The sequence below is a fragment of the Bactrocera dorsalis genome, chromosome 3, assembly GCF_023373825.1.
Source record: "Bactrocera dorsalis isolate Fly_Bdor chromosome 3, ASM2337382v1, whole genome shotgun sequence".
Classification (NCBI taxonomy): Eukaryota; Metazoa; Arthropoda; class Insecta; order Diptera; family Tephritidae; genus Bactrocera; species Bactrocera dorsalis.
The window spans coordinates 21,275,781-21,419,959 of NC_064305.1; the positions used below are offsets into that span (position 1 = coordinate 21,275,781).

Below are 144,179 nucleotides of genomic sequence, written 5' to 3' on the forward strand. Positions count from 1 at the left end.
TATGCCGGTGCAAGCCTTTTGAATGGCATCTACGTCTGCATAACGCTTTCCCTTCATGGGCAAATGCATTTTTCCGAAAAGAAAGAAGTCGCACGGTGTTATATCAGGTGAATACGGGGAGTGGTTAATGGTTAAAAAGTGATTTTTGGTCAAATAATCGTCCTTCGAATGTTGTATTCTGAGCAGTTTTTGGTCGACAGTCATTTTGTCCGGAACAAACCGTGCACACACCTTTCGTAAGCCCAAATGTTCCGTCAAAATGCAATAAATCGATGTTTTGGAGATGTTCAATTCCATTTGCATGAATTCCAATGATGATTTCGGCTGGTTTTTGATGAATTCACGCACAGTTTCCGGTGATCACGGATTTTAATTGGCCCACATGTTGATCGTCATTTATGTCCTCACGACCACTTTGAAAACGTTGAAACCACTCGTGCACTCTGCTAAGGGATAGGCAATCATTGCCATAAACTTGTTTCATCAATTTGATTTCAAAAACGTTTCGGTAAAAGTTTTACCAATTTTAAAACAAAATTTAATGTTGGCTCTTTGTTCGAAGCTCATTTTCGCACCGATAACATAAACATACTGACACTTAAAATGCAATAACTTCACTTCCAATCAATGAAATATTATGAAATTCTCACTGGTCAATCGATAAAGATAGCAGATTCTAACGCACCAGCCGACATATAGATGGCGCCACCAGCGGACGCAAGATTCAAAAAGTCCTGTTTACTTTGAAACGCACCTTGTATATTATTGGCGGTCTAGTAATAATCCTAAACTTATTTGAAAATATAATAGGTATATATCCTATTTTCCCCGAAAATAATTCAACTTCCCAACGGTGAGACAACTTTTCTAACTTCTAACTCATCAAGTCGTTTAGATTTCAATTCGAACAATCTCTTTAAAACATTAGTAGACAAAACCAGCCCTAACAATTGAGGTGCTGTGAGCAACGACAGTGAACTAGAAGAAAGATTTTGTTGTTTTCTTCAAAATTGAAATGAACTGAGTTAGGTCCTTATATGAATAAAAAAACGTCTACCCACACTTAGGTCTTGGTCGGCAGGCAGGCGGTTAAACACAGATCGTCAATCTTAAAGAAATCAGCTACTATATATATGTACATAAGCAACGCGTTATATGTGATTCTGAAACTATTGACATTAACAGCGCAAGCCATCGTTACGTCAGTTATACTTGTATACTTAGTATATGTAGAGAATAAGCGGCCAAGGCATTACGGCCACCACTGTACAGCACTGTTGATACCTAAAAATATGCAGCGGCATTTGTATGTGCAGCTTGCATTATAAGCTGAGCTTTTACTAAGTATGAGATTGAAGTTGACACCAAGAAAAAAAATTTATTCAATCATTCGAAAACTGTAAAAACGCATCAAAGCTTTCTCAAACACTTCAAATTTACTTGGTAAATAAATTTGGAGGTTAAGTGATTAAGGGCTAGAGCTATCACTACAACTGTTTGCTTTAAGTATGCATCAGAATATTATTGCTCATCAACAAAAAATCCTTTAATATTGCGCAATAACTATTCAGCATCCTTCAGTAATTACGGCAGTCACAAACTCAGGCCTGCCACCTTTTCAAAACGTATAGCTCCACACACTTCAGACGCCATTCACTGCTTGAATGGTTGTACAAAATGACAATAAATTGCTGAATTTGCCATTGTTGTTGGATTTCAAGCACTCTAACTCAGTATTAAGCCTAATGAACTATGTAAGCGATTTTGGTGCGGCGCCCAAATGTATGCTACTCCTCACTTTTGCCATTTCACCATTGAAAATTACCAGATTTTAACGAAAAAGCCCTAGACAAACACACAGCTGTGCTCATACCTACATAAACATACACACGCACACAAACACTATGCTTGGCAAATGTCTGTATTGTATTCGGCTGCTGAGGATATGCAAATTCGTGGTTGCGTTGGTGGCATATGAGGTTAGGCGCTTGGTGGGGGGAGTGCAGGCTCTAGATGCCACAGCCAAGATTGGAATATCTCATTCATTTCGCATATAATTTGACTGTCATTTGGTGGTTTCGTCGCCTACACACACACAGTTGAATGTGTATGCGTGTGTCAGAAAATTCGTAACAACATTTTCGGTTAATTAAGTGACAAAATTACGATATTAGAAACACGTGCTGCGTGTGTGGGACTCGTAAGCCGTGAGCGCTGCTTACTGCGGGGCGGAGGGAGGCGTGTGGTGAGCACGTACTTTCTGTAAATTACAATAACTTTTAAATGAGTTGATTTGCATATGAAGTATATTTGCGAATTTGCATATCTATGCGCAGGCTTCAATGTGTACTTGTAGATGTGTGTCTAAGGGGGATTATTGTTTGTGAGTACTTGCAAAACTTCGATGGAAATATATTTATACGCAAATGAATGGGTACGAAAAATTAAATGTTCACTTTTAAATGACGAAAGCTGGTTCAAAATTTCTGTTTAGCAATAATTTTCGCACTTAAAACATTGCGTAATATATTCTCTGTATTCCAACAAGAAATAAAAATTCCAAAGGACATAAATAAGCCGTTTTTAATCCTTATAAATTCAACCATCTCCTCCACTTTTTACCGACCTCAATTGAGCTAAAAGAAGCAAATACTCTAGTCTTATTCCGTTCGTCAAAATGTACAACGCGTGTTTAATAGAAGAGGTGTACCCGATCCGTGGAAGGGAAAAAAAAACCACCTGAAAAACCTTTATTTTATCAACCGTTGTGCACGACACGATTAGTAAAGTGTACGAAACCATAGTAAAAAAACCGATCTAAAGAGCCGGTGGTGGCATAAAACAATATTGCGTGCTAATTACCTTGGATGTGAAGAATGAGTTCAACTCCCCAAAGTGGGCAAATATAATCAAAGCTCTATACGAAATACGCGCACCCCATTATCTCGTAAATGTTATAATGAGCTATTCCGGAAATAGGAGATTGTTATTCGACATGGACAAAGCTACAAATGAAGTACTGCAAGGCTCAGCCCTAGCCCTCTGCTATGAAACTTGATGTACGTGAAGACAATTGTATATGATTTCGTAGTGGCGGCGAGACATCTGGATAACCTCCGGCTCAAATGCAATGATAGCATAAATGGTCTACGTCAATGGTTTGCTTCAATGAGTTTAGAGTTGGCAGAGCAGAAAACGAAAGTCTTGTTCATAAGGACCAGGAAGGCGGTAGAAAGGGTATAGGTATAGGGGCATGCGATATTATTTCACAACCGCAACTGAAGTATCTGGGAGTAATATTGAAGTCCAAATTAAAATTTAAAGAACACCCGGCGTATACTTCGGATAAAGCATAAAGAATATGTAATGCTCTTTCAAGAATGATGGCCAATAGGGGCTGCGTGCGCTCCTGCCGGGAAGCTCTAATAGCAAAAGTAATGAGTTCTATAATTTTGTATGCAGCACCAATATAGATATAGACACTAGATATAAAAGCATATGCTTCTGAAGTTCTAGCTAGTATAACGCCCATTCAGGGAGATGAATTCGCGCGATTGGACCAGCTAACAGAGCCGTCTATAGACGTAAAAAAATAAGGGAGAACCAAAAGCATCATATTGTGGCAAACCTTAACCAGAGGACGGTGGACCCATAGACTAATCCCGGACAACCATTTCTGGATAGATAGAAAGCATGGCAACCTAGACTTCCATCTTACCCAAATACTGAGTGGTCATGGATACTTTAGAAGCTATCTATTCCGATTTCATCACGATTTTAGTCCATACTGTCCAACGTGTAGAGAGAAGACTCTAAGCACGTATCTTTTCAATACCCTCGTTTTTCACTTGGCGGTATTTTTTCGGTGGAAAATTTCACAGCACTCATGTGTCAGACCTATCGTAAATGAAAGTCTGTCAGCGAAGCGTCAGCTCTAAATTTCGCAAAACTAAGACATATACTGTAATGAGGTAATACTTAATCCGGCGGTTTCGCAAGAGAGATAAGAGTTGGGAGTAGGTTAGTAGAAAGAAACCCTAATTAACTCAATGCGGTTGACATTATCGAGTTCTGCATTACAAGAATATTGGTCTAATATCATATTAGAAGTAGGTTTAAAGCTTGCATGTGCTTCTGATAGACAAATTCCACGAATACATAGAAATTAAAGCTCGGGTAAGCTTTTGGCGAACGAAACACTAAATTTTCACATAGAAAGATTTCACAGACTTGTAACTATGTATTCTATTCTTAGTAGCAGTAGTAGTAAGAAGTAGTGAGAAGTACTGGTAGTGCTCTACAAGCTATATTAAAAGCAAGTAAGTCTTCTTCTTCTTCTTCTTCTTAACTGGCGTAGTCACCGCTTACGCGGTTATAGCCGAGTTAACAAGAAGCAAGTATGTAGACAGCTGTAAAGTGCCATCAATGACGTCTAAAAAATATTGGTGGATCTATGTATGGCTTCAAATAAAGAAGCTGTCCTAACCTTTTTGCCGGTTAATAGCAAAACTATTGAAGAACCAGTATTTGATTAAAGAATTTATTCATTTATTCTTGATGTCAGAAAAACTGGCACATTTTTGCGTGTACCCCGTCGTATGTACATCGTAAATCAACGGCACTTATTGAAGATTATTCTATGATTTTAGCGCAAGCTCCTGCAGTGTTCTCGGATCTCACCGAAGTCGGGTTTTTCTATTCATTCTTCTATTCTATCCGTGCTAAGAGTCTATCGACATGTTCTCGATATTATCAATACACTAATGGGGTATCCTGATAAGACATTGAAATCCAAAAAATAAATTGAGGCAATATCTAGCCACATGTCTTGCCTGACTCCATACTGATGGCCCTATATTTCAATATTCATTGCTATGCTGCGAGAATAAAGAATATTTGTAAAATAACTAGTCAATATATTTTCATTTATGGAAACCTGCAAGGTTATTTTTTGTCAACTTGTTGATAAGAGTTTTAATTCTTAATTTTTAAGACCTCTTGGTTATTTTTGGACATGCAACTGTTCCCACTGAAATGCCTATGTAATTGAGGGATTTTCCTTGAGAAGATTGCTGAAACTTCGCAACTGATTCATGTGTAGAATGTACTAATGGTCTCTGAAGATACTAATATACAGATCTCTAAAGTATCATAAAAGAGAAATGAAAGCGAATGTCAATAGCTCTGTCGAAGGCTCCCCGACCACACACACATCATGCCAAAACCCAATTAATAAACCTGACAACAAACCGTTATTCCGAACAGATATGCGTTGGTATGCGCGCCCAGATTACCAGCGCCTTGACGCTTCCAACCACAGACACTAATCACACGAAATAGTTGATTATGCACTTCCTAACCGCCTGACAATTCGCACAACAGCGTGACGTAAACTAATACACTTGCAACGCCTATCCACATGCCCACATGCGAACGCAAGCTTACACACCTGTCAGCCACATGTCAAAGCGCTTGACATATTTGCATTGACACTGTGTCCACCAACTGAAGTGTGCGGCCACCGGTCGAGCACCAAGCTAACCAAATGAACTTTAATAACACATGCCTATATGTGTGTCTGTGATCGCATAATGAGAATGTGTGAGTGAATATTAGTATTAGATATGTTTACTTATATGCTGGGTTGCCGTCAGCGTACAACGTGCCACCGACAGTTATTGTCAACCGACAAATCTCCCATGGAATGTAATTTCAGCATTGACAATAAGTGTGACATTTGTGTATGCGAGCGAGAGTGTGAAGAAATGATGTGAAAATGTGCGCGGGTGTAAATCGGATGGCACCAATAAATTAACCAAACAGTGAAAAATGGACGAGTATTCCTTTCTACTAGCTACTCACGGGCTGGTTATTTAACTAGTTACACAATGGTGGATGACGGATGCAGTCGTTCGTTTTTCGACTGTGCTTGACGGATCTCGGAGCTCGAATCAATGCCGGTCCGCATTAGCCAGCTAGTTTACATAAGACGCCCTAGCTCTTAAGCCTTTTCAAGTACGGTGGTCATAAACAACAGACTTCTACTTTCTCGTTATCAAAAATTAAAAGTGAGCTGAATTATAATACTTTTATTCGACAATTCGACATTTTTACACTCAATATTTACTAATCAATTATTTGATGTTAATTTGTAAACATGGTCCTTACCAGAAGACTCTTTCTATTGCGCAGCATTCGAGATCGCGACATTGAGTTAGATATTTCGCAGAAATTCGAAATAGTGAGATCATATCAAAACCATTGAAATATGGACCTTGTTGAGAGCGAAGAATTTCCTCTACCTCTTACGATGTCGCCTACGTCTGATGCACCGAACGGCTTTACAGCAGTTGACCAAGGCTTGCTAATCTGGTCTAAGACCAAACAGTTCAGTAGTAAATCACAAGAAGCCAATGGAGCTTGTAACCGTTCCCATTCCAAGCTTTGAATACTCCTTAAGAAGGCTTGCCGCATCTTTCCTCCAGCGAGTCCTTCCTTCCCTAGAAATATAAGTGAATAGAGGAGCGACAGGGCGAGCTAGGCTCGGCAACCTGGTAATCCAAGTATTTTGGAATAAAATCAAATTGCGGACGAATTCCAGCGTTACCAGGCTTGCAGTAATCTAAGAACCAAGATTATCTGAGTCTAATGGCAGCTTTTGCCTTGGAATGACATTGTTGGAGTGGACCACAGATACTAATGAGGCCAGCACGTTGAAGAATTTCTTCACGATAGCAGCGCCACAAAACAAAATACGCGTAGAACATTATAGCTTTAGCTATGGTTTCATAGAGCCAAAAAAACTACCTTTGGTCAGAGTCGCCACCTTTTGCCAGTGGCTCTCCAGCAATAGTACAAGGCGATGCCTCCGCGATGTTGGGTTTCCACGAAAGCTTCCTTTCTAGGATGTGCTCTGAGTACTTTGCTCTGTCAGCAGGTCGAAGACGCGTTCCTCCCATTGATGGAACATGCGCCTCCGGGATTTTTTACTTCTTAGAAAATAAAATCAGTTCGGTTTTGCTAGGATTTGACAGTTGACAACGTTGCTAAAGAACGCTAGGGTACACGGTATTCATAAATTCTTCCTCAACAATGCGAGTTACGACGCCCGTGTAGACATTCACCCGACAGCCAAGTTCCTCAAGCTTTTCCAGAAGATCATTGACAACCCTGATCAAGAGGCATGACCTAAGAACTTCCCCTTGTAGGGTGACCCTACGCACATTCCGTTATGCTCGCGCTCTACTCAATTCAGCCACGATCGTTCCATCGCAGAGAAGTTGAAAGGTGAGATGCATAAGGTTGGACTGAACCCCAAAAATATTTAAAGCTCTAATAATCGCTTCAGACATGACGTTGTTGAATGCGCTTTCGGTATCGAGGTAGATCCTCTCTGCAAACTCATTGTTCCGTATTCGTGAAAGTCGATTTCTACTACCTCTTTGCAGACCAATCAGTCTCTCTAATATTTTCAATAACAAAAGAGTCACTGTCTCTTACTGTGTTAGATGGATGGTATTTGTTGGCATTCCAGCAGCCTTAAAATTCAAAGTTAATTTTAACAAATTCGCTGATCAACAAGTTCGGAAGCCTTGCCTTGCCTAGCAAGCATGTGGTCAATATTTTATTTAATTAAAATAGTTCACGTTGGTTAAGGCCAGAGAAAACGTTAATAAATTTTCCAATGTCGGCCGTTTTCCAGAGTTTTTTCTTTGGCCTCCGCCTCATTTTGTCATTCAAACAAACTGATTTGGAGGCAATTAGGCTACTGTGAAAAATTGTATCACTGTGCCAGCATTTGGTCATGCATTTTCTTAGCGCCATGTTGCAACTGGCATGTTGTATGCTTTTTAAATCACCTGCAAAACACGCAGAGCGGAAGCCACGTAAGAAAAACTTGTAAGTCAAAAGTAATTTAAGTTGTCAATCAAGTCAAGTCAAAGCAAGTCTATGTAACTGCAGCAAACTCATTCAGAACTGGTGTCAAAGATAATATGTAATATCTCATTTTTGTAGCAATAATATGATGAAGGCACTGTGGGCCGACAAAGCCTTTGAGTTGATTATTTTTTTATGGTAGCTCTAATTTTGTGCAGAATGCTTGAACTATGTTTGCATATCGCTCCAAGTGTAGCAGGTTTTTTACCACTTTTCGAACATATTCATTCAAGTTCTCACTAATGAAGGCCTATCTAACTAAAATGCTCATTTTATTCAGTTACTTAAGAACCATACTTCTCACTTGTGCTTTACATTCACGCCCAAATTTCGGGAATATTTTGACGATGCTTTGATCATATAATTTATGGAGCATGTGTTTAGTAGGGTTAACATTCTAAATAAGCAAAAAAATAAATCGATTTTATCAAGCTTCGAAGGTAGACAACCCCCTCAAATAAAAGTGACATCATATTGAACTGAACAAGATTTTCATTCTCAATAAACCTTCATATTTCATAGATAAGCTTCCGGCTAAGTCATTTAAATACGCCTAGAAAGACAAACTACGCATCAGTTATTCTAGGAAGTAACAAAAAACCAACGAAAGCATTGACTTAAGCTAGTAATTTTGACAGAAGATTTAAAAATATACAACAAAATTAAAGCCGACTATGACAATCTACTAAAGCTCAATTATTTTTTGCTAAATATTTTTCATGCCACGTATTCTTCCTCCCAAGATCCCAGTGAATTTTCATGTCCTTAGACCTCAAAATATTGCTCACTGGAATGCATGAAGTAGTGGACGCCAAACTGAGAATGTTCTTGAAGACAAATATTACTATAAAAATGGTTTCGAAGCAATTGAAAACATCTATAATTATTACATCATGTCCTTAGTAGAAAACTCGTGTCCTAGTAATACCTGCGCAAGAGAAATTTTCAATTAATATTCATAGGCGATTCTACTATCTCTTCAACTAAGACCGGAACATGGCGTGTAGTTACTTATCAACAGTAATCCTAGCACTGCATATGATTGTTGTGGCCACTCAAACCTAGCAATGAGAGTGAAATACCCACAAGGCTTATGGGGTCAGTAGAGTACTTTGGTCTGTTTTTTTGATTTTTTTTTTCACAGAAATTTTTATTATAGAACAAAACTTTTTCCACATGTATACATTCTACATGGTTCATTCTCAACTGAAAATCAAAATCTATATCTCTCCTTCCCACATACATTATTTGGAAAGTAAAGGTTTCTTTATCAAGAAAAGCTTCTCAGGAGTGAATTTTTTTCTTTTATAAAGACTTCTAATTTTATTTTGATAGATCAGTTTTTGCCCGATGTCGGTGGATCCTATAAAAGGAGAGCTTCTTAGGGAGAAAAGAGAAAAATTTCAAATCAATTGCTCAAAAACTGAGAATAAAGTTCGCTTATGTATATTGAGATAGACTGAGATATCCCAGTCGACACAGCTCGACATATACATATATACATACCGGGTTTTCCAATATGGGTGCTATGATTTCTGAGTGTCGTTTCGGCCATTTTTAATATGGCATGATCTGAATTTTTTTTATTCTTCTCAGTAGCGCTTAGAATTTCATAATCGAAATAAATACGAAAGAACAACGTTTACAAATCATTCAGTTTTATTATCAAAATAGTCGTTTTCCAATACCTAACAATCTAATAGAATACTATTCTCCACTGAAGCTCACTTTCATGTGAGTATCGCGAATAATAAACAAAACTGTCTATTTTAGCGCGAAAAGAAATCCCCAAATTATTCATGAACAACCATTACAATTACCTAAATTGACAGTTTGGTGTGGTTTTTAGTCTCTTTATGGCCGCAATTGGAAGAAGTTGAACTTGACTACATTTGGTTCCAACAAAACGGGACGACGTTTCACACAGCGCATGCAACAACCGAATTATTGCGAGAAAAGTTCGAAGATTCCATTACTTCAAGAAATTTTCAAATTGAATGACCTCCAAGAAGTTGTGACTTAACACTATTAGACTAATTTTGGTAGAGTTATTTGAAATCGCTGATCTTTAGCAAAAAACTAGACTCTCTTCAAGTGTTAGAAGTTAATATAGAACGTGCTATTCATTTCATACGACTTTATTTAGTGGAAAAAGTATTCGAAAATTGGGTTCATCGAATTCGTTCCTGCAAGAGAAGTCGTGGAGACCATATGGATGATGTTATATACAGAACATAATTATATCAATTGTAACTACTAACCGATTGAATAAAAAACATTTGAATTTTCTTAACAGTTAGAGGGGTTTCTTTTGAAAAGAAATAAAAACACTCTTATTGGAAAATCCGGTATATCTCTCCGACGTTTCCTTCTGGGCGTTACAAGATACAAACTTCAGTAGCTACATTTATGAAACTACACATTTTGAATGTATTCGAATTCAAAAATCAACTTATTCCAAATTTCGCACTAAGTGTGCCCGTTAAGCGTAGTTCCAATCACTAAGATCTAAGTTCTTTGTATATAGCCTCTTACCCCTCTTAGGGATGAAACAGGCCACTTTCGTGCAGCTTTTAACACAATTTTACTTAACCGACGCACTGTACACACAGTAAACCCGTTCCCAGCTAAGTCAGTCAGTCACTTCCGTGCTTTAACACTTTTTTTTTTGCTTTTCGTAGACACATTGTGGCTTATCAAACGCATCCGCATACTATTTATGTTCATATACATAATGTGTTGCTTTTTTCTACAATATTAGCAGATTTTACACCAACAACCGTGTTGTAATTGTACGTGCGTGTGTATGCGAGTGTGGCATGCCACCAAACAACAGCAAATGTGAGATTTCCGCTTGCAATTTTCGGCTCTAATCCCACCCAACAGCTGCGGTTCAACTTGACTCCCCAAGAGCGCCATGTTTGCCGTTGTTGTTGCACGCAGCTTCTTTTTATTCGCCGCTGGCCTGGGAATACGCGTTCGCCACAATACGAGTACAACATACGCCGTGACTGTAGCCGCGTCAGTGTCATGGCTGTTGTGCTGTCGACCGCTCGCTGTCTAGTCTGCGGCGCTTAGGCTGTTGTCTAATCGGTTGGTAGTGTGGTTTATCAGTCTGGCGGCAGAGCTGGCTGGTTAGCTCCTCTTCATTGTCAGCTTTTTTGCTTAATGTATTTTTCGGTTGTCGCTTGTGGCGCAGATTTTATGTGATAAAAATCATTTTGCATTTGCAATTGCAATAAATCAGCGCCTTAGCCTGCCACTTGCCATTTGCCACACGAGCTGCATGCGACATTAGCTATGCGACTGCTGTGCTTCCTCGCTTTGTAATTGTTATGTGTTGTTTTCTGCTCTGTTGTTTTATTGTTTATGGGAATGGTTTGCTCAACTATTATGGGATTTTTACTACATACCCGCATATATATTTAGCTCAATGTGTTTCTTCACAGAGATCAAACATATTTTCAGTCTTCGAAGCTAAGCTCAGACCGCTGTTATTTATAAATGGGGGCTTTCTACTTGGTGGTCAAATTCTAACCGACTAGCTTGATTCCTTAGGAACCGTTTTCAATATTATTTTCTACGCTATTATGTGAGAAAACTCAAGAGACGCTTACTGGTCTATCTTTAAACATTTCGCATCAATCTTAATGGGATGCTTAAATCAAACATTCAAGGCCTTGATAACGAGCAGGTCATTAGTGATAAAATTCGAAACGAACAAAGTCACTTTTAAAAGTGGATATGTGCCAGTAAATATAGTAGTCGAAAAAGTCTTTTCGTATTTCTAATCAAAATTCACCTTATTTTTTTTACATTTGTAATAAACTTTAATGAACCAAATATTTACCATTTTGGTTGGAAACTTTTTGCCATTTTTCCGCTAGAAAAATTATTCCATCAGTGTACAACTTTTCCAGTTTCTCGGCGAAAAACTACAACAAGTAATTTTCAAAGGCTTCTCTTGATGCCAACTTTACTCCATTAAAGGAGCTCTGCATTGTCCGAAACAAATGGTAGTCCGATGGTGCAAGGTCAGGGCTATAAGATGGATGCATCAAAATATCCCAGCCAAGCTCTCCTAGATTTTGCCGAGTCATCAAAGATATGTGTGGTCTAGCGTTGTCCTAATGGAAGACGAAGCCCTTCCCGTAAATCAGTTCTGGCCGTTTTTTCGAATGCTTGCTTCAATCTCATCAGTTGTAGAATCAACCGTTCGACTAGGCTAGAACTGCTCATAGTGGATGATTTCTTTCCAACCTCACCAAACACTCAGCATAACCTTTCGAGGTGTTGTTGAGCTTCACAACGCTTGGAGCAAAACGCATTAACGTCGCGCATTATTTTCATGTTTGATCCACTTTTCGTCTCCCGTTAACATTCTCTTCAGAAATGACTCGATTTCATTTCGTTTCAGCAAAGAATTGCAGGTGTTAATTCGGTCTATTAAATTTTTCACAGACAAGTCAAGTTGTACGTAAACATCGGGCTTCCTTTTGTAGCCAACCATTTTTAAGTGGCTGCCTGACCTTCGTGACTATAAATTTTTCATTCTTCGCAGTACTGACTGTTGCACCTCAATTGATGCTTTTAATCTGAAATAATTGTATAATATTCGGAAATGGTTATGTATTTACATATGCCTCTCCAAGGCTACACTTCCACTCAGCTTTCAATGACTTCGGAAATTAGAAAGTATTCTGTCATATTCCATCTCCTCAACAAAATTAGTGTTCTCCTCATATTTTCTTCTTCTTCTTAGTTGGCGGAGACACCGCTAACGCGGTTATAGGCGAGTTAACAACAGTGGTTTATTCTTCACTATTTGGTGGCAATTCGAGATATCAAGTGCAGCCAGGTCCTGATCCCTTTCACGGAGTGGAGGTCTGCCTCTTTCCTGCTCCCAACGGCGAGAACTGAATCGAATACCTTCAAAACTGAAGTGTTTTCTTCCACCCGGACAACATGACCTAGACAGCGTAGGCGCTGTCTCTTAATTTACGGAACTATGTCAACGACGTCGCAGTTCACAGTGGATCTGCCCCTAGAAAAGATTGTGCCTTCTCGATTCAGCTCTACAGCCCGAATTATTTTCTCTAGCAGTAGATGGAAGAAGTCGCACGATAGGGAGTCGCCTTGTCTGGTGGTCTCGTTTGGTATCCAACGGCTCGGAGGGGTCCTTCACGATCCTGACGGAGCTTTTGGTAATTCTCAACGTAAGCTTGCACAACCGTATTATTTTGCGGGGATACCAAATTCAGACATCGCGGCATGAAGGCAGCTCCTTTTCGTGTTGTCAAAAGCAGCTTTGAAATCGACGAAGATGTGATGTACGTTGATCCTACTTTCCGGGGTACTTTTCAAGAATTGGCGCATGTTGAATATCACTTCGATTGTTGATTTTCCAGGTCTAAAGCCACATTGATAAGGTGCAATCAGTTTGTTGACGGTGGGCTTTAAACTTTCACACTGTACTGCCAGATGGAACCTTATATGTGGTGTTAAGGAGGTTTATCTCACGTTAGTGGGTGCAGATTGTGGGGTCTCCCTTTTTGAGGATTGGGCAAAACACACTTAAATTTCTATCGTCGGGCATGCTTTCGTCGGACCATATTCTAAAAAGAATCTCCTTATCAGTCCTTTGCCGCCGTGTTTGAATAGCTTGGCCGGCAATCCATCGGCCCCCGTCGCTTTTTTGTTCTTCGGAAGGGTATTTGCTATTCTAGCTTCTTTATATCCGAGCAATACAACGTCCGCTCCATCGTCAATCGGGTTCATCATCTACTGATGTTATGCTTTCCCAGCCATTCAGTAGGCTGAAGGGGCTGGGCATCAGTCACTGGATCACCACTAGGGATTCTATAAACGTATGCACAGCGTATTTCGGCCTTTTTTTTGTCGGAAAATTCGTATCGTGTGTGTGAGTTAAATTGATATTTCTTGAATGTGAAAATCCCACATGTCGCAAAAGTACTAGAGATTACCCTGCTATGCCATGGTTTGGTTTTCTGTTCTCTGTTATTTTGGCTCGAGTCGCTGTTCTGTAGAACTGTTTATGACTGAAGGAACTCAAGATGCGTTTTTTTGATAAAGTAACTCTCACTTCTCATAAAACGCGTGTGGCGAGGAGATACCGTTATTAGAACCAACGGTTAGACTTTGGCCATCTGCTGAGAATGAGCCCAGTTCCTAAGTAAGTAATGCTTTCACACTCCCGTACACTTACACCGCTTGCTGCTAAGAAAATGTTAGCAAAGCTACGATGGGAAACTTAATCGTCTCTTCCAGGAGCATTAGCAGCTAACGCCAGGTCTACAGTTCTGCTGCAGAACTAGAAGTTTTGTTCTATTTATTGTAGCTCCGCTCATTAATAATGTTGATAATTTAGAAAATTAAATTCAAGACCTCGCATACAACTGTTTTTCTTGGTTGTTTTTCACACCTATGTACATGCTCCACGAGCGTAATCCAATTTCTGTGCTGATTGCCGTCACACCAGGCAATGGACTCAATCAATACTCGAATACTGGCACGCTTATTAGAAGTGAGTGCTTGTTGGCGTGTGACTACGTGACTAAAAGCGTTGACAACGGTCTGAGGCACCACACACAAAAACACTACACTAATCAGACAAATGAGGCGTGTATTAGCGGACACTCATACGCTATGTGGGTGGATAATAATGATGGACTTCAAACGCCCGTCTAACTCGCTATTTATATTTGCAATATGTGTGCGTGTATGTGTGCATGTATGCGTGAGTGTATCTGTGTGTAGCATGCTTGCACTCCAAAGCAATAATAAAGTGCGAAACGTGCGCACACGCATAGGATTATTGCAATTCGTTCACATCAGGCCACTGTGGTTTACTGCTGGAAAATATGGACTTTACGACCGCGCATCCGCCCGCGCGCTTTGACCGCCAGGAAACGCAATTATTTTGCTGTCAATCAATTGATTTGGCAAAGCATGAAAATATTGCACAACATCAATTGCGTGATTTCTGCTCGGAGTTGGCCTTTTCATGCGCTCACCTCGTTTTGTTCGTCGAATTTCCGGCGTAGACAAGACAAATTTGGTATTTGAAATCAACATAACGGATGAATTGCTCATGAGAAGAGCACGTAATTCGGTGGTAAATTTTTAATACGCTCTATGTCATTTGGAACGCGTCGAGCAGCTGGAGTGTTGAGTTGTTTTTCTAACCTCAAACGAGGCTGTTGAAGCTGCCTTTTGTAGCTGAGAAGATGAAAATATTGAGCTGCCGAAATGAAATCATATTTTGAGAAAACTAACTTTTTCTGACTAGAATTCGAGCTTCGAGCCATTGCAGCCCATAAACCCATTATTTTCGTCATTTTTGCTTGGATTCTTCCACTGATATGTTTATGTTTATAAGTTGAGCAAGATACTCCATCAAAATCTTCTTTGAGCGCATGTTGCAAACGAAGGGAAATTGTTCCTTCAGAGGCGACCTAACAACTCATAAAGCTCAACCTGACTCTCAGTCTTGGGATAGTCAAGCATTCACGGTATTATATATTAAAATAATAAAACCCTGACCACAAGAGAAATAGAAACTCCGAAACCATCGGGCGACCTTTGTGGTAATACTTACAGGTACAAGCATCAATGGTATCGGTGCAGTTTATTAAATCCAATTTAAAGTCGAACTATTTTATTTAGTAATCTTTTATCGAGACTAAAAACTGAAATAATCTGCCGAAGTCATTTTGAGACGGAGATTGGCAGTACTCTTGTGGATTTGTTCTTAACAATCTCTCAAAATTCTTTCTTTTGGCTTTGATATAATTTAGTATATTATAATCTCTTAGATTTAAAACAAAAAAATATTGCTGAAACCAACTGTCAGAATTTTTTAACTGCGAACACAGAACTGAAAAAATGGCCCTCGCAGTGAGTAGCACTGCTTGAACGAAACGGAGCGTAGCTTCACGAAATTCCATTTAAACTGCTTTCCAAAACTTCTTTATATTAGTGGTGAAATGAGCTCCTGCGCCCCTCTCTAATTATAACACAACTACACCCTACACATACACACCACATCTTCACACCACACTACACACATCAACTCAACACATCGGCATCATGCGCACCATCCGTTTCATCCCATACTCAACACACCACACGCATGATGACACTACACATAATTAACAAAAGGGACCGACGGACGGCGCCCGGTCTCTTTTGTTCTCTATCCGTGCGTAAACACGTTTCAACGTCGCGATTGCCGATCACACATATATTTTTGGTATTCTCCGAATTCATCGCCGAGTTAAAAAGGTGAGTGCCGGTAGTGTTGTATAGATTTTATATAATTAGAAGATCGTCAACTGGGATTTAATGGAAAATAGTGCAATTTAGTAGAAACTATAGAAAATACGAAATGTTTACCAAATAATTTTTTTACACATAAGAAGTTAAACGTCAAGCTTAGTGTTTGACTACCGGACCACTATAGTGTTTTTTTCAGGGAAAAGCGGCTGCAGTAGACGTGTTGCTATGAAGTGTAGACACTTTCAGGGAGATGAGCATTCATTTCGACTGCAGAATCGCAATACTAGCTCTGGATTCGCTAACTCTGCGCTTAAAGTTAATCATAAAGTGTTTGTCCTTACTAGGAATAGCATCATTATCGGGTTACTTTGAGAGCCTAGGGAACGAGTAAGATCTACCTTGCCATCTTGATGTGGACATCGTGTTACAAGCTAAAAATTGTATCAAATGCAAGCTGTCATAGTTGTATGAAAGAAGATGGGGTGGAAATGTTCAGGAACTTTCTTCTACATTGCCCTGACTTTGCAAGACTAAGGTTGAAACGTCGCAGCAGTCGTAGCTTCCAAGGATCAAGAAACACAGCCAACAATGATATTAGCCTTTTAGCACATTTGTGGCAGGCTCTTGCTTTGTCGATTTATGAAGAACTTATAATCAATTATTAGGAGATCTATAATGAACCTGCGTCCGAAGTTGTCCAAGTAAGGTTCCTATTAGCATCGACCTCATAACTAACCTAGCCCGGAAGTTTAAAATATTATATTTCCGGATATTAGTAATACTTTCATTAAAATTTATTTGGTAAAATAGAGTTGTCACCTATAAAAATTAAAAATGTTAAAAATATCTAACTATGCAGGAATAGTAGGCAAATACGATCATGGCTGTGGAAAGAGTTTAAACTACATAAACTATGGCATATAACTGGCGAATGACACGTGTGATGTTTGCTCCAAGGCTTAAATCGGGAGTGTCCGCATAGACTTAAGACTTTACATTCCCCACAGGAAAAAGTCTAACGGTGTGATATCACACGATTTTGGTGGCCAATTGACCGGCTCAAAACGTGAAATTATCTGCTCACCGAAGTGTTGTCTCAATAAATCCATTGATTGATGCGATGTGTGAGAAATGGTGTCATTTTGTTGAAACCAAATGACGCCGAGATCATACGCTTCAAATTCAGGCACAAAATAGTCGGTTATTGTGGCGCGATAACGGTCGCCATGGACGATTACCTTCTCACCGGCATCAATTTTGAAGAAATATGGGCCGATGATTCCACCACAAACCACACCAAACCGTTATTTTCTCCTCTTGAACCTCTTGAGGTTGCTCTTCGTTCCAAATGCGGCAATTTTGTTCGTTTACGTACCTATTGAGCCATTAATGCATCTCATCGCAAACCAAAATTTTGCTCGAAAACTTCGGATCCGATTTGCTGCGACCGGTGCCGAATCGACTCTTCACAGACTTCATCTACGCTCTCAGCTACGGCTGCTACAGTTTCTTCACTGTCTGCTGGACCGAATAGACCACGGTCCAATATTATACAATAATGATCAAGATGACCACAAGTTGAGCAAAGTGCGCGAAATACATTCTTTAGAGAACGTGAATTTTCGTAAAAAAGTTATTTGTAAACGTTGTCAGGGGTAAGTCTTTCCACGATGAAATACCAAACAGTGCTGAACAAAAATAACATGACAGCTTGACAAGACTTACGCGTGATCTGTCAAAACAAAGATATTGAAGAAAGTTACTCCACTTCATCATCCGTTATTATTTTTTATATACCTGGAACAAGATATATTAAGTGCGCCACGAATTTTGTAACGCCAAACAGCGAACGTCGGATACCCTATATAATATGTGTATAAGTGCTCAGCCTTCAGCCTTCAGAGTCCCTGAGTTTTTGATTTATTAACCTGAAATTTTATATGGGTCATTTTCTCGCCAAGAAGTTGCGCATTTGTCAGAACCGACGATGTCGGACACCAATATCATATAGTTGATATACAAACTGAACGATCGGAATCAGGTGCTTGCATGCAAAACTATTTTGTTCGACGAGATATCTACACGAAACCTGGGCGTAGATTATTGTCCAAGACAACACTACAATCTCCAAACAAAGTTTACAGATAGGTTTACTAAAGCACATAGCTGCAATACAAGCTAATTTATCAAAATCAAGGTAGAAGGAACATTTTATACTCTTTTTATGCTATGAGAAGTGCACCTGTGAACCTGGTATTACAGCTTCGGTGGCGCCGAAATTGACATTTCTTATGATTTTTATTTTGGTTACAAACATTTATTAAAATGTACCGTTATTCTTCTTACCAAAAAGTGTATTCCTTTAAATGCTACACAGTCTAGTCCACTGTCGACTAGGTAATTTAAACAAATAAATCGAAACAAGCAAGCAACAGGCATTCGTAACTCAATATAAGTAACGGTAAAGGACTGACGTAACAACAGCAACTACCACAAAGAACGTACAAAAATTCCAGGCAATATTCAATAATGACAGCCGACGAAACAAGAGTGCCAAGCCACTTTTCAATTACTCTTTCTAGCTACTTCTTGTACCTCTTTCTCTCGTTCAGCTAGAAATGTACTGACAACCGATCACAGAGCACGTCAAATTACCGTTCAAGTAGTAATGGCTGCAGCAGAAGAATTGATAGACAATTTGCCACTTTAATTGTCGCAATTTTTCAGCACAACGAACACACAGATGAGCACTTGTGTGCGGGTGTGTAAGCAGCAAGAGTTATACGAACAGTAATTTCAACTGACAACTCGCCTCATTTGGCCGTTAGGTTTCCCCGCACGCCGTATTAACCATCCGATGTTCGAAATAATATCAATTTCACTTGATTTTCGGCATTTCCGCCTGCACTACAGCTGAGTGTCGGAAGCAAATGTGGCAGCAGAGGTCACTTGGAGGCCCAGCATAGGTCCCAGCACACATGTTTATTCCTAATTTGTCGTGGTACATATGAATGTGTGTACACATATGTGTCCCGTTCACTTAAGTATGCCCATTAATTGTTCTGACACAGCGCCGCCACAGCCCTCCACTCCTATGCTCCCCTGCCCATCTTCTGTTTAACTGCTCTGCTCAATTTCATTTTACTCATCTCTCTTTTCACTTCTTTCTCCTCGCTCAGCAAATGATTTGCACTGCTTTATTTTCGTAGCTATGCTTACATTTGTGTTTGTTCTTCTTGTAGTTGTAGTTGTACAATTGAAATTGTGTAATTGCTGTCAATTTGACATTTCGTTACATTTCGCTTCGATTCGCTTCGTTACATTTTTCTGCTTTGGCTGTGGAAAAGTTCTAATTGCCTGTAACACACAGCATCATTTGACCAAGTGTGACACACTGCACTTCCTTGCTTGTCTTGGAGGACATATATACATAACGGTACATGTATGGTATATTCTGAGAACAGGTTACTTCAAGTAAAGGTCTTCATTGCACACATATGTATAAGTAGATACTGTTGGTTATTTAGGGTGATAGGACTATCTGTTGTATTCTTGTGACATGCGAGCTAAGAAAAAAAAATGTTTTAATTGCTACTGTCAATGATTTCCAATAGTCACTTTCGACTGGTAACCCTAGCACTGCGTACTGTCAAAATATTAACGAGTGAAGAAATAGTTGAAGGAATTTAAGTATGCAACAGGAAGCAATTTTTTGATCTAGAAAGCTATTCTAGAAATGATGAATTATCCTTAGGCTACAAACAATTTTATATACCTTAGAACATTGGGACTTCTCTGAGGAATTCGAAATCGTAGAACCATAGCTTTAAGAGTAAAGTCCGAGTTTCGGAAAGTTGTTTGGCTCAAATAAGTAAATTGACTCAAAGTTCCATCATCTCTAGTTGGCTGCAATCGAGCATTAGTTTTGAGCTTAACTTTGAACACGTAATATCTGCGACAGAGACGTTTGATATGATAAGTTTCAAAAATGTTTTTTTTTTAGTATTCGTTAAATTTCAATTCTAAAAAAACATCACCCTCAACTAAGTTAAGCACGAATGCGTGCTAAAATTATTTATTGCGGACACAATAAGATATTGATTTTTCCTTTAGCAATACCTCCATCATATAAGAAAACATGAAAATTTGTAACGGATATGTAAGAAGGGGCAACGAAACACACTAGTTAGGTTAGGTTAAGGTAATCTGGTAGGCCAATGAGCCACGCATAAACCAATTTGGTTCTTTGAGATACCAGATGGAGCTCAGTGGCTAAATCCAGGAAGAGTGGTTTAGTATGATGCCTGCGCTTGACGCGAATTTTAACAGACTTTGCGGCCTCACTCGATACCTCCTCATCATACCGTGGAGACACCAATGCGGGGTAAGTGCAAAGTCTTCTTATCATGTTTCTTCAGGCTCTTCTATCGAGAGGATCTAAAAAGAGAGTATTTCAAAACCCAAGAGGGTATCTGAATTTTCAATTGGAATTAGTACATACGAAAAGTTTTTATAAAGTCAAAAGCAAAAACAAGAGTATGGGAACAGTTTAAATAACCTGTAAATGAGTTTTTTGAAAGTATAAAAACATTTACGAATTGAATTGTAAAACATATGCATTGAATTAATAAAAATGTATGCATAAGAAGAGTTTAGACAATCTGGGAAGAGTTTTTAATGAGTGCAAAAATAAATTTACGCGTTGCATCATAAGAAATACGAACTCAATCAATAAAAATATATGTCAATGAGAAATTAACAGATCTGGGAACAGTTTGTAGCAAAACTAGCAAATAAATTTACTCGTTATTTTAGAAAAAAAACGCATTAATAAAAATATATTCATGTGAAGTGTTTAGACAATCAGGGAATAGTTTTTAATGTGAGTAATAATAAATTTACCCATAGGAATACAAAAAAAACACGCTTTTAATTAATGAAAATATGTTCGTATGGGGTGTTTGGCAACCAGGGAATAGTTTTTAATGTGAGTAATATTAAATTTAGATTAAAAAAAACGTATAGAATTTCCACAAATATATCTAAATGGGGACTTCAATTACCTGGGAACAGATTGTGATTAAAGTAAAAAACTAATTTTCGCATGTGATACTACAAAATACGCATTAAAATAATAAAAATGTATTCACATCATAACCTTAGACAACCTGGGAACAGTTTGTAATGTGTGCAACTATAAATTTATGCATTGAATCATAAAATATACGCATATAATTCAAAAAAACTTATCTCAACGGGGATCTAAAAGATCTGGGAACAGTTTTTAATTAAAGTAAAAAATCTAATTTACGCTTGGGATAATGAAAAATATGCATTGAATCAATTAAAAAATATTTCTATTAGGATTCACATGATGGGAACAGTTTTTATTTTAAAGAAAAAATTTAAAACGTTATAGAACTCTTTAACTCAATACAATCCCTAGAACAAACTTTTAATTATCATATTAACCGCACCTAAATTGTATTATTTCGATTATTCAGATTGTTCAATCCACTTTCATTGCTTTACTTCCTGCACTTTGTGTTCATCAAAATGGAACCAGAAGTGAAAAATTAATTAAGATCATAGCCAAATACACGCATCGGCAATACTACAACTGTCTCTAGTTGGTAAAATGTGTAAGCAACTAAATGCTTGATAGTAATTAACGATAAAATCAGTCAATTGAATGGCACCAAAGAGATCATATCGGTTAATGGGAATTGAAGTTGTATTACAGATCAACAACAGGAAATCCAAAAGAAAAGATCATGAAGAAAAATATACCATTTAATTAGCAGATTATTTCAGAGTATTCAATTAAGTTTTGAATATTTCGAAGAGTATTTAAGTCAAATAAAGTAACGGTGCTGACAAATTCGGTGAATGGAAATCGAAAATTATAAATAATAATGAAAACTAAAAATATATCCGTTTATTGAATAACAAAACCACCACTTTACACTTTTGTCCATGAACATAAGCAACTGGAAAACATACATATATACATGTACCGTTATATGCTGGAAAACTGATTACGAAAAAGCAAAAAGTGTGTCCGAGAGCATTTACAGTTATTTATTTGCTGTGCGCACCCGGTTGGACGACTCACCCAAATCAGGCACGACGCTGGTAATCCTGTCTGCAAGCAGCAAACGCGCTGCGAAAGTGAGAGTGAACGAATAGATGAGGCGAAAGATCGTTATATAGCTGCCAATAGACGGGCTCAAGCATAATTGCCACATTGAGTAAATGATTGAATGACCGCTTGACTACACGACTGCTGCTGTAGTGAGTGTATGTTTGCTTAAAGGAGACCCACAGTAGACCCCCAGTGGGCGTATGTCAGTGCGCGCTGCCAGAGGTGAGCGACAGCCTTAGCTGAAATGGCAAGAGAGTATATAGTGGAGGAAAGCACACAAAAAACAGTTGTCTGGAACCCGAATTGTCGACCAGTTCACGTGCTTTTGGCCAAGACTTTGCATTCACTCGGCTTGTTTTTGTTGCATTTTTGCTTGACAGCGCAATGTGCCACACAAGGAAAATGTGTTATGAAAATTTTTCACTAATGCAACAAAACACAAGTGACGCGAAAAACTGTTGCACAGTTGAATTAGTGGCGCGCAAGCGTGCAGATCAGCAACGGGAAAAGTTGCAACAGCTACAAATCGCACACAATTTTTGTGAGAAAAAGAAATATTTTGTTGCTGAAAGTGAATTTCAATTAAAGCAAAAGCTGTTGAAAAGGTGTTGTGAGTAAAAACTGTGCGAAAAAAAATTTAATTTTGAACTTGCAAATTAAGGTACAGCAAATAATTTTATGTTAAAATCAAGGAAAAGCGGCGGAAAATATTATTAAAATTAGTGATTATTATTAAAAAAAAAATAAAATAAATAATTATTATTTGTTTTTATAAATTTTTATTTTTTAACTCTTCGAGGGATATTGGTGAAAAGAGCTGCCTAAGAATAAAAATTATTTAAAGTCTTCAATTAATTTTCTGTTTTTGTTTTCATTACGTTTTTTTCTATTTATTTTTTGTATTTGCTTTTTTTTGTAATAAAATTTAAGATGTATGTGTTGCTTGGTACATTAAAATAATTAAACTGAATATCATTGCATTAAGAATAAAAAAACATTAACAAAAATCAATAATTTTCAACTAAAACAAAACAGCTTCTAAAAAAAGTATTAAATTTTTTTTAATTAAAAATTTTATTTTATTCATTAAAAAATTATAATATTCATTAAAAAAATAAAATTTTATAACTTTCAATCTTATAATAATTTTTTTTAATAAAATTTAATATTTTTTCTTTTAAAGGAAATTATAAATTTTTTATTTTTATTTTTAACAAAAAAACTTTAATATTTTTTTAAGTTTTTTTAAGTAAATTTAAACGCTGTTTGGTATATTTTAGATTGATACTTGAGGAATGCACCGCGACCTTAGGTCTATTGTGCCCTTGGTATATTAAAAAATAATAATTAAATTAAAAGTGCTTAGACTAAAAAAGTATTAAAATTTTAATAAAATTGATTATTAATTTTTATTAAAATTTATTTTTTTTTCGATTTTTGTTTGTGTTGGTGTGAAATTTTAAATTTATATGTTGGTTGTTATACTAAAAACAAACTAAACTCAAAGTGATTTCACTAAGAATAAAAAATTCAATAAGATTTTATAATATTTTTTTATAATTTTTTTTTTTTATAAACAAAACTTTATATTTTTTAAGCTGTTTTTTTTCAGATTGAAATTTATGTGTTGATTGGTACATTAAAACAAAATATAACTGAAAGTGATTACTAAAATATTAAATAATATTATTATATTCTTTTTTATTTCAATTTTTTTTTTTTTTTAATCCCAATTGCTTTTTATTGTTTTTTAAAACTTCATGCGTTAAAAATTAAATTAAAAGTACGTCACTTAAAAAAAAATATTAAAACTTAAAAATAAAAATTTATTATTATTTTTTTATAAAATTTATTTTTATTTTTGTTGAGAATTATTTTTTGTAAAATTTTAAAATTATATGTTGGTTTTTATATTAAAAACTAACAATTAAATTGAGAGCTTTCACACTAAAAGAATAATAAAAAAAATTATTTATATTTATTTATTTAAAAAAAATTAAAAAAAAATTTTATTTAAAAAAAATAATGAATTTTTTTTTTTTGAGTTTTTTTTGTTTTGCATTTTGCATTTGAATGTATAGGTTGGTTAATAAATTAAAAAAAAAAAACTAAAAGTTTTACATTTTTAAATATAATTTTTTTTATATATTATTATATAATATAATATATAAAATTTTAATAAAAAAAGTTTCGATATAATACAAAAATAATGTAGAATATTAATTTAAAAAAATTAAGTAATCTAAAGAATAATATGGAGAGAATAATCATAATTAATATACAATATTTAATTTATCAAAATGAAATTAACTAGAATTTGTTCATAAATACATATATAAAAATAAAATTTTTTTAAATAAATAAAAATTATTATAATAAATTCACTAAAATTATAAAAATTAAATTTAAATTAAATTAAAAGTTTAATATATATAAATAAAATCAAATTTATTCGGGTTATCACGTTCAAATATTAATATTTTAATTTTTCAATATTTTAATTTTTTTAGAAAAAATAGCAAAAGTCTAAAACATATAAAAGCAAAAAAACTATAATAATCAGTTAAAAAATTTAATAATATTAGTTTCTCAACATAATGAGCCTCCAAAAATATATTTCTTTTTTGCACAGCAGTTTTGAAAAATTTAAAAATTACTTACAAAAAAATTAAAAAATTATTTACAAGAAAAAATATTTTATAAAGTTATTCTTACAATAATTTAAACTTTTTTTTATAATTTTTGCTTGATGCCAACCTTTTTCTGCGTAGAGACATTCATTAATAAAATATAATAAATAAAAACATCAAAAATTATAAATAAAAAAAATTTCACATTTGAAAAATATTTTTAATATTCACAAACATTTCCCTCTAGATATCACACTCACATTTTAATAATTCACAAATTCCACTCCAACACCTAAAAGTCAGTGTGAAACACAAATATTTTGCATAAAAAACTACAGTTAGTGCAATAAATGCACAAAACGCTCACTGAAACCCGTTAAATATTCGCGACCATCGCAGGTATGCTTTTGTTGTTTTATTGTTTATTGTTGTTGTGGTCTTTGCCCAACAGCTGCGTGCAGTGACTTTGAACTTGGCTCGTGCAGAGTGCGTAAAGTGTGCATAGCTCGCGCTTCGAACGACAAGAACAACAATAACGCGGCTACAAATATTTGCTTGACAAAACCCACAACAAGCAAAGAAATATACACAATTATCTGCAACAACAACACAAGAAATTTATCGAAAAGACGCAAGTCATAACCACTTCCACTTAACTTGAACGGGCACTGCGATACCGTTAGCGACGTTCACAGCAACAACTCGCTTAATTGCAGTGTAACCTGCAGCTGCCGATTTTGCGACAAAATGTTAACGAAAATGTTGCCGACTCGCAGGTTGGTGGCACTTGTTGCTGCCACCTTCACCTTGGTTGTGGTAAGTCGAAATGCAAATTTATACACTGTGAAAATTACTTATTCATATTGTTTTTTTTTTTACCTTAAGAAACATCAGCTTATTCCCCAAATATTATGCCTCCCATATAATCTCAATCGTATAGAGATATACATATGTACTATATAGTGAACCAATCAGCAAAACAATAATTATTAAGTGAATGACTCCAACTAAAGAGTGATCCACTTCAAGGTTCCTTACTTTTTTAAATAAAAAACACAGAAACTTCAAATTTAATGGGAAATGTCTATTATCATTCATAAGAGTATTCTTTGGCATCTGTTTTCTGAAGATCAATTCGAGTATTCCGTTTGGTAACTACCGAATGACATGCGTGATGGTTTGGTCTGAAGTGAAGCGGGATTGTCCGAATAGACTCTAGACTTTAAATATTACTACAGGAGTATTAGTACAGGAGTATAACGATGTTATATTACATGATCTCGATGGTGAAACGTAAAATTATCCGCTTACCGAAGTGTTCTTGTTCCATCTTCTTACAACCAAATGTCGCCAAGATCACGAGCTTCAATTTCAGGCATCAAATGGTCGCTTATCATGGCGCGATAACGGTCGCCATTGAAGAATACGTTCTCACCGTCATAATTTTTGAAGAAATATGGAATATCATGCCGCGAAATGGGTCTCATCTCTGAACAAAACTTGCCTCGAAAACTTCGGATCTTCATGGAACTTTTCAAATACGGCTCAGTTGTATTTTGTAGGCTTTCAATTTACGATATCGAGGTAAAATCTGCGAGGTCGTTCCATACTTCAGTCCGAGTTGCTACGAACGGTGTTGATTCGACTTTTCACTGTCTTCTGTACGTTTTCAACTGTAATCTGAAAACTATTAACTTTGTCGTAGAGTTTCACATTTTTGATGGTAAGCGTACTCAGAATATTTTGATATACGACTGCTATTTATGTTGCTTACAGTAACTGGAAATATGCATCTCAGCCAAAAAGTAAATTTAAATCCCGAACATTTTCGAGCGATTATTTTTTAAAACCTTCGTCGTGGATTAAATCATCATGAGTGCGTCGATGAATTTATTTTGGTTTTTAGCGGCTCCCTCAAGGGCCAGTGTTTATCGATGAGTTCAATAGAGGTTTCGCGAATGTCGTCAAAATCAGTTGCTGTTCCAGAATCGTTTGATGGTGTGCACAAACTAATATTGCTAGATCATCAAGTGACCTATCGCGAGTTTTAAGCAATCATAGGCATTAGTGAGACAAATCTTCACGTTCGATCCCACACAATTTGTCATCCACTAAAGAAAGGCTCGTGTCAAATGGTCGCGAGAAATGTTAAAAAAATACAATAACAGTACTTCGAAACACGTCTATGAAATCGTTACAATTGATGAAACGTGCATTCACGCAAGTAAAGAACAGACGTCTGTGTGGGTGTTTTTTAGATGAGCCGAATGCAACAAGAGTTTTTCGCGCACGAAGCACTTCCAAACAAATGGTTGCCTCTTTTTTTTTGGAACAACTTATGCCCAGTTGCCATACCAACAGAGTCCAGCAATACCACCAGAGCAACGATAAACAGTGAATTCTGAATAGTACGCAACCATATTCTTGCCAGTTGGTTTTCAAGAAATTAGGAAAACGAACCGTAAAAGACGAATCCCTCTTCACCACGACAATGCTAGCTCACGATCATCGACTGAATCAATTGCATTTTTGAGTACTCAAAACATCGATTTGATGAATCATCTACTGTATAGTTCTGACTTTAGAATGAATGTTTTTTTTCTTTCCGTACGTAAAAGATGAGCTAAGAGATCAACGTTTTTCGACACCTGATGTTGCGGTTGCTGCGTGCAAAACGCTTCTTTTGGGTAAACCTCAATCAGAATGGCAAAAGAGCTTCGGCAATTAGTTCAAAGGCATGTTTTGTAAAACAACAAAACGTATATGCTGGTGATAGTAACTTGAGTAAGAATCAAGATATCTCAATGGCACACGTTTACCTTGGCAAGAAAGTGAGAATGAGTTCGTAGATGGGCGTAATCGAACGTCATTAATCGGAACCCTATAAAAAGTATAACCAAGCTCTGAATTGGGATATAAAGCTGTAAATTGCCAAAGGGAATTGCTCGGGGAAGGGGCACCTAACAGTTTTAATGTACTTATCTCCTAAACCACTAGAGCTACAATAACGAAATTCGTTATGGTCAAATTTTATATACACTCCTATCAAACGTGTGAAAGGAAATGGTATCAGATTATTTTGGAGTTATTTTAATGAAATTCAAAGAACGTATTTTTCTAATAACGGTGCATCTCTCTCCCTAATATGGATAAATCGGGTTAAAACTTACTGTTGACATTATATAACTAACAAATTTTATGCATTGAAGGTATTTTTCTGGCATTGATCCTAACAAGCTGCAAGAGTATGAATGTTAATGTTCGCTCACACCCGAACTTAAGTTCCGAAGTCGAAGCAAGAGCATTCGAGGATTCAAATTCTTTAATTAGACCCTGAAAAGGATGTACTAAAACACTCAAAAAGTATTCTTTGTTGGCAGTTTGACCAGTCGGAAAAAATTCAGAGTGCACCACACCTTGATAATGAAAGAAAGCTGTCAACAAAACCTTGATTTTTGATTTTAATACGTTTCATATCGTCCCGATAGTCGGAAAGTACTGATTTACAGACCTTAACGCCTGATTTTCGAAAACATTGTGTGATTTTGGAACCAACCGTGCTGTCAACTTTCTAAGGGCTAAATTAATTTTCAAAATCGTTTTCACTGATCTTTCCGATATTCGAACGATGCCAATAAAATCTCTGACTGTAAATGGTCGATTCTCAAACATAAATTTTATTGTCGGGTTGATCATCAGTTGATGTTGATGACCGTTCCGAATATGGTTCGTCGTCTACTCGTTCTAAGCCCTCTTTGAATAATTTGACCAATGAAAAACACTTGGTCAAGACAAATAGTTATCACCGAAGGCCGCAAACATAATTGAATGAAACTTCTTTGTTGAATAAGGCACAGACATGTCACTGACAATCATACCAACAATGGATTTTAAAGCGAAATTTAAAGTAAAAAGTCTTACTATTTTTCGCCCACAATAGTATTTTAATAATTTTTATACTTTCGCCGCTCCTTGCAGGAAAAGTACTTATAATTTCTTACACCACTTTTCTTTTCATTTCATTTCCAATTTTTTGCTGCGGTTCACATTTGCGTAATAATTAATTGAGCCAACATACCGAAAGGGAAGTGCTGCCACCTTATGGCAGTAATAAAGTCCGTGAATAATTTTTGCGCATTTCTTGCTCTTCACATTGTTGTTTTTGCAGCATTTTCACACTCAGCCACCACACTTTGTCGACAATTTGCGCATGCAAATAAAACATAACAACAACAAGAGCAAAAACAAACATAGATTTTTATCACTCAACGCCTTATTAACTTCCATCAGCACTTCAATTCACTTTACCGCTTAGTTGACTTGACTTTCCGCACTTTTCACTGCAACAGGGTGTTGCATGCAACTCAAATCATACATAAATAATTTTATGTAAATACGTATATATGTATGTTTGCATATTTATGCTACTTTATTTTTTTTTACTTTCTTCAGTTTCCTTTATTAATTTTTTTCGTGTTTGGTTATCATTTGCATTTGTTAGCTTTGTTGTGATGCTTTTTTTATTTTTTCGTGCATTTTTCAGTGGACGGAAGTTGTTAGTTGCATCTTCCTCTCTCATTTGTAGCGTAATTTTCAATTGCAAATTAGTGTGGCTTATTAAATATCTCTGGTTTTTTGGTGTTGTTAGTTTAGGTTTAATATGTAAGCGATGTACTTTTTTTTATTTTTTTAACTTTATATGATATTTTGATAAAATTTAATATTGATAAATTACTATTTATTTTGTTAAGCATTCCAGCAAGCGAAATTCCCTTTTGAAAGCCCATAAGTCTATGAAGCCACCAGTCGGCACCAACATGCCTATATGAGACTTGGGTGGGCACGAAGTGACGAGGAAAAGGCTAATTATTTTGGAAATCACCTAGAAAAGGTATTTCAGCCTAATTGCTCAAAGAACAACTTGAGGCTGACAATATTACACAAAACAGCTCCTGAAATTATTAAAATCATAAAAGAACAGGATATGATAATATTACACCAAAAATACTGATTGAGTGACCAATCGTTTCCTCTATGAAAATAATATAATACCAACTCACCAATTCCAGTTTCGTACAAAACATAGCACGATAGAGCAAGTAAATAGAATTAAGAAAATCACTTGAGCACTTAGAGTACTGTTGCTATATTTCTAGACCTGGGTCAGGCGTTTGATAAGATGTGGCAAGAAGGTCTTTCATATACAATTAAAAGCATTCTAACTTTAGAATTGTATAAACCATGGATTTTTTTTAAATAGACAAATTATGGTTAAAGTAGCAGTTTTCATGAATGATCTGAGAAGGCCTTTACCAAATATATTTCACCTTTTCTGAAAAATAATATACATATGTAATTGATAAATTGATTTTCAAGATCTCCGACCCACGATACAATTGGCCACGAGTAAAACATTCTTTTCCTACAAATTCGAAAGTTTGGCCTTGGGAATTGTTTATAGTTAGAACGACAGATGTTTCACTGGAAATTGAAACCGTTTAAATAGGATTGACAGATCACTTGGGATCATCGAAATTCTCAGTGTATGTGGTATTTGACCAACTGCTGGGTCGGTGATAATGATTGCAACAATTAAATTGTCCTTCAATTCCTCAACAAAATAGCCACGTCGGGTTGCCCATGCCCTTGGAGGACTTAAATTACTCTAAAGCATAATTGAAATTCCAATTATTAAAGCCAACCAATGAAATATTTAAATTTTCGTGCAAATTCTTGATGTCAGGATATACTGGATCTAGTTTTTAAACTATGGACTATTCGGCCTAGAGACACATCCAGAAATAATATAATTACTGCTTCAATTTGGAGTGGGAAAAAATTCCTTCCCCAAGTTTAAGCAGTTGCTGTGGAAAGTCACCATCAGCGATTTCATGAAGATAAGCTCTCATATTTCTCCGTAATTTTATATTTTCAATCGAAGTCCACGGTATTAAGCATGCTTGTAACAGAAAATCCATATGATGTGCCAAATCTGTTCTAACTGAATGTCAAACAAGTAAGGAAGGGCTAAGTTCGGGTGTCACCGAACATTTTATACTCTCGCATGATAAAGTGATAATCGAGATTTCATTATCCGTCATTTACATATTTTTTTATTTTGCTGTAAAATTAATTAGAATTAAATTCTGAGAGATTTACCGATATTTTCGGAGAAAAATTAGGTTAGGTTAAGTTAGGCACTAAGTTCTTCGTGTTTCATATCAGGGACCTTGAAAAGTTATAGTCCGATCACGACAATTTTTCCACAAGGGATACCTCAGCTCAAATACCGTATTTGTGTAAAGTTATATTCCGCTGTCATCATTGGTTCCTAATGTATATATTATACAGAGAAGGCATTAGATGGAATTCAAAATAGCGTTATATTGGAAGAAGGCGTGGTTGTGAAACGATTTCACCTATATTTCGTACATGCTATCAGGGTGTTGAAAAAATATTATATACCGAATTTCATTGAAATTGGTCGAGTAGTTCCTGAGATATGGCTTTTGGTCCATAAGTGGGCGACGCCACTCCCATTTTCAATTTTTAAAAAAGTCTGGGTGCAGCTTCCTTCTGCAATTTCTTCCGGAAAATTTAGTGTTTCTGACGTTTTTTGTTGGTCGGTTAACGCACTTTTAGTGATTTTCATAACCTTTGTATGGGAGGTGGGCGTGGTTATTATCCGATTTCTTCCATTTTTGAACTGAACTGAACTGTATGGAAGTGCCTGAAGGAAGCGACTCTATAGAGTTTGGTTGACATAGCTATAGTAGTTTCCGAGATATGTACAAAAAACTTAGTAGGGGGCGGGGCTACTCCCACTTTTCCAAAAAGATTACGTCCAAGTATGCCCCTCCCTAATGCGATCCTTTGAGCTAAATTTCACTTTAATATCTTTATTTATTGCTTAGTTATGACACTTTATAGGTTTTCGGTTTCCGCCATTTTATGAGCGTGGCAGTGGGCCGATTTTACCCATCTTCGAGCTTATCCTTCTTATGGAGCCAAGAAATACGTATACCAAGTTTCATCATGATATCTCAAATTTTACTCAAGTTACAGCTTTCACGGACGGACGGACAGACAGACATCCGGATTTCAACTCTACTCGTCACCCTGATCACTTTGGTATATATAACCCTACCTCTAATTCTTTTAGTTTTAGGACTTACAAACAACCGTCATGTGAACAAAACTATAATACTCTCCTTAGCAACTTTGTTGCGAGAGTATAAAAATGTAAACAAAGAGAGACATGTTTCACTTGATATTGTATATTTTGCTCAAACCTTTCAGAATTTACTGAAAGCAGCTTAGCTAAATGTTAAATAACATCCTCTGTTATAAGTATTATTTTTTTAATTTAAGCTCATAAGTCGGTTAAAACCGAACATTTTCTGATGATTTTTTTACAAACCATCCTCATTAGGTTCCCTTCAAAGTAGTTGAGACCATTTTTCATTTCATGCAACGGTGTAGTCAGCAAAAGGGAGCAGCCGAAAAACCAACTTATTTTTATATATAAGATTTCTAATAAAAATATTTTTTTTTAATTAGAAACATCCACTTTTTATATATTTTTACGAAATTATTATTAATTTTCAAAATTTAAAAATTTATTTCATTTTTTTTTTTTATTTTTAATATATGCATTTCCGCTTATATAGTCCATCTTCTTTACCCGTTTTCTCCATCGCTCATAATTTTTAGACACTTTTTTGCAGTTTTATTTTTCTTTTCTTCAAAATTTTCGCAAAAATATGTTGCACCTAAAATTAATGTTCCATTGCAAACAGTTATGTCCATTGCCAACGGCATATCTCCTCGACAATTGCCACTTACAATTGCCGTTATAAATCATTCTTAATGATAGCTCTTAGCCAACAGATGTATGGCGGATATACAAGTATATACATATATACACAAACATACAAACACATAGATCGTAACATTTTGGCAAAATATCAAAAAGATTTTTTATTCTACCAATTTTTATTCTTCTATAGGCGACCAAATCTTCTGCAAATAATTAGTTGACGCAAATATATTAATTTTGAAATATTGTTTTGACAGCTGGCCACTTTATTTGACTAATGAATAGACTTATTAAAATAAGTTGCTTATTTCTTCGTACTTTGTTGCCAGTTTGTGTTTCAAATTCTTGGCTAACTTAGAGTTAATTCTTTAACTACAAAACTGTATACAAACTTTGTTGCAGAGTGGGCAAACGATTTATATCTAACAAGGTGTTCGATGCATACTTATAAAACGAGCTGAATCAACTTTTTCTACTTCTTTTCTTCAGATAATCTTCTTGTTTTATCCCGAAATATACATATACTTGTACATACAAATAATATAAATTGAAGCTCGCCATCAACAAACTGATTGGACCTTATCAGTGTGACTTTAGGCCTGGGAAATCAACCTCGAAATCTAATGCAAAATTACCATTGCCAACATTGCGGAATGAATAGACAATTAAGAAGTAAAGTCCTCTCTCCACAACCAAAAATCAAACTCTATAAGTCACTTATTATTCCCGTCCTGCTATACATCAACATTTGATGATCCTACAATACAAGTTTTCGAGAGAAACGTTCTGCGGAAGATTTATAGTCATTGTATATTGGTTTTTAATGGATTCCAAGTGTTCTACGTCTGGATTATGATAGAGCTGGGCGTTTGCTTACTCCCTTCAAGCTTTTGCTTACTGCCTTCAAGCTTTCTGTTATGGCAAATATTGTTATAGGACATTTCCATTTTCAATGCATGTTCTCCAAAAACCAAACACATATTTAAGGCAGCTGTAAGTCAATATATACTTTTCCTGGACCTATTGAATAAGTCTTTTTGTCATGTCTCTCTACCTTGCAGTTGTTATATATTTCCACCTGTTCTGAGCTATTGATTAAAATTGCATATTTACCACCTCTTGATCTTTCCTAGCGGGCACGTTACTGTCTCACATTCGTCTAGAGAGGCTCCTAACTTGGCGAATTCATTTTTTTTTTCGTTGCCAAATATGTTACAGTGAGCTTAACGCTTTCCTAAAATTGTTGACGCCAAGGCTAACATTGCCACCTGGCTGTCTGTATATATGGTAGCTTTCTGTATCCTCTCGTAGCTATTCACTAGAACACCACAGACTTTCTCTATGCCTAGTACTACCGCTGGGAAAATGTTAAGTGAGTTTGCTAGTTTCGGAGTAGACTTCCGTCCCTACTCCATAGTTCATTTTAGACCCGTCGTTATACTATAGATTGAAATAGTATACCCCTGCCCTACTAAACCTCTTCTCTATTAACCTCAAGAGGGTATTCTAACCAGGTAATCATTATTAAAATCTTGGGAGAATGTTACCTGATCTACATATTACATATGTTCCAATAACATTTATATATTTGTGATTATTACAGCATGAAATGTTGCCACCACGGGTAAGCAAACGTCTACGACCATTTTACGCAAAAGCTTATTAAACGTATCAGTCGGACTTGACTTGACGACACCGGCAACCTCTGCACTGGCTTCCCTCCCCTTTCAATTCGGTTTAAAGCCCAGTTCCTGCTGAGGTTTCTCTTGCTTTGTATTACGCAATAAGCTTTTTTAATTCGTTTGTCGAAATTCATTTACAGCTCAGTTTGATATCGATCTCAATCCTATGACATTTTGACGTATAAGACAGAGCAATTGTTGTACCAACGAGGGAGGCAAAGTAGAGGTTTTTTGCTATTATTGCTGAATAGTTTCAGTTTCGACTTACTAGGGTTAACACTTATTTCGTAGATGGCGGTCTGTAGGTGAAGCTTCAAAAGACTCTTTCCACAATCTCACTGATTGTTGATATAAACGGTCCTGATACCTTTAAGACTATATCGTATTTGAGGAGTTCCTCTGCTTAAGTAACTAGTTTCTTGGTTTCTGAGTCACTGCGTCCTTTGGTGCTATAATAAGTCTGTCCATAAACAACGGTTGTATCCATTTTCAAGGCAAGGACAATGCAAAACAGGAACATTTATCAAAATGATTATCGGCCGATCCTAACATCGAATTTAATTAATGACGGTGACTTTTATGGTATAAAGAACAGTGCTCCAACTCCAGTATTTTCCTCCAGAAGAAAATGAAAACTGGCTTTGCTAAAATAAATTCACTGTTGACCAGAAAGCAGTTATATCGTATTGTTGATTAAAATGGATGGAGCGAAAGCTCCTGGCCGTGGACCGCCTAATAGACTCTAGAAACACTGAGTAGACCAATAGCGCAGGGTTCTTCATGCTCAAATGCTCTTCCGAAGGTTTCATACTAAAAAGGTTTTGATGCCACTGACACACCAGTTGTTGTAACATTGGATTGTGTAAACAATATAGGCATAGGACTCCCGATGTTTGAAGTACAGAAAAAATTATTAGGTGCGCAAAAGATTATAAAGAAATTATAATAAATGCATTAATCGAAGTATCTCCAAACGGTCGTGACAACTTTTTCCCATTTTTCTCTCAAAACTTAAATACCATTACAGCGAAAGTGTTCATCTTGTGATGCCATCCAAGAATCAAAACAGAACCGCTTCTAAGCCAGACCAAGTGCCATCAAACGGAACAAATAATATTTGTACGTTGCAAAATCTGGGGATTATAGCGGGTGGGGTAGGACTTCCTATTTAAGCATTTCTGGAAAAGTTTTAACGGATTTGGCATGGTGTGGCCGAGTGTTTTAATGCAGGAGAATCACTTTTTCTTGTCTCTCTTTGTATTGAAGTCATGAGGAATCCTAATTCCTAGTTTCTGAATCATGCTCAACTCATGTAGTGGCTTTGAATTGGCTTGGTGGGTGACTCCCAATGCTAAAGCAAGCTTTTTCATTTAACACAAAAGATCATAGAGCAACATCTCCAATTCACCGTCTTCGAAGGTTTTTGGCCTTCTTTCGGCCGGACGGTCGTTAATACCGAAGGTATCGTCAGGTGTTAAGCTCAATCTGTTCGATTGTGAAATATGTAACTGTTGGCGGAATCTCCAGTAGTCTAATCTTAATATCCTTCTCAGTGGCTATTTTTAATTTTTTTACCTTTAAACCAAATTACATATATATTTGCAACTTAATTGAGTTTCGATTCAGCTCAAAACTTTTTATTTAGCGTTTACTTAAAATAATAAATTCGCACCAAAGCCAACTTTCCCAATGAAACTGCCAATCGATAACACATAGTTTACCAGAAATATTACATTATAAATTCATAAAAATTCACCATCAAACCAATTTGGGTGCCATACCAACAATTTAGTTGCATTCAGCGCGTCTTTCGGCACCAAAAGACTTTCACTTTCAAGCGCTGGAAAACGCTGCCAATAATGCAAATAATTATGAATTCGTGGATCAGCAGAAGACATACAGTAGAGTTGGATGTCTATGTACATTTGCCACATACATAGGCACACACACAATCAGATATTTATAAGTAAGCAAAAGCAACAACGATGACAACTGAGAAGCCGAACAGAGCAAGGAAGCCTCTGTCCATTGTAGCCAAAATCTTAATCATCGCCAATCTACGGCAATCATTCGTGAGTGAGAGCGACCAAAGAATATGCTACTTAATTGAGCCGAAGAGTTCGCGTCAAAATAAAAGACTCTGCTGCAACAGTAGCTAACTGAGGCCGAATCAACTTTCAACAGGCAACAATCAACAGAGTTGCAATAAAACTGGTTACGCACGCGCCACAATCGGAGACCGAAGTGCAGGCTAAATTGAGTATTGAAGCGTGTGCATCGTGTTTGTGTCTGTTGCTTGTGGTTTTATGGACAAACGCAAGCCTTTTTTATGACTTGAAATGTCGTGTCGTTCAAGCCAAATCGAGTTTAACCAGCCTGATGTCATTAACTTAAGGTGATTTATTAGGAAATGTAATTGACCATGCCGCATTGCATAATAACAACATGCCGCATATCACAAAGCACAAACGACGCATGTTGCATAAAACTGCGAGTAAAAGTTTGTCGTCAACTGATTGTGTATTAGATTTCAATAGTGTCTTCAAGTATACAATTGACGCTCCTTACTTTACGCAATGTGCCTGCCCAAGCATCTTTTTCCATCGATGATTACCGAATGGATCTTTTGAAGCTTTTGGCTTCATCAGGTCTTAATACAAAGTTCTCGAAAATGGATTGTGCGAAGAACATTTGAATATGCAGTAGAAAGATCATTGGTGATCGTCTTGAACTATTTGGAAGGAGTTGAGTCTCTACTACAATCCTTTCATTAAAAGCATATTTTCATGTTCTTAAACTTATAATCGACGGCATATATCGATGCATATTTGCTTTTGAAAAACTACCCTGGAGGAATATTTTTACGATTGGTTAGATGACATATTTCATTTAGCATCGAATCAAGACAAAAAAGGACTCATAATACGGAATACGATTTATTTCTAAAATCTCTGATTTCAAATCGTTCTTCGCCCAACTCCTGCTCTCTATGGTTCAATTCAGTGGACGCAAAAGATGCGGCATGTTTATTCGTTTATTTGAGATGACTTAGATAACTATTTTTCGTCCATAAGATCAGGCATATAACGGGTGATTTTTTTGAGGTTAGGATTTTCATGCATTAGTATTTGACAGATCACGTGGGATTTCAGACATGGTGTCAAAGAGAAAGATGCTCAGTATGCTTTGACATTTCATCATGAATAGACTTACTAACGAGCAACGCTTGCAAATCATTGAATTTTATTACCAAAATCAGTGTTCGGTTCGAAAATTTTTTATCGACAAATTTTGTTCAGCGATGAGGCTCATTTCTGGTTGAATGGCTACGTAAATAAGCAAAATTGCCGCATTTGGGGTGAAGAGCAACCAGAAGCCGTTCAAGAACTGCCCATGCATCCCGAAAAATGCACTGTTTGGTGTGGTTTGTACGCTGGTGGAATCATTGGACCGTATTTTTTCAAAGATGCTGTTGGACGCAACGTTACGGTGAATGGCGATCGCTATCGTTCGATGCTAACAAACTTTTTGTTGCCAAAAATGGAAGAACTGAACTTGGTTGACATGTGGTTTCAACAAGATGGCGCTACATGCCACACAGCTCGCGATTCTATGGCCATTTTGAGGGAAAACTTCGGACAACAATTCATCTCAAGAAATGGACCCGTAAGTTGGCCACCAAGATCATGCGATTTAACGCCTTTAGACTATTTTTTGTGGGGCTACGTCAAGTCTAAAGTCTACAGAAATAAGCCAGCAACTATTCCAGCTTTGGAAGACAACATTTCCGAAGAAATTCGGGCTATTCCGGCCGAAATGCTCGAAAAAGTTGCCCAAAATTGGACTTTCCGAATGGACCACCTAAGACGCAGCCGCGGTCAACATTTAAATGAAATTATCTTCAAAAGGTAAATGTCATGAACCAATCTAACGTTTCAAATAAAGAACCGATGAGATTTTGCAAATTTTATGCGTTTTTTTTAAAAAAAAAGTTATCAAGCTCTTAAAAAATCACCCTTTAGCTATAAGATTTATAGTATTTACTGTCAATTTTAAGCTTTCTCCTCAAATTGTTCTAGAGCTCAAAAATTCCATGCTTTTGGTCAAATTAAGGATCCCAAAGGAAGATTATTCTGAAAAATTCTCAGACGTCGATTACATCCCTAATAATTTATATCACTGCGCCGTGGAGACTACTCCTAGTGGCGTCTTCCTCGCGCACATACAATCGAGGGATATGTGGTTGGGGCGGAGGAGCTGGAGAAATGGCGCAAGGAGTGCATCAAGCTAATTCTCTATTAAACTTGTCTGCAGAATTGTCGGAAACTGAAAAGCCGATAAGCAAGAAAAGACACCCTTACCCAAATTCTATCAACATGATAACGAAGTGATCTTTTGTCTTGACCTCGCGCGAGCTCAATGAGGAAGTGGTCAGAAATAAGCACTTGATGCACCATGAAAGTATTCAGGCCCAGAGTGGAATATATTAGATGTTCTAACTGGACACTGTCTCAATTTGTCAAAGTTGCAGGGAAGAGGATGAGTTGGTAACATCTTCACACTTTCTTCTCCACTGTCAAGCTTTCGCCAGACTAAGGTTGAAGCATCTTGATTTCCAAGCTTTTTAATTAGTCGGCTTAATAAGTTTATGGCTTGCTCTAGATGCTTTGTAAATATGATGCGGTCTTTTTGAACCTTCAGGAATTCTGGGCATCACAACGCAGGGGGAGTGGCTTCACGAAAAATCAGCCTATTTACTTATTTGGAAAGAAAGTAAAATCCCTTCCCTTAATCTTTCTGAAGACTTATCTTAAGTATCTCGGAAAAAGTCGAAGCTCAGCAATCGTAGTTGGTAAAAACAAAAATGTGTGTTCGCATGGAGAGGACCCTCAATGAAAAAAACTTACCAACTGCAAATAAACAGTTCCAACTAAAAAGCTGCATAGAAACGCCATCTATGGTACATATGTATGTATGTATGTATTTATGGACTTTTGAAACATTGAGCCGGCACTTCGTTAGAGCACTTTTGCTTGAGTACCGCTCACGCATGCGAATGTATTCCTTTTTACTTACATTTTTGGCAGCAGCCTGTGCATGAAGCTTTGTGTGTGTATGGTAACACAAAGAACGCGAGTTATGAAACAATTAGAAAAGTTTTTAGCCTCGTTTTCTCAGGCACCCAAAAGGCTATTTCATACTACCAAACATATTTCTCGAAGGTTGAAAACGATGCAATTCAGTTAGTTGCATGCGTGTGTGTGAGTCCAAGTACCATATATCCTAATATGAGCGTATGTCTGTGCGAACTTTGTGCAATGTTCACGGCTACCTTGGATTCAAGTCAACGCTTCGCATACACGCAGACAAAATATTTGTTTCATTCTGTATTCAAAATATATGTACATTAGGGAAGAATGTACAGATAGTCAGAAAAACGGAAAAATTATGTTTGTTCTACAGATCATAGCGAAAAACTTTGCTTAAGAGACTACGGGTCATCATCCATTCATCAGCCTTTACAGGCAAGGAAACAATAAAAAGTTCAGGGGCAGCATTTGGGCTGCAGGGCGGCTGCGGAAGCGTTAAAATGCCAGCCTTGGTTAGGTAGCTGTTCCCAAGAAAGGCGTTGTGAGCCGGAGCGTTGTCGTGGTGCAACTTACAATCAGCTGCATTATCTTGTCGAACCCGATTGACCCTTCGTAGGAATCTCTTGAGGAATTCCACTTAAAACGTCACGTTGACGGTTGGTCCAGGAGGAATAAATTTATGGTGGACGATGCCTTTGATGTCAAAAAAGACAATGAGCATCGTTTTCACTGTGGATTTGCTCATTCTTCCCTTTTTTGGGCAAGGAGACGACGGCTTGTGCCACTCGGAACATTGCTTTTTATTCTTGCCAAGGCAACATCTGAGTAAGCCTGCTTGATCATATCAAATGACTCTGGAGGTTTTACACAGAATTTAATCGCGTACCTCTGCTCTAACGAACGCTGCATTTTTGGCTTGCACGACTCACAGAAACACGTCCCGTGAAAACTATTCAGGACAGTCCAGGTGCTCGGAGACAACTGACCAGCCGGTCGTACGTTAACTAGGAACCCCCTCTACGGAATCCAGTCGGTGCGCGCACGCTTCAAAGTACAGTCGCGCCGGAAAAAAATCAGTCCTATTACTTTGAGAACAAACCTGGTGGTATAAACGAATATTTTGTACTTTCGCAATGTTCCGAAAAAATATGATATGTGATACGAACTCCACTAAATGAACTAAATTAAATATATTGTGTATAAAAGAAAAAAGCCAACGAAATTATCGTAATTCATTACATTGGGTAGTCGGGAAAGTATTTTCGTATTTCTAATCAAACTTCAACTTATTTCCTTTACAACAAAACAAGTAATTTTCACAGGCTTCTCTTGAAGCCAACTTTACCTAATTTGCATGAAATGAACAAGCAGACTAGAAAAATACCAGCTTCTTTACAATTCTTAATCGCTAAATATGGCTTAAAATATAAAGAAAATAGCTAAGAGCTCAGCTCAAATGCAACCCGAACAGTCAAACAAAGAAGCCGCTGAATATTAAATGTATGCGCTGAATTGCTTTAGTTACTATAATTTTTCGAAAATGTTGAAAAAAGAGTCAAATATAAGCCGCTGAATGGTAATATTAAACGCTGAATTGCTTCAGTTGCAATATTTTTCAAATATAGTTAAACAAAAAAGCCGCTGAATAGTAATTTTATGCGCTGACTTGCTTTAGTTACTATAATTTTTCGAAAATGTTGAAAAAAGAGTCAAAGAGAAGCCGCTGAGTAGTAATATTGTACGCTGAATTGCTTCGGTTGTTATATTTAGAAAATACAATCAAACAAAGAAACCGCTGAATAGTAATTTTATGCGCTGAATTCCTTTACTTACTATAATTTTTCGAAAATATTGAAAGAAGAGTCAAATAGAAGCCGCTGAATAGCAATTTTATGCGCTGAATTACTTCAGTTCCTATGTTTTGAAAATATAATCAAACAAAAAAGCCGCTGAAAAGTATTTTTATGCGCTGAATTGCTTCAGTTACTAAATTTTAAACTAAAGTATATATAATAATTTTGCAGAAATACTGCTCGAAAGTATATTATAAAGAATTACTTCATATGTGACTTACATTTTATTTTAATATTCTACCGACTTAATAATCACATAACTTCTTTACAATATCTTGGAATTTATTTTAAAAGAATTGAATCTTTCCATATTCGAAGCAACTCATACACTCAAACTTTTATTAATCTTTTGATCGCATCATAAAGCTTTTCTTCTTCTTATTTTCTCTTCAGCTGACGTCCTCTGCTGCACTGGAACTGAGAACACCCGATCTGGAAGCTTTTGCTAACTATGATGTAAGCACACGCATATAATTAAGAAATTGAAACCTTACCTTCACATCCTCTCTCTCTCTCTATCTCTCCATCTCACTCAAACACAGGACATGCGTCGTTACATTGCTTCGCGCAATCAACGCTCCATGCGCTACATAGATAATCCAACAGAAGACACTTACATTAAAGCCTATAATGACCATCACGAATTCAATTCACGTCAACGTTTACGACGGGCGACGAAGGCTGAGCAAGCACGAAAATTGCCGACTGAGCCACAGCTGGTGAAATTCGAAATTAGCGATGCTCTTGAACCTAGTCCCGAGGTAAAAGAACTCATACGGCAACATCGCAGTCGAGAGGAAAAGCCAACAACTGCGACAAGTTCAATCAAGGCGGATGAGAAAAATACTACAACTTTGGCAAAAGACTCTCTAAAAGCGAAGACTAAGGTAACCACTGCAGCTCCGAAGCGTTCTTCACGAGGTGCACGGGCAAGGATTACGCCCAACAAACGTGCCAAACGCGCAGCACCTAATACACCAGTAAATCGCCAGTCATTCAATTTTCAAGTAAAACTAATACCTTTCGATATTTCCGAAGCACGTGAACCCGATGAGCAAACGAAGGCACTGATAAGACGTATGCGTAATCTAGAGCTGCAAAAGTTAAGTAACAATGCCGCTGTCAGCACTGTAGCTCCAACAGTGATACGTGTGCATCGGAATGCGCCCGCAACAGGTATTGTAACCGCGCCGCTGCCAACCTTCAATCCGAGTAAATACTATCGGCCCAAAACTGGCAAGCTCTTCATGAAGCGTAAGGGCAAACGCGTCAAGCGTTCGGCACCTCAAATGATACGCTTCGAGCTAGAGGATGCGCGTGAGCCGAACGGGGCTATATTAGAACAATTACGTTTGGTTAGACAAAGTCGCAAAGATGCTAAAGCTAAGGAGCAACAAAACACTAACGAAGGGGGTTATGCTGTTATTAATAAGCGAGAAGCCCGTATGGATACCAAGAAAGCCCAGCCGGCTGAGCTGCCCGTTAAGGAGGACGTTGACGAAGGGGACAACGATCAGAGCAACGGCGAGAGCAAGCGCACATTTGTCTATAAGGAAGCACCCATCGTGAAGGCAAAAAAGTCAATTAGTTCGCTGCCCGTGGAGGTGCAAAAGATCATCACACATCTTATGAAAGATCATGGCGCTGGTGGTGGTGGTGCTGCTGGTGGTGCCAAAGCTTATGTGAAGTACATACCAGCACATATGGTCGACTATCGACAATTGAAATCACTTTATGGTGCGAAGCTCGCCTTACCGCCGACCTACAGCCTTGGTAGTGGAGGCAGCAAACTATCCCCCGCATCCTATATAAAATACATACCGCCACATCAGAAGGGTGAACAATTACAGGTACAAATCCATCCAGTGCCGGTTGTTGAAAAGATCCGTTACATATATACGCCTGTAGCCGCCGCACCGGTCGGTCATGGTTATGATGGTAACGCACATGCAGCGGTGACTGCAGAGGAACAAGCGGCAGCACATGCTGCTGCTACTCACGCAGTACAGGCAGCCTATGCCGGTCAAAACGTACATGCTGTAGCCGAAGCTCAAGCTGCTCAGGCGGCTCATGCAGCTCAAGCTCAACATGCTGTGGGAGTCGCACACGTCGCTGAAAACTACGGAGCAAAAGCTATCGCAGGGGAAGACGGCGGCGAAGGTGGCAGTCAAGAGGGCGGTGGTGTCGCACATCCCATTGTAGTACAGGAAAGTGGCGGTGCTGGTCATCAAGGAATTCAAGCAGCACCGGTCGCAGTACACCACACTTATGCAGCCGATGTGTCGCATGCATTGCAGGAAGAAGTACCCGCGGCGGTCGCTATTAAAGCTATACACTTTCGACCCTCGAAGCCCGATCCACTGCTCAACGAGAATAAACTGCAAGAAGCCGCTGCTGGCGAAGCAGGTGGATATGGTGATGGTCATGTTAGCTATGGTGGAGGTGGTGAGCAACAAATTGTAGCGGTATATGCAGCTGCTCACGCAGGCGGTGGACAAGCAGCCGAAGCGGCCCCTCAATACGTCGAAAACTATAAATATGAAGTAGGCCAAGTGGCAGCGCAGCCACAGAAAGAAGCCGAAGTACCGCTGGTAAAAATCGAATATCATGGTCCGGCAGATGATATAAAACAGAATTTTAAAGAACTACCCGAATTCAAACAACTCTCCACATTAGTTGGCAAGTCAACCGAAGATCAAATACATGGTCTAACCTATCTCTTGGCCAAGGAAATGCAGAATAAACTAAAGCTGCAGCGTAAAAAGCTGTACATTGCAGCTGGTCCCGGTTCACACACCAATACAGCACCAATAGTTTTCCCGCACGAGCAACAACAAGTAGGCGAACTGAAGCAACAACAAGTTCAAGCTCATGCTGGTGGCATTCATGGACGTCTGATCGGTATGGCCAAGTCCAAAGAATATATACCTATAGTGGAACACGGTCCTGCGGCCGAGCAAAAAGCGAACGCTGGTGGTGGTGCTGAAGGTGGCGGCCATGGTCCGGTGCAGCATATTGCCATCCCTGCACCGAAGCAATACGTAGCAATTAAGGTTGAACCAAAGGCGCCACTGCCGAACTCATTTGTAGAGTATGGACTCTCGCCAAATTATCAGGGCATCAAAGGCGCTGAAGCTGGCTCAGGTGCTGAGGCTGGGCAGAAAACCAAGTTATTAGTGGAACAAGTAATACATCATCCGAGATTGCAGTATAATGGTGGCGCTGGAGCTGAGCATGCGAAGGCAATTGTGGCTGAAGCTGAGCAGCATGGCAGCGGTGCATCTAGTGAGCAGAGCCTGAGCTATGGTGATGGGGTGAGTTTAACTAGAGTATTGTTAATATGGTATTTTATGAAAATCTTCACATTAATTATATGAAACTTCAACAGTTTGAAGTAGATTTTGTCTACGTTTTGTTTCGAAAGATTTTGTTTTTTTTTTGTTATATAAAACTATTGTGTATATTTAAACTGTGACCACATCATCGACTAGCTCAAGTTCTAAAATACTAACATTTTCATATTTCGAGTTTTATTAATCTCTCAAAGTCAAGGGAAGAGTAATATCACTTACTGAAGGTTTCAAATGATTTTTTTTTTTTTTTAACAAAAGTATCGGGTATCCGAGAGCCGTATTTTAGAGTATTTACACTGATCAACTTTTAAGGCTCAAAATTTTGTCTTTGAAAATATTATAATCGGCCTAAAACCTACATTGACGGTACTGAGACAAGGGACAATATTAACATCGATAAAATCTCACGAACCCTGGCAAAGCAGTACTTTGATCATTCCATGTTAGATTTGTTCTGTCAAATATTTAATCTTTTTAAACCAAAGATGGACCAAAATCAAAGGCATGGTGGAATGCACAAATGAGGTAGTACGACGACAATTGAACAAGCCACTCTATGCCGAATAAAGAACACAAACAGACGGAACAAAATTTAAAGACATTCGGTTGCAGCGATTGGCTTGAAGAAAACTTCTGTATACCGTAAAGCGAACTCAGAGAAACAATGTTTGTCTCTATGCTATGGGTTGAGTAGGGACTTTACCATATACTATACGGACATAGAACAACACAATGAAGTTGAAAGAAAATAAATGAAGACCGGCGCGAATAAAAAATATTTTAGCATTGGGCTTGTTGACCTCAGCCCCATCGATTTGTCAGCTTCCCAGACAGCATTTTGATGCAATTGGCGGTTTTTGTATCAGTGTTGTTGTGAAAGCAGTTGTTGTAAGTATGTGCGTTACTATAAATATTTGTGCAGCTACTGCCGTTTTGTTTTATGCTATGCTTCGGCTTAGCCTATAGCGCACGCATCACGTGTATGAATAGGGGTTCCATTTAGTTGGCTGGTCGCCTGAAAAGGGAGACGCAGAAAAGCGAGACCGCAGGTCCCACTTAGCCCATCATTAGACTCATTGACCTCCCAGGTGGTAACAAAATTGAGTCTTATGCAGCAAGTCATTTAATTTTGTAGAATACCTCATTTCTTCACCACCGCTGTCCAATGTCACTTCAGTTAGAACACTCAAGCCGTGAAACACATGCCGTCTCATCCGACTAAAGGCTAGGCATTCGCAAAAATAATGTTCCAGCCTCTCCTCACCCTCCGCGTATGCGCTGTTTCCGCCGAATCTACCCTTCCAAGTTTGTGAAGGTGGGATCTTAGTTTCTAACTTCCCTTTTGCTAAGTAGTAAGCACTTTTTGTCCGTTCTTCATCGACACTACCACAAGGTAACTTTTTAGTATACCCTGCGTTGCTAGTGCTAGGAGGATGGAGTCATGTGTAGAAGTTCACGCAAGTGAGGAAAGTTCTCTGATCGCCATTCACTTGGGAGTGGCCAGAAACGATTCTTTTACATATGACTCAAGCAGCTCACGACTTCCGGTCTTTGACCAAGTATCCTCTGGGTAGCCTAAGAACATCCGTTTGAAGGCGAGCTAAAGTGAGAAGGCGAAACATCCCTACATGGGGTTGTGCTCAGGGTTTGGCATCGGCCACATTAAAAAACTCCCCCAATGAAAAGAAGCAATCAGCCTCGGATGAGAGACCCCCCTTTTGATGACGACCATGGCAAACGAAATAAGGACTATGATTTAAGGGCATGCACCTGGAAAGTCCGGTCCCTTAATTGGGAAGGTGCCGCTACCCAGCTGATTGATGTCTTCGTAAAGATAAAGGCTGACATCACCGCCGTCCAAGAAATGCGATGGACGGGACAAGGACAGAAACGAGTAGGTCCTTGTGACATTTACTACAGTGGCCATATAAAGGAGCGCAAGTTTGGTGTTGGATTCGTGGTGGGAGAGAGACTCCGTCGCCGAGTACTATCATTCACTCCGGAGAATGAACGTCTAGCCACAATCCGCATCAAAGCGAGGTTCTTCAACATATCGCTGATTTGCGCCCACGCCCCGACGGAAGAGAAGGACGATGTGACCAAAGATGCCTTTTATGAGTGCTTGGAGCGCACTTATGAGAGATGCCCCCGCCACGATGTCAAAATCGTGCTTGGCGACTTTAACGCCAGGGTGGGCAAAGAAGGTATCTTTGGCACTACGGTCGGTAAATTCAGCCTCCACGAGGAAACATCCCCAAATGGGTTGAGGCTGATCGACTTCGCCGGGGCCCGAAATATGGTTATCTGTAGTACTAGATTCCAGCATAAGAATGTCCATCAAGCTACCTGGCTGTCTCCGGATCGAAAAGCTACCAACCAGATCGATCATGTTGTGATAGACGAAAGACACGTATCCAATGTTTTAGACGTGCGTACACTACGCGGTCCTAACATGTACTCGGACCACCATCTTGTTGCAGCCTGTGTAGCAAAAAACGTACGTCAACAAACACAGGGAAGGCTCGACGTCGATAAACTGCAATCACAACAGACGGGCGAAAGGTTTTCTACTCGACTCGACCTGCTTTCTGAGAGCACTCATCAGCAACTCGGTATAAGGGTGCTGTGGTACGACATTTCAAACTGCTTACGTACAGCTGCAAGCGATACCATTGGTTTCCGGAAAGTGCAAAAGAACAGCTGGTACGACGAGGAGTGCCGTGTCGCAGTGGAGCGTTCTAAAGAACACTGTATGACACAAGCTACTTACAGAAGGAACTCTGACTACACGTTACAACAAACACAAAACTCTATTCGAGCTCTTCGAGACTCGTGACAATTTTCATACATTTGACCAAGTCTTCAAGGCCCTTTTTTGAAAAATTTTATTGGAGCTGTTCGAGCCTTCAAAACTTGTGACAATTTTCATACATTTGACAAAATCTTCGGTCATCTTTGAACTTAATTAATTATCATCAAGATTATTAAGAAGTCTAAGGCCAGCGCAAATAAATACGTGATTGGCAACCCTGTTCGAAAACTGTTCATCGTATACAGTGCAGTTGCTAACTCGTCTTTAAAGCACTGTTCGTGACTCCAACAACTCACTGTCTTTAACTTACCTCATCCTTATTTGGGCTTCTTTAATCCATTACTTACTGTCTCACGACGTTAGTTCACATTTTTCTTATAGCCCGCAGTTGAAGTTCCTTTTAGTCTCTCTCTCTCACTCTCAGTCACTGCCATCGAACTTCATTCAAATGCATTTGGCGCGCATTTTTGCTTTGGCAAAAGTTTTTCGAGCGTATAATGAATACTCAAATACTAAACTTAAATGGTATGTGTGTATAATAGGAACTCCTGCAACTCCCTTGGAGTTGCTAGTCATTTCTGCCGACAAACTACTGTCGCTGTCATTTTACCGTTCAAGGCACCTTGAGCTTAACGAAAGCGGCCCGCACCCACCTCTGCAGTATTTCTTGGCTCATTGCTTAGCACATTTAAATTCACAAGCTTAATAACAAACCGCTTTTGTTAGTCTGCCGAACACTCACTCAGTGACTCACACGCGCGTTCTGCGCTCTACACATCGCCCGGAGTCTGTGTGTCTTTTCGATTTTCTTCAGCTCTTGCTTATCCACAGCATTCTATGCTACCAGCGTTCTTTGCATATAATCGACATTGAAAATGTTTGTCGAACTTGAAAATTATTCGATTAAGTGCATTACCGGCGAGACATGGATCCGCAATCATGGCAAAAGCTGATATTATATGCAGGCAGCTTTAAATATGTGCTTGCATGGGTATGACTATAGGCGCCTAGACAAATACATGTAGTGATGCACACACCCCTACAAACATAATCTTTCTGCACGTCCAGCCCAGCCGCCACAGACATACACTCGTACGTAAATCGAAGCGCATTGAACGAAAACTACTTGTAAGTTAACACTGTACTAACTTATAGCGGCATCCACAACCCACTCACTTATTTGTTCTACCCGCGCGTCATACTAAAGTAATCAAAGCGTTAGGTAAGCCAACTAAAACCACCAACAGCACAAATCGCATGCCGACATGTACTTCGTGCAGCTAAGTCTCACACCCCAAAGACTTCAGCACGTTTCACAACCCAATCAGCTGTACTGCCGTACTCACGCTCAACTCCGCCGCTCTCAATTTACGCTACCGTCTCTAACCTCTGCGCAGCAAATCGTTACGCAAACTAACTAACGCACATACCCTCGCACACAAGTACTTTGCTGGCATTATACTGCTTATGCGCCTAAGTGTATGCCATGCACTCGTGCCATGACCACCTTAAAGGTAAACTCAATGAGTCTGTCAACCGAGCCGTCGTCATAGTGCGCTTGTTGTGTGCTCACTCCTGCCACGCTTTGCTAGTTTCAAGTTTGTTTTTATTGTTGTTATACAGTGGTATGTTTACGTATTTGTGTTGTCGTATCTACTACACATTAACAAACAGTTTGAGTTTGCTTGTAATCCCTGGAGTTATGCAATGGTTTTCAACTTACTCCTCAATATATTGACTCCGCTACTCCAGCCTCTGCTTGGCTGGCACGTCTCCCCTGCTATTATCTGCTCTCTTAGCACACAATGTCTGCTTACCGCTCCCGTTACGTAACCATGTATTGGCGTTGTCGCTGTTTTGCAGGTTGTTAGTGGCATGTTTTCCCCTTTAAGTACTCCATTTTTTGTGTGTTCATTTATGTGGTATTTGGTATAACGGTACGCATATGTAGGAATGTGTTCGCTGACTGGGTATGTGGCTTACAGGAGTTTACGCAAAACATGTGTTTGGAAATTTTTTTGAACTGAGTGTTGATGACTACTAACAAAGCGATCGGAATAAATACCGGGGGGATTAAATTTGAATGCAAGCACATATGCAGAATGTACACTTATGTGCAAATAATATTACGGGGAGCATTGAACTTTCAGTTGCAGTTTCTTAGTTCTAGTAAATGTTGTAGTAAACCCATGTAACCAGAAGATAATGGCAAACATTTTATACAGCTCACAAGTTGAGGTCTCGTGTTCTCTTCTTTCGGACAGGTATGTGATTTAACTAAGCTGATGAGGGTAAGGTTGGTGTCACCGCTATTCTTCAGCTCCAACTTAAAATTAAAAGTATTGTGGAAAGTATAACGCTTTGGCACTAATTCCATCTTAACAAAAATCTCAAATGATACGAGCAATATGCTTACACTTGGCTATACATGAATCCAAAACTCTTATACCTAGAAATAAATTCAAGCCGTACCTTGAACCGGTCGGACAATTCGACGCACGGCTCCCTCCAATCCAGTTATAGTATATAATATAAAGCGTTTCTGTGAAAGACGATAAGTTCGGCTCATCCATTCTTCGAGCGAAAATTACATAAGATTTACAGAGGCTTTCATACCTCATCATACTGTCAATTTGGGTGAATGTACTGCTTGTTCATGAATAATTTGTGGATTTACTACAGTTTCGTTTCTTTGCTCAGATGAAAGTGCGCCTCATCAAAGAAGATGACTTTCTTAGAAAAGTGCAGTTGAAGAACGATTATTTTGATAATTTTAGATTAAGTTATACTGGCAGGTTATCACACTATAAATAGACATACTAGTCCTTAGTAATGTCTGATGGAAGTTGAGTGTAATTTGAGGTGAAAAATTCGTCACACCCGACGTCAACGTTTTTGGCTTCGTCCAGTCCTTTGAACTCCGAAGCTCCCAGATAGTTGAGTCGAGCTCTAGATAGTGCTGGACAAAGACATAGGAGGTGCCCCTCATGTATTTTTATCATTTATGTATGCCCATCCGCCAACAGGCGTCCGGCAGTTCTTTCGAGACTGTGTGAGTACGAAGCAAGCGAGTTTTCCCTAAGGTCTCTTACATATGATCTTAGCATTCCCGCAAATACTTAAGGCATTCCATCTCGCCATGATACGTTTTTATCGTTCTTAGTGACTTCCTTATTTCTTGTACTTGTCCGGTAGCCAGACGGATGGCACTTTTGGCAATCTCATCAGCTGCTTCCTTTCCCGTAACTCCTTTGTGGCCTGGAACTCAGTTACATCTACGGCTGCCCTGCTTCTAAGCGCATTCTCTGATGTAATGTCATATGAGCTTATTGTCTTACTTGCTACCTGCTGAAGTTTAAAGGGTTGCCTGAGATCCAGCTGCGAGCAGTAGCATCCGACGACCATTACATTAATCATTTTGGTTCCATCTGTGTAGATGTTGTAAGTTCAGTTGGTATGTCACCGGCTTCTGCGCCATCCATCTTCCTTTAGTGTGACTTGGAGCCTTCTTTAGCAAATAAAACGTATGGGCATGTGGTCTAATGTGTCCACCAGACCCCTGCTTATTTAGCTATGCCTGAAGGTCTTTGTAGAAAACTCACATAATGCCGCCAATCTTGCAGCTGATTTTGCCACAGAGCTATCTAATGCAATGTTAATAGCTTTTAGATTGAGTGCCCATTCTATTACCGCCATTGGAGTGGTTTTCAGCGCTTTCGTTATGCAGAGAACATCGAGTCGGATTCGTGCGCAAAATTTTGTTCATAGCAGTCCACCACACCAGAGCACTATGAACTAAGATTGGCTTGACCCTAGCATTTTCTTACATGCGTATACGGCACCATGGACTTTTTTTCTCTCTCTCCTCCACATTGAGTTTCCACATCAGCTTACTGTCCAAAATTGCTCCCGGTACTTGGTATGCTCCTTCATTGTCAATTCAACCCCATTAAGTTTTGAGAGTTACCAAGGCGGGATTTTGTACCTCCTTATAAAGAGTAGATTCGCCTGCTCCTACTCCTTAGAAAGTCAGTTTGCACGGCTTAAATTCGAAAACCTTCATTAAACTTCCCTAAAGCATACATTTAGGCTTTGCGCTAATACGCCTGAATATATGCTAAGCCTTAATGCGCGCCACACAGCTGCAGCATTTTCCAATGGCCACGTAATGAGCAAAGTTGTCAATGTCGATGAAATACCATAGTTGTTGTTGTTGCTTGCATTGTCGTTGTCACGAAGTGTATACGCCTGAACGTATACAACAAAGCTGGTTGCCTTACTTTGCAAGTGCAACGTTGCGAAGATGCATAACCCCAAAAGTAATTTTCCTTAGCAGCAACTTAGACTTATCGGAAACTCTGGCAAAGAAAATGCGCGAAAATAATCAACAAAGTGCAAGCGTGTGAAAAGTGTTGAAAAGCAGAGAAGACAGCAAAACATGCAACACCATGCACATACATGTTGCTGTGTGTGTGTGTAAGCCTTTCAGGCGTTGATACCCGTTCAAGCAGTTTGCTGAACTTTTCGCAGCCATTGGCATTGCCACCTACACATGCATAGCAACGCAGCAAGAAAGAAGATTTGTAGCGCAGCAAAGCAGGCGCATATTTCTCTCTTCTTTGGCTTTTTCGAGTTCAACTAGTATTTCATCAAGTCTCGCACATTTTATTTATATATTTTTTTTTATTTCCGAAATTTGCACTTTTTCTCCGCTTTCAGGCGCTTTCGTTCAGCTTCTGCCGGCGTTGGCAGGAAATTGGAAACGATACCCTTACAAGTGATTGTGCATAGTTTGTGGAAAGTGCGAAAAAGCAATTGACAAGGCTAACAACAACAACACAAACTATGTGGAGTATTATTTTACTAAGCAATAAAAGCAAGCAAATCTCGAATAACTTGCACAAAAAATGGCAAGCCATCGAAAAGTTGCCAAATAAAATCGCTTATAATGGCCTGATGAGTTGGACGTTGGGAAGAGAGGATGTGTTTTTATTTTTATTGTTATACTTATACCCACAACAGGGCATATTAAGTTTGACACGAAGTTTGTTGCACCCAGAAGGAGAGAATATTTACATATGCACAACTTTACGAGTTGGTTTAGCCATGTCCGTCCGTCTGTCTGTGTATAAGCGAACTGGTCCTTCGGTTTCTGAGAAGTCGCTCTGAAATTTTCTCACGAACTTTTGTCTCCATGATCATATATCGAAATCGCCGAAATCGCATCACTATAGGGTATAGCTGTCATAAAAGCTGACCGACAGAACTGAAGTCCTTGTGTGAAAGAATTTTTTATTTGGCAGGATGTCTTGACTCAATTTGACATAGATTATTATGTTGTTTTTGTTGCTGTTGATGTTGTTCTTGTTCTAGTACTAAGGCATCGCTACAATCCTCGATCATATTGCTCAGATCACATCACTTATATGCCATAGAGATCCTGCCATATAAACTGGCCTTTCAAAATCAAAAAATTGATCTTATTATACCCTTATATTATACAAAAAAGATGCACCTGTGAAGGGTATACTAGCTAGAAGTTAACGTTTTTTCTTTTCTTAGCCACCTTTGGGCAATAATAAAAACAACAACGGTAGTTATCTTACTATTCTCTTTTTAAATTAGACAACCTCCTTAAAGGCTCTAGTAGAAATAACTCTTTAATGGTGTTTGGTGTAGTGTTTGTAGTTGTCATATATAATATAGTTGTGGTTCCCAAAATAACGGGCAACTTAGTCGACCTTTACCTATACAGCTGATGCTAAGATCCAGCGATTAAACCACAGCGGCTCAAAATTGCTTATAATGACTCCGTTGGCTTCGGTATATTGCTGAAGGTCCGACAAACGAAGTCATCAAACTCGTGAAGTAAGTAATAACAAGTTAAAGACAAAAATTCCAGCCGAAAGACGCTCTCCAAATTAAAGTCAATTTAAAATTATTCGAGACAACTTAAGTTCTCTCTCTCACATTGTTGATTTGAGCTCTCCAATCAACAACTTAATTTCTCTCTCTCATATTGTTGAATTGGCGAGCTCGGTCGATTGAAGCTTTTAGCTTTATTACAAGCTACGTTCTCATGCACAGGTCGACAGATTTTTTAATTTGATGGTCTCTAACCATCTCTTTGTACAGCTTGCAGTGCCAAGCGACCTCTGAAACCAATTAAATCATACTTAACTCAAAGAAATTACCAAGAAAAATCTTATTTTTGATAATGTTGGTTACTATAGTTTCTTTAAAGAAGCGATTGATAAATAATAACTCTAAAAAGGAAGAAAATAGAGACAATTAAAGAGTTATCTGCACACTATTGTTCCGCAATACTTGCTGAAAAAAACTTTATTAAAATTTCGAAACAAAAAGTTTGGTATAGAAACTAAGATATTTCCAAAAGCTTTCTATACTATTCAAACGTTTCAAAGACCTGTGTTTTAGTAACTTATAAGTATTCTACTATATAACTCTTCACCACTAAGAAGTTGATATAATTTCTGTTTAATAAATTCAATAAAACTAAAAAAATGTTGAGCTGAGCGCATTTGTTATTATTGTAGTAGGATCACACGATGAACTCAAATCATTCATGAACACACTCTGAGATCCTACAACATGCAAACCAGTTCAAAACTGAGGTTGGCTTGAATTGAAAATTTTACTTCTTAATCTCCAGAATCTCAATTGGAAATTCTCAGCCTACCATAAGGAAAAACTTTTTTTTTGTGCAAAATTCGTTATTTTTATACAATATCGTTTCCTTAAAGTGTGATACACCACGATCATCCAACTTTTCGATACCATATCTGATTTGTTCTTTGCTTCAAAATACTTAGATCAGATATGGAAAATATAGTGGATGCGAAAACTACTCGAAACCTAAGATCCTTTTGACACTCCCGTTCCTGATGAAACAGCTTTTTCTTTTTCTTCAAATGCGTCTGGTTTTCTCCGGTTTCGTCCCGAAAACTACCCAATAACGCTGTGTGATAGTCGCTGTCGGTGGTTCTTCCTTTTTGAATGTAGTAAAAGTAAAATACAGATGCAATAACCTGGCCAGAGGACTGTTGGATTTTCCCACGCTTTGGAGCGGGTTGAACATTTGCGGTCTAATTGGATGACTGTGGATTGGACTTCGAAGTGAGATGGAGCCATGCTTTGTCCATCGATCCATATCGATGCAAAAACTTCGGTTTGTTACGCTTGAAAATCTTCAAGCACTGCTCCGAATCATTAACTCGTCATCGTTGTTTTTGATATCCAAATATTCGTGAACGATGTGATGTACACATGCATTTGAACAACTTCACTTTACAGTCGTCCAAAATTATTTAATGGACTTTTTTGATGATTTCGTTGGTAACAACCTGTTTTAAGCGACCACTGAATTTACTGTCTTCGGTGCTCATTTCACCTTGTCTAAACTTAGCATACTAATCCTTGATGGTTGAGTTTCCTGGGGCAGTGTCCGGAAACTCGTCATCAAGCCAAGCTTTTGTTTCAACTTAATGTTTTTTTCTTCAAAAGCAATATCTCACCAACACGCGGTATTTCCTTTTTTTTAATTTTCACAATACGATTTTCTCAAAATGACATAATTTACAAACTCATGATCCGACAGCTGTTAAATTTAGACACGCGCCGCTCGAAGGTTAGAAATCATATGGATTTAACTCTCTTAGCGCTATCTATGATACTCGTAAGTATCAGGTCGGATTAACAGACTTTTCAATTGACATGTTGTGACTCCAAAATATTAATAGCAGAGCAGCTACGAGCCTTGTAATCTTTCACTAATGTTAACCGATTAATAAAAATAAAGATCAATTGGCTCTTACAGATGAGGCCACTGACCCCGAATTTCGGTTGTAAATTTTAATAATTTCGACTCGTGGTTGGATCGTATATCTTTCCATGATGAAATCGTATACTTTACTGAAGAAAAATGTAAAAAGAGCGGGAAAAAATATGGCATCATTTGCTGCCCCTATCGGTTTACTTTTGTAGTGCGCTATTGAAAAACCCTATACAAAGGTACTGTGAGATAAATGCTTTCTGTGACGTCACATTAGCGAGAATTTCATAATTTGATTGAAGAAAATGGTAAGTAATCTATAATTTATACGATTTTTTTTTGCTTTCAACGCATAAAACTTAAAAACATATAAGCAGCGAAATACCATACATATTTTTAGAGCTTTGTAAAGGGTATAGTATTATGTTAAAAGTTAAAAAAAATACCTTATATACGTATGCATAAAAGTAAAGATTTTTCAAAAAAGTAAATAGAAGAAAATAAAAAGAGAGAAAAGACACAACTTGCCTCGTTGCTGCTGAAGTTCACAAACGCAAAAGTAGTTTTTCGCTCGCCACCACAATGCGACACTTTTACCACGCAGGCACTTTCTTCTGACCACTCCTCGCTGCGGTATTCTTGACTTACACAAATCTGCTTAAAATTGTTTTGAAATGAAGCCACTTTTCGTCGCCGCTTCACTTGCATTGCATTTTTCAAGTTTTCACATTTTCGAGAGCAAAGATGCAGCAGCAGAATAACTGTTTATTTTTTGCTGCACCCTTTCCGCCGGCGTGCCATCAAGCAGCTGCAGCAGACTCGATGCTATTTTACTTGTTACTCTCCTACCGCTGTGCTTTTCATACCACGCTTAAGCTGATTTCGTTTTATTTATTGGAAAATTTCTTATGAAAGCTGCTTTTCAAAGATTCCACTGCACTGCTGGTATGGCGCGCTACACATTTTTCTACATCATTGCCGTTGACAAATTGTAATGCAACTAAGTAGACAAACAGCAGTCAGTAGTAAATGTATGTAAGGGGCTGGTAATGTGAGGCAGCCACAAAGTATGCTACAAAAGTTTGTCTTCATGTGAAGCAGCAGCGAAATTTCGCTCCCACTTTTCAATCTGTTAAAACTGCTTCACATCCACCCCAATACTCAATCAACTGAAGACCTCTTCTTTGAAGCCTGCAAACAGCACTGAGTTGCTTTCCAACATTTGTTTCTTTTCATTGCATTTCCTCTTCGCATCGAAAAAATTTTGCAGAACACCTTCTCACACACACGCAATTCTCTCACTCACTCCTCTGCTCCAAACGCATTTAAACAACAAACTACAACACTCTGCCGTATAATTCCTTCGAAATACCTCAACTTATGTTCATTGCATTGCATACTTTGCGGCTTATTTTTGTGCCCGCCTCATACCTGCCGGTGTGGTTGCCAGCTTATTGCGCATTAAATTGAAAAGCATGTTATTTTTACTCATTCATATGAGCAAAAAGGTTATTTTCTATTTTCAAATTGAATTCTCTACTTTCATACTCGACTTAACTGCTGTGCTCACACACATTTCGATGAACCTGTGCTTAACGCCTGCAAGTATGCAATTGCGGTATTGCTTGCTGCGCTATTATTGAAAGTAGTTGGCAACATGGTTGGCAATCTCAAGCAAATGTAGTATGCATGCGTCAAGGAGAGGTCTCATGAAATTGAATGTGCATAAATACTACCTTATCTATAAAGACTAGAAATTTTAGGGGCTTTCCAAATATAGTTGGGATATTCGAGCTTTGAAGAAAATGGAAATCTAGTATCGAGTATGTAAAATGTATAACAACAAACATTGAGTTAAGTTATGTTCTCATTATGTAATTATTCTTCGGAGATTTTGAGAGTCGTGGAATCATATTATTCTTCGGAGATTCGGAGAATCGTGGGATCATATTTTTCTTCGGAGGTTTTTAGAATTATTGAATCAAGTATCAAAAAATACATGATTGAAATTGTTAAAATGTTTTGTTTCTTCGCTTTAAGGACGAAGTATAGCCTTTGATTGTACATCTGAGTTGTTCATCGAATCTTTCGAAAACGCTGTAGAATCTTTAAAAGCCATCCTCTAAAACACCTTCATGTAAGCTTCTCTAGTCTGCGGAAACCTATATCTTTTAACTCGTTGTTCATTCATTTAACTTTACTTAAACGTTACCTTTACTCAACTTCTTGCATGAGGTTCGTACTGATAAATTATATGCGTAGATATCTTCAGCACAAAATCTATCCACAGTTCTCGAACGTTTTCAAAACTTAAACTCAACCGGTACAAGTTCCTTCAAAGACGTTTTTATATTCGCTTGGTTCTACTTTCCAAAGTAGCAGACGAGAACCCGAGATTCGTATAGAAGAATGAGCTCTAGACATGAACTTCGATAGTAAGTTGGTTTATTTTCGGGTTTTAACCGCATATAGTTTCAAACTTAACCAATGTTCTATAGAAGATCCGACTACAAACAACTCCAAGAAGCAAAAACTTATAATACATGTCTTTGTACTTGTCCTCATGGAACAGATACAATGGGCCTGCTTACTGAGTCTTACGGGCTCAAAGAACGCTACATCAACAACAGTTGAGATTATTTTCGAGGTCCGACCTAACATATACAAGTGAAAAATTATTCAGTACTTACGAGGACTGATTTTAGCCATTGGAAGAATGGTAACATACTCAAACTTGTTAAAGAAGTCGGACTAAACTGGCAATGCGACAGAGAAAAGAAGATCCACGAATAATAAAACACAACGTTTTCATTCTCCAAAACAGAAATTATGCCAATGGTACTATGACCGAAAGTTCCAACGGTGATATCTAAATATTCGCCAACGGATGATATACGAAGAAGGCAGATTTAAACTAAAAGACTAAAATTCAGTCTTTCAAGTGGAAATTGTTGGCATAACAGAAGGTGCCAAGTGGACTTCTGCTTTAAACTGAAAATCCATAAATCTTCAAGTGGACAGATAAGCGGCAATTAAGGCTATCCGTAGAGCCAATACTAAGTCTCTTATGCAAGCAGCAAATAACTCGACTCTCAGTTGCTAAATAAATTAATGTCATTTAAACCCAGTCATACAGAAGTATTAAGAAATAAAAAGGCAGGCTGAGCAGTTGGAAACACAATTCCCCTAGGCCGCCTCAGACCATTCAGCTCATTCAAGGGGAGTTTGAAACTATGGACTCAGGCCTAGAAACTCTAGTAGCACAGGTTATAAAAAGTTACTTTGGGTAGTCTTGTTGGCAGACATACCAGAAAGCTTCTACTTCTAGGCAAAAACGAACTTTGTAGAATTCATCAGAGAGCACCTACCCGTAGAGCATGATGAGACGCTGAAACATTATATTTACGAATGTCCAACCTTCAGCCGGACGAGACGGAAGATTTTCCAATGCTCCAATCTAAGAGACGTTGGGCAGGTGGAGTTGAAAAAAACCTTATTTTTACCACGTTTAATTAATTTTTGGCATAACGATTGCCTAAGCAGGGTCGCCGGCGATCTGGTACAGCCATTAAATCAAAGGTTACGTTACACATCGACCAGTTTTGTCTCTTGCGATATCAGCTGGAGTTCCCTGCCAAGAAGGACAAGTGCACAAGAGATGTTCCATTGCTTCCCTTCGGGCGTGTGCTGCCACCATACAGTGGCCAGTAAGTATTGCCATCATATTCCTACAGTCTCTTCTATCGAGTGCCAATAGGAATTTTCCATCGGGTTTTGATTTTCTTTACCATGCTTCTATTGAGATCGTCATATAGACAATATTGAATTGGTCTAACAATAGCTGTGTAGCACCAGCGCATGAGAGGGGGAGAGAGATCGTGGTTGTGCCGAGCGTTAACCATAACTTGTAATAATTTTCTATAAGGAATAATTAGTATTAAGCTATAGTTTATCCTGCTTAAGACCTAACAAAAAAACAGCTAAGCACCACAACAAATTATGTATAGGATTTAGTTCCTCAGCTTTTTTTTTTCCTTCTCAATCTAAAAGCTAAGATTTAAGTTGCTCAAGCTAATACCAATTTCGAAGAATTTTAGTAAAACTTTTAGCTGGTTGGCAACCATACTAAAAAAAAGGTTTACTGCTCAAAATTCAACCCTAATGAAAAAGCTGATTTACTAAACGTTCCAATTTTAATTATGACCCACACAAAGGCATACCTTGAACAGCTGAAACTTGTCTGAGAGCCATAACTCATACACTGATTACACATACTTAGGGCAGACGTCACGTGTACAGCTCTTGCGCTTGTCCATTGAAGCGCAGAGATTCTACCAATGTCCACTCATTGTCCACACTTTCTATTACAATAGGCTTTGTAGAGTCCATAACACACATTCAATGCCACAGGCATTTCATTCTAATAGAACGCCTGTAAGCTGCAAAGTCTTCTGCTCAGCCGCACACACATAAATATACATTTCACAAATGTTCGCAAGAATTAGTCTAATATCGTACACATAGCAGGTCCAGCAGTCTACGGCATTGTCCAGCCGTTAGCAATGAGGCGCTTAAAATTTACACTCAAACACACACATATAATCGCCGAAGCCAGTGGAAGGCATTTTATTTGCCTATTCGTCCTTCTGTTGGCGCTCTGCAAATGCATATGACAGGTTGCAGGTACATGCATACATACACTTATTTCTGCGCCAAAAGAATATCACCTTTTTACATCTAGCACCGTTGTTGTTGGAAATATTGCTCTGGTTGTTGTTTTCAAACACAGCTATGCCTTCATACTTAATGTCTGGCTGTCTGTCTCTCAGTCTGCTCACTTTTCAGCTGCGCTTCAGTTTTGAATGTTTGGACGGCAGTTGTAGTGACCATGAAATGTGCAAGCTAACAACAATAATCCTCATGTTGTACAGCCCACAAAGCAACAACAAGCAGCGCAACAAACGCGCAAATGACATAAACACTTCTTAAATGCTGTTGTTGCACAATTATCGCCTTTTTTTTGCTTACCTTTCTGCTCCTTCTTCGCTTTGCATTTAATCTGAACACAAATTCTGCGGTGTTGTCGCCCGATTTACAGCTGTTCTTTGCATACAACACTTTATTTTCACTTTGGCGGCATTTTAATTTCAAATTCTCCGACAGGTGTTGCTGCATTGCGCTCAAGTATCTACAAGTAATTTCCCCGAAAACAAATACAGCATTTGTGGTGGGTTCAAAAAACAATTACAATCTTCGTGTTTGAAAAAAAAAAATTAATCATTGACTACATTAATGTTGTCGCCTTCCAAATAGTACCCATTCGATATTACGCCCTTATACCAGCACTTCCCACAATCATCGAAATCCCTCACAAAAACAATTTTTGTCAGCTGAATACAGAGGCTGGAGCAACGTTATCGTGTTATTTTTGGGCCAAAAATTTACGAAAAAATTCTTATAACGCTTCTTAAGAAGCGAAAATCGCCAAGCTCATAAAAAACAGCCTTAGTGGCTCCCACAAACAAAGTAAATAATGAACACAACTGACAATATTGTCGTACTTCAGTGACATGTATATCAACGAGATTAAAATAAAATTTGACAATTGACTCTCCAGATTGCCAAATTTTATTTTAATCGCGTTGATATACATGTCCCTGAGGTACGACAATATTCGATCTTTGAATTTTAAAATTTTAATAAAAAATAATAATTTTAATAATGAATCAGTATTCTAACCACCTATAGTTCATGGATCCAACTTCTCCAACCGTTAACATCAGTTTAAATATGCTTACAGAAACCTCCACTCATTAGTTTCGTGCCCAGTTACGATTCTTTGGTATTGGTGACTGTATTGAGAAAGAAATTTTAATTCAATACAGCAAATGTTCCCATATGGAAACACCACCAAGATTCCGAAGTCTTCCAATTTCAGTTCCATAGCTCATAATTTAAAAAGCCTCGTCTGATATTTTGTAATCTATAGCACTGTTTAATTGACGCCAAACTTAAGACACATATCAAAACACATTAAATACTTTGCAAAATTCAAGCCTGTATTCAATTATATAAATCCGCTTATCGAAGTTGCAGTTATGAGAAATTGTTCATTATTTTAGCGGTGAAGACATTTCTTAATAAACAAATTACTTCCAGTGAAAATCAGACTAACTATTTGAAAGCAAATAAGTTCTGAATGTAGAATTTCAATCAGCTTCAACGTCAAGCAGTAACTTACATAGCTATCATAGAACAATAAACTATGATCATCATCTTCGAACCGAAAACTCCAAAACAGTGACGAACTAAAGGGTTGATTTTTTAAGAGCTTGATAACTTTTTTTAAAAAAAAAACGCATAAAATTTGCAAAATCTCATCGGTTCTTTATTTGAAACGTTAGATTGGTTCATGACATTTACTTTTTGAAGATAATTTCATTAAATGTTGACCGCGGCTGCGACTTAGGTGGTCCATTCGGAAAGTCCAATTTGGGCAACTTTTTCGAGCATTTCGGCCGGAATAGCCCGAATTTCTTCGGAAATGTTTGTCCTTCCCAAAGCTGGAATAGTTGCTGGCTTATTTCTGTAGACTTTAGACTTGACGTAGCCCCACAAAAAATAGTCTAAAGGCGTTAAATCGCATGATCTTGGTGGCCAACTTACGGGTCCATTTCTTTGAGATGAATTGTTGTCCGAAGTTTTCCCTCAAATGGCCAATAGAATCGCGAGCTGTGTGGCATGTAGCGCCATCTTGTTGAAACCACATGTCAACCAAGTTCAGTTCTTCCATTTTTGGCAACAAAAAGTTTGTTAGCCATCGAACGATAGCGATCGCCATTCACCGTAACGTTGCGTCCAACAGCATCTTTGAAAAAATACGGTCCAATGATTCCACCAGCGTACAAACCACACCAAACAGTGCATTTTTTCGGGATGCATGGGCAGTTTCTTGAACGGCTTCTGGTTGCTCTTCACCCCAAATGCGGCAATTTTGCTTATTTACGTAGCCATTCACCAGAAATGAGCTCATCGCTGAAAACAAAATTTGTCGAACAAACACATTTCGAACCGAACACTGATTTTGGTAATAAAATTCAATGATTTGCAAGCGTTGCTCGTTAGTAAAGTCTATTTCATGATGAAATGTCAAAGCATACTGAGCATCTTTCTCTTTGACACCATGTCTGAAATCCCACGTGATCTGTCAAATACTAATGCATGAAAATCCTAACCTCAAAAAAATCACCCGTTATGAGAACTAAAAGGTATCGAAAAAAATGTGTAAAACCCGCATAATTTCGTGAACATGAATACATATGTATAACGGTTGTTGCACTTGTTGTGTGGTACGCAGACGAGTCTTATTGAAACCAGATGTTGTCAAGATCAACATCTTCCAATTGCAGCCATAAAAAATTGTTTTTTATCGGACTACACCGTTCTCCATTGCAGTAATGCTGTCACCAACTTTATTTCGAAAGAAGTACGGACCGATGTCAATTTAGGTGAATGCAATGTTTGTGCATGAATAATTTTCATCACACGAGAATTGATAGTTTTGCTTATTTGTCTCATCGGATAAGATGATTTTCTTTAAAAAATCGTTATCATTTTCAAGTTTTTCCAAGGCAAAATCAGCAAATATACTATTTTTATGGTAGTCCAATACTTCAGTTCTTGAGTATGAATAATTTTATACAGATGTAAGCCTAAATCCTGTCAAAAAATTCGCAAGGTTATTATTTGAGACACTCCTAATTCTTGAGAACGTCTTAGAATCGACAAATTGCGGTTTCAGCAACACTTGCCTTAATGGCAGCACTATTTTTATGGCTTCAAGCTGTTCTTAGTTTTATTGGCACTACTGTACGCTCAAAACTTTCAACGATTCGACGAAAACTAAGCGCAGGTAGATGATTATTACAACCATAAAGTGGCAAAGCAGACGAAAAGTTTGAGAACGATTGTGTTGATAACAAAATTGAATAATTTGCAAAAGCTGTTCCTACGTATATCTTTCCTTGATGAAATTGTAAACATTACGAAAACAATAAAAAAAATTACAGATCATGACATATTAAAAGTGGCCGAGACGGCACCTAGAAATCACATCATCCCTATTGGAAAATCCAGTACAAAGGGACCTCCGAAAAAAGTCAGCAGAAGATGGAATTAACTCAGATTATAAAGCGAAGATGAATCTCTTGACTTTTCTACTTAAGTTCACTGTTTGACAAAGTAGATGATTGCGCCGAACAATTAATCTCGAATACGGTAACGAGAACAGAAATCATAAGAATGTGCGAAATTTTCTAAACTAATGTAGCAAAATCACATTGTCTGTACATTTACAAAAGGTAACATTTCGGGTTGCCCTACTTTTTTTTTAAAGAAAAAACACAGAAACTCCAAACTTAATGGAAAGTGTTTATTATCATTCGGAAGAAAATTCTTTGTCATTTAATTTTTGAAGATTAGCTCTTTTAAACGTCAATGTCTCTGATGGTCGGACCGTTGAGTCCAATTCTCGATATCTCGTTCGAACATTTCGACTGGTTACTGGCCAATCCAATGATTGATGCGATGTGAAGAAAGTAGCGCCGTCTTGTTGAATTCAAATGTCGTTGAGATTACGAACTTCAATTTCAGGCCCCAAAAAGTCGGTTATTATGGGCGATAATGGTCGTTATTGACAGTTACGTTCTCATCGGCATATTTTTTTAAGAAATATAAACCGATGACTCCACCGGGAAAAAAAATCACACCAAACCGTTCTTTTTTCTGGATGAAATGGCAGCTATTCAATCTCTTCAGGTTGGTCTTCGTCCAAAATATGGCAATTATGCAGGTTTACATACCCATTGAGCCAGAAACGGGCCTCATCGCTGAACAAAATTTGGCGCGAAAACGTTGGATCTTCTTGGAACTTTTCAAGAGCCTATATAGCTAAGCAATGTCGCTTGGGAAATATCGAGCGGCTTCAGTTCTTGCACAAACTTTATTTTGTACACTTTCAATTAAAGATCTCGACGTAAAATACGTCAAGTCGTGCCATACGTCAGTCCAAGTTGCTGCGAACGGCGCCGAATCGGCTCTCCACGTTCTTCGTGTATACTTTCAATGTGAATTTTCGTAATAAAGTTGAACGATTTGTAAACGTTGTTCAGGCATAAGTTTTTTCATAATGAAACGCTAAACAATACTAAACAAAAAAAAACTCACGCCTGATCTGTCGAAAAAAAGCTATTGAAAAAAGTACCTCTACATTACATTTCAAATTCGATTATTCCTGTTAAAACAGAACCAAGGCCACATGCCTCTAAATACGATTTCGGGTCACACCCACGTATGCACTAATAATCCCTTTAAGCAATAACAACAAACCAATAAATGAATACGAAAACTTACAGGGGATTTTCATTTAGTTCAAACCCACTGCAATGCTCGACAGCGGAATTTTGTGGCAGCGAAAATTATGAGCTCACTTTAAATGCAATAACCCGAGCGGATACGAGTGGTACGTGGTGTGCCAGCTGTCCGACATTAAGTGTGGTGAAGGCAACGAACGAACGGCGAGCGCAGACGACAGTTGCGGTTGACACACACACACACATACGCAGGAGATAGTGAGCGCATCACGTATGGCATGACATTTGGCAACGGCTGTCACAAGCTAAATAAGCGCTAGTGAATGCTGCGCCGTGGAATGAAACCGTTAGCTAACTCTAGATTTGAGATACACTTACATGACGTGTGTGTGGGTGTGGCGTGCAGAGTCAACAAACCTTTTTGATAATTCAATCATCATTCAAATGGCAAATACCACAGCACCAAAACTGCACACACACAGACACCGACACATGCTTAGAAGTAAACTTACTAATATTAGTGTAAAGTTTTGATCTTCACACACACACACACACATCATAACTTCATGTACAATAAGTACCTGCGTGTGTTTAGCAGCCGTGCATGTGCTCGCATGATTTTTACCACGAATGCTAGCATACTTCACGGCGCCGTGCCCTACGTGTCGAGATTTACAAAACACAGGCAAAATCTCAAACAAATGCGCGCCAATGTTGCAAGCAGCAGCGACAGCGTTAAGGGGTTGTCAAACTAGTTTTGATGTTATTATTGTTGTTGTGGTTGTTGTACTTTGCTACTTGTTAGTGCTGCTGTTGCTGCTTAGTTTTAGTTTTAGTTATGCCAGCCAGCCAGCCATCGAGTCAGTCAGCCAACCAGATAGCGTCTGTGTGGCAATATTTGTGGCAAACTTCGTGAAATGCATTTCAAATTGGGCCACCATAGCATGCGTGCTCTCTTCAAACGCTAGCCCTCGTCCTTGTGTACTTCACCCTAGCCAAAGTGCAAATGGTGCTCGCAAATTATGCAACAATAATCTGCTTGTGTTGTCCTCTGTGGTCCGAGGGGTTATGTTCTTTGCTTATGTGTTGGCAACTGAAAGTAGTTTACCATGAAATTACAATTTGAAAATGTTGGAGTATTATGGTATTGTTTTTGTTGTTATTAGTAATCTTTTCTAACGGGTTTATTTTAACTTCAAAGAAGATGTGACACTTTGCTACTGGGGTTAAATGAAGGTTAGTGTATATATCTTGTAGGGAAAATATTATTTCTAACCACAAGTCAGGCACTAGACTCATAATCATATAATTATCACCTTTATTGGGAACGTTAATAGCCCTGACCCTGTCCAAATCCTATTGATTATACAATCAAGACACATAAAGTTAACTTCGGTGGCCCCAAAGCTATTATACTCGTCACAATTGCAAAAGGTTTTCCTTCCAAGAACTTTGTTCGTTCAATTTGAGCAATTTGTTGAAAGACAAATCTTTGTATTCTTATGAAATATGTCGATAAAGTACGTGTTCAGACTCTTCTATACACTCTGTACACGTCGGACAATATGGACTAAAGGCAAAACGATATTTGTAGAGGTAGCTTCTAATGCAACCATGGCCACTGAGCGTTTGGGTCAGATTGAAAAACCGTCCCGCATGTTGTCTATTTATCCAAGAATGTATATCCAGAATCAGTCTGTGGATCCGCCGTCCTTTGCATGAAGTTTGCCACCACTGCTGCAATATTACGATTCTTTTGATGATCTCCACTTCTTTTTGCTTCGATGGAGTCTCCGATAAGTAATATATTCGCACGATTTCGTCTCTCTAGATGTCAATCGGCGCCATACTGGCTAATACCTCAACAGCATCATTTGATAACACTTAACACGCGTATTGCAAAACGCCATTAATTGGTCTAGCATATGATTTTATATCTAGTGCCTGTATTCATTTTGGAGCCGCATACAGTATAACTGAACTCATTACCTTAGCTAATAAAAATCGTCGGCTGAAAGACTCTTCTATTAAAAGAGAAATGCTGATAACCACACTTGGCGGTAGTCCTCTGTAAAATGGAAAGCGAAACGGCAGCTCTAATTATGACAAAATTGAGGCATTTACCAAAGAAAGGCGTCTGTCAGTCCATACAATAGACGAGACTCAAATGTCTTCTTCTCTCCCATGAGCTAATACTTTGTTCAGCTATCCCGTGGGACAGGTTAGATTAAAGTCTCGCACTCCGGCTTTCCTACTACGAGTATAAGGCAAATAGAAGATGTTCTATATTCTCTTCTCCTTATACTACGTAGGCTGCTATATACATATATCTCTGATGTAGGCAACACTAAGTGTTGCCAGGTGCAATCTGACATTTCCATGGAAATGGAAAGCTTGAAATTTTTTTAGCATAACATCACTCAGAAACGTTTTGTCATTTAATCGTGAATTTTTTAATTTACAGGGAATTAAAAAATTCATCTCGGCCGAAAAATGGAATTAAACTCGTGAACATTTTCGTGCGATAATTTTGTCACAAATTTCGACGTGGATTATCACGACAAGAGTGCATCGATGAACTAAAATCTTTGTATGGCTATGAAGCACCATCCTATAGCACTGTAAAAAGCTGTTACAACGAATTCAATCGTGACCGACGCTCGCTCAAAGACGAATTCCGTGAAGGTCGTCCAAAAACTGCCGTTGATTGTGCCAGTAAACATCGATGCCATACGTAAACTGATAATGCAAGACCGTCATGTAACATACCTTCAGATAGAGGCATGCCTATGCATTTCTCCCACCAGCATACATTCGATATTGCATGAACACCTGGCCGTAAAAAAGGTTTGTTCACGTTGGATCTCGCACAATTTGACAATCGCTCGTGTGGATTGGTGTAAAGAAATGCTGAAAAAATACGATCGCGGTGCTTCAAAAGACGTTTATAAGATCGTCACAGGTGACGAATCATGGATCTATGCGTATGAGCCCGAAACAAAACAGCAATCGACCGTGTGGGTCTTCCAAGACGAGCCAAATCCAATGAAAGTTGTTCGTGGAAGAAGCACTTCGAGGCAAAAATGGTCGCCTGTTTCTTCTGCAAAACTGGTCATGTGGCGACTGTTCCGCTTGAGCAACGTAGGACGGTCAATTCTGAATGGTACACCACCATTTGTTTGCCTGAAGTCTTCGGAGAAATTCGAAAAACGAACAAGAGAAGACGAATCATTGTGCACCATGACAATGCGACCTCTCACACATCGGCTCAAACAAGCGCCCTTTTTGACCGGCCAAAACGTCGAATTGATGGGTCATCCGCCGTACAGCCCTGACTTGGCACCCAATGACTTCTTTTTATTCCCACACATCAAGAAAATAATGCGTGGTCAACGATTTTCGTCGCCAGAAGATGCTGTTGAAGCATTCAAAAACCATGTTTTGGAGGTGTCTCAATCGCCAGAAAAGGGTTCGTCTAAAATTTTCTAAACCTGTATGAGAGCTTTTGCCCGCCTTTGATATATACAACACTTTGACTGTCTTCTATTACAAGGATATATAGTAATATACAGCGCTCCCTTAAGAAAAGTTACTAATCATATTTTAATATAGCTCTGGAACTGTGAAATAGAGACGGGTGTGTACCGCCAGGTCCCACCGAATTTAAGAACTTGAAACTTTATACTAGTATACTATATTGCTTTCAGATACAATATCTGTCTAATCTATCTCTACTCTCTTGCCTTGTGTGTTTTCAACCGTTTGGTTTTCAGAGCTGTTTGGAAAGTAAGTAGGCAATGAGGACTTTTCATTGGATATTGTCCAGCTGTAGTCTAGCTTCTGAAGATACTCAATGTTATGTGCCAATTGCAATTTAAGTCCAAATACTTCTATAATTAGAAAAGTCAACTATCTCTAAAACTCGTTGGCAAGCTACTGTGTAACGAGGATTATAATATACAGACTTATTCTTTGGTAGGAATAGAGGAATCACAGGAATATCTTGCACTGTTTGTACTTTTGCATGTGATTCCAGAAATTGTTGACCTACATACACTTCCTCCCATTACCATACACATTCGATGTTTCGGTGGTCCTTTTTTCATAAAGTTACCTTGTCAATTAAAAAAATGTCTCATACAAAGGCTTAAGTTTGTATGGTAGATATAATTTATTGTGTTATGATATTGATGGTTCCGACAAATAAGACGCTTAATGAGGAGACTCAGTTTCGTTTGCAAATATGCAGACGGACAGACATACCAAGGCTAAATAGACTCAGCTCATCATGTATATACGTTATATGTATAGGGTCTCCAAATCGCATTGAACACAAATTGAGTTCCATATTACTTCATAGCAGTAAACTTTTATCTAATCAGATGCATTACACTTTATATGTGAAATTAAGAATAATAATCACCGTTTCTATCATTTAGAGGATGCCTTTAAATTAACGCCAATGAGTTAGTCTGAATTGAACGACTTTGAAAAGCTTATATGGACACTTCACTATCTGGTTAATGTAAACAACATTCCCGTTTTCTTTGTGAGAACCGACAGTTTCAATTTCTACTTCAATAAGAAGTCACAAATTTTGCTCAATTAGTACAAGATTAGGAGTCTAATATGCCTTTTCAGTTTTCAAGGTACGGCGGATTATTATCGGCTTCTAGAAGCATTTTCTGAAAAGACTCTTCTAAGACTTATTTACATATACTTCTGCCATACGAAGTCAAGCCTTTTTAGGCACCTCACTAAATAAAATAATATTAAATCTAACAATAGACACAAAATACGAAATCAAACTCAAATTGTCCAAACCAACAAGTAATGTAGTTATTATGCCCTTTATGTGCCTATGAAAATTAACTCAATAAATAATTGTTTAAACTTCCTAATAAACCCAATGGACGAATGTGATAATCACTTGTAAATTTTATAATTAATTTTCTAAGCTGCAATTGTGACAATGGAATATCTCTAATAAATGTCTCTGCAAATGACCACAGAAATACCAAATTTAATGCCACAAAACTTCAACCGCAAATGAAGAGGAAAATGTTTCAGATTATCCGCAAATAATGTGAAATGGGAAAGGGATAATGAAGGAGCAGGGGGAGGACAAAGCAGGTCAATGGAGTTATGCTAAAGCTTAGAAATTATAAGCTGCAACACAAAAGCGTAAACGAGAAGAAGAAAAGCAAAAATGTTCAGAGTAATTGAGGGAAGCATTAAAGCAGATTAGTAAAGGAAATGAAGAAATGAGAGGAATTTCGAAGGGGTGACAATAGAAGTGTGAGCCAATGAGAAAAATTATGAAAAGTTGTACGTGTAGCTATTACAAGCTATACTATATATGTACATACAAGTATATATAATATTGTGAACGAAAAACGAAAACAATTTGCCAAAATTTGTCAGCAGCTAATAAACAAATACAACAATAAACATGTAAATAACAGGAAAGTTGGAGCATTGCTCTGGGTTTAAAATTTATTTTAGGGTTAGACTATTCAAATTACTACTGGTGAGAGCAAAAATTGAAGGATAAGAAATTCCTTTGTTATATCATCACATATTTGCAATATTAATCCCTTATTTCATTTATGCACACTTCAAAACTATGTTTAGAGTAAAGCAAAATTTTATGAAATTATTTTTGGGATTCTGCAAATATAGACGTCGACATAAAGATAGCATTTCCATCCATTTGATTAATTACTAATATGCTGAACAGGGTGAATTAAGTGTGCCACGATGTTCACAACACTCCACAGGTATCGTCAGAGTCTCCATAAAATATTAGGTTGTCAAAAAAGTCTTGCGGTATTTTCGCTAGTTGGCGCTGAAAGCGCGTAGTTCTAGTTTTATTCGTCACATCGGGTCATGCTATACCTTTTTGGAAAGCTCATTTCACGCGCTAACACGTGTTTGATTGATTGTCGTTTCTTTTAAGTCGTTCGTGAGTTATAGCGTCGCAAACATGGAGCAAAATAAAGAGAAAATACGGCATATTTTACAGTACTACTACGATAAAGGCAAAAATGCATCTCAAGCCGCCAATAAAATTTGTGCAGTTTATGGACCCGATACAGTTTCCATTTCCACTGCACAACGATGGTTCCAACGTTTTCGTTTTGGTGTAGAGGTGGTCGAAGATGCGCCACGCTCCGGGAGGCCTGTCGTCGAAAATTCCGATAAAATCGCTGAATTGGTCGAAAGAGACCGGCATAGTAGCATGAGTCATCAAAAATTCATTTCAATTTCAATAAAAAAAAAATTCAATAAAAATACCGCAAGACTTTTTTGACAAATCAATATATGGTAGATCAGCGTGACGAGATAATTTGATTTAACCATGCCCGCCTCTCTGACCGTCTGTCCCCTACTCCGCATAAGCGAACTAGTCTCTTTTGTTATGCAGATAACGATCTGAAATTTTGCACTCGTCCTCTTTTCCCAAGAAACTGCTCATTTTTCGGACCTACTCATATCGGATCACTATAACTTATAGCTAACATACAAACTGAATAATTGGAATGAAGTGCTTGTAGGAAAAATTCTCCATTTGTTGTCATCATGTCATCAAACTTGACATAGGTTATTGTTCAACAAAACGGAGCAATATCTGAAGAAGTTGTTTAGATCAGGTCACTTTCGCATATGGCTGCCATATGGCCTATCGAAGTTTTTATACGCTTTCAACATGTTGCTATACACTATAATAGTTTTGTAAAACTAATCGATATATATATAGAGTTATAAACATATATATAAATTGATCAGGATGATATATGTTCCTTAGTAAAACGACTAGACGAGTTCGTAGATACGCGACACCATAGCTTGTAGCAGCGAGGGGCACCAGTGGGTTAAAACTTTTGAATGAAGTGGGAGCGGCCCCGCTCCTAAAAATGAATGAAATCGGATCATAACCCCGCTCATTGAACAACGTTTACAAATCGTTCAACTTTAGTACACGTTCTGTAAAGAATGTGTTTCACACACTTCGCCTAACTTATGGTCAATGTAATAGGCCTACTGAGCGTTCTATTCACAATCCCATCATCTATCTTGGGCCCTAGCACTCATTATTGGATAATACACGAAGACCATAGAGAGTCGATTCGACGCCATTCGCAGCAACTCGGATTGACATTGAACGACTTGGCACATTTTACGTCAAAATCTTAAATTAAAAGCGTACAAAATACAGCTTGTAGAAGAACTGAAGCCACTCGACCTTGTCAAGCTACTTCGCTTGGGCTCTATGGGCTTATTGTAAAGTTCCATGAAGATCTGATGTTTTCGATACAAATTTGTTCAGCGATGAGCCTCACATATGGCTAAATATGTATACATGCAAAATTGCAGCATTTGGAATAAAAAACAACCCGAAAAGATCCAAGAGCTGTCAATTCATCCAAAAAAAAGCAGTTTCTTAAAAACTGATGCCGGTGAAAACGAAGCCGTCAATGGCGACAGTTATCGCGCCACGGTAACCGACCATTTGATGCCTAAAATTGAAGATCATGATGTCGGCGACATTTGGTTTGAAGAAGACGGCGCCACTTGCCACATATCGCATCAATCAACGGAATTATAAAGAAAACACTTCGGTGAGCAGATAATTTCAAGTTTTAGGTCTGTCGATTGGCCACCAAGATCGTGTGATATCACATCGTTGTACTTTTTCCTGTAAGGATATGTAAAGTCTAAAGTCTATGTGGACAATCCTCCTTCGATTCAGGCCTTGGAGCAAAACATCACGCGTATCATTCGCCAGTTACCAGTCGAAAAGCTCATCGAAACTTGGAGTCAGTGGATGGACAATCTGAAAAGTAGTCGCGGCCAACATTTGAAAGAGCTAATCTTCAAAAAATTAATACCAAAACTTGTTCTTTCCAATGAAAATAAATATTCCCCATTAAATTTGAGGTTTATATGTTTTTTCTTTAATGTAAAGAACCCTGAAACGGATCCCCATTTACTATATTGGAATGCCAAAAAGATATGACATTGGTTTCACGGGTACCCAAATTTCCTTAAAGTACTACATATAATTATTTTTGTTATTCTAACAAACTTTAGGCCAAATATGGTCGTCGGTGTATGAGGTACTATATATAAAGTATGTATAAAATAGCTTGACTTCTCATCCTTTTGCGATAATTTTTAAAGAAAGTCACATATTTTTATAAACTGCGTGGCTGTTTAGAGTCTTCGGGGAGCTTTTCCAACTTCAGTGGTTAGGGTTAGGGGGTTATCTAAAATAGAAATTTGAAAAACTCCAGTTTTTAAATAATACTACAGCGTCGATATTCACAAATATGTCTCTGAAAGGATTATTGATAATAGAAATTATTTCCTAAGTTATAGTATTTTTAGTATCGTGGCAACTAGACCGATCCAGCGGACGACAAAATTTTAAAAGCATTTTACTCGAAACTGCCTTTTTCGAAGTGGTTGATCTAATATTTAAGTACTCATCACCTAATTTGCTTTAAAAATTGCATGAATATTGTTTAAGAAGACCTAAAGAAATTCAAAAATAATATCGGTGAAAATTTATGAGTTATTTTAGAAGCTTTATTTCCATCTACAGAGCTTAAAGGTTGTTGAAAAAAATAAGATATCCCAAAATATGGAATCAGAACCCTGGGAAAACGATATTGGGTACGATCGCCCTGACAAAACAGCTCAAAACTAACGTTGAAAAAATTCTCCTTACAGAAGGGAAACCCGTTAACTATTCTAGTGTTATGCGACAAAGACTGAGTTCTGCGCACTATAAACATCCTGGAAATGATAATGGCCTACACTGTTATGATCGCAGAGATCTATTATAAACGCTTCAGTACACAGTGTACACAGTTAAATTCTCAATCTAACCTATCTTGTCCCAAAAGAGAGCTTTCTTTATATAATTAAAATGTTGTTTTATTAAACTTCAAATATTTAATTTACACATTTGACTAATTACTACGCTTAACTGAAAGTGGTGGAGGAACACTATTGGCAACAATTTCACTTGAAAATAAAAAACGATCCAACAGCTTTCGCACAAAAGCTCAAAGTATCTGAAAGCGATTAAAATCAGTGCGCTTTGTGGTCGCGTCTAAAATAAAGAAAACAAAGGAAGCCACAAATTACTCACTCAACTATCTCTTCATTTATTGCTCGTTTTGACTCTTCACCGTTGGCCCAACAAAGCTGGAGTTAGCTTTTTGATATTATTTCGTTGTTGTTGCACTTCCATCCGTTACTTTTATGTATTAAAGCAGCCTTTGTGGTATTTTGATTATATGCAAATTAAAACATAAAAGCGCTTTCATCAAAAGCCACCACATATTTGTATGCATAACGGTATATTCGTAAATAAGAGCTCATATAAAGGGTGATTTTTTAAGAGCTTGATAACTTTAAAAAAAAAAAAAAACGCATAAAATTTGCAAAATCTCATCGGTTCTTTATTTGAAACGTTAGATTGGTTCATGACATTTACTTTTTGAAGATAATTTCATTTAAATGTTGACCGCGGCTGCGTCTTAGGTGGTCCATTCGGAAAGTCCAATTTTGGGCAACTTTTTCGAGCATTTCGGCCGGAATAGCCCGAATTTCTTCGGAAATGTTGTCTTCCAAAGCTGGAATAGTTGCTGGCTTATTTCTGTAGACTTTAGACTTGACGTAGCCCCACAAAAAATAGTCTAAAGGCGTTAAATCGCATGATCTTGGTGCCCAACTTACGGGTCCATTTCTTGAGATGAATTGTTGTCCGAAGTTTTCCCTCAAAATGGCCATAGAATCGCGAGCTGTGTGGCATGTAGCGCCATCTTGTTGAAACCACATGTCAACCAAGTTCAGTTCTTCCATTTTTTGGCAACAAAAAGTTTGTTAGCATCGAACGATAGCGATCGCCATTCACCGTAACGTTGCGTCCAACAGCATCTTTGAAAAAATACGGTCCAATGATTCCACCAGCGTACAAACCACACCAAACAGTGCATTTTTCGGGATGCATGGGCAGTTCTTGAACGGCTTCTGGTTGCTCTTCACCCCAAATGCGGCAATTTTGCTTATTTACGTAGCCATTCAACCAGAAATGAGTAGACCATAAATCGGACGTAAAGCGCGAAACACATTTCGAACCGAACACTGATTTTGGTAATAAAATTCAATGATTTGCAAGCGTTAGTAAGTCTATTCATGATGAAATGTCAAAGCATACTGAGCATCTTTCTCTTTATGTCTGAAATCCCTGATCTGTCAAACTATGAAAATCGTTACTAGAGTGGGTTGATTTACTGGAAGTCAAAAAACCGGATATATCGCGTAAATGGAAAATATTCTGCGTTTCATACTGAAAAACTTTGTTTAAGAGAATACGGGTTTAAAACCGGTTTCGAGATAGCTATATTTTAGGTAAAGTTTAATTTTTCGGGATTATAAAAATTGTATAGAAAAAGTCTACCCGACGTAATACATATATGGGCGTGTGTATTCTACGTAGAACCCCCATAAATGGGTAACTATTTTCCTACAAGTCTAACTTTTCAACTCGAGTTGCTTTGCGAACTCATGGTCATCGTGCAGTAACCCTCGACGGTACGTACCTTTGACCCAGCTGATTAATTTTATATGCATCACGTCCTCCTTACCTTATTGGGTTTTGTTTATTGTTGGTTCCCGTTTCTATAATTTCCTGACTGCCCTGCCGCACTTAGCGGCAACATTTCCGCTTTCGCTGTTGATTACAAGGGTTTTTTTTTTTTGTTTATACACACAATCAATTTTCCTTTGTTTTTTGTTTTTGACTGTTGCTGATGGCTTGGAAATTATTTTCACGCGCCTTTGGCGCTTGTGATTGTTTGACTTTAACTTTCAGTGAAGTTTTGTGTGACTGTAGTAACTTTTCTTCACTAACGAATGGGATTAGCTATAAAGATTACCATGAAAAATGATGTGACCTAAGAAAAGATGAAAACCTCTCTTTACCTGTTCAGCAAAATCTCCTTTAATACTATAAATATCTACAAAACATCCTGAGCGCAAATAATTTAAATTTCATTTAAACAATTGGGTATTCAAGTAGTACTGTGGATTTATCGCTCAAATAATGTCGAAAGCGAGAATCAAGCAAAAGACTTATCCGAAAATACGAATCAGATCAAGCTCAGAGAGAACAAGACCATAGCTATCTAAGTTTGTTACGATTCTTACCGACCAAAGTATTCTTATGATCGTTCATCAATCTTGCAATTTTGTGTGTTTCGGTATCACCTGGTCCATAAAATGAATGTCAAGGAATAGTTCAATGTGATCAAAAGCCCGGTTTAATGCACTTCACCAACGAACTCATGCAATATTATTGCATATTGTATATTATTTGTCTCCTGAAAGGGTATCAGAAAAGCGAAATTCTCTTCAATAACGGTCCTATTAAAGTTTATGATTAGAATACTACACGAAGCCTTAATATATTGTTGATGCTATGCACCCCCAGAAAACTACATTATGAAACTTTCAAATATCTGAAGATCTCAGTTCTCCTCAGAACAGTTTCTAAGGAATGGACGTCAGGAGCTAGTTTAGGTAGTATTGGGGAACGAGCTTGTACTATTTAAGTATCTAGCTTCCCAAAGTTCGTCAATTAGAATGTTAAATGTCTTCTTTCAACGTGGACAAGAATCGATTGAGTTTTAAGGCGAACTAAGAGGCAGTTAATATCAATAAAGCCCAAGGTTTTGTGAAACAGTATGAATCTAATCTCAATGAAATCCAGCGACTTCTTAACAAAAGCTAAAAAAGATTTTCACAAATGGTACTAATCTTTTTTAATTTTGGCATTTAGTGCCAAAACATTATTTTTTTGTGTTTACCATAGCCATAACGAGGCAAAGCGAAATAAGAAGCGGACATGATCTTCCCCTTCAACTACGCCATAATCGACACTGGCAGAAACGGAGGAAGCACGTCGGCGGAGCAGCATTCCTGGTTTAGTCGACGTTCAGCGTTGGTCTGAAAGAACAGATCCTCTCGTCGATCTCGAACAGGTCGGTCGTAAAAAGCTAAATCGTTCGCTTTGGTTTGCCATCAACTCCGTGGAAAATGGTGGAGCAATCCGCTTCATGGTGGAATCTCACCTGGCGCTATGCCTCCTTGTGTGTGACCAGAAGGACCTTAGACTCCTAATGATTAACATTTTCGTTAGGAGTAAGGTTGGGCTGAGTAAATAAAAAAGGGAATAGCACCCCAGAATGTAATGTTATAGTTATGAGTATAAACTAAACTGTATGTGGCAGAGATCGACACCCTGGCGTTGCTAACTCGGCAAATGCATGAGCGAGGTGGCAGGTGGAATCGCCAACGGCCGACATGCACACGGAAAACACGCAAGTATCAAGTATCATTGCGGATATTCCCCTATGCTGTCACAAACCATTCTGCTCCTTCAAGGGTTATTTGAGGCAATGAACCCTGTAGGTCTTAGAATACACACAAGCAACGCAAGATTTGCCATAAAGCTACTTTGGTGTAGTGTTGATGGTGTACCGACCAAAAAATTCCTACTTCTAGGCAAAAGAGAACTTAGTAACATTGTATGGGTCATGCCAGTGCACCTACCCTTAAGATCCCATCTTCAGAAAATGGGGAAGGTGGATTCGGCGGAATGTGGAGCATGCGAGGAGAATCATTAGGCGCTTAATTACTTACGACGGTTCCGCTTTCAGCCGGATGAGATGGGATATATCTCACGGCTCTAAATGCCTCAACTGAACAGAATTTAGGTAGATTGGTTGAAAAATGTTTACTAAGTCCACTGAGTTGCTGAATAAGGCGTAATTCGGTTACCATCCGGGAGCCAATGGGCCTAGTGATGGTCTAATTGCGGCCACCTGAGGTCTGGCGCTCATGTACCTCCATTTTCAAGCAACCAACCTAAATGCATGCGGAAGTCTAACATTTAATGTGGTTGTTGTCAGTGTTTCCTCGTTTTGGCACCCGAACAACCGTTGTTTTTGTTGTATCGGGTATTTCCTAATCCCCGTTAGGATGGTGCTGATTAGCTAAGTTGTCGTTGACGTCATCCAACGGAAGGCCCAAGAAACGTGCAATTTCGACGGGGTTGGTTCAAGGGGTCGGTTCAGGAGTGACAGCCAATAGAGTTGGTGCGGCATGCAAAGATGCGGCCAGTATCATGCGGAAACTCATTGCACGCAGGACATATATTGGACGTGTCGGGGTCTAGGTAGGAGTTTCACCTGCTACAGAACAGAGCTGCGCAAGGGCACTCTCGTTTCTCGCGGCAACTCGAGCTCTTCGTCTGCAATGAATGGTGGTTTGACTCCAAGTAGTTTGTCGTCGACGTAATCGAGGAATGTTCCTAGGGGCGGTACCGCTTCAAGCTCGTGACTGCAAGGATGATTACTGCCAAAAAAAAACCCAACAGGAACTGCTTGTAGAGGAGTTCATAAGCTCCTTAACTGGGAGTATACGGCCCTCACAATACAACTGTTCAATAGGAGATATCCAAAGGCATCCTATCGTAGTCCGGAGTGCAGTATTCTGCAAGCGTCTTAAGGTGCGGTTATAATGAACTCACTCCACTTAGGTATATCTACCACAATATCACGAATCTATTAGTTAAAATTAGTACAATATGAAATTAATATCTGATTTTTATGTTATTATAGTTAACAAGCCGTTTGAGAATTACAGTAATTTGCCTAACATATAAAGGAATTAACGTTCAGCGTTATTCTTAAACTTATTTTTTGCATATTTTTCATTTTGCATGAACATCAATAACAAGCATAGAGAGATATTTTATTAATTATAGTCCATAAATAACTTGAAAAAAGTAGTTTGAAAAATCTTGCAGTATTTGTTGAAATATTTTGCAATTTTTGTTTAATTTTTATTTCATTCATATTTGCTTGGCTTCAGATTTTTATATAAGCTCAGCGCTTCACATATCATTCTGCAGAAAAAATTTTAATTTCTCTATTTTATTTTCTCTTCTTTTTGCCAACTTCACAAGCCAGACACTTATTCTATTTATTTTAATTATTTTTTCCCAACAATGCGCTCACATGTTCCCAGCATGATTGCGCTCAACCTAACCATTTTTTGTATTTGCATTTTCCATATTTATTATTACACGCTTTCTATTTGCTATTTGCTGTTTGCCGTCCGCTCAAGTGCGAGAATTTGTGTTTTTGAAGCTTCGTTATTTACCGTTACAAAGTAGTGTTAATGCAAACATCCCAGCTACACCCACAACCGAGCATAGACAAGAATAAAATAATAATAATAAAAAAGAATAAGGAAAAATAGTTACCGTTACATAACAAACGGTGAATTGCTCTAAAAATATGCTGGACGGACGTGAAGCGTACACCCTTCAACACAAAGCAAGTGCAACAATTTGTCTAACCGCCCGTCCATGCAACTAACGTAACAACTTTTGTGGATACTACCCATCTAACTAACTAACTGTCTGTTGAGTTGCCACTCACTGTCTCTGGCGGTACGTCGCCCTCCCGCCCTGCTGGCCTGTTGCACGCTCCGCCGCTCAGCGCCCGCTTGTCTGCCTTCAAGCGTCCGTTTGATTGGTTTGAGGGCACTCAACGTGGTTGTTTTGAGTATGTCTGAGTAGCACACGCACAACAACAACGACAACAATAATAATAACTGCGACAGAGAAACATCATTAATATAAGTCAACAACAATAACAGTGAAAATAACTACTGTAATAATATTTTAACGCACAACAGTGCAGGTGAAGAATATGAGACTAACTAGAGGAGCACAACAACAATAACAATAGCAAGTTAACAACAGGTTACAACTTTGTTAACGCGCCACGTGCAACATGCGCACACACACATGCTCATGCACTTAACAACATTGAAATTGCAAGCAAATATACAAATGCACTTGCCACTTGCCACATGCCACAAGTGCTATTGCCACTATGAGTTCACTGCCAAACCGGTTATGTAACAAAATGTTATTTATTATTTGCTTGCATTTGGCTTTTGTGGCGGCGCAAAACTTGTTAAAGCGCACAGTGTGTGCTTCCACCAGTGCGTGTGTGTGTGCGCGCTTGCTATTTCGAAGCTTTACAAAGCTCTGCTTGTAGCAGTGAAGGGGCTTCATAGCCACAAAATAGCTGTGAATAACAAATACAACAACTACTATAGTTGGTTCGTCAATTTTCCACTCGTATTTGTTTAGTAGAGATCACTTGTGGTTGTTGTGCAGCATATATATTGTATATTTTTACAATATTTACAGTTAGTAATATTTTTATATAGTCAAAATACCGCACTTCAGGCGAATTTTTCAGACGTTTTTGTTAGTGAAGCGATTTCTAATTTTTATTTTTATTTTTCACAGTGTACTTGTAAGTTTTGAAGTAGCCTAAAACTATGCAATGCTGCCACCCATTATTCGTTTCTGCTTACATTTGGCGAGAATTGTGAAAGGTTTGTAACGGGTGATTTTTTTGAGGTTAGGATTTTCATGCATTAGTATTTGACAGATCACGTGGGATTTCAGACATGGTGTCAAAGAGAAAGATGCTCAATATGCTTTGACATTTCATCATGAATAGACTTACTAACGAGCAACGCTTGCAAATCATTGAATTTTATTACCAAAATCAGTGTTCGGTTCGAAATGTGTTTCGCGCTTTACGTCCGATTTATGGTCTACTCATTTCTGGTTGAATGGCTACGTAAATAAGCAAAATTGCCGCATTTGGGGTGAAGAGCAACCAGAAGCCGTTCAAGAACTGCCCATGCATCCCGAAAAATGCACTGTTTGGTGTGGTTTGTACGCTGGTGGAATCATTGGACCGTATTTTTTCAAAGATGCTCTTGGACGCAACGTTACGGTGAATGGCGATCGCTATCGTTCGATGCTAACAAACTTTTTGTTGCCAAAAATGGAAGAACTGAACTTGGTTGACATGTGGTTTCAACAAGATGGCGCTACATGCCACACAGCTCGCGATTCTATGGCCATTTTGAGGGAAAACTTCGGACAACAATTCATCTCAAGAAATGGACCCGTAGTTGGCCACCAAGATCATGCGATTTAACGCCTTTAGACTATTTTTTGTGGGGCTACGTCAAGTCTAAAGTCTACAGAAATAAGCCAGCAACTATTCCAGCTTTGGAAGACAACATTTCCGAAGAAATTCGGGCTATTCCGGCCGAAATGCTCGAAAAAGTTGCCCAAAATTGGACTTTCCGAATGGACCACCTAAGACGCAGCCGCGGTCAACATTTAAATGAAATTATCTTCAAAAAGTAAATGTCATGAACCAATCTAACGTTTCAAATAAAGAACCGATGAGATTTTGCAAATTTTATGCGTTTTTTTTTAAAAAAAAGTTATCAAGCTCTTAAAAAATCACCCTTTATGAAGAGATGTTGAAAGTGTCTAATGACAATGCTCAATAGCATTAAATTGTTTTCAATGATGATTGAATTATATCCATAAATATTTTTATACCCTGAACGGAGTATATTAAGTTTGCCACGACGTTTGCAACGCCAGCAGGAAACGTCGGAGGCCCTATAAAATATACAGTATAGTATATATAAATGATCAACGTGACGAGCTGAGTCGATTTACCAAGTCCCTCTGTGTATTTGTACATAAATTAAGTTGGCAAAACTCCTTTTTTTATTCAGGATGGTTTCCTTTAAGGGAGATTCACTGATTATGGTGACTTTATAACTTTTCAATACCATTTTTGTAGTACGTATTGTCCTTGGCTTTAAAATAGGCCTCGGCTTCGGCGATCACATATTCATTCAAAACATATTTCTTCCCAGTGAGCATTTGGTTGAGATCTGAGAACAGGAAATAGTCGCTGGGAACCAGATCTGCAGAATACGGTGGATGCGGAAGCAATTCAAAAACTTAATTCAGAGATTTTTGTCATCCTTTTTCCCTGATTTGTGACACGGTCCATTGGCTAAGTAAAACAACACTTTCTTTGTCTTTAAATGTGGAAATTTGGCACTTTCGTCCTTCAAACAGTTCAATAACATAATATAATAGTCGCTGTTGATGGTCTTTCCTTTTTCAAGATAGTCAGTAAAAATTATTCAATGCGTATCCCAAAATAAAGCCACAATAACCTTGCCTTGGCTTTGGAGCGGTTTCGCACACGTGAAAGACTGCCGATTGGACTTCGAAGTAAAATGATGGAGCCATGTTTCATCCATTGTCACATATCAACTCAAAATATCGGGTTTATTAGGCTTGAACATCTCCAACTGCGCCGAATCATCAAATCGCCGTTGAGTTGAGTTGAGTGCTGAGCTCGCGCGGCACCCACTTTGCACAAAGCTTTCTCATACCAAAATATTCGTGAATTATATGATGTAAACATTCAGTTGATATCTTTAGAGTACCCGTTATATCGAATGATTTCATTTTAAGAGATAGCTGTAACAATTATTTTGTGGACTGAAGTTTTCTACGGTAATAACATCTTTTGGGTACTCACTTCGTCTTTGGTGCTCATTTCATCACATCTTAACTTAGCATACCAATCCTTGACGGTTGATTTTGCTGGGTCAGTGTCCGGAAACTCGTCAACAAGTTAAATGATTGCCTTAATTGTATTTTTTCCTTCAAAAAGTAACACTTTAACGCCTGAAATTCCTTTTTATCTACTCTTTACCAATAACAAAAGTTACTTCACTCAAAATGATATAATTCACAAACTAATGATCCGACAGCTGTCAAATGTATAAACATTGGTGCAATCAATTCACATTCTAGCCTAAAATATCGGAATTCTGAAGACATTTCAGTAAATTGCAGTAGATCCCCATTAGAAATGGACAAATCTGAAATGAAAAATTGAAAAATTCACAAAAAATTGGATATTTATTTTGAAATCCTAGTAAAGTAATAAAACTAATAAAGCATATAGGAGATTTTTTGGTTAGTGATAGAAGAGAGCAAAGAGCTTGACAAGCCTTCTGACAGGGGTAATGCTCAAAAATTATTATACGAAAAAATGCGGCGACTAACAGAAAGTTTCAAAACCGTAACATACATTTATAGATGACGGCAGAGCAGACATGAATCAGTTCGAATGGGAATTACCCGTCTGAAGAACAACAAAGCGGCGGGTACCGATGGATTGCCAGCCGAGCTATTCAAAAACGGCGTCGAATTTATAAGGGGCATGCATCAGCTTCTTCGTAGACTATAGTCGAACTAAAGTATTCCAAACGATTAGAATTTAAATGTGCTCTGCCCAATCCACAAAAATGGGGAGCAACTGTGTGAAAGATTAAAGCCCAACGAACTGATTGGACCTTATCAGTGTGGCTTCAAGCCTGGAAAATCAACAACTGACCAGATATTAACCTTGCGCCAAATCATGGTAAAGACCCCTGAAAAGAGAATCGACACACACCACCCTTCTTTGATTTCAAAGCTGCTTTTGACAGCGCGAAAAGGAGCGGTGTCGACGACAATAAAGAAGAAGAAGAAGATAGGAGAGAGTGATAATGTGGACCACACTGTTTGGAATTTTATAAAACTATAAACTATAAATATAAATATACACTCAATATATTAAAGCCTCGAATTTTAATTAGTAGAAATATTTGCTAAAATTTTGAAAGCAATATTTGAGGACACTTACGTAGTAGCGCATGGAGTTTTATACTTCATTAGAGATCTTCTTAAATGCATTCAGTGCTGCAACTTTTTCATCTAAGCAAACGAAATTTTTTGAAAACTCCTAAATAACATACAAACTACATATAATAGAGACTAGCCGGATAGGTGATATCCAGTTTTCTTTTCTAACCCAATGGTACTATAAAACTATGGCTACCGACCAAATTTTGATTCAAGTCGCCACTTTTAATTATTGTTGGTTATTGTCTCAGATATCAGGCAACATTTAGACCCCTTATAAGGGATTACGTATGGCATACATAATTACGACAAATGTTACTTGGTTTATATCAGCTTGGCTGTTCATTTCATAACAACAAATCTAATTCAAAACAACCTTTTCAAATCGTCCAAATATATTACCACAATAGTGGTTTCGTTTCCGCGGATATTCGGTCGACGTAATCGCTCAGCAAAGTCAGTAAGTCGGTATGGATCGGTTTCGCATCATATTTAATCTACAGACTCCAAAAGTGCGCTATTGCTGCTGGGGAGCAGAGTATAGAAATAGACCCAAATGAATCCATCCAAACAAAATCTATTCAAGCTCATTGCACGTTCGGTCAATATTAGCTCACATTTCTTTATAAATGAAGCTTGTCATATGTAATATTAGAACCAACGGGAACACTATGAAGCTATGATTAATGACTTTTTCGTGCCTGTATTAGAGGATAGTTATTAACCTTGGGTCATAAAAAGGCGGCACTACAAGCCATACAGCCTAGAAAACAATAAATTTATTGAAGTAAACTTTTGGTAAGCACATTATCTAGTATCGTGTGTCTATATCGTGGTGCAAGATGGTGCGATTTAACATCGCTGGACTATTTTTGGTGGAGTTATGAGAAATCGGTTGGCCAGACAGATAATCCCGAGACGATTGATACCTTGGAAGACAACATTCGGCCTATTATTGCTGACATACGGCCCCAATTGCCTAAATCTGGTCCAAAATTGGGCCTCTCAGTTGGAATTTATTCTAGCCAGTCAAGGTAGACATTTGCTGCAAGCGCTTATCTTTTTAGTAAAGCTAAGTTCTCTCTCTTTGTGAATAAAAAAAACACGAAATAACCCCGAAAATGAGAATGTGAGATTTGATCTTACAAACTTTCCTGTTCTATACTAAAAGTTATCCTCATAACATGTGACCCTATGACGTTTTCACACACTCACTCATGAATATATGTATACGTATGAAAAATTTAAAAGCCAAGCTCATCCTGAACATGAATAAACAGGTTGCAATTATTGTTGTTGGAACTTCTTTCATTAGTTTAGCAATAAGAGATGCACTTGTACCATTTATTTTCATTTTCTACTCACAATATATGCAACATTCAACAACAATGGCAACAATCTAGAAATCACAGCAAAGAATTGCAGGTGTAGCAATCACATATAAATTGGAAGAATAGTTTTCTTTTTTTTGAAAAACAACAACGAAACATTAAATAACAACAAAGCCGTTATCGAGGACTAAAACTGTTAACAATGACAGGCGTGATGCAACCAGGATAAAAATCGAAACAAGAAAACAAAACTAAAATAGACAAAACTGAGTATGAGAGAGAGAGTGTGTGTGTGCGGCTTGATGAAGATGTCACAACTAGCTACGAATACAAGAGATGAGACACGAGGATGGAGGCGATGTTTTCATGGCAATGAATTGCACATATTGACGCCGTCTAGCTTATGAAAAGGTATTTACGAATAGCTACGAAAATAAATAACATCACGTTCGATATTGAAAAACGTTTCACACTTTATCTGCAAATCAGCAACAGCGGTGACAGGACAACTGCGAATGAGCAAGAAAATGTGAACGAAAAATAAAAGAAAAAAATGCACAATTTTCAAAAAGAAAAATTCGCTGAAATGCCAGCCAAGAAGAAGCGTGGTTTGTTAAAACAGTGATCAGTTGAATATAATTTTCTTGTCAAAAAGTGCTCGTTTTTATTTCAAAGAATTACCATAGGCTTTTTTTATAATACTTCCATAATTCTCTAATCAAATTACACCCTAGAAGGTTCAAGTAAGCTTCCCAAATCTACTTTGAATTCACCAAGTGAAGTATGTAAAGTTGACATGCTCACACAGTAATAACAGATATTATATTAAAAAAAATCTGGCAACACTCATCCCCCGAGGTTCTCTACTTTATTAAAGAAAAAACACAGAGACTTCAAATTTAATGCGGAATGTTTATTATCATACGCTACGTCACAGAGGGTCCAACCGTTGGATCAAGTTTTCGCTGATTCAAAATGGTGCAAAATGTGAATTTATCTGCTCACCGAAGTTTTCTCTCAATAAATCCATTCTTGATGCAATGTGTGGGTTGGGAAGTGGCGCCGTCTTGTTGAAACCAAATGTTGCCGAGATCACGAGCTTCAATTTCAGGCATCAAATAATCGGTTATAATGGCGAAATAACGGTCGCCATTGATGGTTACGTTCTCACCGGGATTATTTTTGAAGGAATATGGACCGATGATTCCTCTTTAATATCTTCCGATTGCTCTTCGGAAATTTTTCTTGTTTACATACCCATTATGCCAGGAAACGTCGGATCTTCGCAAAACTTTTCAAGAAAGTATCTCTCCTTAGATCACCCGTTATAGGAATTACCTCCGGGAGTTCAGTATAAAAATACCCAGAAATTGCTCGTACTCGTAATTTAATAACAGGAAAAATTTCTTTTGCTCATATTCTTTCTGGTAATATTCTAAATTACTGCAATAAAGATCGAGAGTAAAAAATGTAAACTTGGTATTTAATATAGATCTTTATGAAAAAAGAGTTTCGAACTGCACATGGCAAGATGATCTTTATATAAGACCTCAAGAATTGACCTGATGGTAATTGCTTCCGAAATAAATCTCGTTTCGGAGGATTGGAAAGAATAAATCTTAAAACTACTTTGAGTAGAAATATACACCTTGCTGCGGAGATAAGCCCCTAATTCTGAGGGACGACAAACTCTAATCATGACAGTCACTCATTTGTAACTATCTGAATATGCCAATATAATATATATTTCGAGAGCTAGGCCGCAATTAAGGCAATATCTCACATCCCTTTGCCCCAGAGAATGTTCTTAAAAGCAGGAATATATAATAGTAAATTTGGTAGCTGCCGGAAAGCGGCTGCATATACCATATATTGGATTCTAGCCGATGAGATTGCTAAAAGTGCCAACCGTTCTCCAACCAAACCAGCACAGGAAATACGTAAGTCAATAAAAGCGATAAACAAAGACATTTCCGAAATGGAAGACTCATGGATCAGAGTGGAAAGGAGAGCCTTAAGGGCGTGCAGGGTCGCCAATATCACATGCAAGAGCCCCGAAGATGGAAGAATGGATTCGCGTTAGAGACGGAGCAGAAAGTGAAGGGCAGTAGGCATGAGAGAGTCGATGGAACACTCCTATGCTTCTACACATCTAGAACACATCTTAAAAATCTAGGAGCTTCGCAGTTTAAGAGACTGAATGAAGGATCGAAATTGATAATGAAGTCCCTAAATAAACTCAACAAAAAGAGTTGACTTATGACGAATATTTCAGCTCAAATTAAATTGAACCACAATCTGACATTAGCAAAGGTCAGTAGGTCTATGTATGGCATGACAGCTTACACATTCTCTTCTTCTTCTTTATATAGCCAAGTTTACAACAGCGTTCGTTCAGCTGTCGATCTTTCTATTCGCTGCTTAGAATATAAGTGTAGCTGGATCAGTTTCCAACTGTCCTACGGTTCCTACGGAGTGGAGGTCTTCCTCTTCCTCTGCCACCCACGGCGGGTGTGACATAGCCAGCGAGGTGACCTAGCCAGCGTAGCCACAGCACCTGTTGGCAAAGGATATTCTGCGTTGAAATTCGAGGCAGACGTTGTTGTTGGTGTTCATACTGGTTCCAACATGGACGAAATTATCTAGGACTGCGATATGTTGAAGAACTTCTTTTTGATACGGATTATGGCTAGACGTTCATTCACCGCGACAAATCCAGGACTCGGCTACAGAGTCTCTCTCCCACCACGAATCCCACTCCGAATTTGCGCTCTTTTATATGGCCACTAAAGTAAATGCCATATGGACCTACTCATCTCAGTCTATGTCCCATCTATCACACTTCTTAAATGGCGGTCATATTAGCCTTAATTCTTACGAGGATGGGCGTGGCGTGGCACTCTCCCAATGAAAGTACTGGACATTCTAAGTGCATGCCCTTAAAGTATAGTCCTTAACGTATTTGCCTGGGTCGTCATCAAACGGAGGGTGCCTCATCCGAGGCCGTTTCCTTTTCATTGGTAACGGGTCTAAAGCCTAGCGCACAACCCTGTGGAGGAATGGTTCACCTTCGCACTTTAGCTCGCCTGAAACATGCTATTTTGGCTACCCAGAGGATACTTGATCTAAGACCGGAAGACATGAACTGCTTCAACCATATGTAATAGAATCATTTCTGTCTACTCCCATGTGAAAGACTCTAATAGAAATTCCAACACTTGATCTACACATGATCCCAACAGTTTAGTGAATCAGAAAAAAGTGAGTCTTCGTCAAAAAATAAGATGTTTTCAACTATCAGAAACTATCGTTAAGGTGTTTGAGCTGAGGATTATATTACTCCTCTAAATATTATTTATCAAATCTAAAATCGCCCTGACCTATCAAGCGGAGCTCGCTTATATCTTCAGCCGAAATCTTTACACAGCCTGGTCTCGGCTTTTTGCTTATTTTGCACACCACTGTACTAAGTATCAACACACATGCAAAAGGGAAAAAACTAAAGTAAGAATGAATATCCAAATAGCACATTAAAAAGGAATAAATAAGAGTATGTTTCCACAGTGCAAGGAACTACAAAGGCGTGCATTGGACCGAGCATCCACTTCGAAGCTCTCAAGCATAGTTAGCGAGCAAGAAAAAATCGCAAGAGCATATCCTTTCTGATCACCAGCTACGCTATCAGTGTGTAACGTGTGTTTGTGTGGCTAAAGTTCGTTATCAGCGCGCAAAGTCAATGTCAACAAGAAACAGATACGGAAACGGAAATGGCAGTGGCAAAGCCAGCTCAAAAGTGTGAATGCATGAGCCGCCTTTGGTTATGGTACCAGCAGCGTTAGTGCTTGTATTTGTATAGAAAACAACAATAACAGCAATGTCAAGTGTGTGTGCATAAAAAACCGTTTACTATGCAAACAGCAAATGTAAAGGATATTTTCAGTTAGTCAGTCAGCCGTGTTGATTACTGTTGGGCAAGATATCGATAATTGATAGAGGGGCACGGCGGAAAGAGTGCGAAAATGACAAATGCATTAATGGAGATGCATATTCGATACAGTTTAGCAACAAGGGAGCAAGATCATACCTTAAATGGGAAAGAAATTTTGTTAGTAGCAGCTTCCCAGTTATTAATGTGATCATTAACGGTGGCTTAGTGATTTAGAAATCTTAACTCTTGTTCAACTAAGTTGATCTGCCCTCACTGATAGCTTTTTATTATTACACTCTTATAGAAGATAGTACATTCTCTATTTATATCTGCAGCTGGAATTATTTTCTCCAGTAGTAGATTGAAGAAGCCACACGAAAGAGAGTCGGCTTATCTGAAACCTCGGTACAAGCACAATGATAAGGTCCAATCATTGACGGTGAGTTTTAATTTTCAAACAATATGCTCGACAGAACCTTACACGCGATGTTGAGGAGGCTTATTCTGCGGTAGTTGGCGCAGATTGTTGGATTCGGGCAGAGTGCACTTAAATTTCAATCATCGGGCATGCTTTCGTCCAACCATATTCTAAAAAGAAGCTGATGCATGCATCACCACTGTCGACTAGTTTGTCAAACTCTTCGTACTTCCTCATTTCGACCTTTCTCCTTTTTTGTCTGCATTTCGTTTACCTCTTCAACTTGTTGAAAACTACCACAGATAATGTGCTCTCACATTCTACCATAATTGTTAGTGAATCTTTGGCCAAGCATGAAACGAGAGTCATCGCTCAACCACCGTATTCGCCAGTTCCTTTCCTTTGACTTTCGAAACTGAAAAATCTACCTACGGAACATGAGTCCATTAAACATTCTTCCCTAATATTGTCAGTATACTTTGTTAGAACATCATATAATTTAATAATAGTTCTAACTGAATATGGTATGCATAGCACCAAACTTTCTCACAAACGTTCACACGAAAACACTTTTATCAAAAAGGCAAGCCATAGAAAACCACACACCTTGGACGACAAAAAGACTGGCTCACTCTTTATTGCCTGCCACTTCTTTCTTCACATAAACGAAGAATCACCACAGTTCGATTTTACACAAATAGTGATTGATTACAAAACTAATCAGCAACAATAACTTCATCGAGTGCAACACTGTGTTCCTTGCTTTTTTCGAATTACATTGTCACGCCAGGGAGCCCGCCGGAGTAATGAACTTCTTTTCTGCCAAGTCACTGAGGACACAAAAACAAACTCCCCACTGTATTGCCAATAGTAACTGGGCTTTATTTATGCAGCTCTCTTTCCACTCAATTTTCCTGGAGAAAGGGAGGACAAGCAGTGCTGAGCATTGTTGTGATTGCCCGTTTGCGAGTTTTTGCGGCTTTCGTGACACTTTCTATGCCTATTTGTCAAGCAATAAATCAATAAAATCAAAATATCATTGCACAGGTGCCCGGCAGTGGCAAAATCTGAAAGAAATGCCGACAAAGTGCACAAAATTTGATTACAAGTGACAAGTGGCTGGGTAATCAGAGACGATTTCTCGGAAAATATGAAAAGATATAATTTTTTGCTTTCTACTTCAATAAAATGGAAAAAATTATATGAGTAAGCGTTTGTTGGCATGTTTGTCAACGCAAAAGGTACAGTGTTCTTCATACGGTAAAATATGACCTTCCAGGAATCCTTTCTATTGACGGTATATAGATGTTCGGTTTTTGACTTGACTACCTGATAGGTGTACTCATCACTCGAGCAGTTGATTTTTTTTTTTAATTTAGTTACTGAAGAGAGCCCTTCTTCGTACATCTGATAATGTCTTACCACTTGGCTTCCCAAATCTATTTAGAACAGTTCTTTTTAGAAATACACCGAAGAGTAAAATTGACTTATCCTACTCAAGCACTTGTACTATTTTAATATCTTGTATGGCTGATCTCTAAATTGTAGATCTGTTTTGTTGATCTGTTGTGAAGCTTCTTAATGGGCACCCATCCATAGAATCTAGCAAGCAATAAAACAACAGCACAGGGTATTATAGCTTTTATATTACAAATGTAATGAAAACCTGAAAACAAACACCCAAAGACATTCGAGATTTTGAGGGAAAACGTCTCGAAACTGGTAAACAGCGAAAGCAGTGCTGCGGCGAATGAAGAAGAACCCGCATCAACATTCTACCGTGACAACACTATCGTCTTAGCAATCGACCAAGACTGTGGCGAGAAGATGAAGGGAAACAAGCCTTTTTCTAGTTGCTCAACGCGATTTGGTCGAATAACATGCATACCGGTCTGTGTTAATTAACTACATATAAGATTCTTTCGACAGTATTGTTTGGAAGACCTAAATGAATTGTATATAAACTGACAGGAGAGTATGACGTGAATATTTCCCCCGCGAGTGTTTCTCTCCTGAAGTTCTCTGCTAAAATCCAGAGAGATCATCGTTCTTATGGTAGCATCAGTCCGCATCCAGTACCTGGAAAGAGTTAAGGAGCTAATACGGGGAATGTGGTCGGATAGGCAGCGTGGATTCAAGAAATTTAAGAATATATGGCGGAGTTCTATTTCGGACAGAAAAGCCTCTTCAATTAGTATGAATAGAAGTGTCGAGATCGCGGTCCATATAAGTATATGTAATCTTATGATGAACTCTCTACTAGGCCACCTCTGTAAATATTGCGTGTATGTGAACGATCTTATTTTTCTGGTTGAAGGTCGATCGCCGTCAAATTTAGAGCGGACCGGAGAATAATTTTTAGAAATTGTAAATAATTGGGGTTTTGGTGCTGCTTAAGAGCAAAGTGGCGCCGGTTCGTCCGCCGATTCTCGAGACTTCAGATTATATCTGAGTCTGGTTTTTCTGCTTACGAGGCATGGGGTTTGTTTGGGAGACGTTATCGCGGAATCCACGATTTACTCGTACATTAGGGATCTCTGTGTATGGAGATTAGTTGGACTGACGGACTGCTAGATGTAAAAGGTGTAATCTCCACTAGACGGAATGTCGAACAGTTAGAGTCGTTTGCTCTGTGTGTGCGTGAGTTATTCAGGCGGCCAAGCCGTTTAACGGAGAATTAGGGTTAGCTTCTTCTGTAAATGGTAGGCGTGCAATGTGCGTATGTTGTTCAACCCCTGGTCACCAGTCCAGATCAGTATAGAAGTTCAACTTGTAATAGTGTCAGCGGAAAGGTCGGAGACATAATTCTGGTACCACAAGAGGCAGGAATATTTGTTGTTTGCTTCACTCTACTCATGGCCCACGGCAATTTGAGAAGTATCGTGGTGGTTGTGGTTTTATACCCAAGTGCGGGATGAACTCACAATTTGTCAATTCAATATGTATTTTCATAATTCAATCAAATTGTGCGATTTTTCTTATTATTTAGCTATACAATTTTCGTAAAACTTAATTTATATTCCAAGCATCTAGGTTACGTTAGGTTGATCTTGTAGGCCAATGGTCCACGGATAGACCAGTTTTGGTCTAGATGGAGTTCAATTACTAGGTCCATGAGGAGTAGTTATCCATTAGGATGTCTGCACTTGACGCGAATTTAACAGACTCTGTGACCCTACTATCCATACTTACTTTAGTCTATCATACCGTGGGAACTCCAAATGTTTACAGCATAGTCTTGCCAATACGGGACAATTGCACAAGAGATGTTCCATTGTTTCCCTGGTGTCTTTCTCTAGACATTTCCTGCAGTCTTTCCCATATGTCAGCAACATTCTGTGGGCGTGGGTAGCTCGTTACATCGGCTTTTGATTTTCTTTACCATGCTTCAGTCTTCTTTACTCTTCTTTACTCTGGACAGTATATCCTCGCATCAACTTAATCGTCCATTTTCAAGTCATATTTTTCTTTGTTTACCTTGAACCTTCTTTCCCATTTGAAAAATTGGATCATGTAGTCGGTGTTTGCCATACCATCATTTCGCACAAAATATGTCATTTCGCAGATTTTTCTGCGCAGTTTTCAGCGCAGAGGTCTATAGGTGGCAGGTCCGTTCCCACGACAGTTGGGTCTACGTAACCGGAACGGACTCTCAACTCGGCAGAATTCTGCCGTTACAACAACAACAACAACATAGGTGTCAGGTTTAGTACTAGCCGCCGAAGTAAAAAGAATCAAAATAAATGTTTAATAAAATAGTTTCATATCATATATTACGTAATATGTTTATTGCAAAGTATACTCGAATAAAAAAACTTGATACCGTTATCTGCATTTATTTCAACAGAAACTAATAAAAACCTTAACCAATTTATGTCACAATCAAAAATCTGCAATAAATCACGCATGCTTTCGAAACTCGTTTCCTCTATTAGAAATTTATGCACAAAAAATATTTTCGAAATACACAAATCAAGTTGTGAGTGTCAACTGACACGTCAAAACCTGCCGAAATTAGAAAATAAAATATTTGAAATATATTTACAGCCAAACATACCAACCCGGATATATCTGTGGGAACAATAATTGTTTGGTTGAGAGATACTGACATCGCAGCAACTCAAAACTGTTTATACAATATAAAAACCACATCTCTATATATATTATACAAATACATGTGCAGTAAGTATATGTATATTCTCCTGTACGTGTGTATGTGTAAAAAGGCATCCCTACTGTGAGTATAATATAGAGTTTATAAACTAAAACTTTCTGTTCTGCTAAAGATTTAATTCATAAAATGGACTTAAACTCTATAATTCTGAAACACAGCAAGCGAAAACCTCACAAATTACCAATTGAGATCACTTCCAGGTCCATATAGACGAGAACCAATATCAACCATTTAACATTATTCATATTTCAATTCTTAAAGCAAAACCAATCCAATTTTCGTATTAGTGTTAACAAATACTGAAGAGAATAGATCATCTCAACTTAGTGACTTATAAGTATAGAAGTTTAGCAAATTAAGGTTCAGAGGGTACAGGTATAATGACTGGGTTGTATACTCCAATATTAATATATCCAATTGAAAGGTTGATTGAATTTTTTAAAGCAGAAATGACAATCAAAGAATATGAAATAATCATATTTTCAAAAATTGGAAGGTATACTCTCTTTCTAAAAAACTGTATTCCAAATAATCTAGTCAATTTCCATAAATTATAAACCACTTACAGTAGGCATAGGTTGGAAAAATTTTCTAGATACGGGTTCTCATATTGCTTCTATTTTTGAAGAACCCTCGTCACGAGCTCTGAAACATTGTTTTAAATATCCACTTTTAGTCCACTCATCTTCTTAGACAATTGAGATTCTTGCTACTACATCTTCGGTAATAATTTCCAACGATACCGCAATGTTCCAGCTCAGTATTACCTTGTTTGGTCTAGCTATTAGCTAAACTTCGAATGTCCTAGTAAGGATAGCAAAGTTTTCCGCAAGCTTGACCAATGCTGGGCTACCATCGAGCCATGCCTGTCATAAAATCGTTTTTAGATTGATCGTAAGATATCCAGTAAGCTCTTTGCTCTCAGTAAGGCTAACCTCTCCCAAGATGTGGGGGTTCTAACAGGCCATTTCGCTATGAATATGCTTTATTTGTATGGTTGAGAATCTTCCTAGACGCCAGCTGTAGAAGCTGTATGATAGAAAACAAGAGGGAAACGTCTCAATACTTCCTTCTTCATTGTCCTGCGTTTGCGAGATTATGTGAAGCATGTTATAGCATATTTGTATTGGCCAGAAGGCGCTTTGTTAACTTATAAGATCCAATACTGGCGTTCTATTATATTGGCTTTACAAAGAACTGCTTATAGTAGTCCAAATGCGAGCTCTGGATCAGTAATCGGATTGAACATAACCTAACCTAACAAGCGCTTGGCTACACAGATAGAAACAAGATCAAGTTTTTGGGAGAAACCCCTAAATTTGAAAAGGTATCTTCAGGAAATTTGGCAAGAATTATATTCCAAGCATATACTTTACAAATAAACTAACGATGAAAATCGAGTTCATGTACGGACATATTTATTTAAGAAGGGAATTACAGGTTAGGTTAGGTTAGATGGCTGATCTAGAGAGTTTGCACGTGGACTGCTATATTTAGTTCTTTGTGAAGCCATAGGAAAGAAGAAATCCTGTGTTCGAACTTATAAATTAGCAAAACGCTTAGTAGACAATACAAATTCCGAGAGCGTTTAATTTCGAAAGGATGTCTTGGGCTTCCATAGCGAGACAGTCAAGAAGGAAGTATTGAGTTGTTTCCACCTCATCTTCTTCCGTACATCTTCTGCATATGGCGTCTGGTAAGATTCCCAGCCTTAGAGCATGGACGGCAATATGGCTATGGTCAAAAGGACAAATGCGACGTACCGATGGTGTCCCAGCGCTGGCAAAGCTCCCGCGAAGCCCAGCTATCTAGTAGCAGAACACAAGAGGATACGAGAGCACCGACTCCCATTCTACTGACAGCAGTTCTAGGGTGCCTTACCTTACTAGCTCATCGGCTTAACAATTCCCTTCGATTCCGCTATGGCCTAGGTCCCATATCGGTCTTATCACAAAGATACTCGATGATTTTTATAACGAGGTTAGGCACTCCTCGAACAATACTGAAAACATTGTTAATGAGTTCCATGCTAGTATCGCTTGCCCTTAATGGTTGCAACCTCGACATGGAAAACACTGTAATAGTCACGAAATCTGAAGCTGGAATTTATAGAGGGCTCCTGACAGTCACCTCCTTCACCAACTTTTCCCCAAGCGCACTGCCCCTCTCCTTTAACTCCCTTGTCGGTATATGGGCAAAGAAGAAGCCGCCAAGCCGTGTGTTCTTTTAAGAATCCAGATTCTCTGAGTCTGATAGCCACTTTCGCAGCCATACACCTTCCGTCGGTGTCCGCGAACACTCCACCACATAAAGACTCCATAAAACATAATAGGCTTGACTATGGTACGGGAGAGCCAGAGGACTACTTTCGGTAAGAGACCCGACCTTTTGACAGTGGCTTCTCTACAGCAGTATAAGGCAATTGATGCCTTTTCTGATCTCTATTCAATATTCGGTTTCCTATCGAGTAGCCCTACATAATTCCGCCAGGTGCAGATGAATTTCTCCTATTGACGGCAGCGGTGCCCCCGGGATCTTGTATCTTCTAGTAAGTGAAACCATCTCGGTTTTATTTGGGTTGATAGCGAAACTACTTCCTACTACACGATTTGTTACGACGCTGAAATACCCTTGTACATGTCGTACATGGTACTCAGAAACTTTCCTTTAACCATAAGTGCTACATCGTTTGCATAGGCAATCACACGGCAGCCACGATCCTCCAGTTTTTTAGGCAGGTCATTAACGACCAGAATCCATAGAAGAGGTGAGAGAATTCCACCTTGTGGGGTTCCCCTACATCGTCGAACGCTTGCGTTGCCCCATTCCATTTCAATCACTCTGTCGCACAGAAGACTAAAATTAGATTTTTGAGGTTTGGTTAAGCCCCAAGACCATCCAGAGCAGTTACGACTACTTCCGGCAGTTTGTTATTGAAAGCTCTCTCAATACCAAAGAAGGTCCCAACAACGAATTATTTAAGCCTAATGGCTTCCTCAATCCATGACACGATAGTATGCATGGAAGTATCCAAGTATCCACTCACATACCTTTACAATAAACTTGTTGCCATACTGATAAATGCTCTCTGGGAATGCACCACCTTATGCCGTTCGCATAGATAGGTGGCAACCAGTTGCATGGCACCCTAACAGCCTGCTGCCACTCCACTGATATAATGACATCCAGTCCCGTGGACTTGAAAGGATTGAACAAATTAATCGCCTAGATCAAGTGCCGTTCATCCAGAAGATGGCTAAAAGCCCCGCAACCTCTTGCAGTACTGCGAGAGATATGCTCGCAGAGGATGTATTGCTCAGGAGGTGAACATCAAGGAGCATCCGAAGTGTATCTTCACTGCTTAGGGCCCACTTCTTATTTCCTTAAGATAACCGGTGTGACGGGGTTATCTGCAAGCTTTTCTGTGAAATCCTCTTTACCTTTGTTAACTTGAATGTATATTGAAAGTCCTCCTAGGTATTTGTAGAATAAATTTTTGTAGAATGCTCTGGTTTCTGAAAGTTCTATAGTCTACCAGAGAGGATTTTCTCTGACCTTCGGTATTTTCAGTGGACAACAGTTTTACACGACGAGCTGAAGACTTCGACCCACTCGTCTACCGTGTCGGTGGTGACCAATACACCACCATCAGATACCATGAAACCAAAATCATCCTTCTTTCTTGTATATTATACATACAGATATACTCTATACATACATATGAACATATGTATACATAAATAATGCTGTTAAAATATACAAATAATGATTTTTCAAAAAATCATTTTTCATTTTTCAATTTGTCACAAACGGAACTTTTCACACTTATATACATATGTATATACAACAAGGTAGGTGCACATGAACATATATAAATCATAACCAATGAATACTGCTATCTCAATTTGATTTTTGGCGCATATTTTTTCATTCACTGACTTTTCAGCTCACACGCATACACAAACAAACACATATGTATATACATAAATACATACAAATGTATGTATATATTTTTAACGCTTTCAACTTTATTCGTTAAAAAATAATTTTTATTTATTCTTCTGGTGTGCGCTCAGTCAGTGGAGGCAACTCACTCACTCGCTCTTCCATACCATAGTTTTAATATCTGTATCTCTATCTCACTCACACACACACACACTGTCTGCTTGTCTCATTGCAGCTGCAATACGCCGCAAAGTATGCATTCGGCTATCGCATACGTGATTTTAATACCGGCAATGATTTTGGCCACAAACAGAATCGTGATTTGGATGGTGTGACGCGCGGTCAATATCACATTTTATTGCCGGACGGACGCATACAGAATGTCATTTATCATGCAGACGATACGGGATTCCATGCGGATGTCAGCTTCGAGACGGGACACTGAGTCGGCTGCGCCCCAAACGCCCAACAGCCACACACATACACACTTACAAACAAACAAGCAAGCAACCCAGTCAATTTAAGCCAATTTCAGCCAATTTCAGCACGATGAAAGCCAAAAATATAGTGTGTGAAGTTAGAGCGTGGCGATGCGGTGTCGTGCAATCGGGATAAAATTTGGTAAACAAAAAAGCAGCGATTTTTCAAAAAAAAAATCACAACTTGGTTGCAGCGCTGACAAAAACAGTGGTGTCAACAACGCCAGCTGCAACAACAAGCACAACAACGACACACAATGGCCACAAAAACGGCGCCACAACATTCACTGATTGGCATCGCGGTTTCACGGCTCAATTCGATTGCGTTTGCGTGTCGGCCAGCTACAACAACCCGTGTGCATTTGTGTGTGTGTGGCTTATTATTTACTTTTTCTTGCAGCCACATAATATTATTGCAATCCAGCCGGCTGCCAACAATGCAATAATTTGGCATCGATACTTAGTGCTAATATTAGTGTTTTGTTTAAAGCTCAGCTCATTCATTGATTTTGCACAAAATTTTAACTCTGTTGTTTTTGTTGTTTTTGTTAAATATTATTGTTATATGTATGTATGTCGCTGGCAAAGAATTATAGTTAATTTTGATCCTTCTGTTTTTGTTGTTATTGTTAAATATTTTTGTTATACATTTGTAGTTGGCGAAGAATTATATTTATAGCACATGTATATTAGAGTGGGTCGATTTATGGGAAGCCAAAAAACGGAAAAATCGCGTATGCGAGAAATGTTCTACGGTTTATTGTGAATAAATTCGCCTAAGAGACTATGGGGCTGAAACCGGTTTCGATTAGGTTAGCGATTTTTAAGACAAAGTTTTTTATGAATTATAACAATTTCTTCGTAAGTTTTTGAGTAATCCGAACAAAATTTCTTCATAAGATTTTGAGTAATCCGAACGAAATTTAGTATGTAGGTGCATTTTGATATGCTATTGATTATTTGTCAGAATCGGCCAGATTGGAATTATATCACATATCTCCTATAAAAGCGATTCTTCAGATTTTTCAAACTTCGCCCCAAAAATCGCTGGAAGCCAGTCTATTAACCATAGTTTCTTAAGCAAAGTTGTTCAGAATAGTCCGTAGAACATTTCCCGCATATGCGTTTTTATAGAAAACATCGACCCGCACTAATGAGTAAATTTGCGTATATTAAGATTTTCAGTTAATTGTTACAAAATGAACAGAGGATACATTTTTTCTATTTAAAAGCAGAAATTAAAAAAATAACAACTTAATTTCCTTAATTTTTTTTATTTTTTATTTAAATATTTTTCAATAGTTTTAAAAGTTTTCTAATGTAATATTTGCGTTTTAATATATAAATTTCATAAAAAATTCCAAAATATTAATTTTCTTAATTTTTTTTTCAAAATTTTCTCTAAATAATTGTTTTAAAAAATTAATGTATCTTAAATAATAACAAATTATAAAAAAAAAATTCCAAAGTCTTAATTTTCCTTAATTTTTATTTTTCGATTTTTACAATAAAAATGTCTTAAAAAATTATCTAAAGTATTGTTCATGTTTTCGATTTAAAAATCAACCAAAAATTCCAAAGTCTGAATTTCGCTGAATTTATTTTCAAAATTGTCTCAATTAAATGGGTATAAAAAATAATTTATTGAATTATTCATGTATTATACTAAAAATTAAAGCAAAAATTCCAGAATCCTAATTTTCCTTAATTTTTTTCAAAAAAAAGATTTAGCTATTTAATTATTTTTAAAAATGATTTTATGAATTAGTCATATTTTATATTTGAAACTAAAAACAAAAAAATCCAAACTCTAAATTTTCCTTAATTTTTTTCCAAAAACTTTCTATATTTAATATTTTTAAAAAATAATTTAACGAATTATTCATGTTTTTCATTTAGACCTAAAACAAAACTTGCAAAATCTTAGTTTTCCTCAATAAAATTTTTTTTTTTTTTTTAATTTTTTTTTATTTAATTGTTTTAAAAAAATTATTTATATTTTATTTTTAAAATTAACACTAAAATCCAAAGTCTTAATTTCCAGGATTTTTTTTTTCAAAATTTTCTCTATTTATATTTAAAAAAAAAAACAGATTTAGCGAATTATTCATGTCTTTGATTTAATAAATAATAAAAAAAATCACAAAATTTAGATTTTACTCAATTTTTTTTTCAAATTTGTTTATATAATATTTAAAAAAATGATTAATTAAAGAATTTTTCATGTGATTGATTTAAAAATAAAGCAAAAAATTCAAAGTCTTAATTTTACTTAATTTTTTCTACATCATTTTTACATCGAACATTCAAAAATTGTCAATAACTTCATTTCTTCTTTACACAAAATCAGAATATTAAAAAAATATATTTTTTTATAATTTCAAAATTTTTTAAGCGTATTTTTAGTAGCATGTTTAACAAATGTAAATAAAATATTTTATTCATTTTTTATTTTTTTTATAATTTTTAATAAGTATTGGTAAATATTAAAAAATTAAACAGTTTGGCATATTTTTTTCATTTTCCTAATTTTTACTGCTATTGAGTTCATAAAACTGATTTTTTTCAATCAAAAATATTATGCACCGAACCTTCCCGTATCGTAAAATATTTAAATAACATTAAAAGCATAATATAATTTTTTCATAAATATATCAATCAACCCACAACATTAACAAATAGTTAACCGCCTTCGCAATTGTGCTAAATGTTTTTATGTTCGTCATTATAATTTAAAATAAATTTTTGATTCATTCGATCACATTTAATTAATACAAAACAAATTATGAGCAAAAATTATTGGCAATAAAATTTATTTTTGCAACAAAAAATTCAACTTCAAACAATCCACAAAATAACTGTTTATTTGCTTCTTCATTCTCACTAATTATTTTCACTGCGCCATTAATGAATTTGCTCGCTATATTTCAACACTCTCAGAGTGTTTCTGTGTTTTTTTTGTTTTGTGTTACTTTTTCACCTTTTTGTGGTTGCAACATTGCTCACGTCTTCTCTGCAAGCTATTAACCGAACAGAAATTACGAAAATTCAATTAAAATGCAATAATACCAAATTCAATTATAAAGTGAATAAAGTTGACAACAAATGAATGAATATAGGTAAGTCAGCGCGAGCAGAAGTTGGCGAGCGGCATTAAAACAAAAATAGCAATAATCAAATTATCTGCCTTAATTTGGTGTAAATTCGATTTTTTTGTTAATTAACTGTAAAAACAAAAGCGTTAAATTACAAAAAAAAATATTGAGAAATAGTACAATTTCAATTATTACATTTATTTTTCAATGAAACAAAGGAAAATTTTAGGTAATTAAATTGGATTTAAAAATTAAAAAGTTAATTAATTTTTAAAATTAAATAAAGTTAATTAATTTTTAATTTTATTGTAATGAAATAATAACTTGAAAACAATTTGTTTTGCATTTTGACTTAAAAGTCAAATTTTTTATTTAATTAAATTTAAAATAAAATAGTTTTCTAAATTAAAAAAGGAGACTTATGGTTGCATAATTATTTTTAAATATTAATTAATATCAAATATGAAAATTATTTTTAGTATTTTTTCTGTTTTGTTAATTTCAACTAATTAAAAAATTAATTAATGGTGAATTATATTGAAATGAAATAACAAAGTAACAATTTTTTTTTTCTTTTCAACTTAAATTATGTATTATTTATTTTTTTAAATTAAAAATTAATTTTTAAAATTATAAAAATTCTAATTTATGCTTAACATAATAATTTTCAAATATTAATTGAACACTAAATTATAAAATATTGAATATATTTCTTTGTTATTTTTTTGCTTTGTTAACTTCAACTAATTAAAGTATTAATTAATGCTCAATTATAAATTGAAAACAATTATATGTTTTCTTTTCGACTTAAATTACAATTTTGTTTATTTAATTAAACCAAAAAGAAATTTCTCAAAATTAAATTTCTGCTTAACATAGTAGTTTTTAAATATTAATTGAACACTAAATTATTAAATGTTAAAAATACTTTTTAGTTAATCTTTTTTGTTTTGCCAATTTTAAATTAAATTCATTAATTAATTAAATAATTAATTAGTATTGAATTTTGTTAAGAAATAGCAAAACAAATTTTTTTTTCTTTTCAACTTAAATTATAATTTTGTTTACTTAATTAAATTAATTTTTCAAAATTAAAAAAATGAAATCTATGCTTAACATAATAATTTCCAACTATTAGTGGAATACGAAATTATTATATTTTAATAAAATTTCTTTGGTAATTTTTGTGGTAATTTTTTTTATTTTTTAATTTTAACTAATCAAATAATTAATTAATATTAAATTACTATTGAATTCTGTTGAAATGATACAAAAAATTTTAACAATTATTAGATTTTCTTTTTGACTTAAAAAAAAAATAATTTTTTTATTTGACAAAATTAGAAATAATTATACTACCAAATTAAAAAGAAATTGTTTACATAATTAAATAAATTTTAAATTTATTGAAAAATAAATTGATAAATATTAAAAATAATTTTTCAGTTCTTTAATTTCATTTTGTTTGTTACTTTCAACAAGTGAATTCAATTTAGTTAAGGTTAAACAAAATTTGTATATTTTAAAAAATATCACTATTTTTTTTTATTTTTTCAACTTTTAAATTACAATTTCTCTCGCTAATTTAGAAAAAATCAAAAATATTTTTTATATATAAATCTATCTTAAATTTTTATTTAAATCTTCTTAATATTTTCTATACAAATATGAGAAAATAATTCAGCTCCATTGAATTGAATCTTTTATTTTTATCTTTTTTAAAATTATTTATATGCTTAGGAATAATTTTTAGTATTTTTCTATATTTATAATATTTACCTAAAATGTTTCTGCTGCGGAATTTAGACTTAACGAAATATTGTATATCAAACATTTTAATTCCCACTATAGAAATCGAAATATATTAATCATTTAGCTACAAAATTTTAAAAATTTTCTAGCTGATTAAAAAAAATGATTTTCAAGTTATTTTAATAGCTTATTAGATCCAAAATTTAAAATTTTTAAATATCGTCAAAGTAATCATACTTATATAGCATTAAAAAAAATATCAGTCAATATTTTTTACTTCTACTTTCTTGGTAAATTTAATTTTTTAAATATATTGTTCTTCAACAATTGTTAGAAAAACTATTTTGTTAGAATTTTAAGAAAAGCAATTTAATTATATTTTAATATTTCGTAAATTTTTAATTTTTTTTTAATTTTAACTGTTTAGTATACCTGTTTTCAACAATTCTGATCTTCACGGGAAATTTCCATGTGCAATAATACTTATATTATTAATATTATTATTATAATTTTATTAAAATATAATTTCACATAACTTATATATATATTTTGTATAATTATATATATACATATATTTATATTATATGAATGTACTCATTTGTTAATGCATGAGTTTAAACAAAACTCAATTCATGTGCAATAATTTTGACAAATCAAAATAAAATTTTACAAAAAGTCGTTATTTGTAGTAAAAGAAGTTGTTATTGTTGTTTTCTTTAAAAACCTTGACGTATTTAAATTCTAATTGTTCGCATTATATTTTCGAGCGTAATTAGGAGCTCGATTCTTATGAGGTAAAATACTTAAACGCATTTGTATGCTTCCTTCCACCACTAATCCAAATTCTAAACAAAAAAGGCTTGTGAGATCGGAACAAGTTATCCATAAAGAACTGAATGTGAAAATTTTAACGAACCGACATCACACTACACGTGAAATTATCTGCTTGCCGCAGTGTTCTCTCAATAAATCCATTAATTGCTGTGATGTGTGGAAAGTGTCTTGTTGAAACCAAATATCGCCAAGATTACAAACTTCATCAAAGACATCAAATAGTCGGTTATCATGGTGCGATAACAGTCGCCATTGGCCGTTGCGTTCTCACTGCCGTCATTTATGAAGAAATATGGACCGATGATTCCACCACAAGTTTGTGTTATTTTTTCTGCATGAAACGGCAGCTTTTGAATCTCTTCAGGTTGCTCTTTGTTCAAATACGACAATTTTGTCTATTTACATACCCATTGAGCAAGAAATGGGCTTTATCGCTGAACAACATTTGAATCGAAAACGTCGGATCTTCTTGGAACTTTTCAAAAGCCTATAGATCGGAACGATCTCTCTTGGGTAGGTTTAACAGCTTCAGTTCCTACACAAACTGTATTTTTTACGCTTTGAATTAAAGACTTCCGCGTAAAATGCGCCTCAGTCCGAGCGACGCCGAATCGACTATCCACAGCCTTCCCTACATTCTCAGCTGTGGCTACTGTATTTTCTTCACTGTCTATTCCATCGAATATTATCCAAAAATGAATGTTGGGTCTCAATATGGGTGATGGTGTTGCGAGTAGTAGGCTGATTATGCTGACCATTAGTTGAGCGGAGCCGTCGAAACATATTATTAACAGAACGTGTATTTTCGTAGCAAATTTGAACGATTTCTGAACGTTCTTCAGTCATAAGGCTTTGGATGATGAAATGCCAAACAATACTGAACAAAAATAACATGAAGGTTTCAAGTCACACCAGGAAAGCATGAATGGCACAGTAGCATGCGTCTTGCTAGCAGAACTTACAACATCTACATAGACGGATCAAAAATGGCTAATGTAATGAACGTCGGTAGCTTTTACTCACAGGTCAAGATTCCGAAAGATTCCGAAATACTGCAGTATCTTCCAGACGGGAAACTTTTAGTTAGGAAGAGGCTGAGATAGCTAAAAACACTGGAAATAACATAAATCAATATATACTATATTATGTCGATAGCGAATCGGCAAATAAGGCGATAATCTCACATCGCATTATGTCAGAGAATGTCCTTAGAAGCATGCTATTTAATCACATGGTCTCAAAAGGACTTCAGGCGGTTATTGGCCCCTTGACAGATCAAAACTTATTAGCTTCACGTACAAGCCGTATGGGCACCAATAACGACGATATATGCAGATTCCCAATTCACGCCACAGCCGTTTCCAGGTTAACGGAATTCACGTTAGATTTTATCTGGCCAAGAGTTGTACTTTCGAAGATCTAACCTCGTTTGAATCGATAAGTTGTAGAATAATATAATCATCACTGGAACAACGCTGGTGCTCGGTATCCTGCTGACTCGTACTGGCATTGAGTCCAACCCGGCCCCGGAGGAGTTTTTCCGCTGCGTCTGCGCCAAAAAGCTCAATCCAAGCTGGAACTAGGATACGAGTGGGACATGCAATAGATGTAGCCATCTTAAGACCTGTTCAGGCCTTAAGACGCGCCGGGAGTAAACGACGGGTTTGTCAAGAATTTGCCTAATCCGAAGTGAGATGGTGACATTAGGATCCGAAAGAGTGCATTCGGTATTTTAGCCGGCAATTTACATTCCGTCCTTCGACAGAAAAAGACAAATGATGTGTTACCCGACGACTGCGCAAAATGCCAAAAGACTGCGTACCACTTAGTTTGAGCCATGAGGGGTTCAGAGTGTTAGCAACAAGACAAAATCTTCCAAATTATTATTGCCAAAGTACAGAGCAACAACAAATTACCACCAAACGTTGTTGGCAACATACAAGGCAATCGGCCGGCCGGCCGACGCACTAATATGGCCACCTGGATGTAGTGAAACACAGATGAGGAAGCTAGAACCCTGCAATCCGAACTACAACGGGATGTTTCTTGATGTCTCCCATAGAATGTCTGCACAGTGAGGCCCGCATATTCCCAGTTCAAAAGCATAATGAACTTCTCTCCAAGCAGTTTCTGCTTGGATGCTTTCGTAGAAATCATTCCTGCAGTCACCTGCTTGTAGCGGCACCACCTCCTAGGAACATCAACAGGTACTTCATCAACTAATTTGACGATATAAAACAATACGCCGACCACCAACCATTGAGGTCACTGAAGTCTACTTTTATTTTATATGCGTAAATTCTTGACCTCAATTCATTCTTGAATCCCGCAGCTGTAGATAAGAGTTATTTCAGCACCCGATGAGAGAGCTTTTAAAGCAGTTGCAGAAACTAGTTCCGACCTCAGCTTAAAAGAAATGAGTGACTTCGCTTCCATTTACATATCACAATCGAATTAGCTGCGCGCCAATCAACCATCCAGCCATTCCTTTTTAATACTCAGCATCATAAATCTTAACACTAAAAGTTTTTCGCAAACTTTGACTGATAGTTTTCCGAAAGCGCCATCACCTTTTTCTGCTCATCAGGCAAAAAATCAGATTTCATACGGTGCTGTAGCGAAATGAAATGAGTAGGAAAAAGAAATAGGCAAAATAAGAAATAAAATAAATTAAAGTGGAGTGTAGAAAAAAGAAGAGAGAACTCAATGCGCTCACAAACAACGGTATGTGGAATAAAATAAATTACAAGCGAAGCGGGGATCGAAGGGGTGATGAACAATCGTGGAGCAGCGGGCGAGCGATGGCACAATCATCGAACGTGCAGCTATATATGTTTGTATGTGTGTATTTAGTATCCTTTCGCTTATCATAAATCAATTTCACGTATACGCCCACGCGTCACACATGGACTTACGCAAAAAATCGTAGGGATTTGCCGGCGAGTGAACCAAAATTAATGCACATGCATACACACACATGTGTGTGGATATGAATACAAAGTGGGCAGACAGATACGACAATGTTGCTGTCGCTTGCTTGAATGCCGTTTTCTTGCACACACACATACATATTCATATGTATATAAATATGCTATATATATTTTATGTTAACTGTATGTAAGCGCTTTCTTTTACGCATACTCACACGCCTCATTTGCTTAAGTCGCCAACACACACACGCCACTTCCACACTCTTTCTTGTATGTGTAATTTTTTCTTATTTTCATGTCTTTCTTCGTTCGCCTGCGTCGCTTTGCCTGTCTAATTTGCATACAAATATCTTTTGTAATCAATTTAACTCCTTTCTCAGCCTTTCCTTTATGCCTTTCTATGCTTTTGCTTGTAGTTATTACTTCAGCTTGGCTCTTTTGTCATACCAGCGAAAAACGGCAGCAAAGACACACACATACTTGTACATATATGCGGCACATTTAAAGTGCCCGTACATATACAAATATTTCCCTCGCATGCACTCGCATCTGTCCATTTCACTGCCTGCTTACCTTCCCTTGCCCCCCCTCGACACTCGCTTTGTTTGGCTGTCTCACGCAAATCCTTGTTGTAGCCAATTACTTGGGCTGTCTGCTCGCCTGCCAGGCTCAACATCATTTATCCTTGTTAAATCGTTTGCTCAGTGCTGAGTTAAAGTCGGCTCCAATGATTCGCTTCATTATTATTTGCACCAAAAATGTTTTATTTTTATTCACACATGCCTATTTTTTATTTTTGTATGCTTGCTTGCCTTTATAAAAGATCTGCTAAGATAGATCCTTTTAAACAGTAAGTAATCTTAACTTACGCAGGCTTTTTAGCACTCTACATTCGCTCCACATTCCAAAATTTTGCAATCTCGGAAACTCACGTCACACAATATCATCTCACCAGCAAGTTCCTTTAAAAGAAGTAAAATGTGGATTTTAACGGGTGATCTAAATAGAGGTACTCTTTTCAGACCACATCCAGCACACAGACAAGTAAATATAGGAGCCGTAGCTGAGAGTCAATACGAAGACCGTGGAGAGTCGATTATTCGACGCCGTACGCAGCAACTCAGACTGACGTATGGAACGACTTGAAGCATTTTACGTCAAGATCTTAAATAGAAAGCGTACTACACACAGCTTGTAAAAGAACTGAAGCCACTTGACCTTCCCAAAGGACATCGCTTCGTTCTATGGGCTCTTGAAAAGTTCGAGGAAGATCAAACGTTTTCGAACTAAATTTTTTTCAGCGATGAGGCCCATTTCTGCCCCAATGGGTATGTAAACAAGCCTAATTGCCGCATTTGAGAGGAAGAGCAACCTGAAGAGATTCAGGAGCTACCATTTTATCTCGAAAAACCAACGGTTTGGTATGGTTTGTGGGTCGGTGGAATCATCGGTCCAGATTTCTTCCAAATTTCTCCGGTGAGAACGTGATTTATTGAGGAAAACACTTTGGTGAGCAGATAATTTCACGTTTTGGGGCGGACGATTGGCCATCAAGATCGTAGGATATCACAATCTTAGACTTTTTCCTGTGGGGAAATCTAAAGTCTATTCGGACAATCCCGCTTCGATTCATATCTTGGAGCAAAACATCACGCGGTTCATTCACCAGTTACCAGTCGAACAAGTCATCGAAAATTGGACTCAACGGATCGACCATCTGAGACGTAGTCACGGCCAAAATTTAAAAGAGATAATCTTCAAAAACTAAATGGCGAAAAATGTTCTTTCGAATGATAATAAACATTCCACTTTAAATTTAAAGTTTCTGTGTTTTCTTTAAAGAAGTGAGGAACTTCGAAATCAATCAACAGTCATATTGGTGATTTCTAGAGTAGTATTATGTGGTTTGATTATCTCAAGCAGAGACAACATACATAGCTAACGAAGTTAAAAGCGCGAATAAGGTTCAAATTCTCGTCTCTTTACATGTATTTAACATATAGTTAGACCCTAAGGCGCATATCCATATCTAACTGCTGAAATTTACTCAGAAGCCCAAATATTCGGATTTCGGAACTCTTAAAACCCAATGCAAAAATTTACAAAACGTTTAATTACTATTCTTATCGCCTCAAAAGAACCTCTGGACTAAAGAAATAATTTATGCGCTTTGTCTGAACTGCTTCTAAAAGGCCAAATTGATGATGAATAAACTGCAGTGATCAAAAAGTAAGATAAATTTGTCTATTAAAGTAAATTTTTTATTTATTCTTCCAAATCAATTTAATAATAACTTCCAAAGCTTTTTCCAGTTCTCGAAATAGGTCTTTCGAGTTAGCTGAATAGTCAAATCAAATGCGTGGAATTATTCGAGTCAAGTTTTCAACAAAAATGTTACGAAGAACCATGCTGAATAACACGATGCATTATCGTTTATCGTGATAATCAACCGCACCATAATAAGTATTATTTGAGTCGAAATGAAACTACGGAAATTCGGAGTCAGAGGCCTCAACTTTAAGAGTGGTACGTCCAATTTATGGTCGTCATAATCGTCCTGTCATATCAACAATGGAGCGTCTAGTGGTGGAAGTTTTAATCCACAGGTACAGTACAATATGTTCCCGTGACAGTAAGACAAAGAAAAGTCTTAGTGTCGAGGATAATGCTGCCGCTATAACATCTCTGTGATGTCGTTGTGGCGAATTTTGGGAAAAGATCTTGGCCTACATCCTTTCAAGATCAAATTAATGCAAGAACAGAAGTCGCCTGGTCACCAGAGTCGTCGTATTTTCGTGAATTGGGTTGAGCAACAATTCGAAAATGATCCGGGTTTTCATCGAAAATTCATCTTCAGCAATGTGGGGCATTTCTGGCTGAATGGCTTCGTTATTGGCCAAGCAGCAATCTACGCGTACTTCATGAGTCACCATTGCATATCGAAAAAATTACGGTTTGGTGCGGTTTATAGGCCGCCGGCGTCATTGGGCCGTTCTTCTTCCGTAATGATCAAGACCGGCATGTTACTGTAAACGGCAATTGCTAACTCTCAATTATAACCGAATATTTTTGGTCCTAAGTAATTGTATGATATGGACTTAGACAATATGTGGTTCCTTCATAAAGTTGGTAGAATACTAGTTTTTGTCACTAATAAATACAAATTACAATATGATACCAACACAAAGCTCAAAAAGAAGTTAAGACATAATGGGGTCATAATTTCATATATTCACGGTCCACTTTTGTCGCTATGAGAGAAATTTTCATAGTTCAAATCAGTCGCTGGGGATTAAAAATATATTTTTACATTTTCATTGAAAGCCTTAATAGATATACATATGTATATCAAAAAATAAGGTTATTTCAAAAACCAAAATCAGTAGACATTCAACCTCTTAACCTTAAAGTTTTTAATCAAAATAACTTTTTTATTTAAATAATAACTTCCTTCCCTGACAACTCCAACTACAAGCGCCGACCTTAAGCATTTTGTCCCCCAACAACTTAATCGAAGATCAGACATACATTCTGCATTCCAGTTCAGTCCTCTTCTGCTATAATTTAACGCAACTAAAATGATAATGTCATAATTGAACAATCACAAAGACTACAAGTGTCTACCTCATGCCGCGGAATGTGCACTAAGCCTGTAAGTTTGTATATGTTACCGCCGTCGCAGTATCTCCAGGCCGTCAAGTCAGCTGCCATCCCAACTCCAACTTTGCGCACCAAATTCAGCCATACTTGCGAGCAGTTACAAATGTGACTCGCCAAAAATTTTCCGTTACCCAAAAAATGCAAATGAGTGTCTGCCTTTTGGCGTCTCTTGCTCGCGTTGGCATGAGGCACTGGTGTAAGAGCTGGAATGAGCAGTCAATGCTAGTATGCCCGAACTGTTTCCGCTTCCACACTGGAGCGTTTGCTGAACGACCAGATAACATGTAGCACCTGAAGGCTGCACCTGTTTTCCCAGAATCGTAATGCATTGTGGTAGACGTGCTTGGTGGGTATGTATGGATGAAGTCGAATGGCAAATAATTTGGAGTATGATGATTGATTTTTATGCCTACGAATAATATTTTTCGAAAAGTCTTTTCATAAATGGTTCCTAAACTAAACTCATTCTATTCCATTATAGTTATAAGAGACCAATTTGTAAATTATTTGGTACAGGGTACAGTCGAAAATGACCGACTTAAATTTTATACAAGCGATTCAGATCGCTCCAAGTGATTCCAGTCCAATTTCTATGCTATAACTGTGATATATAGTACTACACTATGTACACAACCGCAAGATCCGGAGACTGCGAAATTTGGCTCGAAATCAGTAACTTTTAAGCCGCCAGAACCGGACACAATACAATGCCTATTTCGAGACGAAGTAAAAGACTGACGATTATACATGTTATATATGCTAGTTGAACGCTGCCAAAGCTGTTTCGTATAGGATCGTGACTGGTAATATAAAACGGTTCCATTACGACCACACTAAATACAAAAAACCATATGTGAAACCGAGCGAACCAGAGAAATCGGCAGGAAAGCCGAATATTCTTGCCACTAAGGTAATGCTCTGTATTTGGTGTACCCAAAATACGTGTTGTATTATGAGCTTTTAAAGCCAAAGGAAAACTAGTAGCCAGCGACCGAGTGTCGAAAAGCGCCCAGAATTCACGACTAGACACGAGGCAATAATTTTCCATCATAGTAACTCTCGACCTCATATTGCAAGACCAGTAAAAAAATATTTGGAAAACAGCGGCTGGCAAGTTTTGCCGCTTCTGACCACATTTTGTTACGGTCGATCAGAACGCCTCACTGGAATACAATTCACATCAGAACCTTTATTTTGAAATAAAATCCAGAAAATGGAATATTTCCTATTCCTTGAATAACACCACAGTACACATTTAAATTTAAAACACCACATGTTTACATTTATAAACTCAATATTACTAATGGTTACGTACGAATTTAGTGCGCCCTTACTTTTACTTGCCGGTGCCGAATTGATTCTATTAAACCCGTAATAAATAAAAACGAAAGACAAAAGTAGCTGATTTGCAATGTTGCATTTTAATTCACTCATTTGAGGGGTGCGCCGCAGTAATTTTATTTTTGCTTTTTATTTATACCCTGAACAGAGAATGGTATACTTAGTTTAAAATAAAATGTATAACTCACAGAAAGAAACGTCGGAGACCCCAAAAAAAATATATATATGATTTATCTGGGTAAGGAGCTAAGTAGATTTAACCATGTCCAGCTGTCTGTCCGTTTGTATGTTCATCTGTCTGTCCTTCTGTGTATACGTGATCTAGTCTCTGAGTTTTTGAGATGTTGATCTCACAAACCTGCTTGTTTTCCGCAATCGATATCAGCCTTAACTGACTGATCAACCTCAAGCCCTCGTATGGAAAACTTTTTTATTTGACAAGGTATATTAACGAAATTCGGCACAGATTATTAACTAAGGCATAGTTATAATCTCTGATAAAATTGTTCAAATCGGACAACTATAACATATAGCTGCCATACAAACTTAACAATCAAAATAATGGCTTTGTATGGAAAACTTTTTTATTTCATGGGATATCTGCACCAAAATTTGCATGGACAATTTTCCAAAACAATGGTTCAACTTGTAAAGAAATTTTTCAGATCGGACAACTATAACATATAGCTGCCATACAAACTTAACAATCAAAATAATGGCTTTGTATGGAAAACTTTTTTATTTCATGGGATATCTGCACCAAAATTTTCAGGGGGTATTGCCTAAAGCAAAAGTACGACTTCCGAAGAAAATCTTCAAATCAGATCAGAATCAAGAAAATAATATTGACATCTTAATGCTATGGAAAATGCACCTATGAAGGGTATTAACGCTTCGGTGCAGTCGAAGTTAACTTTTTTCTTGTTTTTGTAATTTTTTATTAGCATTTTTATTATTGCTATTGTTGTTGTGTTACGCCTTTTTCGATTTATTTCTCATTTTACGGTCCGTCGGCAAGTCTGGCCGCTTCTTCTGCGCCCAACAGATCCATGCCTGTGTGTATATTTGTGCTGCGTTCGTTTTTACCACAATAGCAAGTGTTGTTGCCGCACTGCAGCGCCTCAGCCAGTTGCAGTTGCAATTGTTCTGTCACTGATTGCTCTCTTAACCGATTTGCCGATTTATGTTGTAGTTCTGTTGTTGCACTTCAGGTTATGCCATCGTTTTAATACTGGCTTCTAGTTGTTACTAAACGAATTGTTGTTTTTGCTGTTGCAGTTTCTGCTGCTGCTTGTTGGTGATCTTTTAAAACACGCCACGACTAGCAGCAGCATGAAGACAGCAACAACAACGCGCACTTGCTTCAAAATCAACGCTTGCAACAAATGTAACAACAACAACGCGCAAATGCACTCACAACGACAGGTGATTATGCGGCCACAAATCGCGTGCAACAATTCCTCAGTCGATCGCAGTGTAAACAACCTTAATGGCAACAGCAATTACAAACACACACACACTTGTGTATAGACACCAGCGCACCAATAAATATAATCGCATCGCATACAGCATGTTTATTGCAGCCAATCAGCTCAGCAACACAAATTACAACAACAAAAAGTGCGAATATAAAATTCGTTTGATTCTTGTGTTTAGAATTGATTTTTCGGGGTTTTTGCCTAAGAATTTAGGTTAATACGCGCATGCGCTTGGGTCGTAGGTGCGCAAGCTGGCGGCGCGGTGCGCTGAGGCGCAACTCAAATGCTAGTAGATCAACGCAGAAACATTGCCAAAAATGTAGTCTAATGGCATTTGTTGTGGCAATACATTTTGATTTGTGTTCACCTTTTTCTCCATATTCGATTCGTATCAACTTTTTTCATTCATTTTTTCTTTACAAACACTGAATTCTTCTTACGAATATATTCGACAATATTCTTGTTGTTATTTGTCCATGGCAGTCATGCTACAACAAATACATGACGCAAATGTCAACTAGAAATTTTTAGTGAGACTCTTTCGATTGATGGAATGCTGATTGAAAGGAAACTTGCAATTCTGAATCGAACCACAAATGTCGGGAGGCTTTAAATGAAGACCAAAGGCCCCCCCCCCCCCCCCCCCCCCCACCCCCCCCCCCCCCCCCCCCCCCCCCACCCCCCCCCCCCCCCCCCCCCCCCCCCCCCCCCCCCCCCCCCCCCCCCCCACCCTGGTCTTCCAGAAGCCAGTAGTTGGGAAGAAATGGTGAAATACGTAGGGTTGCCATATATATATTTCTGGACTAGGCATACACTAAGTGTTGCCAGGTGGCAATCTGACATTTCCATTGAAAAGTTTGACATTTTTTAGCATAACATCACTCAGAACGTTTTGACATTTTAATCGTGAATTGTTTTATTTACAGGGAATTAAAAAATTCATCTCGGCATAATTGGAAATTAACTCGTGAACATTTGTCGTGCGATCAATTTTCACAACTTTCGACGTGGATTATCACGACAAGAGTGCATCGATGCAACTAAAATCTTTGTATGGCTATGAAGCACCATTTATAGCACTGTGAAAAAACTGGTACAACGAATTCAATCGTGGCCGTAGACGCTCGCTCAAATGACGAATTCCGTGAAAGGTCGTCCAAAAACAGCCGTTGTGCCAGAAAACATCGATGCCGCACGTGAAAACTGATAATGCAAGACCGTCATGTAACATACCTTCAGATAGAGGATGCCTATGCATTTCTCCCACCAGCATACATTCGATATTGCATGAAACACCTGGCCGTAAAAAAGGTTGTTTTCGTTGGATTCCGCACAATTCGACAACGCTCAATAAAAGGCTCGTTGTGGATTGATGTAAAGAAATGCTGAAAAAAATACGATCGCGGTGCTTCAAAAGGACGTTTATATAAGATCGTCACAGGTGACGAATCATGGATCTATGTGTATGAGCCCCCCCCGAAACAAAACAGCAATCGACCGTGTGGGTCTTCCATAATACGAGCCAAATCCACGAAAAAAAAAACATTTTCGATCCTGATAAATAGGCCCAGAAATTTCATTATATAGCAGCCCTCGTAAGTCCACGAAATTATGGGTAGCGTATGGTGCATTACTACAGAATCTTGGATCAGGGCTTAAATACGAGTTAAAAAATATATTTTGATAATTTTAAATGTAGACTTGCGAAAAAGAAAGGTCTGTATGCTGTTTGTTTCACAAAAATTAAATGAAAGCTAATAGTATGAATCGAGTTTTTGATGAAAAAAGCGTATTTATCTCATTAACTAGCCTCCGTATTTGCCTGATCTGATATCCCATTTTCAAAGAGTCGTAAACCGAGGTGCTGATCCTATAAATGATACACAAACGAGAAAAACGGTTAACTTCATTAACACCGAAATTATAATACCCGTCGCGGGTATATTTTTACGTCAAAAGACCATAAAATGATCTTTTTCTGTTTATAATCGGCCGGTTTCAGTGGCAGCTATATGCTTTAGTAGTCCGCTCTGGGATGTCTGATATAACATAATATTCTAATTTGACTAAACCTTGACAAATACAAAAATTCCCCACACAAGAACTTGAAAAACATATTTCGATCGGTTAGTTTGTATGGCAGATATATGCTATAGTGCTCTGATATTAGCGGCTCCGACAAATAAGCACCTCCATTCGGACCACATGACCTAGCCAGCGTAGCCACTGTCTCTTAATTCGCAGAACTATCTATTTAACTAAGTTGTTGTTGCTATTAATACTGGTTCCAAGATAGACGAAATTTTCTACGACTGCGAGGTTATGACTATTAACAATGACGTGAGTGCCATGGCGCGAGTGCGACGACTCTTTGATTGATGACAGGAGATATTCGGTCTTGCTTTCGTTCACAGCCAGACCCATTTACTTCGCTTTCTTATCCAGTCTGAAGAAAGCAAAACTAATGTCCCGGTTTTTGAGGTCGAATTAGATTGAAAAAGTCGCAAGATGCTGTGTGTTAATCCTCTTTTCACGGATCTTTTCTAAGATTTGACGCACGCTGAATACCTGGTCAGTTATTAATTTTCCTTGCCTAAACCCCAACCCGTTTGCTGATTGTGGGCTTTAATATTTCACGCAGTACGCTTGATAGAATCAAAAGGGGTCTCTCATTCGAGGCTAGCAAATCTAAAATTTATCTAAAATATTAAATTATAAACTCGCACTTAAAGCTACAAATATAAATTCAGTATGAACCTTCCCCGAAGACTTCTGTTCCTTCTGAAGCTTTAATTAAAAAATTTAGACTTACCGTTTCGTACCATGGCATGTCTTTTAAGTAGAAGAGGCAACCATTAAAAAAGCAACAGATGTACTTCTCCGAAGTGTGGTTTCTTTTAGAGAGGTATGCAGCCACTCTAATAGGGAGAGAGCTATAGACCTGAGCTCGCAGCCACTCTAATAGTATAGAATGCATGATCTCATAGACGTGCCATGAGCTCGGGTGCCTTGCCACAAGTACGCAAGAAAAGTCAAACTTACATAAATTGTATAACGAAGGGAACGAGACTGAAGGAAGAGAAAGAGTAATCGAAACGAGATTTATATACATTTGGAGAGTTTGGCAAACTAGATAAAGGATGTACATACCTAATAATATTGTCCAACCTTGCCGGGATGGGTTTGATACCGAGAGCTGAAGAGGGAAGCGAGACAAATTTGCAGACAAAAAAGAGAGAGGCCGAAATGCGTGTGCTGAAAAGATGTTGCGGCTAACAGATGGTTTCAAGATCTGAGCGTACTCTATAAAACCCCCACCAGGGTGATCTAATGTGAACATACTACAGAACATACTAAAATTATGGAGGGAACACTTATTCAGGCTGCTGAATGACAGCGAGAGCATAACACCAGGAGATGGCGAACCGGATCCCCCTTTCTATGATGATGGAGCAGACGTGCCTTAAGCTTGGATATCCGACTATCTTCGTGAAATAAATCACAAAGCTTACGGTTTAGATTATATTTTTTTACCTTATGAAAATGGGTTTATCTCACATTTTTAACTACTTTTAATGGACGCTAAGGGTTTCAAAAAGCAAAAGGCAGACTTTCGCGCCGTCGCCAGCAAACTTAAGGCTATTCTTAAATTTTTTAAGTCATAAATGCTTATTTAAAACTTCGTGTCATATATACTTAGACGTGTATATGTGAGCATGTATCTTAATTGTCCACGCTTCAGCTTACATTGAAATCCAATTAAATACAAGCAACCATATGCCAGCCACTTACGCGCGGCTTATGCATGTGGCCAACAGGCGTTGGACAGCAAAAGCGGCACAAAGCCAAATAATGAGAGACAAGCGCCGAGGAAATCGCATCATTAACGGTAAAAAGTGCCAAGTTGGCAGGCGATTCGCAGGAAAATCGCAAAAATAAACCATACCGAAATGGAAAAGAGCGCAAAATGAGGGCATGATGGCAAAGTGGGAGCGGTAAAAGTTAGCAAAGCTATGGACTAAATATGAGCAGCCACAAAGCATGCAACGAATGTGCTCGAACTGCTTAACAAAATGAAAAATGATGCTAATCGGCGAGGGATGGTATTTAGGGAGCACAAAGCTGTAAGAGAGACTAAGAACGGTATTTAACGGTAAGGCGAGTGAAAAAAGCGTCATGAGAGTGCGAATATGAGGAGTGGCAGTGTCAGTAAAGAAAGCGACACGCCCGGATTTATTTTTATGAGCACTTTTAATACCCCACTTCAACTGCTCATTCTTAGCCAATACTATATGAAAGCTTTCTTTCTTGACTTTTTTGCTTTTTTCTAGTTATATTGAGGAAGAAAAATTTATTTAGCTGTGGCAAGTGACGCGTCCGCTGACATCAGCGCCAAGAATGGATGCAAACTTTTCCGGGCACGAAAAATATTAGCCAGCCGGCAAACTTAACCGCACACATACATACTTTCAGCAGAGCAACTAATACACCAACTAATACAGCGGCTGCTCGGCGATAATAAAATCCCATTTAAGTTTAGCGATAACTTTAAGCAACTTTTGCGCATTATCGAAAATTTTCGCAATTTACTTGCGTCTTTTCTTTATTTTGTTCTCTGCTGCTGCTTCTTCGCTGAATTTAATATTTTCTGGTCACTTGCCGGCCACACCCACCGGCATGATGAGCACTTTTTAATTGCTTACTACTGCTACTTAAAATATTTTTATTTTTCCGTTGCCGGCATTATTTTTTCTCAACGAAAATTCTTTTGGGCGTGTTGTGCTACCGCTGGAATTGGCTGCCCTTATTGCAAGTTGTTTTTTTTTAATTTTTGTTTTTTGCTTTTGTGGTCGTCAAAGAAAGTTTGCCAAAAACTTTGGACTTGGCCAACGCCACAGATTGCGGCGCGGCTCAGAAAATAAGTATGTGCGACTTTTTTGATTATTTCAGTTTTCTTATATATCTACATATATGAACAAGTTATATATGATGTGCGCCTAAAAGCGTGCTTGCCTTTATGAGTTCACTGAGTTTAGCAAGTTTATTGGCCGCGCTGCCCAACAGCAGCAATTTATTATAACTTTTTACTGCAGTATTTGACATGAAGAGAATCTTTACTCGCCGGAAGTCTTCGATGATGTGTGAATTACAGGAAATTTGCGTCCTAAAGGGCTTTTCTGGTTTAACAAGTTATGTCATATAAAGTAATTGCCATGTACTTAAAAGAAATAAAAAGCACATTTTGTTGTTGTGACGGCATGCATAGGTACTGGAATACTTATAATAGAAGTAACCAAATACTAGAAATATAATCGACAAGGACTAGCTGGAGAATTCCTCTTCTGAAAATACACAATACTATATTTTAAGAGATTGAGATATTAATTTTATTAGTAATAATAATGATAATTGTAAAACTAATCATAATTGTAACAGTAATCGAAATAATAATCATATTGGTAATGGTAATTTAAATAATAATCGGGATGGGAATGGTGATAATATTTACAATGGTAATTCTAATTATAAGCGTAATTCAAATTGCATTCATAATAGTTATAGTAATTGAAAAATTAATCATAATAGTAATTATAACGGCAATTCTAATTATAATCTCAATAAGTATAGTAATTAAAATACTAACCGTAATAATCTTAATTGTAATTGAATAATAATCGTAATAGTAATTATAGTAATCGTTATAGTGAATAGTTAATATAGTAATTAAAATAGTAATCGTAATAAGTATAGTAATTGAAATAGTAATCGTAATAGTAATTGTAATGGTAATTTTAGTTATAATCGCAATAGTAATTCTAATTATAATTGTATTAGTTATAGTAATCGTAATAGTTATAGTAATTGAAACAGTAATCGTAATAGTAATTGTGTTGGTAATTTTATTTCATAGTCATAATGTAATGTAATTGTAATGTTAAATTTAATTATAATCGTAATAGTATTTGTAATGGTAATTTTGACAATAATCGTAATAGTAATTGTTATCATAACAGTTCTAGGAATCATTGAATCATTATACAAATATCTGGTGAGATAAACAAACTGGCCAGACCAAATTACCTATTACTATTATAATCGACAACGACTTGCTTTAGATTATGCAAAATATTGTTATTACATTATATGCTTTAAAATATATTTTAAGATTTTAATGATAACAGTTGCTCTCAAACTGTGAAGAAATCAATAGGAGATAAAGAGATTTCAACTCAAGTAAAAAATAAAAATTATTTGACCTTCCAGTTTTCGGCTCTTTTGAAACAGTACTACTGATCTTCAAAAATCTCAAAACATCGGCACAAATTCACTTACTACAATACCTGTTTCTTTTTTTCTTACTTTCTTCTCTAGATTGAGCTATCTTCTTTATTTGATTTTCATATAATTTCCAAAAATTTTCGTAATTACTCTCATTTATTTCTTCAACGTTTCCTCCACCAAAACTATATTTTTCTACTCTTTCCTTTGATTGAAAATATTATTTTTTCAAGCCACAAACATTATTTTGCCCACAGAAGCTACTCTCAGTTCGAAGGTTATCATATTAACGCACCTCAGCTTGTAAGCGTTCACTCTTCCGTCTTCAGGAGACACCATAACATTATATGGTATGTAAAGTCATCGCTTGCAGATTGTCTGCCCGCATTGCGTTTCTGCTACAATATACGAGTATCCCTTCTTGATTGTATCCGCCAACTATTTATTCCCTTATGCAATCAGTACGCATCTCGATCTTTGTATGATAGAACTTCATTTGCCATTATTTGTAAAAGAAGTTTATCAAAGGAGCAACGACGACGACAGTTCATTGAATAAGTCGCTGAGGAAAAATGAAAACGAATTTGATTATGACAGTGAGATGAAATATTTTATGAGAAAGGTAGTTGGAAAGGTGCACAAAAAAGTAAATAAAGAAGTTTGAAGTTGGAAAATTAAATACAAAATTATGATAAATTATAGAAAAGGATATTGGAGCCTTTTAGTTGGCGAAAAGCAAGTTTATTTACTTTATTTGCTTTCTTCCATGATACTTCAGACTTTGTTTATATTCTTGCAATTTCCTGTAGCAACTTCATATCCTCGATGGTTTTTCTTTCGTATAGTAATTGTAATGGTATTCATTTGCTTTGAATTTAAGTAACCACAAGACGATTGCAGTTGTGGACTTTGGAAAGTTTATAAAGAAGAGGAATGCAATTTTATTTAAATTTTCTCTTTCGATTTCTTATTCATACAATAAATATGAAATTTTCGAATAAAAGCTTTCCATGATAAATAACAGTAAATGAGGTTAATTATATTTTAATCGTAATTTTAATAGGAAATGGAATCGTTATGATATAGTACACTTAATACTTGTGAAATCGTAATGACAATTAATAATAATCGTAATCAAATTAGGTATCGTAATAGTAGTGATAATGATAATCGTAATAGTAAAGGTAATCGAAATAGGCATCGTAATAGTAATCAAAAGAGTAATTATATTAGTAATTGTCATCGAAATAGTAATCGTTGACCTATAATACAAATAGATTGTGAGATAGAGTTCGTTTGGCTAAAAATATTTTTAGTATAATGAAATTAAGAAAGTTAGGGAATGTAAACAGGCTATAGAGTCATATTGTAATCGTAAACGTAATATTAATGATAATTGGATTAATAATTATAATCGTAGTTTTAATAGTTAATATAATGGTAATGGTAATTGTAATAATAATTACTTGTAATATTAACTAAAATTAAGTAATGGTAATTATAATCGTAATATTAATAGTAATGGTAATGATACTTGTAATATTAATTGTGTTCGTAATGGTGAAGTCACTCGTAATAATGATGGTAGTCGTAATATTATTGATAATCGTGGTGGTAATAGCAATACTAATGGTGAATGTAATGGTAATGGTAATCAAAATGGTAATCGTAATGGTAATCTTAATCGTAACCGCAATCGTTTTCATAATACTTTTAACGTAATGAAATTTGAGAGGTAATTTTAAAACTAATGGTAACATAACGGTAATCGTAATGATAATGGTAGTAAGTAATTTTAATTTTAATAATGATCGTAATAATAATTGCAATGGCAATGATAACAACAATCTTGATAGTAATCTGAATAGCAATGGTAATAATAACCTTAATCGTAATAGTAATCTTAATAGTAATCATAATAGAAATGGTAATGGTGAGTTTCATATCAATATCGAAATATTTTTCTTGAACTTTGTAGTTATCATAATATTTATCATTCGTCTTTATTACTTAGACGTAGACCTTAGCTTAGCTTTAGCCTTATGCTTCAAAACTATGTCCAAACTCAATATTAAAAGTTTAAAGAAAATCAATAGTACTGTATAAATAAGATATATGAGCATAATTCCACACACGAGTATAATTGTATATATTTTAAATACCAACCACCACCACATTCAACAACTAACCATTATTTAAACAATTTTCAAATATTTTTTGTAAGCAGTATGCAAATGACCCCCGATGCATTGTTTTATTACTGCTGTCAGATTTTGTATTGATGATTAGCTAAGTTATTGTCAAGGTTAAGCAATGTACTCATTTTTCGGAATGTTACGGTCATGCATATATTTATATGTATATGGTGCATAAGTAAGCATTTAAATGATACTTAGCTAATAATTAAACATGCTGAGGCATGTTGGACTATCCTTGCTCGCTCTTGTTAACTATTGTTCAGTGGCTTATACTCATATTTGGGTGGGTCAACATGCTGGCAATTAAAATAAATATTTCAACAGATGCATTAACAATTTAATTAAAATTCTTGAAATTTTTTGCTCCAAAAAATAGTAGAAAACTTAAGTTACCTCACAGAATGTGTTAATATGACTTAATTAACTGTATAACTTAAAAAAATTAATGAAAAAAAATATTGAAATAATTAAAAGCCACAATTTAAGGTTGCCAAAACTGTAAAAAATGCGACAAGAGGTAAAAAGAGGTCTTTCAGTACGAGTCCTTCATTCTTCATACCTAAAAAATTAACTAAAACCTCTGCTATCTTTATGATGTCAACTCGGCGACTTTTAACAAAGGTGAATAATTCGGCTGACTTCAGAACATTCACTAAGAGTTTTATGCCATTCCACATTAGGTCAAATGAGCAAAAGTGATAAGAATCAAAGTGCCGTTTTACTTTTGTTGTTGTTGTTTTTTAATTGGCAATACTCCAAAACAAAGACGCGTGATTTTTGTTTGTGCTAAATATAGAGTACCGTTACACACGTGTGCGTCAAAGTCAATCGATGCAAATCTTTCAACAAATGTGATTGCAAGTTCAATAGTGGTTTGTAATCTTTAAGAGTGTGTTTATCGAATTGTGTTGATAATAATTCATTAGTGGAAAATGGAAAATAAAGCTACAAGCTTTAATTAACATTGACTTATATGTATGTCGCTATGCTTTATAATAATTCATTAGTTTACATAACCTTAAAACTGTAGAATTTATCTAAAACTTTGATTGCTGTAAGCCTTTAAAAATTTTGACCCCATTTGACCCCTTTCAAATTGATAATATAAATAAAGTAATAAATAATGAGTTATTTGCATTTTGTTTAAACTGCTATTCTTTGCGTTTAACGAGTATTATCTATTTTTGTTTAGGAAACCTCTGCATAAAAAAAGCTGATTTGTTTGATAAGAATGCACAAAAAAGGAAAGTTTGATGCTATTTTAAAATATGTAGTTGGCAAAATTGAAGTTAATATACTTTCGGATGAAGTTGAGAAACATATATCGCAAATATTACATTTTTGTGCGTAAAATTGGCAACAAAGTGGGAAAAATCTCACAGAAACATAAATACCTTTAAAAAACAAAATAAGGCGTGGCTTAATACTGAAACAAATTTTGTGTTATATGACATTTTTAAAAAAGCACCACCTACCACTGTTGGACGTCCACGTCTGCCATTCAGCGCCAAATCAGATTTCGGAAAAAGAAAAGAAGCTGCCGACCTATCAGCTAAAAAAGCTAATACTAATCTTCTAGTTCGTGCAGCAGCAACATCGGCTCGTACACAAGGTGATACTGATCTGGCTGCAGTCCTAAAAGAAAGCATGAAAAGTCCAACAAGGCCATCAAAAATGCGGAAATTTGTTAACGACGATCCCAAAAAGCCAATTCCTTATTCAGTGGATAAGGCTTTAGCTTTCCTTCTTGAGCATAATTTTTCAAAAGAGCAATATAATGCAATACGCGATGGAAGCAAAAAAAGGAACAGCGACATATGTATATCCTCATTATAGCAAAATTACAGCCGCAAAATTAAAATGTCGACCTGAGGGTATAGAAGCAAGTGAGATCCTAGCCAAAGTTCCGTTTCGAAATATTTTACAACATACGGCTTAAAAAATTGTTGATATGCAAAGAGAAGACAAATTTTGTAATCTCTGAATTGATATTAAGCTACGGATTTGATAGTAGCACTGGTCAAGCTCAATTTAAGAAAACATTTAATGAGCCAGGTTCGTCAAATAGCAGCGATAGCTCTCTATTAGCTACAACAGTCATTCCCTTAAGGTTACTGCTCTCATCGGGTAACCCAATTTGGAACAGCCGCACACCGCAGTCTGTAAGATTTTGCCGTCCCATTAAACTAGAGTACATAAAAGAAACAAAAGAAGTGATTTTAAAGGAGCACCTGGAATTAAAAAATGAGATTAATGCCTTGAAAACCCTAACAATATGAATTGGTGATGGAAAATCTGTGGAAGTATCCTTTAAATTATTTTTAACACTAATTGATGGAAAAGTTTTAAATATTATAACTGGGACTAGATCAAACCAAGCTTGTTCCATTTGTGGTGCTACACCTAAGGACTTTATGAACACGTGTGATTACAAAAGTGAAGTATTTCATGCAAAAGAGGAAACCTTAAAATTTGGAATTAGCCCCCTTCATTGTTGGATTAGATTTTTTGAATTTCTATTACATTTAGGCTATAAATGCAAAATACAAAAGTGGCAGATACGAGGAGAAGATAAGTTATCTGTCTTAAAAAGAAAAGTAGACATTCAAAACGATTTTTGGAAAAAGTTGGATTTCGCGTAGATATGCCCAGAGTAGGAGGCTCCGGTTCCACAAATGATGGGAACACTGCTCGTCGAGCTTTTACTAAACACACTATTTTTTCTAAAATAACTGATGTTGACGAAGACCTTATATTTCGTTTCAAAATAATTTTGATTTGTCTATCCTGCGAGTTTGAAATCAATGCAAGCAAATTTGAAATATATTGCTTTCAAACAGCAAAACGTTTTCAGGAGCTATATCCCTGGCTGCCAATGACTTCTACAGTCCATTAAGTACTAATGCATTCAAGAGAAATAATAGAAAATACTGCACTTCCCATGGGGTTTTTTGGAGAACAAGCTGTTAAATCGCGACATCAAATATACAAAGCCGATAGATTACATCACGCTCGTAGAAACAACCGCATCAATAACCTATTAGACATATTTAATAGGGCTATCGATACATCAGATCCATTAATTTCCACATTTTTTTTAAGTAAACGCATTCAAAAGAGGAAACGTATCACACTTCTTCCTGAAGTCATTGAACTATTATGTTGCAGCGAACCCATAGAAGACTTTCAACTTAACAACCAAGATGATGACATTAATGAAACTGAAGAGGAACTTTTTAATTTAAATTTACGTAATGAATTAGATTTATGTGATTAATTAATTGTTTCAGTACAAATAAAATTAATAAATTAAACAATGTATTGTTTTCATTAATGGCTGCAAAAGGAGTAATTTTAAATTTTGGTCGTTAGAGGGTTAATTTCCACTTTTTATAATACAGTTACTCCTGCTTCTGAAATCCTTACTTTTGTAATCGTTATTAATTTTGCACAGAAAAAACGCTCATTTGACCTAATGTGCATTCAAATGCTTATGACCTTCATAATACAGCTGTCAACTAATTGGCATATGGAGATCAAACTGCACACGAAAGGTTATATAAATGTTGTATTTAGCTAGAAAAAGAAAATATTAATCGAATCAGTTTGCGTGTAAAATTTAAATAGACCATGTCCATGCCCATGCGGACAACATGAATTAGTCAGCGCAGCCGCTGTCTTTTATTTCGCTGAACTATGTCAATGTTGCCGCATATGGCGTACAGCTCATCTATCCAACGACTGCGGTATTCGAAGAAATCAATGCGTAAAGGACCATTAATCTTCCAAAAAAATTTTTTTTTGACGAACGGGAATGATGAGGGACTTGTAGAGTTTGGTCTTTGTCTAAAATTTTGTATTTCAAACCAAATTTCATATGCGGAATCGTTGGGAATGTTGGAAAAGAATTACGGTGATTAGATTTTATCAAAAACGCAAGCATACGAGTGGTATAATGCCTTCAGATACGGTCGAGAGATCGTTGCAGACATGCCCCGTTTCGAACGATCTTGGACCTCTTCAATTGATGAAAATATTACAAAAGTGAAGAATGTGGTACTTGAAAATCGTCCAGCAAGTGTTAGAGAGCTCGAAATCTCTCGCAAGTCCGAATGATTTCCTGGATGTTTTGGGTATGAAACGCGTTCTTGCCCGACTCGTCCCAATAAAGCTGAATTGTTTTCAAAAAAAGTATAGCAAACTGGTCTTTTTGGACAAGCTTGATCCTGCGAATTCCGATCTCACATTCATGGAGAGCATTATAACTGCCGATGAGACATGGGTTTATGAGTCTTGCATGTCAGACAAGTCAATAATAATCGGAATGAAACAAAAAAACACCAAAGCCGCCTAAAATTTAAGGTGCTGCTCATTTTTTTCGATATTCGTGGTTTGGTGCATCATGAATTTGTTTCGGAGGAATATTAGATCAATAAGGAGTTCTATTTAACAGCATTGAGATGTTTGCCTGAGAACATTCGTCGACAATGGCTGGAATTGCGAAAGAACAATTCATGGATCTTACACGATGATAATGTACCAACGCATCAAGACACTATTGTGACCGAATTTTAAGCCAAAAACGCAATGAATACCATAGATTAACCACCGTATTCAGCAAATTGGCTTAAAATGATTTTCTCTTGTTCCCCAAACTGTTGTTTTCAGTCAATGGAAGAGAAAAAAAAAATCCACTGAAGGAGCTGAAGGCCATCCCAAAAAGTGCTTATGAAAAGTGTTTCGAGGACTGGAAAAGTCATTGCCAAAGGTGTATTACATATGGTGGAGATTACTTTCAAGACGACAAAATAAATATACATATGTAGATTACTAATTAAATATTTGGCGTTTCATTTACTACTTCCGAGTACCTTTTTGTCGCAATGTATATTGATAAGAATTTATTCTAAGATTTTTTGAATTGATTTTTAGCAAAAAAAACTTGTTCTCAGGAATTTATAACATACATTGCAAACAATTTCTCATATAAAAAAAAAAGATATTAAAATATTTTGAACTACGAAAAAAAATTATTATTACAAGATTTTGTTTTATTTAAATATGATAATGAGGAAGTTCATTGTTCGAAATTTGTTTTTCATTTTCTTCGCTTCATCGATTCACCGCTTTGAAATGCGCGCCGCGGGTAGCATGTATTCATATGCTAAAAATGCTAACAACAATGCGACATAAGCAATAGAAAACAGAAACAAAACGTAAAAATATGCATTTGTATTTGTCTAACTAAGTAAAAATCATGTTAAATCGTGTATTCAATTTGTGGGAGTGGAAATTGTTGTTACTCTCCCCTTTGTGCGTCTTTTGCTGTTGTTTTGCGTCGATTTAATATCACTTGTACACTACTTTATAGCCTAAGGCAATAAATACTTTATTAGTCTGCATTCTATACCCGCACACACACACACATACAGACACATGCATGGTGCAACCATATAAAATGTATAACAATTTGCCGTCAACAATATGTGGCACGTTTGCGCTGCAACTTTACCCGCCAAACAGTCGCAGCGATTTTTATGAGATAATGGTAAACCAATTTGTGGCAGAAGCGACAGCAGTCAGCCATTAGCCAGCAGTGACAACAACAATAACAACAACAACTATGCCAGCAACAATAACAGCACGTATGCTTTAGTTATTAAAAGTTCAATGTTGCCAATCGCAAGCGGAGTAACAAATTGCGCTCACTTGGAAATGAATTCAGCGCGCAATGCTTGAGGTAATGCTCATACAAACACAGGCACACACACATGCAAACACATATGCGCATGCTGTGGGTTTTTATTCTTTTATTGCCACTGCGCACCCATAAAGGCTTTGTGTGGTTCGGATTTCTTTTGCATTTTTGCTCGTTTCTTACCATCTTCCGCCACTTGTCGCGGAGCAATTTTCCTATTAGAAGCGTTGATTTCGAAAAGCGATTATAAAAATATGAGTAACAAACACAAAAATGTTCAACAAAATTAAATAATTATTTTGCCACTTAAATATTTGACATTTGCTGCGCCTCATCAAGCAGCGTCGTTAGCCCTAGACCTCTCGCGCTATACATCTACATATGCACATGCTGGCATAAATATAAAAATATGTCTGTATATAAGTGTAATAGTTCGACTTTTGATAATTTTTCGTGCACTTGCCATATTTTATGTCAGCTTCAAAGTGCTCTTATTGTCAAGGTCACATATGCAGTCATTCATTCACACAAACACGCATATATATTTATGTATATCTTATTATATATATAATATATATGTATGTACACATAGCGCTTCATTCACTCATCCATTCACTTGCCTGTGGCACTCAAGTTTGTGCCTTAAGTTCTTTGTTTCTCCACAATCGATCATCGTTTTGCCCCTCTGTGCCGCCCGAGCAGCGCTTGTCGGCGCTTTAAAGCGGAACTGTAGCTAATAAGAGTTCAATGGCGAGCAAGTGTTTGCAACAAAATATTAAAAAGGGCGAGTAAAGCAACAAAACGAATGAAATGATTGAGTGTTATACCAAATTAGCGTTAATGCTTATGTCATTTCAAGTCAAGCATGCAAAAAACACAAATATTGGAGCAGTTACTTGCAACCATATATAAATAAGTACTATAAAAATATAATTATGTATATAATAAATACTAATATATATATAATAAATACATAAATATTAATATACACTTATCTTCATCGAAACAGAAAAAGGTTTCAAGTTATGTTCTGCGACTGCTTCAAGTGATATTTGGCACTAAGCAAAAAAATATAACTAGCGCCAGCCACTTCACAAAAAGAAGTACAGAAAGAGGTGTCAATTCATTGCCATTTGTTCTGCAATTCACAAAATTTATTTGTAGCACTTCCGGCAGGCAATAACTGACGAACTTTGCCCAAAGCAAAATGGTAGTAATTGTTATATATAATTTGCTAAGGGCATTTTTTCAACTATACTGATCATTTAATATTCTTTCCCGCCACAATGTTATTAAAAAAAACGTACTATAAGCTAATAAAAAAAAATTAAAAAATATACAATTTAATTTTTTTTTATATATACATGTTTTTATATTGTTTTTTGGACTAGTCAACATTGTAGCACGAAAACTGATTTCAATGAATTTACACAGATTTTCTTTAAATATGAAAAACTAGTGCCCTGGCTAACTTTTTTCACCCGGTTTCCATTTTGTAAAGGTAAAAGCTATTCCTGGTGTTAACCGTCAATCTGGTGACCCCAATGCTTTTTAACATTTTTCAACGATTTTTCAGCATAAGCCTAAACGGTATCACACTTGTAACTGTTGGTGAAAATATTGCGAATGCCGCTTCTACAAAAATTTTCTTGCCACGGATTCCGCTCTCAACGATGTCAGAAGATAATAGTGAGGCATATTTTTACTCTCTCAAAAAATCTAAATCAGGCTCGCGAGTGTCTCTCCAGCGAAAGTCATGGGAATGCACACCATCGTACTATACATACGCCAAAAGCTAATTGAAAATTTCACTGAAAGTCAACCTTACAAACTGAAATCGCCACTTTCTCAAAGCAAGTCTGTTAGCTTTTGGGTAACGAAAACTCTAAGGGCCGATGACGCGCCAGATCTACGTTGTTAACCGTAATTCACACATCCTTTGCACCACGCTAAATTTGGTAGCAAGCAGTTCAGCTAGCATAGTTTTGGATTTTGTGTTCACGATACATCAGTCAACATGCATTTTTAAATTGATTCGAGGGCAGGTGTTTCTATCATTCTTAGGTCAACGAGGCTCAAGCATGCCCTATTTCAATGCAACTGTTTGCCGCATCTTTTTCTTCTTGAAGCTAAGCCTGAATTTACGCCGCGAATTCCTATGGAATTTTATTATAGCAGAAGTCTCACAGGCCATATTAGACGCTGACTTCCTCGGACATCATGGTCTAGTTACAGACTTTCGCGAGAGGCACATTGTCGACCCTAAATACATACACCGTGTCCAATAACACGACTAACAACGCTAAGCATTTCTACACATCAACACTTCGCAGAGAGCCACATTGTTAAAGAGTTGAAGAGCTGAAATTACCTGTCCGCCAACACTTTGAATTCGAATCAATACATTTATGGTTCATAGCATCATCACGACCGACCCGGCTACATACACCCGTCCGCGATAATTATCGCCGCAAAAGTTAACAGCTGCACGGTCAGAATTTGAACTGTTAATTAAACTGAAGAATTGAACTTCAAAAAGTCTTTCATTCAGATGGTCAATGCATCCCGATGATATTAGGTAAATAACTGCCAATTACCGCGCCATTTGTTACTATATGCAGCTGACTTCCTATGATGTTGGCTTAAGAACCTGAATCATATGATGTTTGGCTACGAAAAGCCCCCCTAAAACGCTTTCAGCGCCTAATTATAGAGATATTTCGGAGTTTTTAGACTTCACATACTTGATGACAAGGCCGTCATAACCGACTAGCCAGTCCAGGCGATCGATTTTATCACAAAATCATTACCAATAATCATTAACCAATATACGTCATGTTAAAAGACTGCATGAAGAGAATGTCGCCGCTGAACTATTTTCCCACTAATACAACCCACTACTACAAATCGCTGACCGTGCTACAATCACAACCATTACAAGGAATTAGCCGAGGATCAATGTCGACGATGGAGAATTTAATCTCCAATCTCCAATGGTATTAATCCAATCATAAAGCATTCTTTTTAACTTTAAAACTAAAGAAATTTGCTTTTACCTTTCAAACTCCATGAGAGTCATTTTTTTTTTTTTGCCATGTTTGCCATTCTATAAGTCGCTTTCATACAATGTTTATAATATCGAAGTTTCGTTCCAGCACTACCTCGTCATAGCGATACTTGCAAGGACGATGGTCAAGCGATTTATTTTGGCATGGCATTCCAACGTTGATCAGTAAGTTATTTGCTAGAAGAGCTGCATATAGGGTGCCAAAACGGAATAAAATTCATCCGGAAACAAAAGAGCTTCAAGAGTATACTGAAAGTTACAGCTCAGACAATTTTCCGAGACCTTCGAATTCGGGCACTGAATCTTTGACAAATAGACATATGTAGTAGGAATGTTTACTCACCCTGATAGTCAGAGGCTCTACATTTACCAAACATGTCACAAAAAATGCACCACCGGTAGTTGCGAAGGCCCTGTGCTTAGTGGATGGATTGATTGCGCTCTTTAGGCATTACACATCATCGACACAACACGCGTGACCTTGGCCTCCAATTTTTTGTCACTTTGAGAGCTCGGTTTCAGACAGCAGCAGCTGAGACTAATATATCGATATTTCACTTTATAACGAGGGGAAACACCGTGCCAACATGCAATGCCATGTGGCCACATTCGCGGCGCCGATGGAGCCGCATGTCAAAAATCTTCGGGTTCAATGAACAACCTCTATAGGAGGGCATTGATGGTATACGCCTTAGTAGCGTAGCTCGGCTACGGTCCTCAACACTTCGCCTGCCTTAAAATTGTATCTCATCGAATGCAGCAGCCTACACCAATCGAAGTAAGATAAAGATTGTTGAAATAACTACGATCGCATAATAAAGAAGCTGCGAAGAGCCGCGACCGTCGATATCTTCTTGTGCATACCCTCAACTAAAACAGTCATTTACGTTTACAGGCAGGCTTGAACTTAAGGCCTCTGCGTCTCATTCTCATTCGAGATGACTGGATCGGTCATCTCATTCGGCTATCATTATCGACACCCTTACGGAGGGTCTATTCAAAGTTGTCAGTCAGCAGCACTCCTAAGTTACTTCGTTGTCGAAGTCAATGCTATCAAAGTCAAAGTTTTCATTGATCGTCTAAAGCCCGCCTTCATTGCAACCTCTACGGCTCTCTAGAAGGGAGGTACCGTGGCGGAGTTACCCTGCGCGCATTGCAACTCTGGCAAGACCTTAAAATTGCAACTCTAAAATGAGAACTTTATTCGTTGTTTGGGTAACTCTTATTTTCGTGTATCCAATTTTTTTATTTGCTAAGCCTAATTTAAAACTTTTTTATTAGTTCTGCTTTCTCCAGACCGGACAACGGAAGCATAAAGACATGGGGCTGGCAGTGAACGGAGGGCCAAGGACGAAATATCTCCTGTCATCAAACAAACAGCGTTTTCGCACAGGCATCGCGCGGCTTGGGCACTCACGTCACTGTCGACAGTCATAACTTTGAAGTTGTAGATAATTTCGTCCATCTTGGAACCAGCGTTAGCGGGGTAAACACCACCAACAATGTCAGCCTAGAAATCAACGCAGATAGGATAACCCTTGCCAAACAGGGGATCTACTTCGGGAATCCAAGTAGGTCAATTGATGAAGCAAGAGGTCCCTCTCTCGACAAACAAAAACCAAACTCTACAAGGTCACTCATAATTCCAGTCCTGCTAGATGGTGCGAGAAGCCTGGACGGATGTCAACAACAACAGATGAGTCGACGTCTGCGAATGTTCTTCGAGAGAAAAGTTCTGCCGAAAGATTTATGGTCCTTTGCGCTCTGTTGGCCACGGCGAATATCGCAGTCGATGGAAAAACGATGAGCTGCACGAGATATACCGACGACATTGATCATAGTTCAGCGAATTAAAAGACAGCGGGGCTACGCGGCTAGGCTAGGGTCATGTCGTCCGGATGGACGAAAAACACTCCAGCTATCTGAAAAGTATTTCGACGCAGAGTACCCGCCGGGCGGAAGCAGAGGAAGAGGAAGGTACCTCCACTCCGTTGGAAGGACCATAGTGGAGAAGGGACACTGGCCTCGCTCGGAATATTCAATTGGCACGGCACGTAGACGAAAAGAATAGAAAACGGACGGCGCGCGCTGTTGTTGACCGGCTATAATCGGCATAAGCGGTGGTCTACGCAACTTAAGAAGAAGAAGAAGAATAAAATTTGTTTCTGGGTTGCGGGATGCTAAACACCTAAAGACATGTGCTCTTGAGCATAGTACAACTACTATATTCTCCGAGGTTCCGATTCATTTCCATTCTTTCTCGAAAACGTTTCTCAGTTTTGTTCATCTATGAAAGCTGACTTTTCCACTAACAACAGGATTAGACGTCCATCCAGTCCGCACAATAGAGGAGGAGACTTAAATGACCCTTTTTTTGGGTCCCCTCCTCGCGAAAGCTGATACCTTAGCGGAATGGCTTTCCGGTTGCTTTCGTGAAAAAGCTGGGAGAGCAGAAGGTTAGGTTTAGCGGAAAAAGTTCTGCACTCCGGCTTTCCCGCAATCAGCTTCTTTCACGATACTTCTCTATCTCTATGCGAGTTGAATATTAAAAAATTGATTTCACCGAGGTCAATTCTTAACTAAATATATTATAGTATAATTACTAAGCCGGACGGCTCTCCAATCCAAGGTCCTGCAACCTGCAATTTACTATACTAGTACTGAATAAATAACTGTCGATATAAAATCTGATTACTCAGTAAATCTTCTTTACATTTTTTATGCAATAAATGTTTCGCTTAGACATAAAATACTGACCTTCTATCAAGATTTATAACAAACAATACTTGCAACTGTCTAAGTAACATATGTATGCATGATTAAAAACTCACTATGTGGACCAACCCATCAATATAAACCGCATAAATGAGCGATAAGTTGTTGCGCCACCAGGCGAAATCGATGTACAACTTTCTTAATAAATCATTAATATACATAAACATGATTTCGCATAAAATATGTGTAGTCAATAAAATTAATTAATGCAGATTTTAATGGCGCCCATTATATACATATGTGTGTGTATGCGTGTGAGCGAAGGCGATGCATTTTGACGCATCTCATAAAGCTATGCAAATCCATATTTTTAACAGCATTCTCCATTTTCGCATAAAACACACACACGCATACACTCATGCTTGTTATATATACAGCAATAAAATGCATGCTTCAACGCAATAAAAGCAACAACGCGTGTTTAGAATACACGAATATGCGCTGGACTGGCCAATAGGAAGCCGGAAAGGTCAAAAACGCTGTCATTAACATTGCTATGCTACAATTGCAGCGGCAATTAAAGTGGGCAATGACAGCAAGAGCAGCGGGCAAAACGCGGCACAGCAAGAGCAGCGGCATAACGGGACAATAAAAAAATTCGATGCATATATGTAATATAATTTCTATATATTGTTACATTAGACCTATACATAAAACAAACATGTCCATTAGAAGCGACTGTGTGAAAAAGTGGCAAGCAGCAGCGGTCGCCATAACGGCACCTGTGCATCGGCATCGCGTCTCATTTGACTGTCAGTCTACGCGGCTAATTGCGGCATTTTTTCGTACACACACTATATGTATGAATGTTTGTATATGCAATAAAGTTTAGCTTTTTGCGTATTTTATTATTTTTCAGCTTTTGTGCGCCGTAAATCAACTAATCAGCAATTAAATGGGCATAAAGTGCAATGAAGATGCGCAATGAAAAATGTGCATGACGAGGCGTATACGCATTCACACTTACTCACAGTGGCTTTAGTATTGTGAATGTGTGCGTGCGTGTGCGCTGAACTCTATACGCATGCGCTGACTGTAATTTAGGCGGTGCGTGTTGCGCATGCGCTGTAATCTGAGTCAAGTGGCACTACTTTGCGGTTATGTCAACGAAGGTGCACTACTTTTTCACGAAATTTTTTATATAGACATGCATGGACATATTTATTATCAAACAACTGAAATATATTTAGACATTTTTATTTTATTATACATATATTTTTAAAAATTTATAAAATATACATATAGTATGTATGTATATATGTATGCATATATTTTTTATTTATCTTTTTATTTTGTAATATATATACATATATGCCGTTCTGTTAGTTTTTTTTGCAAATAAAATTATTTTTTGGAAATTCGTATAATTCGGAAATATTTTTTTTTATTAAAATAACAAACTATTTTCTTCTTCTTCTTTATTGGCGTAGACATCACATACGCGGTTATAACTGACCTTACAACTGAACGCCAGTCGTTCTTCTTTTCCGCTGTTTGGCGCCAAATGGAGATTCCAAGTGTAGCCAGGTCCTTCTCCACCTGGTCTTTCTAATGTAGTGTAGGATTTCTCTGCTTCCCCCGGCGGGTACTGCGTCGGATACTGGAGTGTTTTCATGCATTCGGATAACATGACATATGTCAATATCGTCAAATAACTTGTTCAGCTTATCGTCCCATCGAATGCGATATTCGCCGTTCGCAGAATCTTTCTCTCGAAAACTCGTAACGTAGACTCATCAGATGTTGTCATCGTCCATGCCTCTACATCATATAGTGTGCCTCTACCTACATATACATAGCAGGACGGAAATGGTGAGTGACTTGTAGAATTTGGTCTTGCACCTGTTAGCAAGAGTTATTCTGCGTTGGATTCCAAAGCTGACGTTGTTGTTGGTGTTAATGCTGATTCCATGATAAACGAAATTATCTACGATAGGAGTCATTTGCTTCGCTTTTATGTCCAACCTAGAGAAAGCGGAAATAGCGGCGCGGTTGTTATGGCACAAGATATCGATGAAACCTATGCTCCAAGAGGTGCCTTCCCGATCTTGATGGAACTTTTGATATTACTCAACGTCAGTTTACACAGCCGTATTAATTTTTCGGGGATTCTTATCCCAAGCTGTTGTGGCCTCTCCATTGGGAGATGTTTTTATGTGGAGTATCCAAACCCAGCGCCTTCTCACTTTAGCTCTCCTTCAAACAGATGTTTTTTGGCTACCCAGAGAATACTTAATCTGAGACCAGAACTCGTGAGCTGCTTAAGCCATATATAAAAGAATCGTTTCTGTCCACTCCCAAGTGAATGGCGCTTAAAGAATTTTCCTCAGTAGAGACAGCTTCTTCTACACATGGCTCCATCTTCGTATGGGATCTAAAAACACGCTATCTGGAGAAGCTCGGACATAAATGTTATAACGCTGTATGTTTTTGATTTCATTGGTAGTGAATTATCATTTACCTGTAAGAAGGGAAATACTCCTACTTCTGTACCTGCGGACTGGATAAAAGTCCTTAGATCCATCTTGCCATCGAGAAAATTCAGCAATCTTCATTCCAAATAAAACTGAGCTCGGTTAAACCAATAAACGTTTTATGGGGTTGTTGTTCTGGAGAAGAACGTTTCAGAAATACCATATTCACTAAGTGGCTGTAATGTGTTCAAAGAGCGGTCGTCATTTCAATCTGCGATATTCCAAGAACAACAACAAAAATTACACTCTTCTACATGTGGCAGCTATTAGACTCAGGAAAAATTGTTTTAGTTATATGAGGGATCCCAAGGCAAAGGACATTCTGTTATAATAGAGGTTAGGTTGCAAATCTTGTCAGACGCAAATTGCCAAAGCTGTATAGTAGAAGGCGAGGTTAAATCATTTCGACAATTTTTCCATAACTACCTAGTTTTAGCGAGACTGAGTTTAAAATATCTCAATTGATATTAACCGCCTTAACAAATTTGTTGTGTGCTCAAGGCGCTTTGTCGATCTTACGAGTGTATGACAATTAAGTAATGAGAACTAATTTCCATAAAAAACTGTATACATATTTGAAAATTGTTCTACAAACTCTAGCCATCCCCTTCTAAGTAGTCCCCTTGGGCAACTATTCATCGATTCCACGGCGCGTTTTCGATGATTCGTAACATTTCTATGGAACGCTTCGGACTGGGAGACAACCATTGTGAGCTTTGGCGTTTGGTTTCCGGGTCGTATTGGTAAAACCAGCTCTCATTGCCTGTAATAATTCGATCAAGCAGCGTGGGATCGTTTTTCACTTGTTTCAGATAGTCTTCTGCGACGGTCATTCGATGTTGCTCTTGACAACACACGTCTACTCAACTTGACGGAGCAGGCGAACTAAACAAGCTAGAGCGGTGGTACATACATATATCAATGGAGAGAGGGTCAGGGATGTCCGGAAAAAGACATAAAGGATTTCAAAGTCATAGGTTTACCACAAGACGCGGAAATAAAATCAGTTCTCATGACTTAAATTGTCAATAACCTCGTATAAAGTAAGGGTAATCTATATCTAAAAGTGTTTTGTGTATCAAAAAAGAACCAGCGTTCGAAGCTTTTCTAGTGCAATGTTAAGTTTGCTTTAGTGCGAGGATCAGCCCTACGACCTAACCTAATTTTTGAGTAAAAATCTTAAATTTTTTTTTTTTTAATATTTATATTCCAAGAACAAAAATTAAAAAAAAAATTGTTAATGTAATTTCATATTTATTCTAACTATTTGTGTTCATTGTTTTTAGATGCAGTTTTGAAACTTAAATTAATAGTGACTGCTAATGAACTTAAAATCTAACCGTTTCTAAGAGGAGAGAACCGCCGATTTCTCTTAATATTATTTTTATATTTTCAATAAAATTCGTTCTTTATTAACAAATTTAAATATTTTCCTCTAAACCAAATTATAAAGCATTTAACAACTATTTTAAAATTTTTAAATTGTTTAACAAATTCTTCCTGCATTTTTTGCAACACTTTCTGATTTTTATTTCATTATAAATCACACCATTTGCGGCTGCGCTGCAAACCAATTAATCAACTGACAAATTTCAGCAAAAATAGTTATGTTAAGGCAAACAATATCAGTTTTTTTTTTGTTTAATTATTTATTATATTAAAAAGTTTGATTGCTCACCTTCAATTTCCCATTTGAAAGCAAAGCAAATCCACCACCTGTCAATCATGCAGTTTATGTTGAATACGCAATATTTCTAATTAAATTATGCAAACTCGATATAAAAATTAATTATAAATAAATAAAAAATTATAAATAAATTGTATTACAAAAACATATTCACAAATATTGGTTGTCAAAAAAGTCTTGCGGTATTTTTTAATTGAATTTTTTTTTTATTGAAATTGAAATTAATTTTTGATGATGCCCAGCTCTTGACCGATGCTACGGCTGCTACTATGCCGGTCTCTTTCGACCAATTCAGCGATTTTGTCGCAATTTTCGACGACAGGCCTTCCGGAGCGTGGCGCATCTTCGACCACCTCTACACCAGAACTAAAACGTTGAAACCAATCATTGTGCGGTAGAAATGGAAACTGTATCGGGTCCATAAACTGAACAAATTTTATTGGCGGTTTGAGATGCATTTTTGCCTTTATCGTAGTAGTACTGTAAAATATGCCGTATTTTCTCTTTATTTTGCTCCATGCTTGCGACGCTTTAACTCACGAACGACTTAAAGAAACGACATGTGAAATGAGCTTTCCAAAAAGGTATAGCATGACCGATGCGACAAATAAAACTAGAACTACGCGCTTTCAGCGCCAACTAGCGAATATACCGCAAGACTTTTTTGACAACCTAATATTAAAATAAATCCAGAAATTATACACAAATAAGAAACGAATAAAATCCATGCCAAGATGACCCTCCCCGCATGTCAGTTTATGTCGCACATATCACAGTGTTGATGCAACAAATTTGGTCAACTCATGCGCTGACCTAATCAATTATCACTTGGCGCAACAGCAGAGTCATAGAAGCAACAACATCAAAAAAGAAGCAACAGTTGTCCGACAAAGCCGAATACGGCATAGATATTTTATTATTATTTTGGCTTGTTATTGCTTTTGTAAGTTTGTTGTTATTGATATTACATACACGCGGTGAGCTCTAAGAAGCTCGAATTTCAAATTAAAAATAAATTTTTAACTGTTTTCTAATATCTTTGTAATCATCTCTACATTTAATATTAGTCTGTAGACAATTTATTAAATTTATTAAATAATTTATTTTTTATTTGTTACTGTGTCATTCAGACAGTGGTTGTGAGTTCCTATAGTATTATTTTTAATTTTTTTACTATGGTTATATATATATTCTTTGTAACCTGTAAACAGCATGTTACGTTGTACAAAGCCGTAAAAGAAGAAAAGTTTGAGAAAATCGCAGGTTAGTTTTGAGAACACAGTAGGCATCACGAGGCTATTTTAAAAGCCCGTATAAAAATAATTATGTGTTACCCATTGCGGGTGGTAACACAAGCCAAGCAAACAAACAAAAATCTGCGACTTCTTCAGTCTATTGCTGGAGAAAATAATTCAAGAGGAACCCGGATCTTCGAGAAAAGCACATCGTCTACATTTTTTCTAACAGTTTTGAAATTCAGTAGCAAATCATCAATCAATCGCCGTATGTCGTGGTAAAGGCGAGCCGAAGCCGAAAAAAACCACGTCCAAAGCAGGTCAAAAATCAGAGTATTTTGAGAATTTTCTTCGATCTTCGTGTGTGTGGTGCATCCTCCTAATTCCTTCCGACCGGTCAAAACAGCCAACAAGAAAAACTATTGAGAGTTATGCGTCGTTTACACGAAGCTGCTCGAAAAAAGAGGCTTGCGTTATGGGACGACAACTTCCAAAGGGATTATAAATGACTGTTTACCTATTGAAAGAAATATATGTACCTTGTTTAAGAGAGGAATTAAAAATCCTTGTCAAAGGCAAGAAGATATATTAGGCACTATTTTTCAGAAAGTATGAGGGTATCATATCTGGGCGATAATTAAAAGATGGCATTAACTTATTTAAATTAAATAAGACGTCTTCTTCAGAAATAATTACAGCGTTAATTGAAGTATTTGGACAGAAGACGTGCTGATAGGAAACAATTTTAGGAGAATTAGTACAGCAGTTTGACTTGAAAAAATCTGCAAATATATAAGAAATAATATGATTGTCATATGATGTGAGAGATTTGCTTTTCAATGCGGACGGAATGACAGATTTTATTTGTAAATTTTTTTTTTAATTTATAAAAAATTGTCTTTAATTTAGTTCTACATAAATCAATTTCATCTTCATATTTGTCAACATATTTTGCAATTTTATAATTATTATAATATTATTATTGTTTGTATAACTTTTTATGTTTTTTATTCAATAAATACTGTCAGTTAGTGTGGCGTCATTTGTCATGCGTCACTCAAACAGTATTTTATGGCTTCCGCAATTAACCCCCCGCGCGTTTTCCGATACAAACTAACTACTACTACTAGCAATTGAAATATATAGAAAGGGGAAATTTAAGTATACATACGTACAAGCAATACACATAAGTATATTGCCAACTTATTTGTGTCATTCAATCATTCAACACAAAAGCATCAGTTGTCTCATCACTTTTTGTTTTTGTTGTAATATTCTGTGCAAAAGTCTACATACATATGTACATAATTTAATCATAAACATATATAAAAGACCACTTATATATGTATATACACATATAGTTGTTATTGTGTGCGCTTGCCTCCAACATTGTTGATTTGTTAATTGGCATTTAATAAATTAGTCAAAAGGCATAAAAATGCCGTTTTAATGATTTTTTAATGTTCGATTCTAAGGTAACGATGGTTACATAAAAGAGCATAGCAGCAAGCGACAAAAATATTACACACACACATACATACAAATATATGCATATGGCAACACTGTACACAATGTGAAGCTCATATGCATGGAAAAACCGTTAATGGAATTGCAATTAAAATTAAATTCGTAATTCATATGCACTAATCTGTGACTTGTTCAAGGTGTCGATTAACTGCTGAATTATATTTGATTTTTTCCGTTTTTAAAGGCACATTTGTGTGGGTTTTGGTTGAAATCGTCATTAGAATTCCCCGTAAGTTCAGGCAATGATCTCGCTTTTATTTCAAAAATGCACTTATATTTTATATGTACATCTTTATTTATATGTATATCTGTGCATCTGCTGGGTTTGCGGTGAGCGCATAAATGGTTCACAGCACATACCGATGGCCATAAAGGTGAGTTGATTGACAATTTTACAGCACAACGAACAGAAGCGATTTTATAGTGTGAAAAGATCCGGCTGATTGAAGTGCAGGTTTGCAAATTTTCCATTGCATATTAGGTGCTTCCAATTAAAGTACCGGAGTAACAAGAAGATTATTTGGTTAACATTTTTTTATAATTTTAACATGCTTTTAATGGAAATGTAATTATTGCCATAATGGAAAATTATTATTATCCATAAAAAAGCAGTATATGTTCTGAATACTCCTTAAATGAATCAGTTTTGTAACCCACACTTCTCAATCAGTTAAATGATTTTTTTTTCGACCAAAGTGGCCACACCATTTCAAATTATGGGAATTATTAAAATTAAATTGAAATCTTTACCCTCTTTTATTTGACATGCATATTGCCAGTTTCAGCAGCAAGATTTTTAAACACCCTTCGGCAAACATGTTGTACCACTATGAGCAAAACTAGAGAGTCTTTGGTCAAAATTTAAAATTCTTAATATATTCTCCAAAATATATATCGTCCCCTCAAAGTAATCCCCTTTGGCCCCAATATTCTTGTGCCAACATTTTTTCCAATCCTCGAAACAGTTGTTAAAGGCAATTTCGGGAATTCGCCGGAACGGTCGTGTGAGTTTGCTGAAAAGCCAGAAGTCACACGGAGCTAAATCAGGCCAACAAGAGTTGTTGGCTCATAATGTCTCAAATAGTATTCCTTTTCGGCAGTTTAGCCGGTTGTAAGGAATTTGGAGTGCATCACACCTCCATAATCGCAGAAAACTGTTAACATAACCTTTGTTTTTGACCTGCTTTGACGTGGTTTTTTCGGCTTCGGCTCACTATTGCAATGATATTCGGCTGATTGATCGACTGTCTGTCGTCGTCTGACCGTCAAGATTTATCGCCAGTAATAATACGTATCATGACATCTTGGAAGTCGGAAAGCATTGTTTCACAGACGTTAACGCTATGCTGTTTTTAGAAAAATTTTGTGATTTTGAAATCAGTAATGCTCCCACTTTTCTTAGACCCAAGTGATATTTTAAAATGTTTCTCAATGATTCTTACCATATTCCAATGAAGCCAGTAAGATCTCTGACTGTTAATTGTCAATTCTTAAGTATCAATTCCTTTATTTTATTGACCTGTTGATCATCAATTGTTATCTATGGCCGTCCTGGACGTGGTTCGGCGTCAGCGCGTGCTAGATCGTAGAAAAAAATTTCGACGAATGAGTCTTCGAGCGAAATTTAAATTAAAAAGTCTCACTATTTTTTGCTCAAAGTATTACACTTTCGTTTATAAAACATCTATAAAGCTTCAACTACTCTAACCTTCATTCAAAAACAGTCAAGAAATTAACAACCATGTTGTTGCTGCTGTAACGGATACCTAATCCTCGTTAGGATGGTAAGGATTAGATATGTTGTCATGGAGCTCATCCAACGGTAGACCTAAGAAACACGCTGTTTCGACGGGATCGGACCAAAGGGAAGACGGAGTTAGATGTGTATGTTATCAGGGCATGCAAAGAGGTGGTTAGTGGCATGCTGGGAAAGAACGAAACTGCGCAAAGTTCACACTCGATTCTCGCGGCAACTCAAACTCTTCGTCTGCAAAGTGTGATGGTTTTACTCCAAGTAAGCAAGTCACTAAGAGGGAGTCGGTAAAGGTGTTAGTGGCTTTACAGTGAATGGCGGTCAGTGCGTGTCTGAAGTTTGTTTTTGCTCCGATGTCTGGTCGGCGTATTGTTTTATGACGTCGACATAGTTAAGAAAATACCCCTTGGTGCTCCTTTAATTTCTGCGAAGCCACCCAGCAGAAAGAGAAGGGAGAGGAGTTCATTATGCACCTTTGCTGGGAGTATACGGGCCTCACTGAGAAGGTGTTCGCATCAAGATGCATCCTATTGTAGTCCGGAGTGTAGTGATCTGACATCTCTATAGTTTCCTCCCATATATTTCACTGAGGCCAGGCGACCAGTGCTACAACACCAACTAAACGGTGGCACTTATTACTATTCTACATATAGGACATAGCCGGCAGATGCACTTCTGTGAAGATCGTTTTCAGAACTGGGGAAAGCAGGCACCTTAAGGGTCCCAAAGTATGGTGCTCCCACAAAAGGAATTTCCGAAATGTTCTTTCCCTAAGACTACAGCCCTGCTGGCTGACTCGATGAGCCCACTCCCAGCGGTATCATCTCTTCGCACCTCCAACGGATTTGTGGATTGGGCGGAGTCAATGGGTACAATAAGTACAATGAGCTTTTTCACTAATGGATCGAAACTCAAGAGAAAAGTTAGAGGGAGACTCTACTACCGGGAGCTCTCAATCATCTCTTCTTTCAGCTATAAGACCACTGTAGTGGCTTGAAAGCACAAGTGGCAGCCATCAAGGTAGTAGCTGATGCACTTCTACAAAGGAAACTTATTTTAGGAAGGTATGCATCTACTCCGACAACAGAGCTGCTATACAGGCCTTAAGCTCGCTTACAGTGACCTCATAACTAGTCAAGAAGTTCATGATCTCACTAACAGTAGCTTAAACTACTTCTATTTTAAAATGCCTGTCCACTGCGGAAATTCCAAAGCCGAGTAGAAGGTACTCTTAAACAAATTCAATGAGGATGGGGACGAGTTGGCCCAAAGTGAAAATGGGAGGCTAGCGGTCACATTGCCGCAATAATAGTTGTTCTTAATGATCACCGTCCATTGGCACTCACGTAGTGAGGCTAAAGATTTTGAAGGACGCAACATCTCAAAGTTGCAATTTAAAAATGGAGGTCGAAACAATTTGACACTTCCCTTTTCTTCCACTAATCAGCTTCCGCTAGACTAAGGTTGAAGCATCTCTCTTGCCATACCTTTTTCCGAACCTGAGAGTTGGCTGGAGTTGATATTATTGAAGTCGATATGCGACGGTCTTTTTGATTCATATGTAGGAGTTCTAGGCAACATAATCCGCAGGCGTCTCTAGCTGTCCAAGTGGAATTATTCCACATATTCGAAATTCAGTTCAGTTTGTTTATGGAGTTTCATATTAGTGGAAAATATTAACAGATTTGGTAAAAAGTGAGAGGAGCGTATTTTTCGACTGTTAGAAAAATATTTTTCATACAGTTGAATTTTTTTTTCCCTGAAGATATTAGAACCACGAACACATAAGTGACAACTTATGGCTAACTTAACTGGCTTATTTATAAAACATTGGTAAAGTGATCTCCAAAATTGATAACCTCAAAAACTTTCGAAATATTTTTTAGCTAATTTTTTTAACACATTAATTTTAAAAAAGTCATAAGGTAATAATGTTGAATTTTGACACTTGATTGCTTAGCTTGTCAGTCAGTCAGTCGGTCTGACACACAATCACGTATCGAAAATGTGATGACTATTTCAATTTATTTTGGGCAACAGCGTTGATGAGCTGCTTTTGTTTTCAGAAGCGTTGCAAGCAACCAAATGTACTTATTTATACATATATATAAGTATTACATAAATACATAAAAATACTCATATGCACATACATACATATATATTATATATACCATACAGATATGGATAGGTATGGGTACAAATTAACGCATGTACATACATATGTTACCGGTTGCTCTTGATTTCTATGCCACACTTGTGGTTGATTTCACACACGCACACACATATGTATGTACAACAGAAAGGCGCCAAAACAAGCTGCAGAAGAAAACCAACAACTTGACTTGATAGCGTTAACGTTATTATAATGCTCATTACCTTTATATATTGTTGCTGTTGTTATTTTGTTGTTGTTGTTGTCAAAACATTGCCAGCATACATACATAAATTATAATTTGTGGTCGCTTCTTTTGTTGCTGCAGGTTAATATTTGTATCATTACGGTAATATCGGGCATTGTGTGAAGTAGACTGCGGCAGTACACACACAAACACACATTTATATATATGCATAAGTACTTATGTATATAAAATAGGGTGATTTTTTAAGAGCTTGATAACTTTTTTAAAAAAAAAACGCATAAAATTTGCAA

The 144,179-nt window shown here is 37.2% G+C and overlaps 1 protein-coding gene across 1 annotated transcript; it reads left to right on the top strand.

The window, feature by feature from the left end:
* The first annotated feature begins 25,292 nt into the window (after nucleotides 1–25,292).
* On the top strand, nucleotides 25,293–97,802 carry LOC105223485 (uncharacterized). Its single transcript, XM_049452181.1, has 4 exons — nucleotides 25,293–25,827; nucleotides 41,849–41,911; nucleotides 41,998–44,769; nucleotides 97,503–97,802. Exons 1-4 carry the CDS (start codon nucleotides 25,759–25,761, stop codon nucleotides 97,710–97,712), a joined length of 3,114 nt encoding a protein of 1,037 aa, XP_049308138.1. The 5' UTR covers nucleotides 25,293–25,758; the 3' UTR covers nucleotides 97,713–97,802.
* The last annotated feature ends 46,377 nt before the right edge of the window (nucleotides 97,803–144,179 follow it).

Coding starts and splice junctions, on each gene's coding strand:
- LOC105223485 (XM_049452181.1), top strand. CDS start 25,759: ATGTTAACGAAAATGTTGCCGACTCGCAGGTTGGTGGCACTTGTTGCT. Junction 25,828..41,848: donor CCACCTTCACCTTGGTTGTG/GTAAGTCGAAAT, acceptor TTTTCTCTTCAG/CTGACGTCCTCTGCTGCACT. Junction 41,912..41,997: donor AAGCTTTTGCTAACTATGAT/GTAAGCACACGC, acceptor ACTCAAACACAG/GACATGCGTCGTTACATTGC.